At 32.3% G+C, this 108,634-nt stretch overlaps 3 protein-coding genes across 6 annotated transcripts; 1 reads left to right on the forward strand and 2 right to left on the reverse strand.

The window, feature by feature from the left end:
• Positions 1-35,794: 35,794 nt before the first annotated feature.
• Positions 35,795-37,558, reverse strand: LOC148619420 (carbohydrate sulfotransferase 9-like). The gene is made up of 2 exons (XM_088576931.1): positions 37,306-37,558; positions 35,795-36,747 (listed from the first exon to the last, which is right to left on the reverse strand). Exons 1-2 carry the CDS (start codon positions 37,375-37,377, stop codon positions 35,800-35,802), a joined length of 1,020 nt encoding a protein of 339 aa, XP_088433057.1. The 5' UTR covers positions 37,378-37,558; the 3' UTR covers positions 35,795-35,799.
• A 3,657-nt stretch (positions 37,559-41,215) lies between these two features.
• Positions 41,216-60,860, reverse strand: LOC148619421 (uS5 assembly chaperone PDCD2L-like). 3 transcript variants are annotated; one of them, XM_088579291.1, is made up of 7 exons: positions 60,722-60,860; positions 59,654-59,799; positions 56,084-56,243; positions 55,256-55,716; positions 54,294-54,401; positions 53,398-53,549; positions 41,216-41,371 (listed from the first exon to the last, which is right to left on the reverse strand). In XM_088579291.1, exons 1-7 carry the CDS (start codon positions 60,806-60,808, stop codon positions 41,223-41,225), a joined length of 1,263 nt encoding a protein of 420 aa, XP_088435417.1. In that variant the 5' UTR covers positions 60,809-60,860; the 3' UTR covers positions 41,216-41,222. The 3 variants fall into 3 exon arrangements, with proteins under 3 accessions (XP_088435417.1, XP_088435418.1, XP_088435419.1); XM_088579292.1 differs by lacking the exon at positions 41,216-41,371 and adding an exon at positions 41,425-41,784; XM_088579293.1 differs by lacking the exon at positions 41,216-41,371 and adding an exon at positions 42,844-43,024.
• A 196-nt stretch (positions 60,861-61,056) lies between these two features.
• On the forward strand, positions 61,057-87,767 carry LOC148619422 (uncharacterized). 2 transcript variants are annotated; one of them, XM_088579295.1, is made up of 20 exons: positions 61,057-61,155; positions 63,777-63,884; positions 64,670-64,739; positions 65,782-65,833; positions 66,148-66,255; positions 67,795-67,843; positions 68,464-68,522; positions 69,218-69,253; positions 69,654-69,706; positions 70,335-70,395; positions 71,545-71,616; positions 72,665-72,721; positions 74,070-74,263; positions 75,320-75,365; positions 76,065-76,130; positions 76,651-76,710; positions 77,297-77,379; positions 78,459-78,525; positions 79,572-79,596; positions 83,979-87,767. In XM_088579295.1, exons 1-20 carry the CDS (start codon positions 61,119-61,121, stop codon positions 84,011-84,013), a joined length of 1,338 nt encoding a protein of 445 aa, XP_088435421.1. In that variant the 5' UTR covers positions 61,057-61,118; the 3' UTR covers positions 84,014-87,767. The 2 variants fall into 2 exon arrangements, with proteins under 2 accessions (XP_088435421.1, XP_088435420.1); XM_088579294.1 differs by lacking the exon at positions 71,545-71,616 and adding an exon at positions 71,694-71,765.
• Positions 87,768-108,634: the final 20,867 nt, after the last annotated feature.

Consider the following 108,634-nt stretch of genomic DNA (forward strand, 5'->3'; position numbering starts at 1 on the left):
ATACATTGACATTCTTACATGTGCGTCCTAGATCTTTATTTGGGAAGAACAATAATCACGAGTGTAGTTTACAGAACATATTAAGGTGCAGTGTCAGCTGTGAAAAAAAATTAATCCTTAAGCATATGACGGAGAGAGGTTATTGCAATGTATATCTAATTTAGAAAATGAGAGGAATTGATTATCAAAAATGATGTCATTAGCCAAACGGCATACACAATGGACACAAAGGACAGTGCAGTTGTAATAAAAGAAATTTCCATTTTAGCACTTATAAATTGTTATGATGTTGTTACCGACATTTAGCATTTACAGACAAATGTTCGTTTTGTTAATTTCAAAGAAAGAAAATTAGTTTATATATTACAAATTATTATTCCTGAAAACCGATTTAAATACTAAACCAGAATTTGCAGTTCACATTTTGTTAAAGTGAACAATAATTATCGTATTTAACTATAGAGCATGATTATATTTTACACAATGAGGATCGAAACCTCGATCCAGAACAAATCAATTTGGCTTTAGAATAAACCTTTAGCCAAGACAATTAACTGATTAAATACTACAAATTTGGTAGGTCCTCTTGTCCCACTCCCCCACCTCAAGAGTGCATTCTACAAACAAGGTAAAATATTTATTCAAAACCCTTGTTTTTTGTTTGGGTGCCAAATGTAACGACCTCAAAAATTTATTTCTTAACCACTGAGGAACAAACCCTAGACCGCTCAGTGATAGGCTAGTGCTAAACCGTTTTCGGTAAAAAATAATCCTTTGCCAAGTTTTAAATTTGCTGTCTACTAAAATGCATGAAGGCCTTCTTTTTACATTTATTGCACTTGATGAATCAGTAAGGAATGTTGTTGTTGTGAAGACCTTGTCGTCCTGTAATAAGTTGTGGCATGAATGAAGTCTTATTGTATTTATCAGTCTACTTATCATCGTAAAATGTCCAGGAGAAATCTGTCTTCCCTATGGATGTTTTGTTAAATATGTTGCTTTCCTTCTTCCTTTAATTGACAAAAGAAATATATTGTCTTCCTAAAATTGAACTTGTTGATATAAAATATACAAATGATGTTAAGCATTGCAAATTGTGTCTAGTCAACTTAATTGGTTTCATTAATATAAAGGTAGTTCCTTTTTATTGCTAGTTTTGATTTCGTTCCAGAACAATTAATGTTTATATGTGTTAAGTACTTCAAGACAAAAGTTAACAACGGACAGACAACTAATCTTTAAAGCAACGAAGTTTGTATTAATAATATGACCTTTTCACAGTTTCTTAGGATGTATTACTTTCCCGCATACAATGTAATTGAAGTTTCTAAGCGATTAACCTGTGGCGTTTTAAAGTATCACTTTTACGAAGATATATTATTTCATGGTTCATTCCTTGTACATTAATCTCAGCTACTCCGTTATTAGTTTGTGTCTGCTTTGTGTTATTTTGTGGAATAATTCGTCAATTATTAAGTAGCAATATAAGTGCTTGAATATTGGTCACCGATTTTTAGGTTTTGTAAATCTGGTATTTGCTGTTTCATATAGACCAGACATCGCATAAAGAAATGGAACTTTGTGTCAAAGTCAGCGATAACATGACATTACCATATTTTGCTTAGTCGGCATATTTCTATATAAACAAATTTGCCATTCAGTTAATAGTGAATTTAAATAAATCACTAATATAACGAGAATAAGTACGGTGAATATAAAACGATAATCAAGGAATGTTCAGTAAAGAAAACACTTCGTTTTCAATAAAATAAGTAAAACATTACATTTAAGATATTCACTACTTTAGAAGATCTTTACAGAATTTATTTCACAATTAATTATTTAGTGGCCTACCTGCGATATTGATAACGACTTTTATCTCGATTTTTCAAACCTTCCGTTATTCGTCTCATTGCAAAATGCATAGTAAATATACTTTAGCATTACCAATGAATAAGGATAAAATATAAACATGCTACATAACATCGAGAACAGACAATTAAAAAAATGGATAATTGATATATATGAAAGGAAAACACGGTGTGGTGGGAAGATGAAAACAACATATAGCATTTTTAGTGCTCCACATTGTATTAGTGTAGCGAGCTATGATTATAGCAGCTTAAAGTAATTCAAGATAAATGGTCATCGTATGGTATAATTACTGTCAGATATAGGGATGTACCATCGAAATTATACTCGTCCTGAAATAACTTCATTAGAACATTCGAAAAAAAGATATCTAATGAAGAAAACACATTGTTGCTTAATTAGCTGTCTTTTCCAATTTCTGGACAGTACAATTATTATCATCATGTTTGTTCATATCGGTCGTTCCTATGTCAATGAATATTTGAAATGACAAAACAGGCACGTTAGAGACCATTAGAAACAAGAAATGACTGGATCATGAAATTAAAGCCACAATATGTTTTGAAAGTGTACTCAAAACTCTCTTAACTGGATAGTGACATAACTAATACAAATACTTTTGAAGGCAAAATATTTGACACAGAATAGAGTTTAGTAAGTATAGATTTTTTATGATGAAACCGAATGAGTACTTAATAATAATAATAATAATAATATATATATATATATATATATATATATATATATATATCATCGCAGTGACTACAAATGCAAACCAGACCTCCCTCTAAGTCGCCATCTCAAATTGCAAACAACTTCTCCAGATGGAATTAACGAGAAAAAATAATTTATTTTTAGGTCTTGGTCTAAGGCTGGTACAGCACTACTTGCTATACATCAATACCCCGTACTACTATATTTGGAATTTTTATTTTTTAAATTGTTTTCCACAGTTAATTGTAACTTTGATAAAAAGACCCTCTTTGTTATTTTCATTCAGGCTCCTTATCAATTGCCTATGTGAACCTTTGATAAAGGTACAATCACCCACGCGATTCAGCTTCTGAATCTGTTTTGATCTTGAACTTTGTGAGTTTTATGCTCATATAATTTTATGAGTTTTATGCTGAGGAAGGATATCAGTTATCCGAAAGACATGAATTCAATTTAAATTTTACCATCTTCTGGTGATGTTAAACATATGTTAGACGTTTATTTAATTTATTGTTATGTTTCGCATCGTTTTTAACGATCCATCACCCCGTAAGAGTGATTGTTGACAATTATTTAGACGATTAATGATTAATATATATATATATATAGTTTTCGATGTTTTTCACAATCAGAATTTAGAACTACGAGTAGTTACTATCATGTGACATATTATTCAGACATTAAAATACTTCGTTACTATCATGTGATATATTATTCTGACATTAAAATACTGATATGGTTTTTAATCTCATTCATTGCATATGCCATGCCCAGTTTCCGTTTTAACACTTTTCTCTCCATAGAAAATTCCCCTTCCCCATTGAATCTGTTTTTTTGCATTTTAGTTCTTATTGTATATTACTACATTATGAACTCTACTTATATATATTTTATTCTGTTTCATTTGAATTATTGTTTTAATTTAATTTAACATTCATTTGTTTAAATCATAAATCAACTTCCCCGTTACATTGCTGGATCTGCAAAATGTACCACTGAACCTCTTAACTTTCAACTTTTATACTCACAGCTCTCAAAGAGGGTTTGCTATCCTATCACAACACTTGTTACTCCCGTAGTGCTATTAATTCAATGTGGATCCTGAAGAATTCGAAAGATCGTTTGGAGACAATCAGTTCAAGATTATTATCAGAATATAATAGCATTAAAACCTATGATTTTTTAACACTGTATACTTCTATTCCCCATATTAAAATTTCGACTTAAAAACATTATACATCGTTATTTTTCAAAAAAAGATGGTACACCTAGATACAAATATATAGTTCTTGGTAGAGATTCGTCATACTTTTTAAAAAATAATTCCAAATCATCTTCCAAATATACAGAAGAAGATGTTTACAATATGCTGGAATTTCTAATCGACAACATATTTGTCAACTGTGGTGGTCGCACTTTTCAACAAACGGTCGGCATTCCAATGGGAACAAATTGTCAAATTTTCCTTTCATCATTGGGAACATCCCTTTAGCACCTGCGAATTGAGTGTTCACATACGTTACGCCAGAGCTGGCAGAAAATACGAAGACTTTTTATATCGCGATAGTATTCTAACAAATAAGCTTCTGGAACAGGGTTATATTGCTACAAGATTGAAGTCATCACTACAAAAGTTTTAGCCCCGTGCAGGTCCGGGTGTCAAAGAATAGGCCTGCAGCAGCGCTAAGCTTGTCGTAAAAGGCGACTAAATAGTGATCAGAATGAGGACTAATGCCCACAGAGCAACTGGGATGTGTGCCCCAGGAGGTGGAATGGGGTACCCCTGGCGTGTTACATGCTGGGGTTGTCAGGCTATAATACGGAAAACCTGACCGCAAACCATAGTGGTGCACCGTGTTGGGAAAGATGCCACGTTTCTTGCACGTTAAAGAACCCTACTGTGGTATCCTCCCGGAGTAGGAACCATAAGGCTCCGCCACAGGAGGCTAAATTGCCCGACCCCAAAGTCAAAATTTGAAATACTACATGTCATTATTTTATTATATCTTTCATTTGCTGATAGTTTAAAACCATTAGAATCCGCCTTTTATAACATGCACTTTTTGACTACCAAATGATTTGGATTAAAATTTTAAAATTTTGCCTAAAGTAATGTGTAGTAATTTTATTTTAAGGTTTCATTATATTTTTTTGTAATACAGTTTCTGTTAAGGCTAAATTCAATTCAATTTAGTCGTGTAAAAAGAGTTAAGGATATAAGATGGGAACCCCTACGCAAGTCCATACTTTCTATGTGAAACCCCTAAATTGATTGTGATCAAAATCTAAAATAGAAGGTGCACAATGGAAATAAATAATTATGATTCTGTGAACATTCCATTTAGTGGCGTGGGGGAGTAATTGGCAAGAGATAAGTCAACTTCTGCGTATCTAAAGGAAGGAAGTACGGACGGAAGGAAAGATGGAAAGACACCCTGATCATTCAATATCCCCCTCCCCAATTTACAAGTGGGGTATAAAAAATAACCTTAAAAAGTATTAAATTTTGATTTCTTGTTCGTGGCTTATATCATGAAGTACCATGACCTTCTTAGTTTAATCTATCTTGTTAACACGGTTTTTTTTATTGTTTTGATGGGAAACTTGTAAAAATGTTATCGTGTAGGAGGTAGGAAACACTATTACTGTAAAAATGATTCTTTGAACAACATACTCCGTTGATATGTATTTTTTTCTAAGATGATATGTTCTAGAAAATTATCTTAAATATAATTAATTCGTAAGAAAAGAAAAATAAACAAAAATAAATAAATAAAAACAAAAACAAACAAACAGAAAACAAAAAACAAAAACAAACAAAAACAAAAACAAAAAGACAAAAACAAAAACAAATAAAAAATAGTTGTTCATTTGTACTACAGATTTAACATTGAGTTATTTGAATCGTGTGCAAAATTTGAACAAACCAATTAACCGTATTTCGATTGTAAGAATCCGTAATCATCGCAACCCACTACTCATTACTGATACTGAATTTAGAAACACTGATATTTTATGGTACTCTCAAAATCTTAACGAGTTCGATATGCCTGTTAGGTTTTTAATTGTGTGCTATCACTCTTATCGCCTTCCATGCGCTGAGATCTAATTGGTAACATAGGTTAAATGTAATCTTACTTCAATATACCTTCAAGTAGATTTTATAGACAATGAAAGTGCACCGACGTAACACATTAAACTGATATGCGGATGAGGTTTTAAACCGCGGGACTGTACATGAAAGTTTTGTTAAGTAAATGCACTGTTTTCGCCTTTAAACTACAACAAAATGTAAAGGAAAACTACGTTTTAAGCATGAAAACAGCGTTAATAATTCGGAAGTGGGCGACATCCTGGCTACTGCAAAACAATATACGGAAAGTAAGTGAGGCCACCATAGAAAGTAATATCAAATATCACTTATAAATATACGGTCAATGCATTTTGACATTTGCAGTATAAATATTGGGAACCGTTTTGATACTCAGCCATGCATTTTATACTTCTCAGTAAATGTGTAATATTTGAATATGTAAATTGTTTGTAAAATATATTGCTTCATATCACAACAATTCGTCATATAATCATACAAACACAAATGAACAGTAATACACATGCAATTTTAGGTAGAACTTGCTTTGTTGAGTGGCATTCACCACCTTTAAAAATATTTATACAACAAGTATTGCTCAAATGCTGCTATGAGGGCAGAAGAGCTGTTTTTGATAATATAGTAATGAAACTTTGACGATCTTTCGTTAATACTGCCGATCTTCACTAAAAGAAATAACTTGATAGTTTTGTTAAATGTAAAAATGTTTTATGTATCTGTACGTTTGTTACTATAATTAAGCTTGATTCTAACAATGATATGCACTTAAATTATAATACCCATTACTACCCATAAGATTAAGCTCGATAAACTCAATATAATGTATCTAGAAGAAAACAGTGGTCTTTATAGACAGTAGTACTATTCATACAGTACTTCATCCCATTAACAATTTATTCTTTGAGTGATTTCATTACTTGATTAACGGATGTGTGGTTTCTATATGGGATTTTTTAGGCTGTGGGATTTATGGTAAAACAATAGCCTGCACATGAACTTTTCTGTAACTTGTTGATAAGTATCGAAGTTGCAGTCTTTATAAGAATCTGACAGGAGTTGATTCATTCATGTCAAAAACCCACCAAATTCACCCTTATTTCAAATTAAGTAATGGTTACAGACCCCGGTCTTAATTTGTCATTTGGTGCTCGCGCGTTTAGAATAAAATTCATATGGATTGTTTATGAAATTGGCACTTTACAAGAGTTACCGTTCTGGATTCGGTTAGATTTGGTTGATTTCAGTGAGATATCAAGGTATGATGAATACAGAAAGGACTATTGTTACTCAAGAGTAACACTGTATGTAGGTCTAAAAGTATCACTTGTGTCGTGGATTTTTCTACACCATAAAACACCTCTACATTAGGCAGTGTCTGAATTTCATATGTACTGGAACTTAATGACCTCGGTTTATAAAATCTGTCTTCAGCAATATTTCAACGAGGTGTCAGAAATTATGTCGAATTATAAAAAGAACTTGCGGATACAAATTTTGTTTGAGTAAATGCGTTTTTAGGATCCATGTTTTGTATTTTTCCTTTTATCATTGATTAAATATTTTGTTTAGACCTAACACTGATGAAGATTCTGTAAAAAAAGAAAGTTGCCATTTAATTAAACGTCGTAGACAGGTATAAAAATGTATGCTTGACATTGTTATCCACATGGTCTCAGATATAATTTGATCTATGGCCTCATAATTGAATTTCACAGTCATTTTTTTTAATCATACATTATCACTACATTTCAAAACTGTAAACAGTAGCAAATTACTTAAAAGATATAAAACCATTTAATTATGTTATAATTTAACCATATATTTAATATTTGGAAGTAAAAACCCCAGAAATGATGGTTAAAGTGACTTTTAACACAGATACATATACTTTAAGGAATGATGCAATGCAATGCAATCAATCGAGAATTATTTCTTTATTCATAACTTTTTAGGATTATCTATGAAATGGAAAAGAATGGATATGATGAAACTTAACAAATCCACCAGCGCATAACATAGATATAAAATAGTAAATACTTCGAACGAAGCCGTTCCACTAGTTCATTTTTCTTGTCAAGTAATGAAAGTTAGCCATGGGCTTTCCAAGTTTACATCAAGTGTCGTCCGCCAATTTTTCATTATCACGTATTTTCTATATGTTATTTTTATTACGTCTTGGTTTTACATTAAAACGTGTATACTCTAAAATGTTCTTTATTGAAATACAGGTTAACGAAGCCACTTTACAAAGTACATTATTGTTTTACCAATTTATTACCTAACTGTAGATAATGACTGTAATTTGTTAAATTTCAACGAAAAAGCAAAGAACAGGAATAACATCAACATTTTTCTTATATAAGGATTTCCTCTTCCTATCTCAATCGAATTAAAGTATATAATGAAGGAAACCAATAAGTTCTGTGATATCAGTGTCTAATCAGCTGATTGTTGTCTGTGAAAAGAAGCAATTTTACAACCCACTTGCTCAATTTTAGCTGCGTCGAAGCCTTAATGGTGTTAGTGGACTGAGAAGTCTTTTTATAACATAATATTATACGACCAGTTTTAAGCCCGTCTGTAGTTGTCAATTATCATATTTTATTCTTTGAAACGTCAAGTGCCATTAATTGTCTATAATTGTCTATAAGCAATATAAACACTTCAAAGGTTTTGGACACTTCTAAATTATTGAACTTCAAAATATTTTGGGAACGTTCTTCAAAATATTGTATTATGGTCAACCCTTGAATGAGAGGTAAAAATATCTAATATCTACACATCATATGTCTTGCATAATTCCGTAAAAAATAAGTAAACAGACTACAATTACGTTTAATATTAAGCATAAGTCAGCAAAATTGGCATGGTTTCTATGCGTCACTATATATATTCGTTTTCAAATTAAAGTGTATTTCATCGCAAATTTTACTACCTCGATGGTTTGCTACGTGTATCTATGGGCATGTCGAGTTATCTCCAACAAACTGAAACAATGTTCTACTATTACGAAGGCCTCTTTCCGACAATTTCAGTTAATAAAAAAGAATAAATATCCATATTGCAATATCGTACATCTTGAAACTGTGACGCCTCTATATTTCATGAACTCATCATTTCCACTTAAATCCTACTTTTACTCAAAAATGTCTGCTACCCATATTGTTTAACATAGTAAGGCATTATGCTATCGCCGGCATAATAACTTTAACTCAGTCTTCCTAGCCATTCAAGTATAGTCCTACTAGATCAGATAGATATATCATCACTGGTGACCACATTTAGTAGAGAAATTGCTTCAGTTCAAAATATTTGTATAAAAAGTCCCAAATACCGTGAGCCCCTGCATATCAAGCGACACTAAATCATCATAAATTTTACAGACTTAATTGAGGAAAATGCAAGAAATATATGCCTTGGGAGTGAAAGAAAAACTCCACTCAATCTCTCGAACTCGTCAATAGACTTAACTTTTGATGATATCCAGGCTGAGTAGACAATCAGATCTTCGTCTCCGTACCGGCAAACAACACCGTTTTTTTGTGCAAATACAAAAATACCAATCATACCTATTACAATTTTCAATAATCAAATGACATTCATTCGACTGTCTAATTTAAAACAACACATCTTCAATTTAGCACTATAACTGAGAAAGACCTAAGAAAGACATAATTTACATTTTGTCTTTTCTAATGTCATCTGGTAGATCTTCAGCTGATAAAATATGACTCCTTTTTTCCTATTTATTGTATAGCAAAACTTCACATATATCTTTACAATATTAAACCCCTGTCAAAACTTTTCTTACTTTACGCAAAGTAAGAAATTACATATAAGAAATTTATAGATGATACTGGACGTTTGAATTGGAAACTTGTAATGACTCACTTTATGATTTTACATTCCATCCAACTTACAGCAATTTATCAAAATGATTAGCCTATTAAGGCTATTATTACATTTTCATATTAACTATTATTACATTTCACAGTTTGTTAATTTGTTATTGCCCGTAATTTGTTCACGGACTACCTTTGTAGTGTAATGGTACTGTCAGATAAGCTTTTACGGAGTTGCGTACATTCAAATGTTACAAGATTGATGATCCATCGAACTTGACGTTTACTTGAATTTACTCACAGTGTGACAAAAACAAACTATACTTACCTTACTAGAATAGTTAATAATGACGAATATTTGTATCAATACGTTTTTATATTTACAATGACTTGATTTAATGTAGCATTGAGAAATCAAACATTTAAACATGGGCATGTAAAGTATCAAATATTTACGGAGTTGTTCTATTTTTTAACACTCATTTGTTGATTATCATTTAGGTTTTTCCCTACATGGGAACGACTTTATTATTTTTCGATTTTTTTTTCTTCTTCTTCTAATATTATGTTTGTTTGTTTGTTTGTTGGGGTTTAATGTCCGAGCAGCAATATTTCAGCTATATTCAGACGATGAACATGAAATTGATGAGAAAATGATCATGAAAAGATGAAATGAAAAGGGGATGGGACAAAAGGACAATGGGGTCGACAAATTTTAATTGCCACTGGAAATAGGGAGAGGTGGGTAGGGTAGGGCAATTTAGCCTCCTGTGGCGAAGCCCTATGGTTCCTACTCCGAGAGAATACCACAGTAGGGTTCCTTAACGTGCGAGGAATGGAGCACCTCTCCCAACACGATGCACCACTATGGTTTGCAGTCAGGTTTTCCGTATTATAGCCTGACAACCCCAGCATGTAACACGCCAGGGGTACTTCATTCCACCACCTGAGGCACACATCCCAGTTGCTCTGTGGGCAGAGCGCCCTAGCCCCCGGCTAGGGTTCTGAGCACTATTTAGTCGCCTTTTACGACAAGCTTAGTGCTGCTGCAGGCCTATTCTTTTAACACCCGGACCTGCACAGGGCTCTTCTAATATTAATTTTAACTATAAAAGGACGTGCGTCGTCGTTTTTCAAAATTTCATCTCCAAATATGGACAATCCATAGACCTCATTAAGAACTTTTACGAATGACCTTCTGTGAACGATTCTATCATCCATCATAACAATGTTCGCCCCTTAAAAAGGATATCATGATCATACTTAGTCAAAATGTAGAGGTCATTATGTTCTTTTAGCAGATGCATTCACAAGGATTTCATAATCTACTTTAAAAGTTATGGTCCTTTCAAACATTTTCTTTAAATTGCCAATATATATATAGATCGAATCGAACTGAAAACTGTAGGGAAAAAACATATGTTATGAATAAATATCATACATAATTTTTGAAAATTTAAATTTTGGAAACCGGAAATCGTAGAGCAATGGGACTTTTACCAATAATCTTTGGTCCATTTGACCTTTTATTTGCATCCAAAGGCAAAGGTCACGAAATGCCAAAAAGCTTTCTCTACATTTTGATATCAAATTCACAACTGTCCGACAACTGTTCAAAAGTTATGGCAATTCAATTGTTTCAAAAAATTGTGTTTGTGACCTTGACATGATTGTATGACCTTGACCTTTTACCTTTTTCAAGATAAAGTCATATTAATGTGTATGGTGTTAGTAAATGTCTCAACTTTAGCTTCTGAAGTTTATTTGCATCATATTTATTTCAGTCATTCATTGTGCCCAAACTGAAGTACAGAAATTGCCCTTTTTTACTTTTTAATGTATTGCACATATTAGAAAAATATCATACTGTTCACAGATTTAAGATATCTAGTGTTTTTATTTTGGATCTATTGAAATTTAAGTTTTTTATGAACCGGGCTATATATTTCAAAATGCACAACAGATAGAGAAACGAAATTTACACAGAATGAAAGATTGTTATGTACTTTCATTTGGGACAATACCAAAGACCAATATAAAAAAAAGGCAACGGAACTACAACAGATTGAAATTTCAATACTTTCAATGGTTTTCTTATGTCACAAGTACCTATTTATTCAATTGATATTGCATCATTTTATCGTCGTCATGTGATATATCATTTTGAAGTGGTCACATTTCATAAATCAAGGTTTTAAACCCAATTTTACATACATATTGTAAGGGTAGGGTCATTCAGTGCAAACATCAAAAGTACTTAGAAGGTATGTTGTTGAATATCAAATGAAATGACTTAACGCATACACAAAAAATATCGATGTAAGTAGGTTGGGTGGGGCCAATGTAGGCAAGACTTAATATTTTTTTTTATATTGCTTTGTTGTTGCATATCAGATAAAAGGTCCTAACGTGTACATTACAATGTGTTACAAAAAAATTCCAGACAATCAACGCCATATGTTTTCATGAGTGAACTTATTTGTCCTGATAACTTAAGGCATAACAAATATCATTTAAAACGCCTTAGTTTTCTTTTATAAAAAGTTCTGAACGATTAGCTTAATTCAAGCAAATGTTACATCAATGTTGACTGCTTAGATTGATACTTGTTCAATCAATTTATTCGGCGCAGAGTTTATGATGTGTTTCGGTAAGAATTAAATTTGTTTTTTTACATGCTTCTAACCTCTCTTAAAATCTGTCAGAATATGTCAGAAAAATTGTTCTATGACAGCAGATAGAACAGAAATCCTGACAGAGGCTGTCCTGGGTCCGGACACTTTTTCCCCTTTTCCCTGCCAGATTCTGACAGAAACTGTGATGGGTCATGACAAAAAAAAACTGTTCTAAACTGTCATAGCCCTGGACAGTTCCCGACACTGTTTCAATCTATTCTACGTGACGTCATTTAGAAAAGGAAATCCAATTAATAAAAATATGGAAATTGTTCTAAGTAGTAAGTCTTTTTTGTGTGGTGTAATTAGGACCATTTTAAATTTTAAAACGTGCAATGAATCATTAACATTCCACAATATAGCTCTCATCGCTCAAGTTTCAATGAGCATCAACCCTCACCCATTTTTAGTTTATTTACAACACTCAGCGTTTATGGCGGAATCATTCATTGTTCAAAATCATTGTTTACATGAATGGTTTTATAAATTAGACCTGCAACTAAATTGATGTAATTAGATTAATTTAATTACAGGTCTATGATTCAGTTTAAAGTGTAATAACTTAAAGATGCTTGAATTGGTAATTTTTCACAAAGTTTAAGATTAAAGTAATTTGTGAAATCATTTTATGAAATGCCAGAATTGTCAATATTAGTATCATACTGGTAACTGGGACATCTATATTTCAATCTAAATTATAGTAATTCTCATATTTGTCTAAGTGCGAGAACTTTAAATTTCCACAAGGGTCTAAAATTACTGTAAACATTGTCAATATATGTATCATACTGGTGACTGCAACGAATTTATTTCAGTAAAATTCTAAAACAACATATTTTTACGAGCACTTTCAATTTTCACAAGGGTCTAAAATTATTGAATAAAATGTTTTATAACTATCATGTGGGTGAAATATATTTCAGTCAAAATTCTAATTTGACAAATTCCTTCAAAATGTATGAGTGCGATAACTTTTGATTTCAATAAGGGTCTAATGCATTTAATGTTTTATTTTTAATCTTACTATCATGTGGTTGACTGCGGCACATATATTTCATTCAATATTCCTTAAATTGGTATTTTCATCAAAAATGTACGAGTGCCAACACTTAAATTCTAAAATTAGTGCATGAACGTTGAAAGTTGTCAATATGAGTACACTGTATCATACTGGTGATAAGAGACAAAGACATTTTGCATGAGTGTGTGCACTTTTTACAAAAAGGTCTAATTTTTTGTGTAAAATGCAAAAAAGGTATCAATATTTATGTCATGTGAGCATACATGACACATAAATTTCAGTCAAAATCTTAAAAGTCAGGGGCGTAGCCTGGTACGGCAGGTAAGACTATGGTCGTGGCAATAATTTTTGTTGGTACTGAATGCCGTACATTAATTATAGAAGACAAAAGAGTGTAATTAAGTACGCCAAAATAGAATAGTTTTACCTTGAACAGTTCCTAACAGTAGAATGTCATGGCCCATGACATATTATGACAGAGCTTGTCCACAGCCCTGACAAATCCTGACAAGATGTGTTGCGGGTCAAAACAGTTTAGAACAGTTCTATGACAGAATAAAAGTGAGGTAAGAAATGATCGCCGCTGTACATCACTTAAGTTAGTACTAATTTTACTGATCGTTTTAACTCTGAGTCTGTTTTTGTGGTATACAAATCATAAATATCACATTACATAATATAAATGTATATCCAACGATAAGAATCAGAAGAGTATACACAATACAATAAAAAATACCTAAAAAAGTACCGAAGGATGAACAAAATCTAAAAAGTCGAACGATAGACTACATGTACAAACAAGTTGAACAGAAAAATAAGGAAAAACACAGTACACAGATTAATTAATTTATTTGATTGATTGTGGGGGTTTAACGCCCGAGCAGCTATACTTCAGCTATATTCAGGCGATGAACATGAAAGGGGATGATAAAACGAACATGAAATGATGATGATGAAATTAAAAGAGGGATGGGACACAAGGATAATAGGTCGACAAATTTTGATTGCCACAAGATAAAAGGAAGGGATGGGTAGGGTCGGGCAATTTAGCCTCCTGTGGCGGAGCGCAAAGGTTCCTATTCCTATCATATCACAGCAGGGTTATTTAACGTGCGAGGAACGTGGCATCTTTCCCAACACGGTGCACCACTATGGTTTGCAGTCAGGTTTTCCGTAGTATAGCCTGACAACCCCAGCATGTAACACGCCAGGGGTACCCCGTTCCACCACCTGGGGCACACATCCCAGTTGCTTTGTAGGCAGAGTGCCTAGACCCCTCTAGGTTTCTGAGCATTATTTAGTCGCCTTTTACGACAAGCTTAGCGCTGCTGCATGCCTATTCTTTTGACACCCGGACCTGCACGGGGCAGAGCAGTACACAGAGTGAAACAGGAACTTAAAAGTTAAGCTTCGTATATATACGATTAGTGTTCACTGTACCTCTAGAACAGACATTTCTTCGATTCTGTTTATCTATTACTAGTAATGTATAACCGGACTGATCAAATTTTGGACCTTTATGGGGAAAACGTTAATCTTGATTAGTACTAGTAAACTTTGAGCAAAATTCACATAAGAATACTTCTTACTCACGACCGCAGTGAACATAAAGTCATTTTGTAAACAAAGTTGTCGAACAGGAAAGTGATTTTGATTCAGTCTGAAATCAAATATATGCCACGATATGAGATCAAGCTTCTCATGAATTTGATCTCGGTTGGGTTTTGTCTCCTTGACATACATACTCTTGTTATATTTAGTGGAGGCTGAGTTTTACTTTTGTTTCTTTGGAGGTGTTTTTTCTTTGTTGGTCTATTTCTATTTGCCCTGTCTAGTTTTTATACTTTGAATGTATGCTTTTGATTTCCACCGCTTGATTCTTGGTTCCCATGACTACTTACTCTTTTAAAGCAGAATATGGTACTAAAATCTATTGTCAAATTCCAAAGACGCGAGTTGTAAAACCTGGTTATATAAGTACATGTATATTCTACCAAAAATGACCCATACATTAAACTCTATTTCATTCGATGTTCTTAAACATGTAACAAACAAATTCATAACGAAGAAAATCTTTCCTTTACGTTTCTACATGATTGGCTGATGGGGATATAAGAGAATACAAACGTTAATAACAATAGATAAGGATATTAGGATATTTCTACACCATCATTACTGCGCCTCGGACCGTAACATTGGTATTTCAGTTTTAAGATATCTAAATCTACGAATATGAACGTACATAAAAGAAAATGAAATGAAAGAAATAAAAGGAAAATGATTTAACCCACATGACCTGTATAGAGTTGATTTTATATCTACTTGCAGACATTCGAATGTTTAAAACACAGTGAGGTTTTTTTATCCGACGTATCAACAAACAGACTTTCCGACATAAAATAAATTTGATATAAATTATTAAACAAATCTTAATATTTATACTCGAAACAAACCTTCTGAATTCAATCTAGAATTCAACATGGGATTAAATATGCAGCATAAATAAACAATAAGTAAATAAATAAAGTTTTATTTTGAGAAGGCATGAAAATTATAATAATAAACATAAGCGCTATTGAGTTTTTGACCGACATAATATAACAACAAAGCATGCAAATAAATAATGGACAATCCAACAGATACATATATGATAAGAGCAGCAAAAATACCAAAAATAAAAGCAGATGAATAAATAGCACTAGTACTAAAAGCAACTAAAACTGAGGAAAATAAAAAAAGGAAAAAAATAAAAACTAAAAATGACCCAGATGGAGTCAGCACATGCCGTACATTTTCAGTTGTTTTCCATCCCAAGATTTTAAAATGTTTTTAAATTGGTTAAAATTTGATATTTTTTTCTAAAATCATCAGGCAGGTCATTTGATAAAACAGCTGCAGCATATTTAAAAGAGTTCTTACCATAAGTAGTTGTCCGTACTCTTGTTATATCTACAATATTGGAATATCTAAAACTATAATTTGAATTTTTAAAAACAACAATATCATATGAACATGATATTGGCAGTTAGTTTAAAATCTCAAAACACTCTACAGTCATTGTACGGTAATATGGTAAGTTTATCTGATTTGGAGAGGTAGCAGCCAATGCGCTTAAGCACACTGAGTTGTTGTGAGGCATTATGACATATATTTTTTTATGTTGATTGAAATTCAAATGATATATCGATTCTCAGTAATTTCACAACATAATTACATGTTATTACAGCTGACTCAATATCAAAGCAGGCTTTCTATCATGAGTTTTATTACTAATGGCAATAGCCTGAATTTGTTCAGGGTTGGCCTGCATACAGTTTATTGTGAACAATTCTATCAATACAGTACTTTCCTTTAAAAGAAAAGATATTTAATTATCGAAGTCATAATCAGCATAAGACAAGGTGTTATCACCAACATAATTACATTAAGTACCCTGTTCAATAAAGCAAAATTTATCATTTATAAATATGTTAAAAAGCAATGCACCGAGTATAGAACATTGAGACACACCGTAGTGATGTCAGCCCAGTCACTGACTACTTCCTGCAGTTTGATTTGCTGCTGACGACCTGTTAAATAATCACCCAGTTATTGCACAGATTTAGATGATAAGCCATAAACTGAGAAATTACTTAAAGGAATATCATGTAGCAGACAATCAAAAGCATTCGAAAGGTCCATTAATATAGCTGCCTCTTACTGGTTATTATCAAGTGCGGATTTCCAATCTTCGAATAGCCTCCTCGGCAAAGTGGTCTGACACCCATGCCCTCTTATCAAAGCACATAAAAAAGAATGAAAAATGTTTTCAAAATAATTTGTCAATTGATCAGACAGAACCATTTCATATAACTTAGATATCGTAGGTAAAATACTGACAGGATGGTAAAGCAGTGGTAGCTAGGTGATAAATATGTTGTCTATAGTGATGATGTGTTTATGACAGAACTCAAGAAAGTCACTGAAATACCAATTTAGATACTTATCATCTGCCTTTCATCTACTGTTTATAATAAAACAAATTGTGTTTGAAATGTTTTTCAGTTGTTTTTAACAGAAGACATCCATACTTCAAAGCTCACTGTAGTCGTGGTATCTTTAGAAATATATGGCAAATATTGTGGATAAAATGTTAATTTATTGTTTGTAAAAGTATTTTGCCTGATTTATTTCCCAACAAATGTATCTACAAGTACGATGTTATTTCAAAAAAAAAAACAATCGAGGATGAACACTCTTGTTTTCGACGTTCTTGAGGTCCCTAAGTTTGGCTTTTATGTCTTATATGTGTATATGCATTTTCTAACCAGTGATTTCTTTTCACTTTCAATTTTTTAGCTGTATTTTCATCTCTATGATGGCAGTAGAAATTCTGGTTGTCCAACATGACGAAAGCTCAGTTAATTTCTTAAAATACAAAAATACTAATAGAGCCAAAACTAGAACAAACGACTGTTTTACATATGATGTTCTTTTCGGTCTAACACCCTCGCATATGATTGACAAGGGTTGGGTGCAATTGAAAAATCACAATTCAATTATGAAAAAAATAATAATTTATCAGTGTAATAATAAAACGGTTATAAAAGATTCCAGTTGGTACAAATTTCGATGGCGAAATTTCGATCAAATAATTCCTCGGGCAAAATTTTGTAAAACCATTAATAATATAATACGGCAATTGATTTTGTTGTACTATGATAATGATACATGCATACTTTAAAAAAAAATTAAATGATAACATACATCCAGAAGAAAAATACCATCATGTTTTGAATATTTTTTCTTGACTTTAACATGCTCGACAAACATAAAAACATTACCCAAACCACATTATTTTTGTATTTGTCCTATACGGCGTCTTTAGATACTTATATTTAGCAATTAAATATGATAAATATTTTACACCTGTCATTTTATTTTACTCTGGAGAAATAGTCGTGTTTTAAGTAATGCTCTTTCCGTAAATTTCGGATTGAATATATACTCAAGTCATGTGTTTTGTCAAAAATTTTCAGCATGTTAACTTCTTGTAAAAGTTGTAAAGTCACAAACATATACAGATTTGCTCAATTTTCACTGTTACTGAATTTAAATTTTTGGATACTCATATAAGATCAAGTAAGATTATTAATGTGTTGACGTACGATATAATTCCGATAATAGGAAAAGAGAAAATATTAATACATCGTGGATGTTGAATATCGCCCTTCCCAACAGAGCAAAAGCAACTAATACCATCTTTCTTTTTTATATGTATCGTAAAAAACAAAGCAAAAAAATACATTCACACTTATATATCACATGATTTTTTAAATGTTTAGGATCAACATCAAAAACAGGTTGTAAGGAGTAACGAATAAATGTGTAAAATGCAAAAAGCGAAAGCATAAATTCATATGGTAATTATATTTTTGCATAGGGTTGTATTACCTGCATTTAAAAATAGAATGGTGATGTTTCTTTTAAACTCGCTTTTAAGTATTTTACATTTGCTATCACATGCACTATGAATTATATTTCCAGATGTGTTAAAAACATATATTCCTTCAAAAACGTATGTCAAGTCTATAAAAAATCACAAAAGAAGAATACCTGTAGCCTGATTTTGAATGTAAAACGGTCGTGTTCAAAGCATTAAAGGTTACACCTTAATGGAACCGTTTTAAACCGGCCTCACCGTTTGAAATGTACAAGAAAAAGGTATTTCCACAAACTTTAATTGTAACCGTTTTTGCACCATGAAAAAAGTGACATGTATTACCGTATTTAATTTATTGGTGCACCAACATATTGCTGTGGATGACGCACTGACCATATGCATTTGAAAACATTTTTACTGTTCATGCACATCCTTGAAATTGTCATAGTGTAATTCATATATATTCCTGTCTTTATTCATTATTTATGAGAGTATGGCTAAACCCATTTATACATTCAACTCTTTTGGCTAAGTTGCATTGTCTTTTCTGCACAAGGCAAACATCACGATCTGTAGAATTCTAAATTAATAGTCTGCATCAATTGATCGGCACTGTTTGTTTCCTCATGTTTTGGTCGTTTTAGATAGAATTATTTTTTTTTCAATTTATGATATGGTTACTCCTTTTTTCCTATAAACGATATGCCATCACAACCAGATAATTCGTACAAATCTATGATATTGCAACAAAAGTTAGATTTGTGTATTTTTTTTTATAAAAAAATCATTATGATGGGAAATGGTCGAGCCTTACAAATATACATCAACTAGCAATGTTAGAAAATGTTACATAGAAGGTTGGAATTGTTAGTGACTTTTTATTATAAATATTATCAAATCCTACTCTAGTGTATCAGACTTTTATTGCATCACAGTAATAGATGTTGTATTTTTGTACATTAAAAACGTTTCATCTCATCAATATTCAAGACAGATTAACGTACTGTTAATTGAAAGTTCCTTGACACAATGTTAAGCTCCTTACAAAGAAACAATAACATTCTGTGTCAAATTACCTCTTCACATGATTGTGACATAAACCGACTTAAATCAAAGCACTCTGGGTTCGTGCAAGCAGTGAATTTCATCAATATATCAGGTTCTATTTATGTAGTTAGCGATAAACCAGAAATTCATTTATTTTATACGACCTAGGATAGACGTTCCCCTTCAAAGTTTCATGATTCATGATCTTTTGTACATTGAAAGAAATGAATGGATTGACCTCTTGGAGTCTGAAAATTTCGATTTACAATCGGTACAAACAACGCATTGTGTGACAAGTTTGAACAGAATACTTATGGCAAGCATTTCCAAAGGAAAGATATGAAACTGAACTCTTTTCGTATTGAAAAATAAGTTATTTTTGGTAGGTGTTCAGAATTTTGATTATTAAGAAATTTACAAGTCTTCACTATTTTTTTTATTCAAAGCAAAATTTTCGGCTTTTTCAATGTACAGTATAGAATGTCTTACTGAATAATAAAAATAAAATAAATAAGTTCCTATTTCGGTTTTTCATTTTGAAATTCTGGATAGTGTTAGTTTGGTTTATGTTATTGATTCTGTCTATTGTATTAGTTTTTGCATATATATCCTCGGTATTTTGTTTACGGGGGTATTTCAGAGAATTCATTTGTGCCAAATGAGGAGAGTCAACCATGTTTTGAATTGATATGTAGAAAGGAAGGCAATCGCAATTAAATTAAGCCACCAATAGGCAAAAAGTCAGTTGCAGCTTTGGCAAGCCGTAATGACGGACCAAATCAAAACTACAGTAATATTTATATCGTAACATAGCAGAATGCATTTTATAGACGTACTTTTATAAATGCATAGTGCCCACGCAACCACATATAGGTGATAACGTGTCCGACTCGTTAATACAAACTTGGGACACATTCCGTAGTTAAACGATACCTTTATTTCGTATAGATTTCCAGAGTCTAACGCTTTTCACGAAGATCGATCTGTCTGCTTCAATTTCCAAATATAAGGACATGCTGACTGATAATTCTTTGTCACGCATGAAGAAGAGAAATAAAAGGAAAACATTTATTAATTACGTCAAATTTGCATTTTTGTGAAACGAGTCTCGTCATGATTTATGTGCACTGAAAGCTATTTTCAAAATTATAAAATTCAATTTCAAAGTCGAAAAGCTAGGACGTAGTGGGTGAAAAAATTCGTTTTGAGTCCACTTAATTTATTGAATCGAAAACTGAAATTAGACTTTTTAGTTGTTATTTACATGCAACGTGACTTTCTGTCTGACTAAGGTTTCTTCACATTCTCATTCGAAGAACTACACCACAAGAGAAAACAAACTATAAAAAGTCTATCACAATCTTGCTCGCGGATGAATTCATCGTTTCTAGATTTCCCTTTAATTTCCATTAATTTGGTTATTAGTACTTCTTTTACACCATTTATTTTTGATTTCGGTCTTCCTTTTTTATTTTGGTTTAGCAATAAAGAAATGAAATAACAAAAAAAAGTGTACAAAATTACAAAAAGTTGATAAACAAGCCAGGCTCCAATAAACCTGGGAGCTTTGACCAGATGCAAGGGTATGGTAGGCGTCCTCGGCTACTATATGAACATCCGCTGAGTTGCTAAACATGTCACTTCCAGGATAGTCGATAGAGAAATGAAAAATATGACACGGTGAACAAATATAACTAGATACACGACCACTAATAATTACTAGAATATAGTGAAACACATACTAATTGATTCCTCCTGATTTATTCAACGGGTCATAGTTTACCTTTCCTCGTTTGTCTACCCCGGACATGAATTTTTATGAGCAACTCGGCGGGTGTTTCTAGAAAAGCAGAGGACGCTTATCCTACCGGTGCACCTGGTCCATGCTCCAAGTTTTAGTGGAGTCCGAGTTGCTCGTTTACTTTTGTTACTTTGTATATATGATTTTAGTTACTTTATGTTCTTTGTTGTGTATGTCTGTTTTCCATGTCTGGTCTTTGTCCCTGGATTACATTCTTTTGATTACCGCTATAACCTTGGTTCCCTTTATTACTCTTTGACATGAAGTACAAATGGTGAAGCTTGTCTTATAAATGTAAACCTACGCCGTTTGACGGTGCGTTAAGCAATTTCTTAAGATGCATGACTTTTGTAAGGAAAAAATATCTTCAAACTCTCATTTACTATAATATCTCACTACAAATTAGAGGAAATACAATGACAGAAATGATCATTAGGAAATAAATTCATCACATTTCCATAAAAACTTTCGTTACAGAAAAATTTAAAAGAATTTACACAATCTTCAAGACAATTTTGCAATAATGGTAACATATTAAAAAAAAACAAGCTGAAATGTTAATTATAATAGGAAAAATAAATTGAATGGTGTTATAATTGTAATTGAATTGCTCCATTTTAATATGAAATTTCGTGATTACATTTAAAGTAACTTTTGTTCAGTGAAATAGGGGTAAAAATCATAATTGACATTAACATGAATTCGATCTGACAAGTTTAACTTCATTGGAATTGTAAAAACTTCTGTTTTACTAAATGTATGTAGCAATTGTGACAATATTCATAGGATCAGACGTGAAATCGTATTAATTCGTGTCACTAGACAGACAGACATGTTAAATAGTTTACATATTGAAGAACCTATGATGGGATACCTTACGCTTAATTGTCTATGACGTCATTTGTTGAGCAGAAAAAAAAAACGTCGTGAACATATTCGAATAGCTTATATTTCTGCCAATTAAACTTTTTGGCGTGAAATTTGACAACATATTCTTACAACCTTTACATATTCAATGATTGGACTAAGATACCGCATCGATTTTCCATCGTCCCTAATTTCTTTCATTTCTTGCAATCAAACCAAACAAACTCAATGTATAGATTTGAAGTAATGACCAAACACTTTTGATGTGACTTGTTGATTTTCGGCATTGGAAAACTTCATTTTTTTTTGCATATATCAAATTACTTATACGTATCAATTAGTGCGAGACCTTACCAAGGTATTTCATTCAGCAAACATCCAAAACGTGATCATCACCGCACATTTCACATTGCAAGGTATATTGGTAATCTACACTTTTTTTTCTTTTGATCTTGTTGACGGATATGTTTCTATCTCTCGTACATTGAAATGATCAAGAATGCCATTATGGGATAAACGATAAAAAGAATAATAACTACTTTCGATTTTGATACTAACAGTATCATGTGGAACTTCCAAACTTGCCTTAACGCGCTTGTCGGGATATTCTTCATGAAATAGATAGCATCAAAATAGAGAGTAACTATTTTTCTATATAGAACAGAGCTGCATAAACCTAATTGATATCAAAATAACAATATATTGTATTGAAAGATGTGGTAAGCTACACATATTTTAAGGAGTAATCTATCATCAACAACATAAGAAACAAATACAAAGAATGATCGAGATACAAAAATTAAGTTTGTGCAAAAAGCTCTCAAAACCAAAACCATACAAATCTTTCGATATAACAAGCCAAACTATACAGTGAGAAGGTTAAATGAATTAATGTATTAAGTGCAAATATTTGTAAGAATCAGGCAAAATGGGAAAAATCCGAATAATGCATGTCCAAACCCCACCGATCTGACAATAAAATTAACTCAAGGATGCTCTCTCTATTTGAAAAGGCTATTATTTGTATTATTTGATTTTTGCATCGCTGAATTTGCTCAGACCATTTTTTCAATAGAATGTCAGAAAAATGAAGTTTTTGACAGAGTGCATTTCAATGAAATAATAACTCAATTTATCAGCATGATATGGAAAATCTTGTCTTTTTTCCTTGATTCTGATGATGCAAACAGTCAAATTAAAAGACTGGCGCTTAACAACTTGGACATATCTAGATATTTATAGATCGTTCCAATCCAGGGTTGCGGTATACTCACATAAAGTACAATTTATATCCGCAGAGCGATGCACAATGCGAGATATTTTAAATCTTGTTATCAATATTGTCATGAGCAGAGAATTTTTGTCCTATTAAACAGATTACAATTTTCATACGATTGAATGTATGTGTAATTGATACAGCAAAGTACCACCCTGCTCGACAGAATATGCAGTTTTATGCTCCTTCACTTATAAGCTTAATATTTTATCTCGCTTGCTGATAATTTCTTGTTTCGTGTAGTCAACTTTTTTTTTATCGGAAGCATCAATCCTTTTGACATTTGCGTATGAAGGTTTCACATCTCGATACATAATACAAGAGCTTGTGGAAACTATATGGACTTTTTTGTACAATGTTAGACTTTTAACAATTAATCTTCTGGATCAGGGTTATAGGCCTAAAAAATTAAAGCCATCATTACAGAAAATGTTATGGTCGTCCTCATGAACTTGTGTATCTCCATTGTGTATTCAGCTGCGTCATATGAACCAATTTGCTCAGATTGTCAGAGTTTTCTTCTTTCGACTTTACATTTTATAAGCAACGCGGAATGAATTTTAGAAAAAAGCAGGTGGCGCCTACCTTACTGTTGCACTTGGTTAAAAATACCAGGTTCTTTAATAGTCTTGGATGCCTGTTCACTTTTTTCTATGTGTGCTTAGATGATTTTAATTATTTTATGGTTTTTGTACTATGTGTCTATTATCTTTATTTAGTTGTTATAAATTCACGAATAATGGTCCTTTTTTAAATTACTATTCGAATTCTGGTTTCCCAAAGTCCCCTTTCATGTAGTACCGATTATTATCCAGCTAATATACACATACCAATATTCAAGGCAATTGATATTTTCCATGTATGGTCTTTGTCCCTGGATTATATTCTTTTGATTACCGCTTTAACCTTGGTTCCCTTGATTACTCTTTGAAAACGTAGATCAATATTACAAAAACAATAGCACAATAACTCTCGATACCATAAACGTATTGCATAATATAAGTCACCATGGCATGAACTTTTTTTGTTTTGTTTGTTTGTTGGGGTTTAACGTCCGAGCAGCAATATTTCAGCTATAGTCAGACAATGAACATGAAATGAATGATACAATGAACATGAAATGAAAAAAAAGGATGGGACACAAGGACAGTAGAGTCGACAAACTTTGATTGCCACTAGAAAAAGGGGGGATTGGCAAGGTCGGGCAATTTAGTCTCCTGTGGCAGAGCGCAAAGGTTCCTACGCCTATCGAATACCACAGCAGGGTTCTTTAACGTGCGAGGAACGTGGCATCTTTCCCAACACGGTGCACTACTATGGTTTGCGGTTAGGTTTTCCGTATTATAGCCCCCCGGCTAAGTTCCTGAGCACTATTTAGTCGCCTTTTACGAGAAGCGTAGCGCTGCTGCAGGCCTATTCTTTAGACACCCGGACCTGCACGGGGCACCATTGCATGAAGTATTTCTTCTTAAAATCGCTTAAAAGGAACATAAATCATAAAGTTTTTTCAACGCAAATTTTTTTTTACGAATAAGAATAATTTAATTAATGAATTTTGCATGATAAAAAATTTTTCATTCCTAAACACAAAAGTAAAAAATCGAAATAAAATAAACCAAAAATTTCCGGAACATTACCATGAACACACAACTGTAGGATTAATTATTTATGCACTTTTTACAATGCACTTCTAATCCAAATAGGCTGGCAGGCGAATAAATAGATTGCTTATTTCCGGAAAACTCATAAAAAACTTTGTTCAAAGTACAGAAATTCTTGTTTCGATATGTTTATGACGTAGTAAAATAACAATGCAGATATCAGTCGGATTATTTTTCAAATTACGTCTGTCCGTTCCTGTAATGAAAATGGTCTCGTGACAGTTGGCTAAGACAAAATTTATTTCCTGAAAGCATGGCATCACGCTGAAAGGGTTTATCGAGTTCTCTTCAAATCTTACAAAGAAGTGCATTCACCTGAACAGTTTTATGTACAATTTATGGTAAACAATATGCTTGTGGGTTTTATTCATTGTGTGTAAACTGTAGAATTCACTTCCCTAAGGTTGCCAAACATCTGTTAATTCATTTTTAATACAAAAAATGTAACATCACATCTATTAAAAAAAATTACTTTATCAAATTGTTTGATTAATATCATGTAACCAACTACTGTTTACCATTCAATTTCAAATATCTGGTAGTGCAATGTTTATTATGTTGATTATTGTTATTGAATCAATTTCGGACATGATTTGAAGATAAAGCTTAAGTAGTACACCAGCTAAGAATCATGCAAATTCTGCCATATGTGATACACCCCAAAAAAGGCTACCAGTCTATATGATGAAATGTAAAATCATTCATTCCAATCTGTCTGCTCAGAAGCATTAAAATCCAATGGTTTATATTCCACTATTCTGAATTTTACCGTACATAATCTTATGAACAGGGTTATATAAAATCAAATGTGAATTTCCGTTTAGTTCAACGTTTTAAACAAAAACCGTGCAAACATATCAAAATAAAACGAATCATATTAATTAATTTAAAGAAAAAATAAACTTCGATGTTACAAGAAGCTAATTTTCATTCCCCCATATTTCAATGACAAATCCATACCAATTATTTCATATTCCTATACTTCATCCATTGCATCTAAAATGTTCAATTATAAATGGCTATTGCAGAATCTCGACATTGAGGACTTCAAGGCTAAACCACCTGACTGTTCTTGCAAAAACTCTCCATTCAAATATGGTCCTTCTGGTCACGTCGTTACGGGAGATTTACCCATCCTCGAAAACGAATCTCTGCGTAATATCCTTTCTAAAGGTCCCAAGTACCGTGAACCACGCTTCATAAATTGGAATTATAACTTTAAAGTTCTTATGGATGCCGTCGAGGACTATGCAAGAAAATAGATAAAACGAGAACAAGAAGACATTGATTCTCTGTCAGAATGGTTAAAGTCTGTGAGGTCTTTAATTTTGAAACGAATGAAAGTTTTAAGTAAGTCGATGAGTGCCAAGGCTACATCGGTTTTCAAAGACCCCAATGTAGCAAAAACATTGTCTACTATACATGACAAGTATGTTGTCGTACCAACAGACAAAGCACAAAACAACATTGTTTTTGTCTGCAAAACGTTTTACATCCAAAGTTTATTATCAGAGGTAGACGTAGAAAATTATAGCAGTGATAAGACCTATACTGCTACCACACCCTCCAAAGAAGAGATTGTGGGAAACCATAAATCTGTGCTATCCTCTTTTGGTCTCTCTACCAAGGACGATGATTGTGATTAACCGTCTAAGTACTGGATTCTTAAACTCCACAAGAATCCATACAAACAACGTTTCATAGCTGGATCTGCAAAATGTACCACCAAACTTCTTTCAACACTTTTAACTTCTATACTCACAACTGTCAAAGAGGGTCTGCAGTCCTACCACAACACTTGTTTCTCCCGTAGTGGTTTTAATTCAATGTGGATCCTGAAAAATTCGAAAGATTTTTTGGAGACAATCAGTTCAAGACTATTATCTGAATATAATAGCATTAAAACCTATGATTTTTCAACACTGTATACTTCCATTCCCCATACTCAGTTAAAATTCCGACTTAATAACATTATACATCGTTGTTTTTCCAAAAAAGATGGTACACCTACATACAAATATATAGTTCTTGGTAGAGATTCCTCATACTTTCTAAGAAATGATTCAAAATCATCTTCCAACAATACAGAGGAAGACGTTTACAAAATGCTGGAATTTTTAATGGACAACATATTTGTCCAGTGTGGTGGACGTTTTTTTTTAGAAACGGTCGGCATTCCAATGGGAACAAATTGTGCTCCTTTACTTGCTCACCTATTCCTTCACTCTTATGAAGCTGACTTTACAGCTGATCTGATCCGAAAGTAAGAATATCGTTTGGATAGATCCTTTAATCTCAGTTTCCGCTATATAGATGACGTATTATCTTTAAACAATCCTAATTTCAGGGATTTGATACATTGCATCTACCCCAAAGAACTTGAGATAAAGGATACTACAGACACTGTGAAGTCAGCCTCATATCTTGACCTACACTTAGAAATCGATGGTTAAGGAAAACTATCGACCAAACTTTACGACAAACGTGATGACTTTTCATTCAAAATTGTCAACTTTCCTTTCATCTGTAGCAACATCCCTTCAGCACCTGCGAATGGAGTGTTCATATCACAACTCATACGTTATGCCAGAGCTTGCCGAAACTACGCAGACTTTTTGTATCGCGCTAGAATTCCAACAAATAGGCTTCTGGAATAGGGTTATGTTGCTACAAGATTGAAGTCATCACTACAGAAGTTTTATGGTCGTCATCATGAACTCGTGGATCGTTATGGTGTATCTATCTGCACCATGAAAACTGATTTATTCAACGGGTCAGTTTTCCTTTCCTCGTTCGTTTACCCCGGACTTGACTTATTATGAGCAACTCGGCGGGTGTTTCTAGAAAAGCCGAGGACGCTTACTCTACCGGTGCACCTGGTTCATGCTCCCAATTTTTAGTGGAGTCCGGGTTGCTCATTTGCTTTTGTTACTTTGTATGTATGATTTTAGTTACTTTTTGTTCTTTATTGTGTATGTCTGTTTTCCATGACTGGTCTTTGTCTCTGGATTGCATTCTTTTGATTACCGCTATAACTTTGGTTCCCTTAATTACTCTTTCAGTATAATTCTGTTTTTATTTGATGATCATGATAAAGTTATTTTATTATAATGACTGAGAATTAACGAAAACAGACATAATTGTATCAACTTTAATTTTACAAAATCAAAACATTACAGCTTCAAATCTGTTGTCCCTGAACTCTGTATGAGTACGATGGTTACAATGTTTTTTCTAACAACTACTGCAACCGCCTTCAAAATACTTACACTGGCATTTATAAAAGCAAACATAGTTATATCAATCTTCTTTCCTATTTAAAAAAGAGTTTGTCAAGCTCTCCAGCTGTGTAGGTTTAAAATGTCGCTGTTAAGAACTCTTCATTGACAGCCCCACAATATGACGGAACAGTGTTTATGTAGAGTTGCTACCTAATATCATCTATCCATTAGTGTAAAAGGAATTGCTTCAAAAGTCAATTCTGAATACTGATGGTGTTTTTTTCTTAAGGGCATCTTAACTTCAGGATGTTAACATCTTAACAACAAACCTTCAAGTTTATTTCGTTTCCTTTCGCAATTTTAGACCTATCATTAACTGAATATCTTATTATGATTAAGAATTGCTGAAAACAAATGTAAGTGTATCTGAACTTTTTATTTAAAAAATCAAAACGGAACAAGCTTCAAATTCTTAAAACTCCGTATCAGCACGATGTTACCGCACAATAAATCCGGTAATTAGTTTCTTGTCTGCATGACGTAAGCATTCAAGAACCGACACATTTGAACAAAATTGTTCCGAGGAATCCTTGCACACTTTCAACACGTTCAAATTCAGATAATTAACATTTAAAAATTTGCGTTTGCCAAACGAAAACATAGTATCTGAGCAAATAGGATGACGACGCATCTTAACATAAAAACAAAGCTACAGGTATCTTATAAACAACTCTTTTGATTTTTCTCCTGAAGAAAATCATTTTCTTGAATAATTTTCGTCAGTAATGTTTAGTTCACCATACACTGAGAGATTTTCAATGAGGTCGATAAAGTACGATGGAAAGAAATGTCTTTTTGAATTACCCTGTCCAATTATAGAACATAATATAAATAACCTGACACATCTTATTTACAGAATAATGACTTTAGATAACATCAACAACAGTGATTGTAATTGGATCAGAAAGGTTCTACATTGTAATTGATGGCGATCACCTAGGGCTGGTGATGTCCTGTTAGAATAAGATATAGTTACACTTTAAATTCGTTATTATGCAAATACATGTAGGTCTAATAAAGGATAGATCAAAATACGGGTTATGCATGTCCATCAATGTGTATATACGTATACTTGTAAAACATAAATAAGATTGCAGATTTCAAAGAATGAAAAAAGTTTAATGACTTCATAAACCATTCAAACATTTCAAGAAACAGAAACATGTAACTCTTAAATAGACAATAACAGCGCGTAAAACAGTTGATGGTTTAGAACTGCAGAAATAAATCAAGACTACACAGAGCATTTTCATTGGTATAATCGGAATTATTTTATCCAAACTGTTTTCACTTAAATGAACTTTGTTCAAAAGCAAATTTTACAGAGATTAAGCAAGACAAACGACATTTTAGATATGAGATACGAAGCCGACCACATCCCGAAGAGAAGGTTCCGTCTAACAATTGTTGTTCTAAACATAGGAAAACACATGTCTCACGTGTCTTTTTAAGTGATTTCAAAACATATGAAACATTTTGCAATTTTTCCAATTAAATCTTGTCAGAAACGTCCAATTACACTATGTCATAGAATTTGCTCTGTCGTTACATATCTTTGTTCTGAACGCGCTATCAAAAACTAGAAGAATTGTTCTAAAAGAATATTAGTTTGTATTTTTGACATCTGTGGGCAAATAATAGTATATACAATTTATCAGCCTAAGCTCCTGGACAGTAAGGGAATGTTTTGATGGAACCATTACGGTTTCTTGTGCACAGCAAAAACAATCCTTGAGGATCTTTCACAAAAGTGTAATGTCATGTAAAGACCAAGGAGAATTCAACAAAAATATTTATATTATTTTAGCTAGCACTCATTTGACAGAATACTAGTAATAAAAACAAGTCTGATTCGTATATGATTCATTTTCCACAATTTAAAAGAGTACCTTTAAAGGATTTATTATGGTGTATCCATCTGCATCATAAAACTGATTTATTCAACAGGTCATAGTTTTCCTTCCTCGTTTGTCTACACTGGACTTGACTTTTTATGAGCAACTCGGAGAGTGTTTCTAGAAAAGCAGGGGACCCTTAACATACCGGTGCACCTGGTCCATGCTCCCAGTTTTTAGTGGAGTCAGAGTTGCTCATTTGCTTTTGTTACTTTGTATGTATGATTTTAGTTACTTTTTGTTCTTTGTTGTGTATGTCTGTTTTCGATGGTCTTTGTCCCTGGATTACATTCTTTTGATTACCGCTATAACCTTGGTTCCCTTAATTACTCTTCCACAACAATATCTGAATCCGACTTTATGATGATGGAATCACGGAAATGAACAAAAGAAATTAAAGGTATTATAGTCCACTTAAAACATTAAATAAAGCAATGATAAATAAAAAAAAATGGTATAACACCGATGACAAAAAGTTATTTTGAAGATATATATTAACAAATAAAAAAAAAATATATGAAAAACTATTTCAAGTAAAAAAAAGTAACTTGATTGAATGGTGCCATACGGGTAGTTGAATTGCATTTGTCGTGACAATATTTCATTTGATTGGAGTAAAGATCCCAATTGAGATTAACATGAACACTGATTTGATAAGTTAACTTGATTGGAATTGTAAAAACTTCTTTTTATCTGTTTTACTAAATGTATGTAGCAATCGAGACAATCTTCATAGGATCGGACGTGAAATCGTATTAATTTGTGTCTTCCGACGACAGGCAGCCATGTTAAATTATTTACATAGCAAAGAATTCTTAATGGGATAACATACGCTAGACTGTCAACTACTTCATGTGTTTTGCAGAGAAAAAACGTGGAAAATTAGAAAAGTAATACAAATTTCTTTTTCCATTGAATGAATTTCAACAATAAAGAAAATTAGCATTTCATTTGACCATGAACTTATTACAACAATACAAAGTCAGGGATGAGACTTAAATACAATATTAATTTTATGTCGTCCCAACGCTCAAATATTTTACATCCTCTTTTACTAAAGTCAGCAAATCCAATAGAAAGGGTGCAAATAATATTTTTGCAAGTCACCCTTCGGCATTCAACATTTAGAGACTGCTGCCATCGTTTTTATGTACATCAGTCTGCTTACACGTACCGATGAATCTTGCTTTTGACATGACAATGAAATATCAACGACTTGGCAAGAGCATATCAACATGCACCAGATAATTATCACCCTCATCTATTCACTACATATTTCACATTTTAGTGTAAAAGAGGGCTACGTGAATTTTATCACCATAATCTTCTGAAAATTTCGGGGCATGTTTTTCTAGAAGTAATCTATTATCAGCAGCATTGGAATCAAATTCACAGAAAAATAATAATTAATAATTATATTTATTGTATACAATAAGTACTCAAGCATTGAATCTTTTGAAATAGGCAGCCAAATTCAGCTTGTTTGTTTGTTTATTGGAGTTTAACGTCCGAGCAGCAATATTTCAGCTATATTCAGACGATGAAAATGAAAATGATGATAATATGAACATGAAATGATGATGAAATGAAAAATAGATGGGACACAAGGACAATGGGGTCGACAAATTTTGATTGCCACTGGAAATAGGGAGAGGTGGGTAGGGTCGGGCAATTTAGCTTCCTGTAGAGGAGCCCTATGGTTCCTACTCCGGGAGAATACCACAGTAGGGTTCTTTAACGTGCGAGGAACGTGGCATCTTTCCCAACACGGTGCACCACTATAGTTTGCGGTCCGGTTTTCCGTATTATAGCCTGACAACCCCAGCATGTAACACGCCAGAGGTACCCCATTCCACCACCTGGGGCATACATCCCAGTTGCTCTGTGGGCAGAGCGCCCTAGCCCCCGGCTAGGGTTCTGGGCACTATTTAGTCGCCTTTTACGACAAGCTTAGCGCTGCTGCAGGCCTATTCTTTTAACACCCGGACCTGCACGGGGAGCCAAATTCAGCATTGAAAGGCCCAATTGTATAAATTTATTCAAAATGACGTGTAAATTTTGCGAAATAAATGAACCAGGGTTGTTGTATGTATTTTATTCACAAGTAGTGTATTTTACTTCCGCAGAACAATATTTAACACGTGACATTTCTAGTCTTAATACCGTGAATTGGGATACATTTGTATATTTAATGGTCGGGTTACTTTGGCGGTTTTATGTCAATATGGGAATTTTAATTTTGGTGCATTCATTTTTTTTTATTTTTCCGTTTTCTTCAAACAATAATTTTTATCCTTAAAAAAAACCACTGTCACATTTATTACTACAGTCGAAGGGTCGAATTTACACCGGCAACACCGCCTGCACCAAGTCCAGCCCCCTAGACCACTCGGCCAGTTAGGCTATATAGGTTTCGCAAATTTGACACCAGTTCTTACATCGTTGGGAATTTTTCAGACCCTTCTATAAGTCAACGTTGTATCAATTTGATCCCATGAAGCAGTGTAGCAAATACAGTCGTCACATTCTGAGACGTTATATATGTTTAACATCACCAGAAGATGGTAAAATTTAAATTGAATATTTCGGATAACTGATATCCTTCCTCAGCATAAAACTCACAAAACTTCACGAGCATAAAACTCGCAAAGTTCAAGATCAAAACATATTCAGAAGCTGAATCGCGTACGCTGGGGGTGATTTACCTTTATCAAAAGCTCACATAAGCAACGGATAAGGAGCCTGAATGAAAATAACAAAGAGGGTCTTTTTATCAAAGTTACAATTAACTGTGGAAAACAATTTAAAAAAAATAACAACTCCAAATATAGTAGTACGGCGTATTAATGTATAGCAAGTAGTGCTGTACCAGCTTTAGACCAAGACCTAACAATGAATTATTTTTTTCTCGTTAATTCCATCTGGAGAAGTTGTTTGCAATTTCCTGAAACCATAGGCATCAAGCTACGTCTTGAGTTAAAACTCATAACTCTGTAATGTAAAAGTAATGTTAAAGTTACTCAAGTTTTCTTCACTTCTGAGGAAGAAATGCATTTGAATTTTTTAAGATGATACCGTATGCTTTTGTACATTCGAAACTATTAAAGTGCATTGTGGTTTTGTTTATAGTTTATAAACTGCAAATTTACTTTTCTTAGGTTATTTGAAATATTTATTATTTCTCTGGAAATAAAATGTAAAGTTTTATCTACTTTCTAAATGTAACACATACTATTACCATGTTGGATGAATATTCTTAATTGATGTCTTTCATTAAATTTCAAATTTTTTTGTAGTACAACTTTTTAAATTAACGGCTTTTATTTTTTTGCAATGACTATTGCTGATGTATACAAACTACATTAGATTCAAATCTGTCGATCCCATAGTTCATATATAAGTGTTGGCAACCGATACAGGTTTATGTATGTTTAATATTTTACAGATTGTAATTCAATTCCGTCAAATTTTGCATTTTATTTAAAAATCGAATGTTTCATTTTTGATGCTCAATCGGCCTGTAATAGCGTTGACCGTCACACGTTTACAATGAAGCGCATTAGCGCTTCATGTCTAAAATGTGCGACATGTCAACGCTTTTACATGCCTATTAAACATTTAATTCTTATGACTGTATTTCACATTTTCTCTTATTTCATATCGATTTTATCTCAGATATACATAGAAAACATACAACTCAGAGTGGCCAATAAAATAGTCCACTTGATTGATGGCTGGTAAACATGTTACATCTACTCTTGAAACATTCTTAAACATCGTGTCTAAAGCCCATAATCCAATGAGATTAGCATATTTAAATGATATGCACAGTAAATTTAATTATTGAAAATTGATTTTAAAAGATTTTACAACTAAGTTTATTAGAGAAGTCTCTATTATTTATGTTCATAGTGCTATGTATATTACCTATATTAATTTACTCTATTATAAACTAAACTCACTACTTCTATAATGGTAAATTATTCCGAAAAAAAAAATTATCGTTTTAAACATGCAGAAACAAAAAGCTTTAACTCACGAGACAACTTAAACCATAAGACTTGTTAATATTTTTATAATAGGCTTTATCCTTTCATATTGAAGTACATATCTTTTTTTCGATGGGGAGTACACAATGTAACTAACCGCAAAATTGTATTGTCTTAATAAAGTGTGCACTGTATGCATTGTTTCTCTTGAGTAAACTGATCTTGATAATAAATTCAGAAATAAAAATGTGGTAGAAAAACAACAATCAAACAACACTGAATCAAATCAAAACAAAACGAAGTAAAGGAAAAATCACCTTTGATATACAATAAACTTGAAGTTTTGTTGTTAAGCCTTTACGGAGAAAAAAAACAACCACCACCAATCTTCGGAAATAAAACTTCCTTTTAAAGTAATGGATAAATGATATCAGGTAGCATTTCTTCATAAAATTCGCTTCCATCATATCATGAGGTTGTCAGTAAAGAGTATATAACAGTGACTGACATTTGACATCCATTAAAGGATTGCAATCTTATAAAAACTAAATAACGACGTTTGCTTTTAATATTTCAACGACGTGTGCAAAAATTGTAAGTGAAGTAATCATAATATGTCATTAAATACGTCAATACTGATTTACATATATACATCAGGAACATTTTACTGAAAACCAACTTAAAAGTGTTTCTAGAAAAGCAGAGGACGTTTACCCTACCGATGCACCTGATCCATGCTCTCAGTTTTTAGAGTTCGAATTGCTCGTTTGCTTTTGTTGCTTTGTATATATGTATGACTTTAGCTACTTCATGTTCTTTGTTGTGCATGTCTGTTTTCCGTTTCTACTCTTTGTCCCTGGATTACATTCTTTTGATTACCTCTATAACCTTGGTCCCCTTGATTATTTTTTTAACTACTACGCGTGCTCTCCTATATGTTGAAAGTATACGTTTATACATACACGCGTGTTTTAAGGAGGAAACTCTCATCAGAAGCACTAGATTCAGATACTGTTCTTGCAATTGTTGACAATGACTTCGGTAATTTGTTAATATTTTCATTCAAAAATGTTTTAAAAAATAAGCCATTTACAAGAAGTAACCAAATTAAGAAATATCGAAATAAGGAGCAAATTTCAACACCTATTTATTTCCCCAAGAGTATTTTAAAGGAGCAACAACATTGAAGCCCAATTTTTAAAATGAAGAAAAAAGCCTCAGTGTTATAGGGGTTCCGCGTTTTGTACTACGACAAATTTTGGCAAAGGATGTATGCTACATAGTTCGGGTCAGACAAGACTAATTTGAAGAATTCGTGCATGCTTTATTTTTGAAAATACTTTTTATCGAAACCAAAAACCTCATAATCGTCCTTATATAAGTCAAAAATGATATCTTGCAGTTTAGTGTCGTTATAGAAATGCAATAATCGTTTACTAGCATTTGTTGCATGTGGTGAATATCTAAAATTGGCTAACTTCGTTCGAATATCAGTAGTCCATGCACCTATCTTCTTCAGCAGAGACTCAGTGAAATGTGTGAAGTCCGACATTGTTCCGATTAACATCTGCTGATACAGCCATCTTGGGGCACGCACTTGAGATTCCCAATGTTCATCGTTACATGTTTTTATTACATGAAGGAAAACATTGAACGATTTTGACCTTTCCCGGCAAAGTTGCCATAGGGTGTTTGCATGTAACACTTTGTTAAAGTAAGTCGATAAAATCCTTTCCCTTGGTTCTCGTACAAACGCTGCCTTAGTCCAAGAATTATTCAATATCATGAAGGATACTTCTTTATCACTGTAGTCACAAAGGTATTTTAAACCGTTTTTCTTGGGGTTATGAACAGTCATTTCAGGATGAGTTACGTTGATACCTGAAAGATACTGCAAAATATGTTTCCAAGTAGAACATCCTGATTTTTCATTCCAAAAGAAGACGAGTTTGTACTTCTCAACTACTATGGGTGAGTTAAAGTAAGTACGTTTAATCTGCTTCAGCTCTTCGAATGTAAGAAACGTCTTTTGAAATTTGTATTGATAAGACGTGGCAGAAGTAGGAGTAATGACGTCAGTTGTTGCCTCTAGATTATCCCTAAAAGTGTCTAGATTATCTTCTGTGAAATTGTTATGTCTGGGAATACCTATAGGAATTTTGAAAACTATCGATGACTCTGTATTTTTCAGCTTATATTTCTTTGGATGGAAGAATGACATCAACACCATACAAAATACCAAACCAAGTGCATTCTTTTTTCGAAGCACTATCTAAAAATTAAATGTTAGAATTCATTTAAACAAATATGTGTCCAATTATTACAATAAGTAAAATAATTATAAATATCGACTGTCATTTCTATTATTATGTTGCGCTCACTGATAACATAAAGCATATTTCTTTCAAGTATTTCTTTCATAATCTTACCCCTAATGGAGCACATGGTCCGTGCTATATTTATGATCAGCTCATCTCCCGCAATATAAGTAGTTACAAAAGCATTAATTGTGACAATGATCTTGGATCAGATACATTTTAAACCGACAATGGTTCAAACAACTGAAACATTTTTCAAATACTGAGTTTACCCAGAGATGTGTAAATTTAGTCCTACCAGCACATCTGTTCCATGCTAGTTATGAATACTCATCTATTTTTCTAATTTTGTTTTAAGTAGGTACAAGCGCAATGTCCATTGTGACAATGATATCTGAATAAACACATTTTAAGCAAATGGTTCAAGCAACACAAACATTGTTCCAATACCGAAGATGTGTGCCCTTAGCCCCACCGGCGCACCTATTTCATGCTAATTAAGAACTACTCACCTTCTTCCAAAATTGTTGTAAGTAGTTACAAACACAGTGTCCATTGTGACAATGATCTCGGATAAAACACATTTTAATGTTTCAAACGACTGAAACATTGTTCATATACTGCACTCGTACAAAGATGAGTAAACTACAGCAACCAAGATCAAATATTGCGGAAAAAAACAACACCGACATTTACAGAATGTGACATTAACAGAATGTTCAGTAATCACTGGTTAGAATTGTTGACGGACTTCTCGGAAAATAAGTGTACACATTCTATGAAATTAATATCAAATATTATCTTTTAATGATTTAATGTCTATGATCTGTATCACATGTGTTGCAACGCCATTACATAAAGATTATCATTATGCTTTCGCTGATAATTGATTTTTGATCATGCAGGTGACATATTTTGAACATGGATAACTCAAGCTCAAAACCGCGTAAATGTGTTTTCATCTATATTCTAAAAAGAAAACGAATGACGTCTTTTACTAAATAAAGCTTGCTGATAATCCTGTAATTTTAATATACGCGTCACGGATAACCTTTTTTATGTTTAAGTTCTGTAAAGACCTAAGTCATTGTATCAATAACTGCCCACCAATGTGCTTTCTCTTTTGAATAAGGATGAATGTGTGGTCTATAGCCACTTACGTAACTCCGTCAACTATTCACGAGTATATGTTATTAAATCTGTGCAGATAATTGGTCAAAAGCCACTTACATTGTCTTCCAGTTGTGAAATCATTGTTTCGCAATTACAGGGTTATGATATAGGCAATATTCAGATTTGAATGATGATAGTTATGTATTACATTATTGGTGTAATCATAATGCCTCCTTGAACGTTTAGCTGTTTATTCAAATATGTATGAGTTATACAAGGTCAACAACGAGATCGAACGAAACAGATTCTTATATAGCATACATTTCTAAAACAGAGTGCGCATATTGAAATTTGAAAAGTTTACACACATTTCCATTAAATAGTTAAAGAGTCATCATGTATTAAAATCAAGAAATGTACCTTTGACAATGGTATGTTATGTTTTTTTTTTAATTTTGGTACATGTCACCACAAAGTAAGATAGTTTACTAATTAATTACTTCAAAATCAAAAGAATGTAATCCAGGGACAAAGACCAGAAAATGGAAAACAGACAAAGACATAAAGTAATACATAGAAAGTAACAAAAATAAATGAGCAACTCGAACTCCACTAAAAACTGGGAGCTTGGACCTGGTGCACTGGTAGGGTAAGCGTCCTCTTATAAACACCACCGAGTTGCTCATAAAAGTCATGTCCTTGGTAGACGAAAGAAGAAAGGAAAACTATGACATGTTAAAAAAATCAACCTTCATGGTGAAGATGGGAACACCTAAACGACCCACGAATTCATGATGATCATAGAAAAGCAGAGGACGCCTACACTACCGGTGGCCCTGGTCTATGCTCCCAGCTTTTAGTGGAGTCAGAGTTGCTCAATTACTTTTGTTATTTTATGCAATTTGTTCGTTTGTCATGTTTGTCTAGTCTTTGTCCCTGGATTACATTCTTTTGATTAACACTAGAATTTGGTTCTCTTGATTACTTTTTTATCCATGCCTTTCAAACATATGGCCGCCTAGAGAATATGTGATATGGTGTCGAACAGAAATGATTGTATGGATTAGTTAACAATTTTGATTGATTGATTGTTGGGGTTTAACGCCCGAGCAGCAATATAACAATTTTGAAAGGGCAAAGATCACACCAGACATAATATGTCTGCTATCTACACAAGACACTACAAAAGCTAGGAATTACGATTTATGGACTCTGTATGTCTTATTTCGTTATCACTTTCAGTTTACTTTATGTCGCTGGAGAATAACATGGTTTTGGGGCCGGCTACGGCCTTCCCTGAAGTGTCAGAGTTTCCTTGTCGTGCATTGAAGACCCAAAATGGATGGCCTTGAGCTGACATTTTTTCATTCCAGTGGGGTTGTTGACTCTTTGACGTATTCACTTTTTCAATTTTCGTTATAAGACTTTATCGTTATTTTTTAAACTTACTTTATATATTACTTTTCTGACAAATATGAAAAAAAATATCGGAGCTTAGTATATTGACGATTGCAAACATATGCTCTTCTTGTGTGAAATAGATCCACGTCAACTATGACTGTTTAAAGGGAAATCTGTTATCTATCATATTTGCTTATGTATACGTAAACATTTTCTATTTCAAAATTATCCCGGTGTCCTTAAACTACTGATGCTTACGTATACGTTAAACTTCATGTGTGCGTGTCGTACACAATCGGGACCGACTGATTTCTGGACATGCTGAAAGCTATTTGAATTCTCTAATGTTGCAATAGTCATGGTCGTTTCTTCATAAAAAGTATTTACTGAATAACTTTATAAAATACTTGTGGAACCAGCTTTTCATGAGTATATCATAATAGCAAAGATAGGTTTTTCTACGGATACTTTTTGTCCTAGAGAAACCAACTTGTCTAGAGAATTTAAACCCGTATCCTCTAGTATATCCGTAATTTTAGCCGCTTGAACATGTGTAATGAAACCGAAAGTATTGCACTACGCTCATACTTATTTACCACCACAGATGTTTAAAAAGAATAAAATCAAGTACATGTTCATGGTAATGTAGACATAGAATGTGTGAAAATAATAATGTAATTTTTTTTCACGAAGTTCAAATTCAAAACATACATTTGTGGCTAAGCTTTACATGTACTTGATCCCAATCAGGCAACGTATTTTAAGATAAAAGGATCATATAAAATTCAGCACGAAGAGGCAGAACTTATATTCAGCGGTGGCTACATCGGTGTAAAAACTTCAAACTTGATGTTACCAGTCACTTCATATACACTTATAGGAAAGCAGAAGTTTTCAGAAAACAAAAGTATTGAATTTTTTAATTATAGTTTTAGTAGTACCTTGCTTGTCCCTCTTTGCGTGTTTTTATATTGATTTTAGTATTTCAGAGATTTTCCTTATGTTGGCACTTTTCCTTGTGAGATATTGTTTAGTTAGAATGCACTACGAGTATGGAAAACAACTTGTTTCAGATCAATAATTTGTGAATATTCCTTGAAAAATAATTTTGTTGTAAAGAGATAGACTGAAAAACACACTTTATTTATTGTGAAATTTTGCTAATTATACCATATGTACATGTATTCTTTCGTTGGCTTCTCCCAAATTTGGATTTTTTCAACGGAGTGGGGGACTACAAAATTAAGGCAATACTTTTACACTCATTAAAGACCTTTAAAAGCTTTAAGTATTCCAAGAGATGAATGACAGCGTGAATAAAGGATTTCAAATATGCTTCAATATAGTTTACAAAGTGCTTCCTGTCAGCCATAGTGAAAGATTAAAAATTCCAAATTACTTCCATTCCAAATAAAAACATATGAAATCCTAGAACTGATTAATAAGAATACATAATACCCATTAGTAATATAAAGTGCCTGTTTTATTTAAGACCCACAGACAATGACAAAATGTTATTTTTAAATCATAAATGAATTTAACATGCGATTTTATTTTATACTTACCTTAATTTTGTGACATTATTATCATATGCATATAGTCACAGACACTAACGGACAAAATTCACTTTGAATTTATATAACAATGGTTAGATGACAATACCTGAGTAAACACAAAACCTCTTAGAAAGGGTCATAACACCTGAAATCAATCCCAAACTAATATTTGTCAAAAGATTTTCAGTGATTCATCCCATAATATACCAAAATTTTGTCCTATAACAAATGATTCTGGAGGTACGTGTAGTTCTGAACTATGACAAAAACAACAAAACAAAACAATATACAGTCTAATTTTTTTTGTGGTCAGACCGTTAACCTTTGCCTAAAATAAAAAGCTAACACAAACAACTTTTCTAGGTTTTACTAGCAATATTTTGTTTAAATAGATGTTGATCAGGGTCTGGTTGTACAATAACATGTTCCAGGACAAATGATGTTCCGTCTGTCCAGCAGCTAGCTTTACATGTATACACTAAAACAGTACCAAACTCTATACCACAATCTAAAAAAAGAAAATGGTTGACAATGACACAATTGTAGCTCAATATCAACAAATATCAGTTAGCAGATATTTCATAAACTTAAAAATGAGTCCATTTCCTGTAAACGTATTTGATTTCGTGGTTGGTAGAAAAGTGATAACCAATGATAAAGTATAAAGTCATTAAACCAAATACTTCACAAGTGATTAAATCATTTTAAACATGGACATGATTGGTTTATTCTAGACATAAATCCGTGACTTTGACAGGTTTACTTACCCTAAAAGTGGTCATGATTAACTTATCCTTTATATGAACATAATTTACTTTTACTAAACGTGGACACTGTTGACTAATCTTAAAAGTGAACATGGTTGACATATCCTACACCGTAGGCATGGTTGACGTGTCCTACAAAGTGGACGTGGTTGAGCTACACTGTAGACATTGGTTGACTTATCCTAAACAATTGACGTGGTTGACTAATCCTAACCGTGGACATGGTTGACTTAACTAGACAGTTCATGATTGACTTATCCTAGAGCGTGTACAGGCAGTTGGTGCACAGATGGTCCCGACCTTCCCTCTTTTTCTCAAACCCATTATTTGAGCTTAACTTATTAATTTGATTAAAAATCGAATTTTTGCCAGTTTTAAGACACATTCACTGAAAAATCACAAAGGAATGCCTAATTCCACATCCTTATATTTTCATAGTTTCTCAAAGCGGGAGAAATGCCGAGTTTTTGTTTGTTTTCTCGGCATGTTTTGAAAAGAATTAAATAATCCATTACGATTTAATAGCTGACTATCAAATAAAGTGTAAAAAAGCTGATCGCTTGACACGTAAGCAAGAGTTGTAAATTTTTCATGAAATATCGGAAGGCTCCCGCCAAAAACTTAACAAATATAATATAACTATGGTGTCCCATTGTTATAGGTTTTAAATATGTCTGACTACTTAACGAGATGACCTACATATTTTACACAGTGACTGATCTATCCTGGTACCGTATGGAAATTCCTGCCCCTTTTCCTTAAAATAAACATGAAAATTCATTAAGGTTTCAAAACTTTTGGATTCAGAAGAATGGTTTGGTGACTTGGATTGAAAGGTTGCCAAAAAAAAACAAAAACAAAAACAAAAAAACAAAAAAACTGAAACAGTAAAAAAAAGGTTTAAATCACACTCTTTACCTCGTTGTGTTGAAGTACACCACAGCGCTTGCTCCCACTATCAAATAAGCAACAAGTTAAAAATGCAACATATGTTTTTATTTGTTTGAAAATTTTAAACAGCTGAAAACAAATGTTTCTATTATGATTTTACATGTATATGCTTAGAACATATAATAAGGACAAACAAATCAGTTCGTAAAAAAAAAAACCCAAAAAAAACCAAAAAAAAAAAAAAAAAAAAAGAACAAATATATAAAATAAGATTTATCATATGAAAATAGTATGGTTTCATATAATTGTTTCCATGTTTTATATAGGCACATATACATGTCCATTTTGTATTTCCATATTGGTCCTAAACATATGTTTCAATATGTTTTTAAACATATGTTGCAAATTTTCCCTTGTAGCATATGAGTAAGTACTAGTACGGCTTCATATTCGATAAGGGGGCAAGCCCCTATGAGTACAGTCAGGCCTATACCATATGGATGCTGAAATAAAAGTCAAATTATTCCGTACAAAAGCACACAAATTACTAACCAACGGTTGTCTAAAATCGCTTAGGGTGCATTGCACAATTACATTTAGGCGCACACTTTCGCACATCAAGTTGTCCCTGTCTAATTACAATTTATGCACAGACAGATGTAATATAAGTGTAATTTAAATGATGAAAGGTACACAAGACGTTTCAGTTCCCTGTCGTATTACGTTCTCTCTTCAGCATCAGCTGTCTGATTTTCAAAATAACCTTATTTCACATGAACTTCATGCGTTACTTCAGTAGTAAATCTACAAAACAATTAAGGCCACAATCTAGTCCCATTACCAATCTCAGAAAACTTGGAATCAAGCTCGAAGATTGCCTGACCCAACGTCCCCGGTTCAAACAACAACGGCACAATCCTACCAAGGGATACAGCTTCAGTTTTCACGACGCTTCCATCGAAGTGAAAGCAAAATTTCTAGCTTGAAAAATAATGTTTATAGTTTATATACCTTTATTAAGCGAACAAAAGTGCGCAAAGGAAGAGACGGTATGTCACTTACGTCAGTTTTTTGCCGCTTAATTATACACTAATGCTGAGGACAGCTATCTCTTAAATATTTATTTGTTTACTAATGTTATTAGTAAATGGTATTATTACATTTGTAATACAGATTTGAATTGAGTTAAAAAAAAAATTTCGCAAATTCTCCTGAATTCCTTTTTGACATTCTCAGTGATTCCCAATTTAGAATTGTCAAAATCAATGATAATAATTTGTACAAAAATACATACATATATATGTGGTTGCTGTGGAAGCCAATATGACGGCGTTTTTCGACGATTTTGTCGGACCTTGTTTTTCACGAATTAAATAGATGCAACTTATTCATTAGATAAACTTATTCCTGTTATATCTACCTGCACGCCCCATTACAGCTAAAAACTCAATGAGTAAGTACAAATTGAGGTAAACCGGTAGAAAAAATTCAATTTTAACAGAAATTTTAAGCTAAAAAAGCAGTTTAGTTTTTTTTTTGTTTAAATATTTGGTAAAAATCGAAGCGACAAAGTTCCGTGAGTCTAATAAGGATTTTATTCTATGTAATTTTATGATTTCAGAGATTTTAATAAACCTACATACGCTGAAATTCGAAAGGGAACATTTTTGTACCTAATTCGCGTAAAGCATATGACGCTCATAATACGACTCATTCGTTGTTTTCTTTCTCATACTAAAAACAGAATGACTTCAGGCAAAATAATAAGCTGCTATTTTTTAAATATTTTTAAATACTTCCTTTACAGTTTGTAAGTTACTAGGCCTAAAACGGAGGACAGGTGAATTTACGGGCTTAGCAAAGTCGGTTTGTTTATTTGTTTGTTTGTTTGTTGGGGTATAACGTCCGAGCAGCAATATTTCAGCTATATTCAGACATGAAATGGATGATAAAATGAACATGAAATAAAAAATGGGATGGGACACAAGGATGAGATGGTTAACAAATTTGGATTGCCACAAGACAAAAGGGAGGGATGAGTAGGGTCGGGCAATTTAGCCTCCTGTGGCGGAGCGCAAATGTTCCTACTCCTATCGAATACCACATCAGGGTTCTTTAACGTGCGAGGAACGTGGCAATTTTCCCAACACGGTGCACAACTATGGCTTGCGGTCAGGTTTTCCGTATTATAGCCTGAAAACCCCAGCGTGTAACACGCCAGAGGTACCCCATTTCACCACCTGAGGCACACATCCCAGTTGCTCTGTAGGCAGAGGGCCTAGCCCCGGCTAGGTTTCTGAGCACTATTTAGTCGCCTTTTACGACAAGCTTAGTGCTGCTGCAGGCCTATTCTTTTAACACCCGGACCTGCACGGGGCTGGCGAAGTCGGAATAAATCAAATTGTTTGAAAACTAACAAAAAATTACCAAAACTCATTTATAATTAGGTACGCTTTTTGTACATTCGTGAGTCATATATTGAATGATTTAGCCAAGATTTTAATGTATAGGTATACCAAATTTTAAAAAAATCCGAGAGGGAACATTTTTGTCCTAAATTGCCCAAGGCCCTTATGGCACATCATGAGGTTTTTTTTCATTCCGAAGTAAAAATTCACGGAATTATAAAACATTTTGTTTCTTAATATACTTATTGATATCAAACAGTGTCTTTCAATTCCAAGATTTTGTGTAGTAAATTTAATTTAATTCGGTCATTTGTACTTGACACAGTAATCTTTTATAAATGTCAAAGTCATTTCGAACGTCATTTTTTTCTGATTGTCACAGGACACAAAAAGTTCTGAAGTCGCGGAAGATAACTGATTAGGGCAGATCACATTTTGGGCCTCACATGCACTTCCGGTTAACAAAATGTGGAAGGAAACGGACAGTTACTCCGCCCACGCACACGTGATGATCAACACATAATTTTTGACTTTCTTCACGTAGTATGCACGTGGGTGGAACTAGTAGCAGGAGTGAAATGGGGTTTGTTTTTATCTCCAACACTGAACAATATATGTAGTGCATGTTGGTCCTGGCCTGCAACATGTGTTCTTGTTAATAGTTTAGGTTGGTTTTGTCATGGCAGTATCCAAAAACATCCATAAAAGAAAATATAAATATTCAAACAAAAATAGAATATCAAATGTGTGGCAGGCCGAGTCCTAAACCGAACTTCAGGCGGAATCTACATGCCTAGCAAAAGATTGAAAATTGCCTTTAGGAAAAAGTACACGCCAGCCTACTTCAGAGAAACAATGATATTACACCAAACTCGGCTTTCATTAGATCTCATTAATATCTTGTTCAGAACAACACCCCTCGTCCTGAATATGTAAGTGAACTGTATGTATAAAGGAATTTTCTCTTCACCATTTATAATGGGTAAAATGTCAATGCAGCTCAGGAGAGGTAGTACAATGGTTGCAAAACATCCGAGACCTATAATGGCGCATAGCATCGTTGAGGAGAAGAGACGATGTAGGAATGACAGAAATTATTCCGGCTTTAAAAGAAGAACACTACTTGGAAGTGTTTTGCAAGGTTACCAGTAAACAAATCACCGACTGGTTGGTTGGAGTCAAAGCTGACTATTCAATGACAGATTTATTTGTGTGCGATGCGGGAGGCCAACTCAACTCTTCTGGAGTGCTGAATCTGTCATTTGAGCTGCGATTCCGATAGCAATATGACACGGAGATAAGCTAAGATCATTAAAAGAACGTCATGAAGATCTCCAAACGTATACGGAACTAACTTGTCAACCACAAATGGAGATGGGCAGACCATATGGAAAACAATGAAATATAGAAAACCATTCATTATTAAAGAAAGCCGATTCAACCACCGGAAACATATTCGTTTTAAGGAACTAGTAATTTATCAAGGATTGTTATACATGTTATAGAAAGGAAAATTAGCGGCAAAACGTGGACCCCAAGACAACATGGACAACATATAGAACTTACCGAGATAAATCTCTATATCCCGAGAAAATCAAATAGAACCCATCAGTTCTAAATCAAAATGGCCTCATCAAACAACCACCGAAATTGTGTATACATGATCCTTGTGAAGGAATAATCGAGTGCATTGATATTAGAATTAAAAGAATGGCACTACATCTTTTCCTAGAGGAAGTGGAAGGTTCGGAAACGAAGGTAAATTTTCTGGAGCCCACTAATGTCCTTGTCAACATCAACTCCAAAGGTACTGAACAGAATTATGAATTTGAAATAAACACGGCAGTCTATGGTGACAACAACACGAGAAAAAAAACGAACAAAACGCTGTTACCAACACACACTGCTGTCATTATTGATATCAACACAAAAAAGAGCCAGCGTTTTCTAAAAACTTGAACTCTCTCAAGGAAATAAGCCTGAAAGGAAGGACTTTCGAATACAGAAATGTTGATGTCAACAAAAGTGGTAGCAATGAATGTTGTCAATATGACAGATAAAAAATGGTGAATTCAAACGACTGTGACATTATTTCTGCAGAAAATCAAAACCTCCAGGATACTAAAGATGTTCAAACTACAACTGACATAAATGATTCGTCGACAGAAAAACCGGCGAGTTACATGCAGATCTTGGCTTCCAGCTGGGAATGGGTGACATAGCTTTGCAAAACGAACGATGATCAAGCCATGATTTGGACAAAGCCATCGAAAGGTTGCCGTTAGCTACAAAAGTCGGGTACAGCTTTTGATATTTGATTCCATGCTTCTAGAAATCCTAAAAGGAAACCCGCCCTTTCATCTGACATTTGTCCTAAAAAGAAGCCAATGATAATACAGGGAAAAGATGCGACAACTGTCGTACATATTGCGAACATGCCAAAAACTGAGCGGCATGACGAAATCCAAGCAGATTATCTAGACACATCGGAGCACTGTCTTAATGGTTATCGGTCTGTAGAAATAATAACAATAATGCTAACACGGATAAATGTGAGCACATGCTCACTAAAGAAAAAGATCGGTTGTATTGTACAACTGCCATTCCAATGCATACCCCGAAGCCGATAAGTCATCGGATGTTCGAGAGATATCAGAGTGACCCTACAAGCTACAATGGACATAAATGATTCATCGACAAAAAAAAAACGGTCAGTAAACATGCAGATCTTGGCTTTCAGCAGGAAATATGTGACATACAAAACGAACCAAGACCAAGCCATGATTCGGACAAGGCCATCGAAAGATTGCCATTATTGCAATCCGACCTACAATAGTCGAATAAAGTAGGTACAGCTTTTGATATCTGGTTCGATGCTCCTAAAAATCCTAGAAGGAAATCCGTTCTTTCATCTGACAAACGTTCTAATAAGAAGCCCAATGATACAACACAGGGAAAAGATGCGACAACTGTAAAACTGTAAATACTGCGAACATGCCAAAAACTAAGCGGTACGACGAAATCCAAACTGACTATCTAGACACATCAGAGCAGTTTATTCATAGTTATCGGTCTGTAGGAAACAATAACTATAATGCTAAAAGGGATATATGAGAGCACATGCTCACTATAGAAAAAGAAAAACTGACATTCAAATGCATAACCCAAAAACGTTAGGTCAGAGTAACCCTGTACAATTAAAGCTGGATTTGTCGACATTATCCGACGATAGAAATACTGATAATGTTGGGTATGGCAGATCCATCATCGGAACCCGCACTCCTGTTAACGGCAAAGATGCGATTGCACACATTAAAAAGATAATTGAAACTGAAATAGATGTCCCTGTAGAAAATATAAGTAACTAAACCACTGAATTCACATCCAGTTACCCTGTTTCGGCCGAATGGCTCCACGATCCTTATGGGTTGAGCGAAAGCGAAGCTGAAGAAGATGTTTACTATTCACAAGAACAACGTGGTCTTTATAAACACCGAGTTGGGACTAGAATTTTTACAGGCATCAATATTAATGGACATTCAGAAGAAAGAGGAAGATTATTATCGCTGTGGGTATCGTCAACTGTTCTCTTTATATGAATATGAGGATTAAGGATGGGAAAGTGAAGATGATAAAGCCCTAGATATGAGACAAACTGATGAAACTACAGAAATTTAAAACGCCACCGAGATATATATCCCTGACGCTGCTCAGAATGGCTTTTGTACCGGTGTAAATACCGAAAATTACTCTGCAATTATTGATAATGCTCAGTGCGTTAGCGAAAGGTCAATGAAAACTCCAGGAGTACAATGTTAAAGAAAAACCACAATGAAAGTTACAAAGAGTGAACACATAAGCGAAATCTCAATGAAAGCCGTTTGAGGTTGACATGCTACTGAAAGCTATGTTGAAAGTATTAAGGGTCAGTATGACTGTTAAATGTCGATAGAGGCTACTGCAGGACAATATGCAGAAAGAAATGCGATAGATGCAACACTAGACAAATATGCTTGCGAAACCACACTGAAAGATACAGGAGGCCTGTATGCTTTAGGTAAAACGAACTCTAAGGAAGCAATAAGACACCAATATTCAACTGAATATGATTATGAAATTCACATGGCTGAAAAAATATATCGAATTATCATCAATGAAAAAGCTCAAGGAGAAAAGTCCTATAGCATTGTTGATGGTGACACCAATATAAATAAAAACGTGCATGTGGCTGTCTCAAAGAAAGTGTGTGCATAAGAAATCACATTAAACGACTTTCCTTCACTACAAGCAATCAACGAAGAATCAGTTACCGATAAAGCACTAGAAGAATAGAATAGAAAACGAAAAAAAAAACAGTCGACTCCCAATCCGATGCACGGAACATGCATGGTAAATCATGGTAAATTCCAAACTAACCTACTCAGGGTAGCAAAATATCTATCCAAGTTCAAGTAGGTAGCAACCAAACTATCAGGAGTGACAGCAATGTACCGGAAACACTCGGCACCACAGACATTTTCCTCAGAACAACAAATATATCTGGAAGTCGTATTCCTGTTTGCCGAGATGGCAATGTATGGAGAACATTGGATGTAAAATCGAGAGATTCTCCTAAAAAGGCAAACCCACAAAGCAAATTACCTATCAGAATACAAACAGTTGGCGATTGAATGACTATGGATAATAATACTTCTAGGGAAAGACCAAACACAGAAAAATCAGCAGTCGAAACAAATTGACTCGGCAAGGAAAACCATGTGACGGTAGGTCGAGATGGAAACATATTGCAATGAAAGGAAAGGGAAGCAGAGGCCTCGCCTATAATGCCCACTACGGGGAGCAAAATTTGGCTTAGAGTTACAGCAAGTTACCATAAATCAGACAAGGATACTGTAAGTCCAGAGACTTCTACGCCAAGTAATAGTCGTGCAAGTAAGCTTCCGTATAGCAATGGAAAAAATGGCTGAGTCAAATAAAATTACAAAGAACAGAAACGAAGTAAAACCCTATGCAACAATGCGCCAACATCAGTCCACAGTAATAAAAGTGGTCAAACTCGTTCAACTGGATACATTGAAGACATTTGTTAACTACCTCACCCTATGTTGGCCCAGGGAATAATAAAATTGCCGCCAATACACAACGGTGGAAGGGTCAGTCGACCATCATCCAGGTCAAGTTTTGAAAAACTGCCTCCTGTTAATTTCGAACAACAGTAAGCAGTGATAAAAAACCAATAAAGGAGATATCCAATTGATAAGAAAACACATTTAAAACTTGGTTAACTTCAGTATAATTATTCTTACTTTAAAATTTGCCTGCTTTCTTATTCATTTTGACATGTCAATTGTTTGATTATAATAAGAAGAGATTTCAGGCACCATTCAGGCAGGTAAATTTATTTGTTCTTGGATACCAGTAATTCTATGTGTATTTTAAGAGTTAGTTGTTCTGTTGGTTCGGGTGATTTTTTTTGTTTTTAAGTTCATTTTAAACTATCACTTAAACCATGCAATATCATAACCTAATTATAAGTCTAGTTTTTTTTATATTTACAGTGCATGCATAATCAGACAACATCAGACATACTTGTTTTCACCTTAACTAGTGTATATAAAGTCCCTGCCTTAACAGTTTATTTAACTAAATGATAAGCAATTTATATACATGTAGGTACATGTATCACCTTTTTTACATTGTCAAGTCTGAGAATTGATTATGAACAGGTCCATAACAGATTCTAAGTATTGCAGGGTGATTGTGAATGAAGATGTTAAGGATCATGTGGAACAATATTTTCACTTTCTTTAAAGTAGCAGTCTTCATAAAAATCAGACAGAAGGTGATTCATGCATATCAAAAACCCATCAAATTCAGTTATTTCTTGTTCAGAAACATTTACTGAACACATAAACAGTCTTATTTTTTCATTTGGTTGTTGCATGTTTGAGATAAAAATTAGAGATTGTACATGAAATTAGCACTTTGCAAGATTTATTGTTCTTGATTCTGGTTGATTTTAGGGGGACAGGAATTTATGATTTCCTAAAAAGGACAGATTTGAATAAAGAAATGATTACCATTTGGTGAATGTATAGCATATATAGACTGAAAAAACATTGTTTGGTTTTTTTCTAACACAACTGGTAGTGTCTGAACTTTAAATGGACTCGTACTTAAATAACTTCAATGAAACAGTAACTTTCACAAAAACCCAAGGATTTTTGTCAAAATTAGAACCATTTGCAAAGCATATAGTGTAATGCTTCATTCTAGTAAACCATTATTGAGAAAATGTAATGGGCAACACTTCACTCTATATATTTTTACCAGTAAAAAGACACATTATGTCACAACTTTGATTTTTTTTCATTTCATAGCCATTTTTATATCCACAACTTAATTTTTGTCAACCATTAACAAGCAAGCTGCAAGATTGACCTGTTCATGATCATATTTTTGTGGTTGGCAGTGTGATGAGAGTGAATATTGACATCTAAAGTACTAATTCTTAGATTAATCAATTCACTAATATTGTTGATTTAAAAAAAAATTTCTTTCAAGTAATTACATGTATATTTTCTCACTTCAAAAGGATAATGCTATCTTTTTTTATCTTCAAAAACTTTAAAATACTATGTATAAAAATGTCTACATTGACATTCCTTGACGATGTATTTTAAAATTCTTGCCATTCCTTGATAATGTACTTTCAAAAAGTTTCCATTTCTCTGAGATACCATTTTATTGTTATCGTTAATAAAATAATTGCATTTTCTTAAAAGTGTGTACTTCCATTGCATTGTGTGAGGAAACAAGTAAAATTGTAATTTGCAGATTCCAAAAATTGACTTAACATTTTACAGATAAAATTTTTAGAAAACAGAGACAAATGCAACCATGGATAACTACAAGAAACATGAAACAAATGTACAAACTTCAAAGTTCTCACATACAGATTGCAAAAATTGGGATAAGATAAAGGGAAGGAACTGGAGTCAGTTTCAAACACATTAAACTTTGATTTAAATTCACCATTCTGATTACAATTGACATTCAATTATCTTTAAAATATCACACAAAAATTGATAAGGCATCGTAGCAGTACTATGTGCACCAGTTTGCATAATATTGAGGTTTGTTGTTGGTTTACATGGAACATCTACATGAATGTACACAAAACTCTCCAATATCCTGCATAACTGATCTTCAAACTACTAGATGGCCTTTTTCAGTTTCTAAATAGTCAAGTTGAAATTCAATTTAACTGATTTAGAGAACTCTAGGTTGACACTGTTTGTTAAATCATTTAAGTAAAGTTCTATTTGTATTTGTCATCACCTTCTGATATCACGAGGTGATTACCACATTAAATATGTTAAGGGAACAACAATTTGATTTTTAGTGGGGGCTAGGATAAAATGTGAAATAAAGACTGATTTCTATACATCTCTAATATTTATAAGGAGCTTAATTGTAAAAGTTGGTACATGTATTCCTTACTGCAATACTCTACTCATCAGGTGCATTCAATATCTAATTGTCATTTGCATGTACATAGCTTTTGCAATATAGTTTCTGTAAACATACCAATTTTTGCGGTTGCAAATTTTCACAGATTCTGTAAGATGAACATATTCTCGGGTATTAATTTTCATGGAATTAAAGAAATCAAAAGGCTTATGTAGTGTTAAAAATCAATTTGGTGGGTACTATTTTTTCGCTCTTTTATGTTCTCCCTGAAAATAGCGAAAAAAAATTAGTACACCACAAAAATTAATACTTTGACAGTATATACTAGTGAACAAAATTCTGATCTTTGGAAGTGAGAAAAAAAGTTCCTTACATTAATCTTTTGATCCCCCGCTTTCCTTTACAAGTGACACCAAGCCGCTGCTGTTATGTATAATATGATTAGTAGAACAAATGGAAGGTAAAAACACAAAAAGCAGTCATTTTCCTACTGTTTAGGGGAAGAGGCCCATGGCCCATGCAATTGGGAAAAAGAGCACAAAAATTGTGACTATTGAAAATAATCAATATATATGTTCTTGGGGTAAAAGGTTTTTATACAGTATTCAAAAAATGATTTCTAATTAAAATCTTTGATGAGCACCATTTTAGTTTCCATTGTATTGTTATCCTGAGATCACACCAGGAAGACAAATTTGAACCAGTAGAGTGTAGAGAGGATTTTGTCCATCTTGCAAATCTCAATTTTAGTAATATACATATCTTGAAACAATGTTAAAAGTCATAATTGGGAATTTCAATGCTGAAATTTGGAGCATACTTTCCTTTGAGAATGGGGTTGAAATTCAGACCAAAAACAATGGTTGAAAAATCACTGTAAATACTGCCAACAAGTTAATGCTATGAGTAATTGAAATACCAGAACATACAATGTAACTTCTGTAGTCATTGTGGACATTTTCTTTGAGCAGGATCTAAATGTAATACAATATTACCTCTATTGTTAATACATTTTAAACTGTTGATCAGCCCAGGTAATATTTGTAGTTCAAATACTAGTTCACCACCACAGCTTGTACAGATATTCTTTGCTGTTAGATGTGAATCAGATTTACTGATATAAAGGGGACTTCCATTCCATTCAAATCTGCAAATCAAACAAGAAATTTGTGGGAGTAAATCTGTGTAAAAAGTATCCAATAATTCTGGCTCATTGACTATCCTATCACACAAGAAATTGGAGTGTAACTATTTATATAGAAAAAAAGAGATACAACATATAGTGTCAAAGATGTGAAATATTAGATCATTCTGCTCTGTAGAAGCTGATGAAACTGTAATGACTTTTTTCAAACAATCTGATTTATAACACATAAAAATAAAAGCTGGACAAAGTGATTGCATTAAACATATCCTGCACTGAAGATGAGTTATAAAACAAATGTTTCATGCCTAATTAGGCAGGGATGTCAGTAGTATTTTAAGTACCAGAAAATAAAGGTAGCAGGTAAACAAATGAAACTTTTGCAAGAGTTCACCCATTACTTAAGATAGAGTAGCAGTCAAAAGATGAGTAAGTAGCTGTCCAATTTTGCCTATTGACAGCTTCTATTAACATCCCTGTTAGGCAAAAGGTTTTTTAGTCATTTCTACAATTTCAGATTGACAATTCACTTAGTTCCCTCATTTGGAATAAAAAAGATGAACACTGCAAGTTGACTTTGAACTCCTTCTGATTTTTAGTACATTTATATATTTTATTTTGAGCATAATTTTATCACAGCAATTAATGCCATATTTGTTCCAATTATAACATCAAAGTTAGATTTTAATTAATGCCAAATATATTGTACATGCGAGATCAGTTTACAAAAAAAAATGATCCATTTACCTTATAATCTGTTCAGGGGATCTGGAAATTCTTTTGGAAAATTTATGAAAATATGTATCTCCATAGGATGCTTTCTCATATTTCTCACCAGAACCTCCACCACCATAACTGCAATAGAAATAAGGAACTACCATATAGGTGCAAACATTTGATTTTTAATTAAATAATTAAAGCCTTTCAGTTGAATCAATAGGGAACCAGTCTGGCATTTTCTATCCGTCAGCGGTAGTTATCCCAAAAATGACTATTTTAAAGTACTAACAACTTACTTATAATATGATGTAACTTGAAAACTTAAAATCCTAAAAATATGAAACTCACTATACAAGTCTATGGGAAAATTAATGTAATACTTAGTCAAATAAAGAGTCTTTTTAAAAAGATCTGATTCTGTCTTCATTTCAACATTGACCCAACCTCCACCCTAAAAATCAAATTTTAGCTCAGTGGCTATATGGGACACTATTTCTTTTCCAGAAATTACTGTGAACAGGTTTATTCTCAAGGATTCTGCCATACATGAACTAATTCACTTGAAATTTTATAAGGTTGATGAAAGCATAATTTAATTAAGGATAAAATTTTTTAGGCTTAAAAAATGTTCTTAATCAATACATCATAAAAAATGTGATGAAAAGGGTTTGCAATAAAAAAAAGTTTTAAACATGACTAAGGCTTGAACAAAAAACTACTCTTAACTAATTATCTTTTTTTTTTTCTAAAATACAATGTTCTTACTACAAGGTCTTGTTTCTGGCAATATAAAAAAAACATATGGTGTACTGTATATTTTTTGAAACCAGTAGCACAGGTTCTTTTCCATTAAATAAAGTATATGATTTAGATTTATTTCAGGACACTCTTTTCAATCTAAATGAGGTTATCTCTTTAATTTGTTAGAACATTTTTATTTGTTTGTTTCTCTCTTATAATTTAACATTTTTTACCCGTAACTTTTTTACCTTGATTCTGCTAATTCATCTACAGCACCCTGCTCCATCTCATACTTCTTCAGTAAGTGTTTTATATGTTTTAAGTCAGTAGAGTCATGGCTTTCACAGGGTTCATCTACAACACTGATGTAAAATGATGTAAGACAATCATGTGATTTTATTGTCACATGACTATCAGTGGATTCATTAAAAGCACTCATGATACAGTCAACCCTAGATTTGTTTACTGTTACATCTTCGACTATCACATTTGATGACTGACTGTCAGTTTCCACCTCCATATTAGAGAGTTGTGAAGACAGATCATCTTCCTCTATATTTTGGTTTACATTGTGGTCTCTAGCTTGGCTTGATGCAACTTCCAATTCGAAGTGGGTAGGTTGATCCTGTGAGGTACCATTACAATCTTTTCTAACATCCTGATGAAAATCACAATTTGAGGCTTGAATCTTGAAATGATCTTCCATAGGCTAAAGGAAGAAATGTAATCATGATTATAATTGGATTTGACAAGCATTATTTTAGTTATTTACATTTCTGAATTTCAATATATTTTTCAAAGTTGCTAAAATTCTATCATAGTTCAGAAAAAAAGGACAAAAATCTTATTTTCATGAATTCACAGTTACATGTTATTTTCTCCAAAGTATGATGTAACCTGTATGCTGCATGAGCTGACAGGAAAAAAGATCACACAAGTAAAATTTCAGAAACAATAAAATCAAAAATGAAAAATGTCATAAAACAGTTGGAAGCCACCTAAACCAGAAGAATGTAATTCTTAGGTCCTGAAAATTGTGCTTGCAGGTGCAGCATTATAACATTGCATAGCCTCACCTGAGCTTCCTCAGAGCCCCAGTCATCAGTATCTACTCCCCAGTCTTCATTGTCAACGCCCCAGTCAATATCTGCAGTTGTCGTGGTAACTGCAGGCGATGATAAGTCTTTTGCCTTTCCTACACTTTCATCAAGCTTCTGTTGTCTTATCACAGTCCACCTTTTATAAATACAAGAAATGTAAACTTATAACTGATGGTATTGGAATACTGTAAATGGTGAACCATGGAAGTTCATATGTAAGTATGTTTCTAGGGTTGATTGCTGTTATATGTATATTGCTAAAGTGTACAATCAGACAGTAATGATAAACATCAAAACTTTTTTGTCAACAAAAATAAAAATCAGAAACATGAAGAAGGGGATCTTTATATTTTATTGCTAATGAGCTTTCACTATACAGCATTAATTAGATAAGGTGGTAGATTCAGGGGGCTTTCACTATACAGCATTAATTAGATAAGGTGGTAGATTCAGGGGGCTTTCACTATACAGCATTAATTAGATAAGGTGGTAGATTCAGGGGGCTTTCACTATACAGCATTAATTAGATAAGGTGGTAGATTCAGGGAGCTTTCACTATACAGCATTAATTAGATAAGGTGGTAGATTCAGGGGGCTTTCACTATACAGCATTAATTAGATAAGGTGGTAGATTCAGGGGGCTTTCACTATACAGCATTAATTAGATAAGGTGGTAGATTCAGGGAGCTTTCACTATACAGCATTAATTAGATAAGGTGGTAGATTCAGGGAGCTTTCACTATACAGCATTAATTAGATAAGGTGGTAGATTCAGGGAGCTTTCACTATACAGCATTAATTAGATAAGGTGGTAGATTCAGGGAGCTTTCACTATACAGCATTAATTAGATAAGGTGGTAGATTCAGGGAGCTTTCACTATACAGCATTAATTAGATAAGGTGGTAGATTCAGGGGGCTTTCACTATACAGCATTAATTAGATAAGGTGGTAGATTCAGGGAGCTTTCACTATACAGCATTAATTAGATAAGGTGGTAGATTCAGGGAGCTTTCACTATACAGCATTAATTAGATAAGGTGGTAGATTCAGGGAGCTTTCACTATACAGCATTAATTAGATAAGGTGGTAGATTCAGGGAGCTTTCACTATACAGCATTAATTAGATAAGGTGGTAGATTCAGGGAGCTTTCACTATACAGCATTAATTAGATAAGGTGGTAGATTCAGGGAGCTTTCACTATACAGCATTAATTAGATAAGGTGGTAGATTCAGGGGGCTTTCACTATACAGCATTAATTAGATAAGGTGGTAGATTCAGGGGGCTTTCACTATACAGCATTAATTAGATAAGGTGGTAGATTCAGGGAGCTTTCACTATACAGCATTAATTAGATAAGGTGGTAGATTCAGGGAGCTTTCACTATACAGCATTAATTAGATAAGGTGGTAGATTCAGGGAGCTTTCACTATACAGCATTAATTAGATAAGGTGGTAGATTCAGGGAGCTTTCACTATACAGCATTAATTAGATAAGGTGGTAGATTCAGGGAGCTTTCACTATACAGCATTAATTAGATAAGGTGGTAGATTCAGGGGGCTTTCACTATACAGCATTAATTAGATAAGGTGGTAGATTCAGGGAGCTTTCACTATACAGCATTAATTAGATAAGGTGGTAGATTCAGGGAGCTTTCACTATACAGCATTAATTAGATAAGGTGGTAGATTCAGGGAGCTTTCACTATACAGCATTAATTAGATAAGGTGGTAGATTCAGGGAGCTTTCACTATACAGCATTAATTAGATAAGGTGGTAGATTCAGGGAGCTTTCACTATACAGCATTAATTAGATAAGGTGGTAGATTCAGGGAGCTTTCACTATACAGCATTAATTAGATAAGGTGGTAGATTCAGGGAGCTTTCACTATACAGCATTAATTAGATAAGGTGGTAGATTCAGGGGGCTTTCACTATACAGCATTAATTAGATAAGGTATGTTCAGTGGTAGATTCAGGGGGCTTTCACTATACAGCATTAATTAGATAAGGTGGTAGATTCAGGGAGCTTTCACTATACAGCATTAATTAGATAAGGTGGTAGATTCAGGGAGCTTTCACTATACAGCATTAATTAGATAAGGTGGTAGATTCAGGGAGCTTTCACTATACAGCATTAATTAGATAAGGTGGTAGATTCAGGGAGCTTTCACTATACAGCATTAATTAGATAAGGTGGTAGATTCAGGGAGCTTTCACTATACAGCATTAATTAGATAAGGTGGTAGATTCAGGGGGCTTTCACTATACAGCATTAATTAGATAAGGTGGTAGATTCAGGGAGCTTTCACTATACAGCATTAATTAGATAAGGTGGTAGATTCAGGGAGCTTTCACTATACAGCATTAATTAGATAAGGTGGTAGATTCAGGGAGCTTTCACTATACAGCATTAATTAGATAAGGTGGTAGATTCAGGGGGTGCAGGAGGTTGACACCTCTACTTTCTATTGGAAAATGTGTCATTTCATGTGTGAATTGACAAAAAATGGTAAATAATGTCCTAACATTCCCCTTCTTTTTAGGAACCCCAGCTGGCACCCTCCCTTTTTAAAGTATCTGGATCCGCCTCTGATGTTGTATATTTTATAATACAATGTTCCAGACTTGCTCAATAGTCATGTTACATTTAAAGTCACCAGTTTTGCTGATGAGAAATAGTGGGGAAATGATGCAACATAAATGGCCAGCCCATTGTAAAACAATGATCAAATGAAGATTTTTTTATTTATTTCTTAATATATATAATAATTTGAACTTGATTATGAGCCTAATATAGTTCAATCAAAGAAGACACATGCTACAAATGTAAGCGATTACTTTCAAACAATTTGACCTGGATGTTACAACATAGATAGTTCAATCACGCCATCAGCAATGGTGTACACTTCAATAATTTGACCTGGACACCAAGACAAAAATAGTTTTTTACAAAACCACAAAGAAAATATGCAATGACCTTAAAATTAGTTTCATTAAACACAAAAGCAAGATAAAATACTTATATTATCATTATGTTCCAAATTTTCTGTAACAAAATAATATAGTAGCTTGAGACAAAATTGGCTTTATAAAACAATGAACACATTAGAAAGTAACAGAAATTCAATGGGCAGGGCTTAATTTATTGTTTGTGACTGCTGTTAGCAAATTTTACCAAGTAATACTGAATGACTTTAAATTAAAAAAAATCCTAAGAAAAAACAGGTCCATAAACATGTAAATATTAATTTATTTCTACATAATAAACATTATTTACATATTTACATTACTCTTATCTCAAATAAATAAAAGAATATGTGTTGCCATTCTTCAATTTTTTATCTTTAACTTGTACATCACTCTTCAAAATCCATCCAGTGATTTTTACATTTTTAGCAAAGTTACCCTATTTTCAACACAGAAATTGGATAAAATTGGCTAATAAACAGCCAAATAGCAACAACAGTGTTCTTCAATGTACATGTATATAGATTATTACAAGTGACTTATCCTTCTTATATACACTCCCTGTCTGTGCCAACCTAAAATCCTTGCACTGAATGCAGGTAAATATGTAGAGTGTTCTGTGATATGGTGATCCTCCAAGTGGACAATACAGTTGAACAACTAAAACCATTTCTATGTTACATTGTGAGCAGCAGGGAATGTTCTGTGTTGTTATCCAGTCCTAGAATAAAAATACTTTATTTACAACAATGCACATTGTACAGAGACCAAGTAATCATGACATGTGGAGAAGAACTTTTCTAGAACCTGATATTAAGCACCAAACAATACAAAAAAATATAACCCCAAACTTACGTTTGCAGGGGATATAATAACCTATCCAGACAGTGCAATTATTTAGACTAACATTAACCTAGCAGCAATCACATGAATTAAATTTCATATATGAAAACAAATGAATGCAATTAACATCAATAGAGGAGGGTTCAAAATTGAGGGAAGTATATATATATATATATATATATATATATATATATATATATATATATATCTATATATCTATATATCTATATATATATATATATACACCAAACCTGTATTAACACCGACATGAGCACTGAAGATTGGTCTTTTTCAAAGGGAAAACATAACATGTTTTTATCTATTGACTACAATAAATTTCTTGACATTTATTAAATTTTCTTCAAGTAAAATATTTAAGGATATCAATTCTTTTAGAATTTGTGCTAAAATAATATACACGAGGCCTCCCTTCATGATCTTCCATACTTTGTATTGGTGATGCTAAGAAGATGTGTCATGACTCACAACTGAACTGACATACATATGTGTTCTCTCCTGTACAATCCTCGTGGAATATTATTATTAACAAAAAACCCCTATTTTTTTTCATGAGAAACTTATTTCAATATTGTTTGAATAATATAGTGAGCAATTATACCCCCGTCCCCCAAAAAAGTATTATATTGAGGTTTCCGGACATATACAACTAGTTTTCGGATTTTCTATATAGTTTTTGGTTAATACCGATGTTTTCGGTAATTCGAGTTTCCCTATGGCATGTTGACTGTTGTAACTTGTGTACACTCAACAGTGTCTGTAATTTGTTTACTGTTTATTACCGGTTTTCCACCAATCTTATTAGTGTATAAATCAGAATGTAGGTTGTCAATTTTTTCATCGATGAGGCCAAGGAGAACTTGGGACATTTTTTTAGCCAAATCTTGTGGAAACGAAGACAGCTAATCAAGAGGGATAACCATATAGAGAAACCTAAATTCATGATTTATATGTTTAACATTTGCCGCGCATAATGACAATGAAAGTATACAATTTTAAATTAATGATATAGGAAAACATTAAACAAATCATAATAATTTGTATTTTTCCTGAATAACCAATCTTCCTGTTATTCAGAATAAATGTAAAACAACAGTTCGAAATATTCACGACATAATTTTGTTATTTATTGTTGCTGACATCAACTTCCGGAGCAGCCGATGCTGATTTCCAGATGTGATGCCACTTCATGATCCTCTATTGAAGAAGTTGAAGGGTATTTGATGTTTAAACTAGTTATATGTTGCAAAAAAGACTCTCTCTTCACTTGATAAGGGTAGATTTAGTACATGTACATTCGTGTTCATGTTCATAGAAAATCACACTCGTCATCTGTTAATTACTTCATCAAACTAAAATTATTTTTAACTTTGCCTATCAAAGACGGAATTGTTTATACTCAGAAATCATTTTGACTGTGTTGATAGTGCACTACGATGTTGTTAAAAATCCTAGCTGAATAAACAGCCTGTGCAGGTCTAAGTGTCAAAAGAATAGGCCTGCGCAGCCGCAGCAGCCCTTAGCTTATCTTAAAAGTTGACTAAATCATGCTCAGAATTCTAGCCGAGGGCTTGGGGGTTAGCCCACAGAGCAACTGGGTTTTGTGTCCCAGGTGGCTGAATGGGGTATCCCTGGCATGGTACATGCTATGGTCATCAAGCCAAAATACTGAAAACCAGACCACAAGCCATAGTGGTGCACCATGTTGAAAAAAAATGCCACATTTCTTGCATGTTAAAGAACCCTGCTGTGGTATTGGACAAGAAAAGTAGCCTTGGCTTCGCCAGTTGCCACAGAAGGCTAGATTGCAAGACCCTACATTTGTACCTACAAAATGACTACCTCTCTTAATTTCCAGTGGTAATCAAAACTCGTCTACCATATTATCCTTATATCCCATCCCATTTTTCATTTCATCATCAATAATTCATGTCCATTGCCCAGATATAGTTGAAATATTGCAGCTTGGGTGTTTAACACCAACAATCAATCAGATATATTATACATGTACTATAGACAAACAGCAACAGGAATACATGAGATGTCCTATTACACTGTATATAATTTGTACCTGCCAACTTGCACAATTTAAGTATGTTTTCACGATTTTGACCATTTGTCCTGCTAACGTGATTTTAAATGTCAAATTTGTCCCAAAACCAGATTTTGTAAAAGTTACGTAGAATACTCTGAATTCAAACCCTTAAATTCATAGAATACTCTGAATTCAAACCCTTAAATTCATGTTTCCATCTCAATTTTTTGATAAGGAGAGACATAAATCTGACAAAAGATGTTATAAATGTAATTGCTGTCTAAACAGGTAAGGATGTATTTTATGACTGGTACACATGTAAATAATCAGCTGATCAGGGTTATCGATGATGATTGACAATTTGAAAATGAATCTTGGTTGGATTTACCACTATTTTATGAACAGCCAGTCATCTTCTAAAGATTAATTTCTACTGCACAATTAATTTGACAAATACATGTACCATAAATTTAAAATCCTTTATGGTACAGACATACTCCATAAATGGTCGTGCTAATGTCTGATAGCACAGTGCCTTGGTCTTGCTAAGACAGCTGTAGATGTTTCTCTGTAGAAAGCTAAGGTAGAGTTTGCTTTCTGAGATATTGCGGATGTGGTGGTTCCAGTTAAGTGTCTTGTGAATTGTTACCCCTAAATTCTTAGCTGAGTCAACATCCTCATGTATATGGCAATGGATGTTAAAAGCACCATTAGCGGGGACTTCTTGGTTGTAACTTTAAGAAATTGGCATTTCTGGGAATGAAATACAAGAACTGCATACATCATGTCAAAAATATGTCACTTACAACAGAACAATTTAGAGCTATTTATGTGTCAGATTATAAGACTTAACAGACAGTCTGTCCTTATAATGATAAAACAGTCAGTTAACCTATGAGTAATTTGGTAATTTACATGGTTTGTGTTATGTTGTATATGTACACTCAATTGCAATTGGTTGTCAATCTTATTCACATGCTTAGCCACTTGCCATGAACAGTCATTTGAAAATTTCTGTAAAATTTCTCTAAGTCTTCATTCATGTACATGAACAAAATACAAAATGTTGATGTTTGGCATATTAAAATGATATCTATGGAAAATTCTACTGCAGGAGTAACATGCTTTCTTATTGGATAAAACATTTGTCCATCATTTCATAGACAAAATTGTGTTACATGGTTGTGGTGTCATCAACCTTTTTTGATGATAGAGTCGTTAAATATTGATTCTTAAATTAAGTTATTGGGAATGACTGGTTTTTTTTTGTGTGTCCATTTAAAATAATCTCAAATCAATGCCTGTGTTGCACAGTTGAAAATACTGATAAATCATCTCTACTGTATTTTGATCAGATGACCCTTTTATGCTGACAATTATACGGTTTCATTAGTTACACTGTTGTTTGCTTTGCATGGGTCAAATTTGCTTTTGAGAATGGAAGGTGCAGGACCTTTGTAGATTTAATATCAAGAGTCCACTAGATTGAAACAAAGGGTCCTTAATAGATACTCAGTGTAATTGACTGAAGGTTTAGGACTTACATGTGCATTTTATTCATGAAATTTGAAAATGGCACAGAAATGGAGGGTCCAGGACCTCAGACCTACTCAAATTTGTACACCTGGCTTTGCGACAATATGTTTATATTTGAGTGTATGTATTCAGTTTTGCATTTTGGTACAGTAATGTAGAAAGTTCATAAGAAGTTTGGATCCAATTTTTTTATTCTCATTACTAAATGTTTTTAATTAAAACAAATTGCATGCAAAAAATAAAGTAATCCTTTAACATTATTTCAGGATTGGTTTTAGAAATAAGAACGAAAAATGAAGTCATTACAGATAGAAGTCCAATCCTGTTAGAATTATGCATCACACTTGAGCATATTTTTACTCAAGGAGCTAGAGGTAAAATGAAAACCATCATGACTAAGTGTTAGGGATCAAACTAAAGACAATATGCACAATGTGGACTATACTATCTGGTACATACCAGTATACACTACATAATGTACAAGTATACTGTATATTCATAATTCTATTACAAATTTTTGAAATTAATTTGCAAAACTGTGCTTGTATATATATGTACAAATATACATCATTCTTCAAGATGATACGAAGTTTCTTGTCCCTTATGGGTCATATTTAGGCTTGAGTCAGATGTGTAATAAACACAGCCATATGCCATCTAAATTTCTGCTGATTTACACTCTTAATTACAGAATTCAATGCAATGAAAATTAAAGGAAGGGTTAGTGGTAGTGTCCAAATATAATTCACACTAAAACCAAAGTGTATTTCCCAACCAAACAAATTATTCACTAAGGTGTGCCAACCCTAATATTTTTATGATCACCAAGATATAAATATTGAAATGTAATGCCAAAAAATTAGTTTTTGGTGTCACCATTATATTACATTTGTATTGACAAAAAATGTAACCAAGAATTATTCAAATCAAATACAAATATTAAGCAGCATTCGTTTTTATAAATGTAAGCAGTTTTAGGTGACTTCAGGTGAATTTTCACAAAAAAGAGCCTCAGTAGGAAAAATAGTAGTGAAATTGTAGACCACAGTGTTGTATATATCATATAGATTGTTCTTCTAATTACCAGATGTATAACACACAATTTTAAACATATAGACAGTAGCTTATTCAATAACTTAATCATGTGACATGATTTCAGATACTTCATGGTTTAACAAATCAAACTACAGATATTGGATGTGGATTGAACGAGTTGCACAAAGAGGAAGGTATTACAATGTTTATTTTGGTGTTTGAATCTTGCCAGGAATCCAGAGTTTTAAGAAATATTTGCATATGTAGATTTAGAATTGTATTACTGTAAACATATTAATTTTTTTTCCATATTTGTGCTGTAGAAAAGCTAAAAATAGTAACTGCAAAATTAATTTTTTACATTATATAACACTAATCATTTTGGGAAACCGCAAAATTGATACCAGTGACACATGGCAAGAATCCTCCAAAAATAGCAACAACAAATATTAGTATGTTTACATTATATAGGAAATTTGTATCCATTTTTTGGACCAAATACTGTGAAAGTACTTTAATTTGTGGATACCAATTTTCATAGATTAAGGAAGATATACAAGTTGTGTATTCTTGAATTCATGGTTTTGAGGTTTTCAGTATACACATCAATTGGAATCTCCTTTTTGTTGGGAATCAAATTTCATAGTCTGGCGCACCCACGAAAACCATGAAAATTGGTACCTCACGAATAATAGTACTTTCACAGTATATTGCCATTGATTAGGATTAAAATTTTGATGATGGGCAATGTTTCATAATCTTCAGCATTTCTGTGGGTCATTCTGTATCATTCTTCGTGAGGACTTCTGATTTTAATGGGACATTTTCACCTGGAATGTGATCAATGGCTCATGACCCCCCTCAAATCCTAATCACTGTACATTATATCTATTTTGAAAAATATGAAGAATTTTCATCTATTTCCAAGAATACCTATAAATACTTAATCAGTTACTCTTTGAATTGTAGTTGCAATTTAATAATTTTCAAATATTTGTGGAGAATATCATGAATATTAATGTCAATCTGTATACATGTACAAGCTTCAACATAAGGTTACTAAACCATATTTAAGTGATAGCTTGCACATGTAACTAAATTTATAAGGTGATAAACTGTTTACTGCTATATAAGCAAGAAGTAGTAATTTCTCAAATGACTTATTACCTTAATCATACAAATGTTAACATGTACACAACATCTACACGTCCTACACATGATGTTTATTGTTTTCAGGTACCAGGCTTCCTTTCATATGGTATTAGATACAGTTAAAGAATGTCGAAAGGTACAGCGTAATTGAGTAATTCTTTTTTATATACATGTACATGTACATTTTGTTTTGCTGCTTTATCTCATTTGCTGAATATAATTTATTGCTTGACAACATTTACATAATACATTATATGCATGACTCTGCATCGTTCAAAAAACTTTTGTAAATCTCATGAGATTATAAAGATATAAATTTAAAATAAAATGAAAATTCCTCAAGTCAATACAGCTATGGGTCTTTTTATTGGAAAACCTTATATTCTGTGGATATAACAAAAGTTTTGTACATTGTATTATCATACTTCATAATTATTTTTCCCTCTTTAGGTTGCAACAAACTGTGGCAAAGGAAGACTTTTTATCAGGTCAGCACTTGCCAAGAAAGTAATTGCTGTACCAGTACAGCTGATAGCTAAGGATCATGTGATATTGCAGGTACAAATGACTACCGTATTTTCCGGATTATAAGTTGATATATTTTTTCAGCAAAGTGTCAGCCTTGACTTATTGTCCACTTCGACTTATCTAAGGATTTTTCAGGAAAAATGTTTATCTACAATGCATTTCATTAGATTTGTTAAATTCACTTTTGATTGCTTTAATTATAAATTTTGGGTAAACTACAATCAACGAAAGCTGTCACTCAAACAGTCATACCGGCGATCGAAATCAAAGATTATTGATCAGTGCGGCTATCCTTTATGAATGAATACGACAATGGTAACATTAACTTTGAAACTTTCAAACTATTAAAATATATAAAATGTATAAATAAACTCTAGAAGATATGTTAACAAAAACTCTTTTTTTAACTGGAAAGACATTATCGAGTGTTCGGGAGTTATCGGTCCTTTAATATGCAAATTTATCCCCATTTACAGTATGTCGTAACACATTTGCACGTGGCTCAAATTATAATCAGTTAAGGTGTCATCTAAATGGCTCATTGCAACCAAATTTACATAATTTTTTATTGTATTTTGTAATACCAGGTAATATTGTTTATTAATTACCACTTGTAATTATGACCTAATCATCAAACAAATTTCCCGCTTATTTCACACATGGGTGCCTAAGCTTGACATGTTTACAATTTTGTACACCTAATGATATAAGACTTCAGAGCCATTGATACGCCATTCAATGAATATAATTGAACTTCCGGACAAAGTACACTTTAACAAAAACACAAATATAAATTCAGTTCAGAAATACTATACACAGTAACATCGCTGGAATACTATGCTGTTAAAAACAAACCGCTCAACTCAGATCTCGACTAACACTTATGATATAAATGCACATGTGTGACCCTCAGCTTATCTGCCAAATTTGACTTATCTATGTTTTTTTGTTGATTTTGGTCAAAATTAGGCAATTCGACTTATACTCCACATCGACTTATAGTCCGGAAAATACGGTAATGGAATAAGTTAGGTGTATGTAACATAACAATTGGCAATGAAATTGCTGAAACCCCAATATCACAATTATCTGCCTTTTCCACAAGTAGGTAGCAAAAGTAAATGTTGACAATAATATCTGGAAGTATGGAACAAACTATATAAAGATAGCAAAGGTTAATCACATCTTAAATCTATTTTTTTTTTTTTTTATAATTCATCAGTTTCCCCAGATAACAGACCTCCCTTCCCCATAGAGACAGGTCCAGAAATTTAGAGAAAAAAATGAGAATGACTAATTACTTTCAGCTCTGTAGGGGAAATTTATGAAAGCATGAGGATATAAATATGAAGAGATATTTAAATATTTCCAATACAATTTAAAAAGATTAACTGTACTTAACACTGACAAACACTGACAGTAATTTCTTAAGGTTATGAGGTATGAATACTTGGATTAAACAATAAAATGTCTGTGTATTTTTTTTTCATGTGCTACACCTTATACACGTTTTGCCTGATTCTTAGAAGGAGAAGTACTTAATATGTTTAATTTTATTTATTTTTTCAGGAGTTTTATTACAATTACAACACAATCATAGGTGATGAAATATACTGTGGTGAGTTTACATTTCATTAATTTCTCCAGTCACCATGACCTACAGATTTGCAGGTTCTGCTACACCAGAAAATGTTCTGTTGGTCACTTAAGGAATTCTTTGTTTTTGGGACATCTTTAAAAGAAAATTTGCACCAGACATATGAACCAACTATTTTTCTGAAGATTCTGAAATATATTTTGCATTATTACATGCATTTATAAAAAATATATAATAATTTAGTTTTGTATATTGAAAATGCCATTGTTACATCACAGCAGTAGTGTTACACAATATATGATTATGAAAGTTATCTAGATTGGCCAACGTATAATGATTAGGATTAAAATTTCGGAAATGATCTGTTTAGTAATGCAGTCTGTCAGTATTTTAATGGGTCATTCTGACAATCTTTGTGGCCTCATCTAGTCATAAGTATTCTGTATAGGGCACAGCTTTTCTCAAATTTAATAGTGGAATAAAAGAATCTTCTCTCTGTGCGCTAAAATTTATATTAAAGCAGGTGGGTATTATAGGTAAAGTATTGTGGATTGGCTTATCACAATTATACTGGAAAGCCATCTGTGTTTTCATTATATGAATATAAAACCCTTTACTACATTTTGATCATTTTATTGTAGAAATCCTGATATCTCTGTTACTACAGCTGGCAGAGGTCACATTCAACTTAAAGATATATGTAAGTTTTATTTGTTTTTTTCATACCTTCTTTTCAATATCAATTAAATTACATGAATTTTCACACATAGTTATGATTTTGAGTTAAGTATATGTGTACATGTCTTTTTCCCTTTTAACACCACTTTTATCCTGTGCTGAAATGTTTATCTGTACTATCGCTATTGTTTTCATTTTTTAACCACTTAGTTGTTTCTTTTGATATAAGGGAAGTTCATGTCAAAATTGGAAAATAATCTGTTTTGAAGTATTAGTCTTTGAGGTAGAGAAATAAATTATTTTTTATCATTTTATTTTGATAATTAGAACCTTAACATATAAACTGTTACATTCTGAGAAGTCATTTTTATCATGAAATGAACTTTTTAAAGGTTGTTTTTAAATTTAATACTTTGTTTTTATTAATGTATCATTAAAAAAATATTACCTGTAATAGATACAAAAATAGTTTACTTTGTTGATTCACCTTGATATATTTGTTTCAGAATATGGGTTGAGATCGTGCTCGCCAGGTGTTAAATTATGGAATTATATAGCATTTAGAACTTAAACTAATTACAATTAACAACACAAAACAGACAATTACTAAGATATCAACAATTAAAGCACATATGTTTCTTATCTAGAATTTTTTTAAAAAGTGCACCAAAACAATTCAACAATTTGTTTTTTCTTCTTCTTCTTCTTCTTCTTCAGAATTCAAGCTTCCTAGATAAAACATGGGAATTGCCTGTAAGTACACATATTACAGTGTAATCATTTTTTTTACTCATAGCATCATTTCAAGGATTACTTGATGGTTTGAAGGTAGTCATCCTATCGCTGATTTCCCAAGTCAATTACTTGAGATAGGATCATTTGATTTACTTCAAACTGTCCATAATGCTTAATACCCAGTAAACAAAAACTCAAATCTGAATTTGGAGATTTATTTTCCATTCTAAAGTTATGTCCCTTTAAAATTAATGAAATGATTAACTGTTTATAGATAATGACTTTAGCAAACAGAGGAATTTTCTTCAGCATAATGTCTTTTTTTATAGAGTTCACATTGTTAATTATATCTGCAAATGTTGTATAGGGCTTTCATTGTGTCTAATGTAATATGTTTTTCTTTACCATATAATTATAGATCTACAGAAATTTGGAACTTGTACCATGTGGAGATTTAGGAGTCAATGTACAGTAAGTGGTAGAACATTTTAAACATATGTTCTCATGAAACGTAGATAACCCTGGATTAATAACAGTTTGGAACATCAGTTGATTTTCAAAATTGTGTGTTATATTTAGACCCCAACATCAGTCATAATTGGCATTGTACTTTTAAATTTGTATTAAAAATAAATTTTACCATGATGTTGTGCATGAAAAATGGAATTGCTCTTTAACATAGTATTAGGTACTTCAAATTTTGATACGGGTGTACCTTTTAATCAAAATTCACCTTCTGAACTTATCTAGCTATTCATTGCTATATTTTCAGTACATTTATATCAAGATAGTACCTATAATTCCGTATCTACCATGACATATTCTTTCCAAGTACTAGAAACATTATTGATGTTCAAAGCCAAGACGTTGAAGTGTTGATAGTGGCTTATAAACTCATAAAAAAGTTACGAATTGAGTACAAAGATTACTGTCATAGCAAATATCAATCATCATTTTAAAGTTGCTTAGGCATTCAACTTAAAATAGTTTTGATAGACCAAAAAGGAAAAAAAAACAGGCTATGTTGCCTTTAATTTAAACTTTGGAACATGATTATTCAACTTTATATCTAGTTACCATGCTACATAATATTTTTCAGGCAGGTTGAAGGTTACTTCATAGTAAAAGAGGTCATGTCTGGAAGTGTTATAGAAGAAGATGTAAGTTTTGGTATAGATGTTTAAGTCAGTAAATGGAAAAAAAAAATGCCCAGAAGTTTTATTTTTGAACCTACACTCTCTCCATTCAAGATTATTACAATATCATGAACTTATTTTCTGTTTCCATAAAATCAAGAATCGCAATTGTTTTAAAACTATCTAAAAAATTTTTGAATAAAAGTAAACCCTTTCTTTTTAATGTCAAATATAGTCAAGCACTTTTGTTTTTATTTTTATTATTTAAGAGGTTTATGATGGAATTACTCACTTAAATTTATGTGTTGGCACCATTAAGTCAATTAGTATAGAAAGTCATGGAATAAAAGTAGTTCATATAATGAAAAGAACAGAGGCTTTCAGGAATTACATCATTAAAGTGTAGTTTTGCCTTTTAAAAAGAGTGGTTATAATTCTTCTTTACTTTCAATAAGTCTGTAGTGTAAACATATAAAACAAAAGTTTGAATATAACAAGAATGGATATGGTGAATATGCCATAGAGACAACAACCCCACTGTGATGAAAAATGTCAGTTGCTTACTCGCTTCAGACTTTTCATAGGTCTTTGTTTTGATGTTCTGATGGTTTGTATACTTTCTGGTGATAAATTGATACTTTTCCACATAAAAGAGGCTTTTTTCATATGAAGCAAAGTATCTTTGGAACATTTAGTTTAGTACAGTGTACATTAGCATTTCATAGATCCTTGTTATATGTATGATGGTTGGAGTGTGTATTTTTTTTTTTTTTGGGGGGGGGTGATATTTCATGCTGCAGATAGGCATATTATGGACTTATGGCACAATTGATCAGTTTATTTTATAAATCCTGTTGTGTTGAGTTGTGAAATTTAGTTTCCAACAGCTTTGAAAGCACACAAGAAAACAGTACTGGGGGTACTATCCAAAGAATTAGAACTATTCTTTTTGAAGTTGTAAGTGTTCTGGAGGAAAATTACATAAATCATAATAGAAAAACTTAGATATGTACTACTACATAACAAATGTTTAAGAATGTTTGTTGTTTACACCTATGAGATATTTCATTGGATTTATCCCAGCAAGTGTAAAGATGTCAAATTAAAATGAAGTTCATTTGACTTAATTTGGAATGTGTTTCAATATGTATGTTTGTTCTGCTATTATTTCAGGGAGAGATAAAGCCTGGAGATGTACTGGATGAACTTCATGGAGAAGCTCTATTGCCTATAAATATCCCTAATGTAATGTATCATTACACAGAAATAAAAGTACATGCTGTTGGTTGGTGTTGGTTGATGTTTGTTTTGTTTTGTTTCAGGGGAGGATTAACCCTGGAGATATTTTAGATGAATTGTATGGGAATACTCTCTTGCCACTTAGTCTTCCTGATGTAATGTATTTTTTTTTTATTCTCATACTGTTTTTGAAACTATCAAAAAACAAATAATATGAAAATTAAAAAAAAAATGTAAATTATATATCAAAATCGACAACAGTAAAATAATTGGTTTTAAGTGGAAGTCTTTGAATTACAAGTTTAAAACATCCGTGTAAAAAATCTACTGATCTGAAGAGAAAAATATCACCATTAATTTGTTGTTTTCTTCATTGAAATGACCAGCTGTGTATAGACTTATCTACTCCTGAATTGTTATTACATTGCATTGCATTTCATGAAATGTTTTACTTATTTCATCAAAAAAGTGTTGCAAATCTATGTTTACAATTTTGACTGCACAAATAGTAAATTATGCTGTAAATGTATTTAACTTTTCCTGTATTTCATCTTATGTCTTATTCTTAGACTGATACATATACATTTATACATTTAACCTTTTACATGTTAAAAACTACAATGCAGTTTAAATATTTATTCATTATACTTTTCTGTTAAAAGTTTTTTTTTATATATGTATAATTAGTCACAAATGTTTATGTTAATACACTAAGAGATTGATTTCAATGTTTTTGCATTACCAAGTGAAAACACATTTAAAAAAATATTGTAAATGTTAATCATTCTAACTAACTTATACTGTCAGTATAATCACTCAAAAAAAAAGCAATACCTGTTTTAGGTCTAATCAGAAAGTACTGGTTCATTGTATCACCAGTTTGAAATCATATGTTGTAGAATATGATCAATATTATGAACAGTTGCATCGAAATATAGCTTGTAAACAATATCTCCTACTTGATGCAGCATGATCAAAACAAAGAAGATAAATAGGGTCATATTTTGTATCATTCAGATTTAGAAAGTAGAATTATGGAATTTTATAATTACAGGTGCATAAAATATTGGCAAGACATAGAGGACTTCCTGTATATGTGGGTGTAATTAAGGTAAGATAGAGAACTCCATGTATATGTTGGTGTAATTAAGGTTAGATAGAGGACTTCCTGTATATGTTGGTGTAATTAAGATAAGATATAGGACTTCCTGTATATGTGGGTGTAATTAATGTAAGATAGAGGACTTCCTGTATATGTGGGTGTAATTAAGGTTAGATAGAGGACTTCCTGTATATATAGGTGTAATTAAGGTAAGATAGAGGACTTCCCGTATATCTGGGTGAATTAAGGTAAAATTTGTTTGTTATATTTTTTTGCATAAAGAAGTACATGAATCAAAGGATGAATTGCACATATTATAGGGACAGAGCATCAGTGATGTCCTACATATGTCGGTCCTCTGTTAAACCATGAATGGCTCAAAGTCTTTCTATCTGAAATGATGTATGCAGTAAGGATGTTATTGTTTGAATTTTTAACACATCCTGACACACATCATGTGTTACAGGAATTCTTGAATATTCCCGTTAGTCGAAACATCAGTAATAAAACCACATAAGGTTTCATTATCAAGAAAGTTAAATGCAACTTGAGTACAAATAGCTCAGTCTCTCATAGGCAAAGCCCCCTAAAATCATTTTGCAATTAATGGTGTGATTTTTTCTCTATGTCCTCAGCATAAATTCAGGTTTTACTTACAACTGTGCACTACACTTCCTGTAAAATTTAATGTCTGAAACTTCATCACAATCTGTTTAAAGTTTGCAACAGACTTTATCATGCTTATTCTTTAAAAAAAAAATTGTGTGAATAAAGAGTTTTATATAATTATAACAGGGTGTAACTTTAACCAAAATAAACCTTGTTAGATTACATATCAAATAAGATTGAAATATGTCCAAAACATTTACAGTCAAACCTGTTTTAAATTACCTTCAAGGGGGAATCAAATTCATGGTCACATACATGTAAGATAGGTGGTCTTTAAATATAGTTTAACTTACAAAGGTTGTACTAGAAAGGAATATTTTATTTGTAGTCTTTTAAGACAATTGCTGAATATAATAGGTTGCTATGACAGATTTTATTGTGCATAATATGTTAATGTAACTATTTACTCAGTTGCTAATTTTTGCAGATTCTGTCAGTGGTTAGCTTTATATAATGTCATAATCAATTTTGCAAGTAGTATTTTTCAATGTTTTCTGTCCACTGTGAAAAAGAGTGAAATTTAGTACACCGTGAAAATTAATATGTTAATATATAATACATTATATGAAAAACATGATCTTTGATGAACACTTTGCCTCCCTGTGATAAAGCAGGGAAATGCTTTCATTCTATAGTTAATCATATGAACATGAGTAATATATTTACTTCACTTTTTTTTCAAATATAGCTGTGTGACAGAACAGGGAAATATTTTTCTCCTATTGTTAACCTTTTAAATAAGATGGACATTGATCCTAGAACTCTTCAGAAAGAACAAATACCTGATGACGTTGAAAACAACAATGCTGACAAAAAACCAGGACATGCCATATTACCAGAGGAAGAGGATGTTGAGAGACCAGTTCATGCCCCGGATGGTGGGTAAGTACTTAACAGGGAAGAAAGAAAATGTGTCGATATCGGCATTTGGTCTTTTTCTTTCTAAACTATATTAAGACTTTTTTTTTAAACCAAACAAGATAGCTATGTGTAGCCATATGTCCCCGCCTTGTCAGTTTAGATTGATGGAGTATATCTAGAGAAGATGCTTGTAGTTTAAGTGGAAAGAGTAAAATGTGTACGTTTAGAAGTAATGTATGGATGATATATGGTTTAGATTTAGACATTATGATGTAAGTTTTAGAAGAGCTGCATCCACAACATCTTTTTTCTCATAGTTCTAACATAATTTGTCACAAATGGCAGCATAGTATGTACATAATACATCATAAAAAATATGAAAAAAATCTATCAAGTGGTTTCGGAGGAGTTCTGTCCACAAAGTCTTCCATAATTGAAACATGACAAAAAAAGTCCAATTTGCTGAATTGTAATGGGGATGTAATATGCTAATCTTCACTTCATAACAATTCATCAAACCAAATATCAAAAGATTCCATCAGGTGGTTTTTAGAGGGGTTGTGTTCACAAGGTCTTCTGTTGGTGAAACATGCATAAAAATGTTCCATAACCCCATCAAATTTTGTTGAATTAAAAAAGCGGTGTAGTTTGCACATCTACACTCAGTAGGAATACACAATGCCAAATAACAAAAGAATCTATCAAGCGGTTTCAGATGAAATGCATTTAAAAACACAACAGGCAGACACACAGATACCTACCATTACTACAATGCTCCTTTACATATCTTGTATATTAGGCTTTAATGAGTATTGCTGATGTTGTTGTTTGTTGTTTTTTGTTTTGTTTTTGTGCAATTTTCTCTTTTATCTCTGTTTTTCAACTTTTAATTATGATATTACAGTTAATGAAAAAGCCTCAGTCTACTTCTCTGTTACACTTTTTGTGTTCCCTGTATATCTGATTAGAATGAAATATTGTTTCTTTATTCAACATAACATGCAACACATACGATGTTTTATAAATTTAATATTTGAGGTTTCCCAAAACAGAAACAAAGCTTTTATTGTATTTCAGAGCATTATACAAAGTTCGTTATTTAGGCAACATGGACCTTGGACCGGTAAGCGTGCTTACATTTCAGTCAGTTTCATATTTTATCATAGCATTTAATTTTACTATGAAAGTCAAACTAGTTAGAAGGTGCCCTTTCATGTGATTAGACATATTTAAGAAATAATTCATAGAGAGTATTTTGTTATATTCGTTTACTCATGGTCTGGTTCTTTATACTGGAACATGTACATGTATTTGATTATTTTATACGAAGTGTTGTTGTTCTGAATACGACAAAAATGATTTTTCTGCATCTGAATCACCTAAATGTAGATATATGGTATGACATTTATAGGATGTCATATTAGATTGATTTGTGACAGACAGTTAGAACTGAGTTAAAAAGCTGTCATTTACAATGGACAGGCATATAAGATTATCTGAAATATAAATTGTTTAGGTTAAGCCATTTGAATTGAATTAAAGATGGAGAGGGTCATTTTAATTTAATAGAGCTTTTACTCCTATCTTGTGTTGGGCATACCACTATCTGTCTGTCTGTCTGTCCATGCATTATAGGATAAATCAGTTTAATAACTTTTTGGTCTTTGTGGATGGATACTCTCTTTTGTTTTTCATTGGTTTCCAATATTCAGTTTCAGATTTTTTTGACATAAAATCTTTGAAAAAAAAAATTTTGTTTTAAACAATCATAACATGCTGTGTTTTGCTATGTTATAAATGAGAATGCACTTTTTTTTCACAGGATGGAAGAGTTGATAGGATAGAGGATAGTGTTGATCTTATTGTCAAAAACCATAAACAAGAAATTGTATGTATTAGAAATAAATAGTTAAAAAATAATTACCGGTAATTGGTGAAAGTGAATTACCAAAATAAGATCATGATTGCTGAAGAATTCCTAGATGTAATTAGTGGGTCGAATTTGTTCACAAGTTAAATCTGTAAGCATTCTTGGTATGAGTAATTATATTTTGGTTATCCACTAAGTAATTATCTTATTTATTATATAGATTTCCTTCATAATTAATTGCTATTTTCAACATAAGTTGTACAGTTAGTGATGGGTGAATTGATATTCCTATTGTGACGTTTTGACGGGAGAAAGTCCTGTAGTGGAATTACTGAATTTGTTTCACAGTGTGAATTACAATTTTTTTTACTCAGGGAAAATTCAATAAATCACTTCTCTCTGTTAAATGCATATACTCACACAATGTATTAAAATTGGAAAAAATGTAGATGAACAATGAAAGTTTTCAGGTAACTTGTAGATTTGTATGCCTAAAGGTGTATTTTGAATTTTTTGTATGTATTTTTTTATCTTATAGGAAGTTTTGATAGACCTTAGAGAAAAGGATGTCATAGTTTTAGATGCAGACAGCAAAAAGGTACAGATATAAAAGAATGAAACAAAGCCCATGGTCCCATTATGAAAAAACCTACTATATGCTTGAATTTGAAATACAAATGCACGATTTTCTTCATAAGTTGCAAATTAAAAAAATGCTAAGCAATACAAAAATTAAAAGCAATGATTAAGAAGGTCATACCTTCAACATAAATACTGTAAACTCATGTTAATATTGTGTAAAAGGAATAGATACACAATTTGTATTTGTCTGACAGTGGGCTCTTATTTAATTGGTAATTTTCCTGACAATACTTGTTTCCAAGATAACTCATCCTCGCCAAGTCCTCACATCATAGATGGCTTATACATTTTTAAGTAAATATTGACTTAGCTTTTGGTGGCAATGTATAAGATGTATTACAGGTTTTAAGATATATGGTCATCATTATCTAATTAAACAAATACTCTGGAGAATTGAGATTTTACTAATGTAGCATGCAACATATATTAAGATGCGAATTGATAAAATACAAAGAGAATGTGGAAAGTGGTTCACTTCTACATTTGCCCTTTAAATTGTGCTGTCACATTATACATATATATTTGTACCCATCTGTTTTCAGACAATTTTACAACAAACTTACACAGAAATATCAGCATGTGGAAGGAGGGTGGATATGATGAAATTCTTTGGATATATTGTTGGGTAACTATTTCTGTTATTGAAGGTAGTTGCAAAAGCAGGTTCTGATTGACTAATGGTTGATTAATGGGGATGAGGAACTGTTCACTTGTATTTCTGTCTGGAAGCACATTCAAGTTTATATGCTTATAACTTTTTACCTACGTCACCAACAATAACAGAAGGACTAGTAGCCTTCCATTCTGTTCATCCGTTCATTGTACTGTAATGGGTACTCACTTAGTGTTATCTGTAAATCAAAAAGTATTTAAAAAATATTCTTGAAACTTCGCACAGTGATTATATACAAAAAAAGTACTATTGTTTGTGGGGTACCAATTTTTGTGGATTTCGTGATTAGGACAAACCACAAATTTTGGTTCCCAATGAAAAGGAGATTTCCATTGATGTGTATACTGCAAACCTCCTAACGACGATTTCAAGAATCCACAAACTTGCATTTCTTCCCTAATTCATAGAAATAGGTGTATATCCATGAATTAAAGTACTTTCACAGTACATGTTATATAATGTGCAAGTCCTATTATGGAGAAGTTTGATCAATGTTTTTTTGACAGTGAGCATATTAATTTTTTTTTTGTCTATTTATGTTGTGAATGGTACATACTTTGCATGATTTATAACTCAAAAGGTATTAAAGCAATAATATGTAAACTTTTTACAGTTATTAAATACATATTGAAGATGACAATGTGCTCCCCTTGCTGTAGAGAATTTTTTTTTTTTTTTTCCACATTTTAGCATGTTGAACCTAACCATTTTTTCGGCAGTATTATATGCTATCATTAGGACATAATATATACAAATTTTGTAACCTACAATGTAGTTTTTTAACTTGATTAGTATTTAAACATATTTATTTATTGAAGACACTTACTGTATATACTCGAGTATCAGTCAGATCCCCCTTTTCAGTCCAAAATTATTTGTTTGATTAAACAACTCCTGGCAGCAGACGGGTTATACAATTGTGGATAGAAATTTTAAAGTCTATGAAAAGGAAATTACTTTAAAGGCATCCATTAAAAATATGACTAGACTCAACATTACAACTTAATACATGTACAAGTTTTTCCTTACAGAGAGACCACATGCAGTTTGGCACGTCACTTCCTATGTCACGTTTTTGAAGCCAGATCTGAAGATCAGGTAACATCATATTTTCATATTTATAAGATTCAACAGATATGTCTGATTATCAAATTCTTCCAAATTTGATTTGTAACACATTGTTTTACTAGCCTACCTGAATCAAAGATTCATGCAAGCTTATGCCACAGTATGGTCATGTTAAAGCCACAGTATGGTCATGTTAATGCCACAGTGTGGTCATGTTAAAGCCACAGTATGGTCATGTTAAAGCCACAGTATGGTCATGTTAATGCCACAGTATGGTCATGTTAAAGCCACAGTATGGTCATGTTAATGCCACAGTATGGTCATGTTAAAGCCACAGTATGGTCATGTTAATGCCACAGTATGGTCATGTTAATGCCACAGTATGGTCATGTTAAAGCCACAGTATGGTCATGTTAAAGCCACAGTATGGTCATGTTAATGCCACAGTATGGTCATGTTAATACCACAGTATGGTCATGTTAAAGCCACAGTATGGTCATGTTAAAGCCACAGTATGGTCATGTTAATGCCACAGTATGGTCATGTTAAAGCCATCAAGACTTAAAGGAATTTGTTTCAGAAAAACCAAAATTTGATGCCATTGATATTTTGTTACAAAGGTTTTCTGTCATGCTTTCACTCCTTGAAAGTAAATTTGTCTTGGGGTTGGTGCATCTGTAACCCTCCATTTAAAAAAAAAATACTTCTTTCGTCTAGCTTGTCTAATACAACACAACAGAAGTATATTTGATTTGAAGTTGTTAGTTTCCAATCATTATAGGTTTGCTGTCAACATGTGTAGTTGTTGTGGTAGCCCAATTCATGTAGTTTGTCATTTTTTTGTTCAGTGTATCTGTTCACATAGTAATTTTTAACATTACTATCCATAGAAATAGAGAATATTTTCATTTTTTTTTCTCGACTGGTTTTAGAAAAAAACTTTGACCAATTAATATATTAACTTTTCAAAATATGCTAGTTAAAAGTCTATTTATACTATTTAAAAAAAGCATTATGTTTTTGTGTACAGTGTATACAAAATAAGTTTGAATAAATTAATTTATCTTTTTCTTCAGGCAAAACTCATACTATGCACTTTGGGTATGTATGTACAATTTATCTTAGGATTTATGCACATTTATTTACATAGTTTGTATGAACATTTCAAAAATTGTCAGCAGCAACACATCATGAGTTTTCCTTACCCCAGTCAAAGAAGATAATATTTTAAGTTCTTGATATGATAGTCCATCTATTGCTGACAGAACCTAGTCATATTTACCTTGTTAGCTTTTCATCCATGTAGGAGGATGGCATTCTATTCATCCAATAATAAGCTGAGAATAGCTTACCAGCAATTCCATAAAATTGCTTGATTATTCTTCAGCAGCTCATTTATGTGTCTTTTTACTAAAAATTTGGCCATGAATAAGGTCATAAATAAAATCATTTAAAAATATTTAAAAAATACAGTTTACTGTGATCTTTTGATTTCAAAATGCACATTCATTCCATACAATCTTCAGCAGAGAACACTTTTAAAAAAAGTGTAAAAAAATCATTGGTACCTGCTTTGGTTTTATCCTTATCCTTTATTATTATATCTTTCTTTATGTAATTACCTTGTATATTAATTAAAATTAGTATTTATTATAAAGATAGCAGTGTTTTGTCAAATGTTCCCTGTGTAATAAATTTTAATAATTCACACTGTAAAATAAATTCTGTAATTTCACTCTATGACTTTCTCCCGTTAAAATGTCACAACTTTGATATCAATCTTCCGCACACTTGTTAAATCTAGGCGTTCCACGGCACTCGTGATAATATTTTGGTTATTCACTCTTTCCAATTAATTATCCTTTGAAAATTTTTTGATGATTTATATATTTTTATCTGTTTCATTGGTCTCATTGGAATTTACCTGGTATTTTCTTGTCACCACCATGCATATTTTCCTTAATATTATTTCTTTTGTTTATATGTATAAATGGAGGTTCTTCGGTGGTTTGTATGCCTTGGTATTTATAATGGGGGACTTTGTATTGGAATTCCAACCACAATTACCTTGTTTTGTGTTTAGAGTGAAAAAAATTTTTCTTTCAGACACTTGTTTTTTTTCTCAGATTCTTACATAGACAGATCACCTAATGAATTGGTTATATAATGTGGTGAGAAGATTTCACCAATTTTAACATTCTTTGTTTCCCCCTAAGGCCTTTGGGAGACTCCTTAAAGCCATACTGATTTTCCTAAGATTTAATAAAACCTTAAAACCTTTTTGGATATCCTTGCTTTAGATGTTTTCAGTTTTAGTCAAGGAAAGTATTGTTTTATCCTTCTCTTGTAATTCTCAGGGAGTGTTATGAATTACTACGCATTTTTGTCTTTAAAGATGTCTGCTTGGATACACCTTGATGCCAAATTGACATATTTAGAAGGCCTGAAATCTGGACTGATATAGGCAGTTATGGGACTTTCATATTTAGCTCACCTGGCTGGAGGCCATGTGAGCTATTTCCATCACTTGTCATCTGTGGTTGTCCTTTGTCATCGCCCATCATTAACAATTTTTCAAAAAATCTCCTCCTCTGACACCACTTGACCAATTGGAAACAAACTGAGTATGAATGTTTTTTTGGGGTATCCTGCATAGAGCTGATGTGGGGATATTTGATCTGTCGAAAAACATGACAGCCGTTACTAAAAATAGAACATTGGGGTCAGACAGTAGTTTTTCACATATATCTCCAAAACCATTTGGTTCAGCCAAATTCTGACTGGGCAAAAGTGTTCAGAATGATGAGATCTACCTGTGGTCAAATTTTCATTGTAATCCATTATGCCATGATGGAGTTATTATCCTTTTTGATATATTTTTGCTATTTTAAATGTTTTTTCTTTCAAAAATCTTCTCCTCTGACAATATTTGACCAATCAGAACTAAACTGGCTATGAATGTTCCTTGAGTTATCCTGCATAGATCTGACGTGGGGATTTTTGATTCATTAAAAATTCGGCCGCCCTTATTAAAAATAGAAGAAAGAGGTCAGACAGTAATTTTTCACAGATATCTCCAAATCCGTTGGGTTTAGCCAAATTCTGACATGGATAAAAGTATTCATCATGAATAGATCTACTTGTGGTGAAATTTTCGTTTTAATGCATTAAGCCATGTCGAAGTTACTGTTCTTTTTGAAATTTTTTTGCTAGTTTTAATGTTATTTCTTTAAAAAATCTTCTCCTCTGACATTTTTTGACCAATTGGAACCAAACTTACTATGAGTGTTTCTTTGGGTATCCTGCATAGAACTATTGTGGGAATTTTTGGTCTGTTGAAAAATAGAACATAGGGGTCGAACAGTAGTTTTTCGCATATATCTTCAAAACCATTAGGTTTAGCCAAGTTATTGCAATAACTGAAATGATCCTGATTTTTAGGCCTACAAAAGTCTTTAAGGATAAAAGTTGTCTGATGACTCTTTTTAAGAGTTGTTGCCCTTGAAAGGGGGAAAAATGACTATTTTTTTTTTTTGCCGTTTTCAGCCAATATCTTGAAAACTATGATAGAAAGAAACTTTCATTTGCTGAAATGATCCTTATGATAAATCCTACCATAGTTTTCTTAAGTCAAAATTGTTGGACAACCTCTTATTAAATTTAGTGCCTTTGAAAGGCAAAATTCAACAAAGTAAACTATTCAGGCTCCTGGAAGCTACTTGTTTTGTCAATTTTATCAGCATGGTGAGTAGTGAGAAATGCAAAATTAGATTTTTTAGATTATGAAATTTTCATGCAATTGAGTGCAAAAGTTGAAGCTAAAATCATTAATGATCATAGTATGTGTGCATGTTTAGACTGGTCTTTAAGTTTATTTATGACTTAAAGTTTATTGATAAATTCATATTCCCAAAAATAATTGTACTGACAGGATGAAGAATTAAAAATGCTATACTAATGTTAAGATATTTATTTCATTATTTCCAGGAAAATACTACTTTGTGATATAATAATGTGTTTTTTTTTCTTATCTGGATTTTGGTCTGCTTAAGTTTATGTTGATGTTAATTAGGGATAAAATTTAAAAAAAAACCATTGCAAGCATTGAAAACCTAAAAGTTATTTAAAATATAGATGAAAACTTAAAACAAACTTGGTCTTTATGGAAATGTATCATTGGTAACAATTTTTCATAAAGTCTTTGATTGTTTATTTTTTTAATCCATTCCCAAGACTTGTCTAGCACATTTAAATTTGTATAATCATATTAAGCCACCATTTTGATTTTAAGATTTATTTCAGGAAGTTAAAGTCCTTCCTGTATATGAAAACTTTTATTATTGGAATGATTGTGTAGTCATTATATTTATCTTGTATATGTGTGATATCACATGTGACTGAGTGACTGTGTAAAGATGTATCCTGTTTGAACCTTTGTTTGCTACCATTTCCTTGTTTAAGTATAGGACTCAATGTATTGATTTGATTAAGGCAAGAAACAAGTAAGATGAGGAATATAGTTATACAATGTATAACTTCTGCGCTCTTCCTCCTTCCATCCATTTTTGTCTGTCTGTCCATCTGTGTGTAACATCCTTGTGAATACTCTCATTAATCCACATCCTTCAATGGATTTTGATGGAACTTTGCATATATTATATACAAAAAAATGGACACCATTGATTTTAAAGTCATAGATCATTCTTGTCATTGCTCAAAATCATGCTGATAAATTTTGTAATGTCTGCATGATCACTCTCTTGAATCATCATTCATCAATGAATTTTGAAAATGAAAATGGCATAACTTATTTCCAGAGTTTTCAGTATCATAGGATGAAGATTTATGGTCAAATTTTGACATGATGAGAGGATGGAATGTTTTGCATTGCCCTTATTTTGACTTGGTATCTGTGTTGTGCAGGAATATTGGTTTTTGCTTTAATTGTGTTACACTACACTCCATAAATAGGCTTTAATTCATTTTCTGTTGAATGATAAGACTTGCACATCTTATTAAATAGCCTTGTATTGCTATAACTTGTACTTAATAATAGATTTGTGTTTTGTGCATGAAGGAATCCAAAGTTTATTCTTCTGTGTCAACCACTTTTTGTACAATGCTGATTATCTTGAACATTTTTTTTCTTATCAAATATTAAAATATTGATGCAATCTTGTAAGTGTGAACTTTTGTAATTAGCTTTTTTCATTACCTTTTAAAATGCATTGGAACAGACATTTAGATTACATAGAGCTTTAATCAGAGGAAGTGCATGAATTGTTCAGTTTTCCAGGACTATGATTTTTGATGATTAAAATTTTTGTTATTTTAAGTTTTAATTCAGAAACAGTTGAAAGAGTGCATCTTTACAAAGGAAATTTTTTCTTTAATTCCTAAGAAGATCTATTCTAGAAAAGTTCATTTAGTCCTTCCAAAGGTAAGTTCTCATGCAAAAAGTTGATGTTTTATTTCTCTTTTAGCACAGGGATTTGAAAGGACCCACTTGTTGCTATGATGACAGATCAAAACAGATCCATTCACAATATTACATACAATAACTACAGTAGATTAGAATAGATCAACAGTTGTATATAGTATTTTTTCAGTCTAAGTCAATTACACAGAATTTCAATAGGTATTACATTAGGATTGTATGGTGCAGCCTATTCATCATTGTTAAATGTGCTTCACAGAACTATTGTACAATGACAGTTTTAAAACCTAGAAAAAGGATTGATTAGGAATTAGAAAGAATAGGTATCGTTTGAAATGTTCTTTGGGAGGGGAATCTATTATAATTAATTCACTTTTAATGACACGTAGGTCACTTCAGTCATAGAAAAGGAGTGTCTGTCTTCTTCAGTAAAAAATGTCATCTTTTGTGTTATTTGTATTGTTAGTGCAGTATTCAGATTTTAAATGAAGATGGGATGTAGAGATGTACAAATTTTATTGATCTATCCCTGAAGTAATTGTTATAAGGACATTCTTATCTTGTCATTTCCACATCCCATGGTGTAAGTGGGCACATGTTTGATGGGTACATGTTATTCACCTGGTTACATGACATTAAGATCTGTATACATTTTATATGTAGTTGACCTGGTTACATTAGACTAAGATTCAAACACTTTTTACATGTAATGGAGCTGGTTACATGACTGTAAGATCTGTACACATATTTACCTGTAGTTGACCTTGTCACATGACATTAACAACCCTACACATATTAGCATGTAATCGACCTGGTTAACATAGTTACATGACATTAAGAATGTATAATTCATGTTGTTACATGACATTAAGAATGTGTAATTCATATGGTTACATGACATTAAGAATATGTAATTCATGTGGTTACATGACATTAGGATGTGTACACATTTTACATGTAGTTGATCTGGTTTCTTGACATTAAAAAACTTTACACATTGAGGTCTGAACATAGATTTTGTGTTATGTATAATTATTTTGTACTAATTACAATAAAATTATGACTTGTTTATAAAAGTATATGAAATTTAATTTATTATAAAGCACGTAGTTGACATACTTACATGACACATTTTTTTTTAACTGACCTGGTTAAATGACATGAACAATACTCCTATAAATTGATCAGATAACATGACATTAAGACATCATATTGATGTAAGTTATCAACTTGGTATAACTCTGAATAAAAAACAGGCTAAATCAATACTTAATGGTTCATATATATATATATGTGTATAGATTTCGTATAATATCAAATTACAGTCTTAATGTCAGATATAGAAATCAATACACCTAAAAGGAAATTGATTTGAATAGTTTAATTTGTTTTTTAGATAGAGACAAAATAATTATTTTCAAAACACAAAATATAAGAAAATGTCCTAAAAATTATAGTATTTTACTTTAAACCAGTCATACATTTATTGTGAATGAAATGTTTTAAGGAAAAAAAACCTTTTAAGGACTCTTTTGGAAAAAGTGAAAATGTTTTTTTTTTTCTAATCAAAAAGTTGGAAACAAAGTAATAACCATGCCTATGCCTGCCTTATGGTGTAAAGTAACTAAATTATAGCTATCTTATGTAATATCACAAAGCATAATATATAAACAGTTACAGATTTAGAGAGAGGGTTCTCCAGGGTTGGAACCTTCTCCTTTTTTTTAAATATTAATTTTCTGCATTATTTTTAATGTGCAAAAGTTAGCATATAATAGTCTTCAACCATCCCCTTTTCATAAATTTATGGATCCCTCTTATAAATGTATTGTCTAAAGGAAAATATCATCTGTGGCAAAATAGAATGACACAATTTACAAGTGCTGTATTTTTATGTGAGCAATAGAATCTTGTAAACTGAATCTCAGATGGGTTGTTTACTTGTCCTCCTGATATTAGTATTAATCTTTTATAGATTAAAATTTTATACAAATGCACTAACATTAATATCTTTTTACAGGTATTTAGGGGCCTTGATGGTTCTGACCACTCCCTATTTTTTTCTTGATTACAATCATTTCTGTTTGCTATGATAATATTAGACTCAGATTCTAATGAAATAAAAAAGATTGTGGTCTGTGATATCTATTGAAAATCAACTGTCTTGAAAAGTCATGGAAGTCTAAAAAGTAATGCCTGTAAAATATTTTTTTTACATGTTGATACTTTCCTGAGGCATGTATTGGTAGTAAACCTTATTAAAATTTTTTATTGATTATTGGATTATTCAAAATAAACATTAAACTATTCTTGAACCATATAGATAAGTATTTCTTGCCATTATGACAGGGTTGTAATATCATTTCAATCAACTAAAAATCAGATGATATGATCTGAAATGCTAAGGTGGCTCACCAATTGTTTTTAGATCAGCACTAGTTAAGATATTTGTTAAGTTTTTTGTGTACTATTAATAGAGTTACTTTATAAGGTTGTGAACATTTGTTATATTGATCAGTGTATAGTTAAGATTTTTATGGGTCTATCTTTTGACAGATATATTATGGTATGCCACCGTCTGTCTTTCTGTAAACATGTCTTTGAGAACTCAAAAATTCTTGGATGAATTTACATGTAGAGCATGTTATAGAAATTTACTTCTCATTGTTTTCCAGTTTTTCATTGCACAGTTTTTGGATTTTAATTACCTGAAAAGGGGGTTAGGCATATCATATGTTGTTATTTAGTGATTATGTTTATTTGCAATTTTGTCAATTAATTGTTTTTTGTTATTGTTCCCAAAATTTGAATGAAAATATGGTCTTTGTTCTATGCATTTTGCCTTTGTTATTTATGAAATCCATGAAAAAACTTAGGTTTTAATTTTTTTATTTTTTTTTGACAATTTTGAGAATCTGAGCAGAAGGATCTTAGACTTTTTTTTATTATGAGTATATTTACAGCTTAACATACTTTATTTAAGTTTTATGTACCTTAATTTGAATTTAAGAACCTGTCCATGAAAAAACCAGGCAATCCTATGATATGGGTGGCAAGACGTAATTTTTTTTCTGACTGAATTTTTTATTCCAATGTAATGTTTATATCATTCAAAAGGTATTTCAGAGATTTTCTTTAATTGACAGTGGATGGCTCAGAAAATTAGTTTTAAGTTCCCTAACTAAGTGACCAACTTATGCACAAAATAAAAATGAATTGCAATGCTTTCTATGTAATTTATTCCTCTTTAATCGTTGCAGTTAATCTAAAACCAACATTCAAATTTGAGAAAGGATCCAATTGTGATATGAAATGGATGAAATTTGTTTAAAGACAAAATTTGTCATTTGCCACCCACTGCTTGGTTTTTGCTTTTGACACCTTAAAAAGTAATATGTTTGTTATTATTTTTTCTAATACACAAAGTCTATGCAGTGACTTTACTCAAATGTGTAATATCCAAGTATTGTCTGTATATCGTGAAAGCATCAGTTAATAACTTTGAATCATATCTCAGATTCCTGAAGGATATTTTGCTTAATACATTGAATGGTGCTTTTCTGCAAGCTTGTTTGGTGCAATTTGTAAAACCAATAACATGGTTTATCTATTTAGTGTGTATGAATATGTCTTCTTATATTTCATTATAATCTTTCTTATTTTTTGGGAGAGTTAGGTGTTTTATTTATATTTTCAGTGGTGTATCTGTTTAATCGTTATTTACCAACTTTTTCTTTTATTTTTATTTAATCCTGGGTTCTTTGTGGATGAACAATTATATTCATTTATGAAATAGTTTATTTATATGTTTTTACAATAAAGTGTTTCAATCAAGTATGCCTTTTTTTCTAAATTTCATTGCATTGGATCCTTTCTAAATATAGCCCAATTTGGATTTTAAAATTTATTCAGTGTAGACAGATGTTTGGTTCAAGATGCATTTGAATTGATGTGAAGGAACTTACAAATGCTTTGTTTAGACAGGTTATGTGGATTGTTCAGGGTTCTGTTTAGACAGGTTATGTGGATTGTTCAGGGTTCTGTTTAGACAGGTTTTGTGGATTGTTTAGGGTTCTGTTTAGACAGGTTTATGTATTGTTCAGGGTTCTGTTTAGACATGTTTTATGGATTGTTCAGGGTTTTGTTTAGATAGGTTTATGGATTGTTCAGAGTTCTGTTTAGACATGTTTTGTGGTTTGTTGAGGGTTCTGTTTAGACAGGTTTGGTTGATTGTTCAGGGTTCATTTAGACAGGTTTATCGATTGTTCAGGGTTCTGTTTAGACAGATTTTGTGGATTGTCAGGGTTCCGTTTACTCTACAGTTTTTATGTATTGTTCAGTGTTCTATTTAGACAGGTTTATGTATTGTTCATGGTTCTGTTTAGACAGGTTTTATGGATTGTTCAGGGTTCTGTTTAGACAGGTTTTGTTGATTTTTTAGGGTTCTGTTTAGACAGGTTTTGTGGATTGTTTAGTGTTTGTGTAGGCAGGTTTTGAGTATTCAAGGTTCTGTTTAGACAGGTTTGGTTGATTGTTCAGGGTTCTGTTTAGACAGGTTTTGTGGATTGTCTGGGTTCCGTTTAGACAGGTTTTATGTATTGTTCACAGTTCCGTTTAGACAGGTTTATGTATTGTTCATGGTTCTGTTTAGACAGTTTTTTGTGGATTGTTCAGGGTTTTGTTAGACAAGTTTTGTGGAATTGTTCAGTGTTCGCTTTAGACGGGTTTTTGGATTGTTCAGGATTTGATTTAGACACGTTTTGGGAGTTCAGGAATCGCTTTAGACCGGTTTTATCCATGTCCTGAACGCATTTTGAGAAGTATTAACATTGAGTGCAAACAAATAATTATTACTTTTAAAAAATGAATTTGAAATGTGAAATCAGTGAAAACTTGCTAAATTATGCATAAAACTTAATTACATTTGCAAAAAAATATTTAATTATTAATGTATTAGTAACATTTTGATTGTCACGGTGAGCAACACTAAAAAATAAGATTTTTTTTTCATTTGTATTGAAGTTGAATCACTGCCTTCCAAAATGTAAGTTTATGGAACAGGTTTACATGGGAATGAGTAGGCTTACAATTAAAATGAAATCGTCTACTAACAAAACAGTTCGGCCAACTTCGATATAACGTCAGTACTACAAAAGCAACACATCAGGAACTGGTGGTGATGCAAAAATTGGAAAGTGCTGCTCGGGGAAACTAGTATATAAAGCTGAATGGTGCTTTAAGGTGTGATGCAGGGAGTTACTTTTTTCTTTGCGTTTTCCACGTTTTTTTTTATTTCGTTTTGTTGTATTCTGTTTTTGTTGCATCTAGTTTTCTCTGCATTTTGTTTTATTTAAATTTTATTATTTTTTGTTCTTCAATTTCACATACTTTTCGTTTAATGATTTACATTTTTCCTGTTTCACTAAATGCAAAAACTAGTTATGGATTTAAGTTTTGGTCTAAAATTGGTTTTATTATGAATTTCAAACTAGTTCGGTTTCATATCTTTCAACAAATTATTAGATGCTAATCAAAGACTTAAAGCACTGCGTTAATGGAGACCTTTTACTTTTGAGAAAAAAATAAAAACAAAAACAAAATGTAAGCTGACCAATCATCCAACAATGCATGCATGGTCATAAAATGACATTTTTATCACCTTACACTCATTTACATTCGTGTTTACTTTTATATGACCGCAAATATTTTGAGGAAGGAAGGCTTAAACATATTTTGGGGGTTATGACATGAACTATTCAGGAATTTGGGACCAGAAAATGCATTTTTCATGTTCCGACAGTAACTTGAATACATGTGAATGAATATGTTTTACGATAATTGACAGTGTGTCATTCCGCAAAAAGAGAGTTGGAATTGAATTTTGGGATCTGTTAATTTAAAAGAGTTAAGGTCTGCAAGTGACCATGCAGAAACCAAACATTTTATTAAGTTTGGACCATAACCTAAGTAAAATTGATTGAATCTCTTTAAAATTGTAACAAAAGATGCCACGCCACCAAAGAATGCCAGGATTAATTGAGGTGTGGGGTGTGACTTCAACTATTTCAGAATGATGGACCCCAAAAAGGGCCAGAAACAAGCATTTTTATGATCTCCTGACAATAATCTACGAACTTCTTATATCGCAAGGTACCATACAGTAAGAAAAAGACACGGATTAATTTGGGGCTATGTTACTTTCATTGAATAGGAAATAATGGACCATAAAAGGGGCCACATCATTTCTGGGCAAATATGCATCCTGTGTCAAAAAATTAATCTCAATCCTAATTCAGAGCTTTATCAAATTACACTAGAATGTCGTGTCCATACTTGTTAAATTTAAACATGTCTTTAAATCTGTATCAATAGTGCGTGTTAGTTATATTTGTCCATGATTTAAAGGGAAAAAAACAACAAAAAAACAAAAACAAAACAAAAAAAAACTTGGATGGCATTACACAACACAAATTGTTATATTCTAAGGTGTTACTCAGTATAGTTGCATTTTAACTGTTTATTGATTTTAAATGTTGTAGTGAGGTAAGATGTGAATTAGGTTTCATTTAATTGAATAAAAGTGTATTATACTTTTATAATTAGTGTATATTATGAGGTGAGAAATTTTAGGATTTTTCAATTTCTACAACCAGCTGAGTAATTAAATAAGAAAGGTTCAAATTATTATTTTTTGTGGACTTACATTTATTATTCTCTATTTACTACGAGATATATTTTCGTATATGAATCTAGTGGAATGTGAAGGTGGCACTGGTCCGCCTCTTGTGAAATTGAAGTTAATCATCAGAAGGGAAATGCATTAATTAATAAATTTGTCTATTTTATTGTACTACTAATACTGTTCACTGATATGATCATATCAAAGATTTATCCCATATGGTCTTACATAAATGAAACTTTTTTTACATCTCTTGGTTTTCTGGCAGATAATTTGATACTTAAAGCCATTGTGTCGGTCTTAACGATATCTCTTTATTTGTATATGGAAGAAGAAATGCATGGCTTCTTTATTTATCTGTCACTTAGAATTTAATAAGAAGTTTCTACCATAAAACATGTTCATTGGATATTTAATTACCGGGGAAAAAATGGAATTTAAGTTTCACCAGCATGCTAACAATATCAGAAAATGACAACGGAAGAGGATGTATTTTCAACCTATTTTGATATGGGATGCTCTTTCTTTCAGCTAAGAGTAAATTAAACTGACTCGGAAAAAGCAACACGGATCTGTTGTTCCAATAGTAGAGAATAAATTCTTAGTACTTTTTGAAATATTAAAAGCAGGTTCGTAACACTTTTTAACACTTTTTCTAAATAGAAACATCAGGTCCTTACTACTTTAAAGATATATGGGAAAGGTTTTTAAGACAGATTCATATTCATACACTTAATTTAGGAATCATGGTGTGTTTTTTTTGCAGAATAATGCATTAATTAATAAATTTGTCTATTTTATTGTACTACTAATACTGTTTACTGATATAATCATATCAAAGATTTATCCCATATGGTCTTACATAAATGAAACTAAGGATATTCTTTCACTTGTTGCTATATTGCAATCACCTTGACCGTCCTCCCTTCTGTTTGTCCGTTACACTTTTAGTAACAAGTTTCTCAGCTTCTATTTAAGGTCATGCTTAGATATTTGGTACATGTATATTACTTTTGCATGATGACTTGTACTATGAAATTTTTAAGTTATTTGAACAGTTTCAACCTGTATCAGAATCTTAGTCTGTGTCAAACATTTAATCACAATCTAAACTCTGAACTGTATCAAACTTGAATATTGTGTTCATATTTGCCCAAACTGTTCAGGGTAGACCATGGCGGTCGTATCAAGCTGCGCCCTGCGAAGCATTTTTTTAAATTGTCTTGTGTGTTTGCTTGTTGTTTTTGTTGTTTTTTTTTGTTCTTTGCAAGTTAAGTTTTGAATATTCAATCCATATCGTGTTCTTTTTTGTCAAAGAATCTGCCCACCTTTAACACATCAGTATTCTAGATTGGAAAGAGTAATCATGGGAACCAAGGTTCTAGCGGTAATCAAAAGGATGTAATCCAGGGACAAAGACCAGACTTGGAAAACAAACATAAACAACAAAGTACATAAAGTAACTAAAATAATACAAACAAAGTAGCAAAAGCAAATGAGCAACTCGAACTCCACTAAAGCTGGAAGCATGGACCAGGTGCACCGGTAGGGTAAGCGTCCTCTTCTTTTCTAGAACCACCTGCCGAACTGCTCATAAAAGTCAAGTACGGGGTAGACGATAGAGGGAAAGAAAACTATGACACGTTGAACAAATCATTTTTCATGGCGCCGATGGAGTATATAAATAAATCTTAACACGAATATGACTAATGGTAATCACTGGAAAATTTATCATGCAATTCAGAACATTGCAGGATTATATCCATCCGTGGGAGAACCAGATGGGTAGTCAGGACGTAAACATCTCCTCAGTCAGTGGCAGCATCACATGGCTCACCGTTTTGGACTATGAAACCTCAAAATGACTACCGGATGTCGTTGAAATATAAATTATCTAGCTGCCATGTTGTTTCTTCACGTTATAGAGGACATAGTACTTCTGTCTCGGACAACCATCATTACTATGCATTAACTCACGCAAGCTATGTAATTCAATTACAAATAAAAGGAAAATGTAATAGCCCTTTTATGAATTCTTTCAAGAGAAATGACGTAAATTGAAAGATATCTAACACGTCTAGTGGAATTCATACTTTTTTTCAAATTGTAACAAAATTATGTCAAACCTTCGATTACACTTTTTTACATCTCTTGGTTTTCTGGCAGATAATTTGATACTTAAAGCCATTGTGTCGGTCTTAACGATATCTCTTTATTTGTATATGGAAGAAGAAATGCATGGCTTCTTTATTTATCTGTCACTTAGAATTTAATAAGAAGTTTCTACCATAAAACATGTTCATTGGATATCTAATTACCGCGAAAAAAATGGAATTTAAGTTTCACCAGCATGCTAACAATATCAGAAAATGACAACGGAAAAGGATGTGTTTTCAACCTATTCTTTTCATTACTGGTGTTTCCATTCAATTGCTACCATGTGAAAAAAAAACCTAGAAGATATGCAATAATAATTTTAATTACTTCAAATAATTCACAAAAATACAAAAAAAAACCAAAAAAACAAGAAAAAACAGGAAGTAGAAAATCATTTTTCGACCATGAATATCAAAATAAAAAGGGAACTAAGCATTCGACGAATGGTGTAGCCATTTTACGTACAGCATGTTTTGTTGTTGTATTTTTTGTGTGTCCCAAACCTTTTTATAACAAGGACGCTTCTATGTCCTTGTTATATATATATATATATATATATATATATATATATATATATATATATATATATATATATATATATATATATATATATATATATATATATATATATATATATATATATATAATAGCTATGTTATATTTTAATAGTCAACATGGTTGATTTGGTCATATGAACACAAAACTTTTTTTGATATGGGATGCTCTTTCTTTCAGCTAAGAGGAAATTAAAATGACTCGGAAAAAGCAACACGGATCTGTTGTTCCAATAGTAGAGAATAAATTCATAGTACTTTTTGAAATATTAAAAGCAGGTTCGTAACACTTTTTAACACTTTTTATAAATAGAAACATCAGGTCCCTACTACTTTAAAGATATATGGGAAAGGTTTTTAAGACAGATTCATATTCATACACTTAATTTAGGAATCATGGTGTGTTTTTTTTGCAGAATAATGCAATAATTGAATACTTCCAACTCTTAAGCCGATATTTCTCTTATAGATCCGTATATGCACACTGTCGGCTTATTCTTTACTCTCACGGACTTTTTTCAGTTGAACTGATTCTTTGTTCATGACCCTGATTGAATGCTTACCTGAACGACTTTTACTACGCCAGAACACATAGAACACATATAAAATCTCCCAATGCTGCTACAGGGATTAATAAAATCCGCAATAATTTTCCCGCCAAAACGTCAGTCAGTTTTATTTCCACCACGTTTACGTTTTGATTAATTTTTATTTCGTGTTCCACAACAAATATAATGACAGAAGAACCTTACATAATTTCAAGTTATTTAGAAATAACACAGGCTCCTCCTTGTCAGTGTTGTTATTGTAAACGTAGAATAATTGCCGCATATCGTGTTTTGTTGCTAGGGCTGACAGGATGAAAAAACTACCATAATTTTGCCATATTACTTTTATTGGTCTTTAAGAATCGAGACAAAAATAGTCAATTAAGGCCTGATTGATGACAAAGCCAAAAACAATTAATTTATTTCGAAAGCAAGCAGATAATAGCCCATATGTCTATTCTGGTCCTATCAGATATGTTATATTTTGGGTTGAAAAGGACTTGCAATGTTAAACGCATTTTATTGTCCCTATCGCAAATCACTTTTCATCCACTTTACTGCATTCCGGAATAGTTTATGGTAAGAGATAGGACGTACATTATTGTATAATTCATTTACTTCGTTTTCTGGGATTTATCAGTTCTATAGGGACAAACAGAATTGAACTGATACGAAACGTGTGATAAAGTACAATACTTACTGTCAATAATGTAAAGTTACTGCTTGTAGTATTTACAAGTAACAAGATGACCGACGGCAAGACTTAATACTATATAATCTTTTCACCATTAAAGATATTTAGTATATAATTTAATTTTGGTCTGAAAAGGAGTTCTTTTTACTATATACAATGAATTTATAATTACCAAATTGTACATGTAGGAGGGTGATATAAAACGTGCTGATGTCATGAACGGAACACACTGGTTCGTTCACACTTCGTTGTTTGCCGTCGTTCACATGATTGTAATCTGCAATTAGTTCCGAAGTTCAAAATGGAAGCTTTTATTCAGGCGCGATGTTGTGCACACAAAAATTTCGGTTGATAAATTAAGTTGAAACAGCAGTTAGTAGTACTAGATTTTGTGTGTCATGTATAATAAATAATAGGTGGATTTTCACTTAACAGTGACAAATTAAATAAAATTCTATCCATAGGCCCATCAAAAACGTTAACAAAGTATTCCGTGGGAATAGGATTGTTCAAAGGAATTCGAACTTAAAATTTCTTCCTGCATGTTTGTAAGATGGACGAACGATTTTAAGATAAGGACTGACGCACTAAAATGTTTTAATACTTGCTGCAGAGCATTTAGCGACAAAGTTGATCCCTTTTTAATTCCCTATTTTTTTTTAATAAATCGCTTTATATAGCGTATAGAAGTCACGTCTGGCTTTTATGAAATTACGCCAAAATTAAACAAAATATGACAATTATTTTCTCTAGTAACTGAATTATCATGACAACTGACATTCTAAAACGTAATTATTTTATATAGTATTATAATAAAGGCTTATTACAAGCTTTATGCCTGATTTAGACAGCCAACCAATCTACAAGCATTGAACTTCGTTCTCAAACGAAAAAAATAAATTAGAAAAATAAATGATAATTTGGTTCTATCCTAGACGGTCGCTGAAATAACTCCCAAGTACAGGAAACATATCATTCGTACTCTTTAGAAATGCTATCAGAGAGATACTTGTGGCTGTTTAATCGATAAATTAATTTCCATTCACTCAGATGAATCTTGTAGCACGACTAAATTACCATCGTCCTCAATCAAACTCCTAGAAACCTCTCAGAGTTCCTTCATCGTTCAATACCTCATTACTTACAGCATGTCAATAATTACTGATCAGTAATATGCATTAAATGAAGTGTGAATTACTTCTAGGGCTAATCTGTCCAGCCCCAAGGAAGTTCTCTGGTATAGGTTTACATAAATATTTTTCTTTTGATTCACCCTCGTCCATTCATTCACAGTGTTGTTATTATAACGATTTCAATCTGTTTTTCATACAGTCTTGTTAAATCAGGAGGTGAGTTAGCTTGTGGTTATCCATGGAAGGAATTTAACTAAGCCTTATTTTACAACTCAATAATTATTCAAAGGTGCTGCGAAAAAACAAGGTATGTAACAATTTCTACAACTGTACAATCTCTTTTTTTGTTTATTTTACAAAGGCTTGATAAGCAAACATATTATTTTGATTAATTAGACGGAATGCAGTACATTTACTTAGTTGCTATTTCTGACGAGATACTCCGTTTCTACTATTTCTATTAACTCCATCAAAGGTTCATCAATGGCAATACTAGTAGTATGTTGAAACAATTCATATTATAAACCAGATGGAACTACTCGTGTATAATAGAAAAGGAAAACAAATGTGCAAACCATACACACCGCTAACGTACTATTTTAACAAACTGGTCCATGGATTGATACTAAAGCTAGCTTGGGCTTTTGATGGAACTATCATAAGTTATATGCAGCTTCCCGATCTGCATTAAATCAGCTTATCATTAAAATATATTCAGTCAGGACCATAACTGTGGTTTCCAGCTTTGCTGTTTTTACCTTGATACTGCCATTTGTTATACGACTTTCCTCTTTTTGACTATTTCTTTTCATAATTGCATAGAGTTTAACAGTTTGGTAATTTTGTTATTATCCTTCGTTTAAGGACAAAAATCATTTATGATATGTTATTTCTATTTACCAATATTTATACCACAAACAAGAATATATGAGATGGATGGTCATGACAAAACTATTCTGGAATTAAAAAGTGGTGTTCATGGCTCGTTTACAAACTTAGAAGAGCCCTGTATGCTATCAATATTTAAACATTTTTTGTGAGTTTTAAAATAACATCATCCTGAGGATCATGTGAGAGTCGTCGAGGTCGACAGTTTGGATGTTTGAATGTAGTTTCAAGCATTTCCTGTTATTCGTTATTAACAAAATAGCTGAGTCAACATCTTTGCTTAAACATTTACTCAGATATTTATTTTTCCATTTGAGGAGGTAGACCTTTAGGGTAATGAATATAACTCTAACAAATCATTGAAACGTTTGTAAAAAGTATTTAACACCAATCTTATGTAAGCATCAAATACTAATTTCATTCTGTATTAAATAAACTCTTGATAGGCTAGAATGAAATTGAATACGATACAAACATATCACAAGAGTTATGCCCCTTATCCTAGGTCTACCTCCTTCAAAGACATCCAATTAAATCTGTTTTATATCTAATTTCAAAAGAAAATAAGAATTTGGTTAATTTTGAAATATTGTTGGAATCTTTTCCGTGTATTTTATTGTTGACTTAAAGTCTCCAGAAAAAAAATGTTTCTAATACATGTAAACAAGTTATGGAATTAACTATTTTAGTAGGAAGGGAAACCCGTTTCAGAACAATTGATGCGTTTTTAACTTACATAAATAGTAACTGTGCCAAAACGTGGATATAAATCACTCGAAACTTACTTTTATTTTGAGAAATGAGTTTCTCCATCGGATGGAAAAGGTCCAAACCATGACAGGGTAATCAATTTGATGCCAAACTTGGTTGCTTTAACATATAACTTTCCTCTTTACAATGTCATGAATTTAGGTCTGGCTTTAACTAATGATATTCAAAAGATGTCAGTTAAAGCATCTAATCTATTCAAGTGTACGTTGTATCTGGTGGCAGAAATAATGTCTTATAACACGAGTTGCTGGAACCAAAAGGCCATGTTTTTTTTTAAACTTTAGGGGATTAAACAATGTTAGACTGCAATAAAATGAGGGTCAGAGTATTTGCTAATTACATTGATTAAATCAGCCACTGCACGGTCAATTATGTAAAAACAAAACATAATTCGTTTTAGTTTCAAAAGTGCATCTATTCTGGTAGAAGTAAAATGCAAGAAAAATTATGTTTTAATATTTATGACGTAAAAACTACTCAGAGCACGTTTCTATACATAGCTGAATCCACATTGCTATGCACTGCCTTGTTTTACTAGGCACTTTGTACTAATAACAGATGTATAGATTGGGTACACGTCTATATACTAATAAAATGAAAAAAAATATGTGTAAATAGTTTCGAGTAAAATATTTGGCATAATTTATCTCGTTGTAGTCATTTGAATCGTATACATAGTTTTTCATGAGAGAAAATTCCTTTTTATTGTACAATGTCCCAATTTTTTCTAATTACCTACTGTATGATTGATTGGTGAAGCAGTAAATTATCAATAAAATAATCAAAATTACTTATAAGTAAATTTCCTCATTTTTTGACTGCATGTATGATATGTTATACCATTAAGTATCAGTTGAGGAATCATTTAACTAAATGTATTCACCAACAAGTTTAACATGGACTTGTTTCTTCGAAATTAACTTTAAATATTTGACAATGACAATTTATTTAATGTACACATGAACACGTTTGTAATGCATGATACATGTAAACACAGGGAGTCTGATTATAGCAACGTGTTGTCACGTTCCAGCGCTATTCACAGCTATTGATGAAAATAAATTCGATACCAGATATCAGAAAATTTACAATAATTCTCACGATTGGTGATTAAGATGGCATAAATTGCGACATGTTTTGGCAGCTTAGTAAATATGCATATTCTCATCATCTTGTCTTTATAACAGAAAATAATAGGCCTCCAAGTTAGACATCTTTGCATGAAATAATTCCAAATGAAACGTATTATAAATGGATATTATTAGCATAAGAAAATGTATTAACATTCTACGCCATTCTTTGGTAGGCCATTTTAAAGCCAAATTAAGATTTCTTTTAGTGTTACCGTTTTCATTTTGTGTTTATTCCCATTGAAGGCTGCTAAGAATGCATGTACACTCCATTAATCAAACCATTTCCACATTTCTTAGATTTGTCAAAAAATACCAATGGCGCATTGTGAAATAATTAAATTACAAGCTAGTGATTAATTCATACAGTTATAAGCTTTTTAAAGAATTTTACAGATATGCTTTTTAGTCATAAAACAGAAACCGAGAATATTTAATTCTTTTAAATAGTTTTTTTTTCTGCAAAGTTTTCTTTAGTATTCTAACAATAGTTATGCAATCCTTTAAAAGATATTTCCAATTATTGGTTGTAAGTTTGATAGTACTACCTCTTAAAATCTTACGTAAACCTCCAGTAATATATTAAAATATTTAAAAAAATATGTTTGGACACTGTTTCCCATATTAACAGGACGTTGGGAGAATGTCACGTCTCTATATAATCGACGTCTATCATAGAAAGTTGATGCCTTGCAGATAAACACTTATTAAGTAATTATTATAGCCGTACATGACATTGTAAGCGATAATAGTAAGCTGTCGACAATCTCAGCAACATTGGCAACTAATAAGGTGTCACCCTGCCATTATAATTCCCCTTTCTTTTATAATTTTTGCAATTAAAGTAATTAATTACCATTAGTGCCGGGAGATGGAATTACTTAATAATTACTAGTTCTCCCATGTTTCTGCAATTTTGATTTAATTTATCTTTGCATGCGTTACAGAAATAGAAATTTTATGTTTTGAAATATTGCTAAGAATGCATTTAAATCTTCTTGGAATTATTACTCAGACTATGAATGAATTGTGTGTGTGAAAACCAGGTGTTGAAAACTATTAATTTGCAATCTCAGGTGTTGAAAAGCAGCCCATTAGCAATCTCAGGTGCTGAAACCAGCTCACTGGCAATCTCAGGTGTCGAAAACCAGCTCATTGGCAATCTCATGTGTTGAAAACCAGCCCATTGGTGATTTCAGATTTTGAAAACCAGCTCACTGGCAATATCAGGTGTTGAAAACCAGTCCACCGGCAATCTGAGGTGTTGAAAAGCAGCTCATTGGCAATCTCAGGTGTTGAAAACCAGTAATTGGCAATACTAGGCCTTGAAAACCAGCCCACTTACAATCTCAGGTGTTGAAACGAGTAAGCGTCGATTTATTTAGCCTTCAAGTTTGCTGGACCATGGAATATTATATTTTGATTAGTTTTCAAATACAAAATAATAATAATAAGTATAATAATTGCAATGAAAAAAAAATTAGTAAGTGATATGTCTAGCGGAAACTGATACAAAAATGTACAAATTAATTTATCCTACTTAATGACTTTGTTCGTAAATTAAAAGCGCAATTAACTTTGAGCATGATGCTCGAAAGACTACAAAACTAGTTATTATTTTACTCTACACCATAGTTTGAACTAGAAACTTTCATAGAATACCTTTTTATAACTAGCCCAAAAGTGTTTTATGATTGGACATAGATAACCTAATTTAAATATTCGTAGGAAGTCATCGTAACCGACTAGACTGTGAATGTAGAGACAATTTATTTTTTCCGTTTCGATGAACGCGGCCATAAAAAGCCATTAGAACAAGTTTTTTTCTGTACTTTCATTGAATAATATTGAATTGAAAATCGTAATCACTCTCAAGTTAATCTAATTTATGACGCTGTTCATCAAATGCTTCGTTTGAAAGATGAAAATTTACAAAGTAACTTGTCCAATTTATCTTAACTGATTGGAGAGGTTTGTAAAATGGCAATCTATTACTTCAGCCTACAAGTGTTAACAGGATACTTGAAAGCTGCCAAATCTATGAGCACGAAGAGTTAATTAATCTGTGTACACGGATATCAATATTTCCACGATATGGGCTTATATATGCATTTGATTTAAAACTTGTTTAATTTAAGTAGAATAAACTATTGAATATTGAATATTTTGCTGTAAGAAGGATGAGATGCACTACGGGTAATAATGACCCCGACTCAATCATCAGATTCCTGAACATAGTTAGATAATTGTTATTATTGCTTTAGATTTTTCAGAAATTGATGACCAAGCTTATTGTTTAAGTATATTCACCTAAACTCTTATGGTGTGACACAAGACGCCACATGTATTTCATGCATCGTTAACAAGGGACTATTTTTAAGGCATATGTAATATTGGAATATTTCAAGAAACGTTACTGTAAATGATTTTTTCCCCAGAAATGATGTAAAGCATTCATTTATGACCTTTCCAGTAAGTCTAATGTGTAGAGTATTAAAAGATGTCATGAAATTTTATGAATTATAATGATTGCAATGTAAAATATGACAACAGAAAATTGAAACAATACTGTCTAAACGCATTTTCCTAAATTGTTGAATCCTCCTTTAATGGTTAAAATGGTACAGTTGTATACTAAAACTTAACTTTGAGCCCTTCGATGTCTTCAGTATGTATCCCTAAGTAATGAACTCTGGAAACATATTCAAGCACACACATTTTCAATACAATACAATAATTCTAATCACGAGATTCTTCATGCTTATGCCCTTTCTGATTGGTCGAGAACGTCATTGCCACAAAATTCAAACATGCATGAACTTTGCCAGATCTTTCATACATGCATGAACGCCAGTCAACTTGAAACCAATATGGCGGCTGTGTAGTCCGGAAATGGGTGGCAACGAACTGAACAGCGTAATATAGCCGTAAGAATAGTTTATTACATGCACATTGATTTTCCCGGTCAAGTTTGTTTACAGAGAGTAATTGTCAGCTCGGGGAAAGAAACTTATAACTGAGTCTGACTGAACCCTTGAAAAAACCTTGTTGTTCTTTCTTGTTGTATTTCCTTAATAATTCCTGTTGAATTGTTTACATCTCGTATTTTTCAATGCCAACTACCACTTCGTCCACGCCGCCTTCAATGTCGTGCAGACGATTATGTGTAAATACGTGTGCAAGGGAATGCATGTGTATTGAAGCGTAAGCATAAACACAGTGTATCAATATAACCGACTGAGGCATTCAGACGGTAACTTTAACTGTCGGATAGAATTATAAGGATTGAACAGCTATTTTCGGTCGTTCATGCATGTATGAACGGATCTCTCCACTCCCATACATTACATGAACGGCCTCCGAGATCCGGTCGTTGGCCATCGAAAAGCTGTTCAATCCTATATTGACTTCTGTGGTCCTTAAAAAAATCGTAAGTGTAAAATTAGTCGTACGTTATGACGTCACAGTTTATCAAAGTATTGTGACGTCATAATTTACGACTTATTTTACTCTTATGAAGTTTTGTGAAAATGGCAACTGAACTGAACATGAACTCAGTGTTGTTATTGGGACAACTTGTGAAACGAAACGAAACTATAGACTAAAGTAGGTGAATATAGCTATTAGCAATTATATATAGTAAACAGCAATTATAATTAACACACCAATCAATATCATCGATCATGACTTGTCTTTCACTTACATCACACATGTATTGTTACTATGTTATACGACTTCTGTTTAATTCAAATGCTAGATATTTCATTCCAAAATATTTGTACAACTTGCTGCGGAGGTCCTTTCAGTATTGGGTCTCTTAGGGAATACATTTAAAGAGAAATAAATCATTTTTTTACCTCGACCCAGAAATACAAAATAAAAAAAAATCAAAGAAACAGCATTGGCTCAAATTTTCCTACTATAAATTAAAAAAAATGTATTGATTAAGTACGAATATTATATGTCCAAATTATCAAGATAAAGTAAATAAATTTTGTGTCAGATATACGACAAGTGAACGAACAGTTGATTAAGAATTCATATTTTAGTCATTAGCTCTCTGTTTTTTTTGAAAAAAGGCATGCTAGATGTTTTTGATTATATCTAAGAATCATACTTCCAGTTTTAAGTAATTCATCTTGCCCACAAAATGCATTTATTCCTAAATTACTGTTGGGTTTCTTTTAATAAGTTTGTGTAGTTTATGATGTATTTCTGTTTTGATGTAGTCTTTATCCACGGAATATGAATATCCTGTTTCTTAACCAAGTTAAGGCCTGCTTGTTTTTAATTGCAGGGGCATCACCATATTGTTTTTCTTTCTTCATTGTGTTATGTATTATATATCAATAGTGAAATATTCATCTTTTATACAGCGTCACATGACTGATCTAGACTGTCATATTTATTGGTTCCATTTCTTTTCTTCATGGCATAATTTTCCACCTAGCATTCTATTTGAACCTCTGATTTCACCTTCTTACAAAAGTATGATATTCATGTCATGTCTATAAATAGTTAGTATTTGCTAGTATTTTTGTTGAAATATTTACATAAATACTTATTAAAAAGATCATCGACTCGAAGACACAATGGAATGTTTAAACCAGATCTTAATTAAGACCAGTAAATGACTATGACGTCGCAAGAAAAAATGATTTAAGTTTCTCAATTAGGCTTATTAAAACCGTTTGGTTGTGGAAATCTGTGTTATTAGGACGACAAGAACACTGTTCAGGTGCTCGAGGTTTTATTACGCTAGAAAATCACAATCAACTAACTGACAGCTGAGGATTTAAGTTGAAGAATAATGTTAATTTCATTTGATATTACTGATGATTTAGAAAACTCCGACGTAATTTCTCCTGTTTGAATTAGCCTAATGTCAATTTTCAAATGAAGCAACAGCGTAACAACCCATTTAAAATAATCAAGAAAAAAAGTATTTTTCTGTAAAAATAGAAATTAACTTCTGAAAAGACTATCTAGAAATTAAAAAAAGAATCCGCTCAATACTTAGAATAAGCAATCATGAAATAAAAGTTTACAGGAGAGAATTTTCACCCTAATGAATTACTTCATTTAGACGAGTTCCTGGGTTATTATCTCAAATGGGTTTCAATAGTCCCTGAACGCTAATTTACACGAGATTTAAGATGTAAGGTTACCATGTAGAATTAACACAGTATATATTGATGAGTTAATGGAACTTTTAGAACACACAATTTGTAAATTTATATAACCTAAAAGAAACACAACAATCTCATATACGTCAATTTTCTTTTATTGCTCATGTTTTCCCTAAATAAACAACGAGTTTGGACAGTCATATACGTTTTTATCACTGGTTCACTACTTCAAGAACATAAAATGAGGTTTCAACGCTTTTGAAAGTATTTACCGATCTAATGTAATATATTTTACTCGCATTTGACACGGAATAGATTCAGTGTTAGGTAGTGAAAAAGTTGCTCGTTGAAAGTTGCAAGTATTAATGTTTATCATGGAGATAACTAATTATATAGTAAAAGCTAACAAATAAAATTGTAATTGAATTCTCAACACTAATGGGAAGATATTAATCCAATGGTACTATTTACACCGAATCAACTACAGAGGACATCCATCATTCATTTATCTCATGTATACTGGTATATTTATTTTCCTAATTTTAAGTTTTTAATCTACGATAAACCAAGAGGAAACGACAATAAGTTCAAAGGACAATTGACAAAATGAAAAAAAAAATAATGACAGAAAAATTATAAATAAAGGAAAAGAAGTAAGTAAATGATCAGTACAGTTACGGATACAATCCTCAGTATACATGTGATCTATAATGACCAATCATAGGTTTTGTGTATATTTATATCGACGTTAGTCATAACTCCCATTAAAATAAATTGTAAGAGGTTCACGGGGAACTTAATATGTACTTGAAGGCGCATGTTGTTATGGTAATATAACACAGGAAGTAGACATAGTCATACTGACAAAATATTATTATTTGTAATGTACGATGTCCATACTGCTCTTCGTAAAAAAGGAATTTTGAAGTATTAGAGTAGAAATCATACCATATTAGGCCCTAGTTAATATTGATTAAAATTTCATTTTCTATGTTCTGTCTTAATAACATGTATCAGTTTAAAATCAAAACTCATGGGAATTTAGCATTTGATTGTATACACAAGTTTAATTGAAAGCCCAAAATACTTCTAATTTTGAAATATGTTTTGATGAAGCGATTTCTGTTTTATTTAAGGGCAATTTAGGAGGTTTAAATATATCTTTTCGAACAGTGAATGCGGCAGTTTAAATGTCCTAAAGAGTCTGTCAGTATTATGTTCAGTTACAATCATATCGCTGCTGTTAACCTTTCTTCAGACTGATGAGTCACATGACCCCATAAATTGTCAAATTTTCAAGAAGGTATGGGTCATAACAAAATTGACTTTCTTGTTTTTATGAAAAACTACTGCATTTTTACATCTCCATTTAATTCAATTGTCAGCAAATGAAGTATTCCTTACAAAAGAGGATACTTCTTTAAACAATTTATACACACCTTTTACACTTTACACAAGTTATCTGACATGTTACATATTTTCCTTCAATGGTTTGTATAATGACAAAAGTTTAAGAGCCTCACAACAGATAAGATTGTCAATTTTGTTAGTCTGTAGATTTATTTTGTTGACAACTGAATAGTTACAACCTTCAAATATTCATTTATAAAATATAATTTAAAATGACTTACAGTGTTACATAAGTTTTCTTCCTGATCGAACCTAAAGTAACTAAAATCATATATAAAGAAAAACAAATGAACAACTTGGACTCCACTAAAAACTAGAGCATGGACCAGGTGCACCGGTAGGGTAAGCGTACTCTGCTTTTCTAGAAACACCAATCGAGTTGCTCATAACAGTCAAGTCCGTGGTAGACGAAAGAGGAAGGAAAACTATTACACGTTGAACAAATCAGTTGTCATGGCGCAGATGGACACACCGTAACGATTCACGAGTTCATGATGACGACCATAAAACTTCAATCTTGTAGCAATATAACCCTGTTCCAGATGCCTGTTTGTTAGAATTTTAGCGCAATACAAAAAGTCTGCGTAGTTTCGGCAAGCTCTGGCATAACGTATGAGATGTGATATGAACACTCCATACGCAGGTGCTGAAGTGATGTTGCCACAGATGAAAGGAAAGTTGACAATTCTGAATGAAAAGTCATCACGTTGGTCGTAAAGATTGGTTAATAGTTTTCCTTTACCATCGATTTCTCAGTGTAGGTCAAGATATGAGGCTGACTTCACAGTGTCTGTAGTATCCTTTATCTCAAGTTCTTTGGGGTCGATGCGATATATCAAATCCCCGAAATTAGGGCTGTTCAAAGATCAGCTATAAACTCAGCCTCATAAGAGTGAAGGGATAGGCCAACAAGTAGAGGAGCATAATTTGTTCCCATTGGAATGCTGACCGTTTGTTGAAAAACACGTCCACCACACTGGACAAATATGTTGTCCATTAAAAATTTCAGCATTTTGTGAACATCTTCTGTATATTTGGAAGATGATTTGGAATTATTTCTTACAAAGTAAGGAATTTCTACCAAGAACTATATATTTGTATCTATGTGTACCATCTTTTTTGAAAAAAAAAAACAACGATGTATAATGTTTATAAGTCGGGATTTTAAATGAGTATGGGAAATATAAGTATAGAGTGTAGAAAAATCATAGGTTTTAATGCTTTTATATTCTGATAATAGACTTGAAATGATTGTCTCCAAAAGATCTTTCGAATTTTTAGGATCCATATTGAATTAATACAACTAAGTGAGTAACAAGTGTTGTGGTAGGACTGCAGACCCTCTTTAACAGCTGTGAGTATAGAAGTTAAAAGTTTTGAAAGAGGTTTGGTGGTACATTTTGCAGATCCAATTATAATTTTTTTTTTTAATATTGTCAGTTCAATGACTTAAATTTCATTGGAGAATCTCGGCATTTTTTTTTTGGGGGGTGGGGGCGCAAAGACGAGTCAGACTACAAATTGTTCAATCCCAGCCAAGTTATTCAAATTTCCAGGCCGCCATACCGGAATTAAGGCCAGGCCAAGCCAGACTATATCGAGCAGCCTATATTTTAGAGTATGCCATTGTTTAATAGTTTCATCGTGGTGCAAAGTATAGATTATTTTCATTCATGAAAATTATATATATATATAGAATAGCTGTTAGATTTATTTTAGCTGTCTAAATTTAATTTACTTATTGACCTCCCTGATTTTTTTAGCCATCTGTTCAAAAATACCAAGGGCAATCTTTCCAATTCTAAAAGAGTTCTGAATGTAACAAACCCTATCGGAAGCTAATACAATGTATAATGCACAAATACTGTCTTAAAATTCCAGCTTGATTATCTAAGATATCGTTGATTGCATAATCCGCATGGCTCTTCTGACGAAATGACTTTATGAACCGAGGCAATGGTTATTTAAGTCTAGAATTGATTACTCTGTATCAACTCAAGCTTTTACAAGCTCATAAACTGTCAAAGCAATCACTGATTTGATGCTGATGAATATTTCTTGTCTTAAGATTGAAACCAGAAACAAGAAAAATTCAATTTTTAAATTCTTTCTTCGTGTTCTTCATTCGGAACACGACAGAATTTTAGATAGCGTGTAGCTAAAGATTTAAACGATCAGTTTCCCCGATACTTGATTTACATTCTACCATAATACGAACTTTCATTTATTACCATCTAATATTAAATTTGAATACTATTTCTGAAAATTCGTAAAAAACATCAGCAAAATGTACAATATTGATGCACCTTTTGGCGTTTAGAAAAAAAAATTCCGTCTACATCATATTCTATCTCTAACGTCAATTGTTAAATCATACATATTCCGCTTTTTTGGAACTAAGCTTTTTTTATTTTTAGGAGAAATCAGGTTACTGCAAAGGCAGACATCAACAACATCTTTTTCTATCAAATATACATATGTCTTTGGTATTTTCCCGAGGCAGCTTTCTGCAAATGAGGCATTACTTCGCTGTAAGTGATATATTCAATCTTAAGGAAACTTATTGTTTGATCTGAATACATATTCTTCATGTCTATTGTAAATGTGTGGTATATTTGAACCACCTCGTCCGTCCTACTTTCATCGCAATTATTTCGGCTCCAAATGAATAAATCTGTTCTAAATATGGTATGTGGCTTTAAATTTATGTGGTACTCGTTGTAAGCGATTTTGGATGCTGTCTGATATCAACTTCCTGTACGAGTATTGGTTCAACTAGGAAATTAATGCGTGTTTTCTTTGCAAGTCATAGCTGTTAAAAATGTAATTGAAAAAAAATCAATTTAATACGACAGATCGTATACATGCAGCTTTGATTGTCATCATTAACTAAGAACAGGAAAAATAAACAACAACAAAATAACACACGCAAAGAAACAAGAACATAAGCAACTCGAATTCACTAAAAACTGTGAGCATGGACCGGTAGAGCAAGCGACCTCTACTGTTCCAGAAACACCCGTCGTTTGTCATCTGTCAAATATTAACACAATCATTCACAAGTCTGGGACTAATGTACAGTTGTTTCTCTATTTTAAATGGTTAATTTATTTGTTGTTTAAACATTGAAATATTTCATATCAGTTTCAAACAATAAGTCATTAGTCAAGTTATTAACATATTATTCTACATAAATAAAATTATTGCTGGTGTAGTTAATGCTTATATGGGGTAATTATTTTAACTTCAAAATTGATGTTTTTGCGTTCATTTTACCTTTCCATATCAAGACAGTTACGGCAAGGCTTTAATGAATAATTTCATGTTCATTTTATCATCAATTGCATGTTCATCGTCTGCATATAGCTGAAATATTGCTGCTCGGACGTTAAACCCCAACAAACAAACATTAATGAATAATTAGTATGATGAATAAATTTATGTATATATCTATTTACATATTTTATTTAGTTAAATACGGCATTTAAATCAAATACTATTATAAATAAATAATTATGCAAAAAAAGTAGAGTAAAAATGAAAATATGATGTAAGATTATTACAATATTCACGCAACAATATGCTTAAGTAAGCTTCCGTATGAAACAC

The sequence above is a fragment of the Perna viridis genome, chromosome 4, assembly GCF_037379345.1.
Source record: "Perna viridis isolate PV_CMFRI_1.1 ecotype Kerala chromosome 4, ASM3737934v1, whole genome shotgun sequence".
NCBI lineage: Eukaryota > Metazoa > Mollusca > Bivalvia > Mytilida > Mytilidae > Perna > Perna viridis.

Bases quoted from the DNA above. Each gene is read 5' to 3' on its own strand.
- LOC148619421 (XM_088579291.1), bottom strand. From the start codon at position 60,808: ATGTCCCAAGTTCTCCTTGGCCTCATCGATGAAAAAATTGACAACCTA. The intron at 56,244-59,653 runs GTTGGCACAGAC...TATTTATAAAAG, and splicing joins ATTCAGTGCAAGGATTTTAG to GTGGACTGTGATAAGACAAC. The intron at 55,717-56,083 runs GTGAGGCTATGC...TTCTTCCTTTAG, and splicing joins GGGGCTCTGAGGAAGCTCAG to CCTATGGAAGATCATTTCAA.
- LOC148619420 (XM_088576931.1), bottom strand. From the start codon at position 37,377: ATGTGTTTTATCCGAGATCATTGTCACAATGGACACTGTGTTTGTAAC. The intron at 36,748-37,305 runs GTGAGTAGTTCT...TTTAATTTTTAG, and splicing joins TACAACAATTTTGGAAGAAG to ATAGTGCTTCGAAAAAAGAA.
- LOC148619422 (XM_088579295.1), top strand. From the start codon at position 61,119: ATGCCACTTCATGATCCTCTATTGAAGAAGTTGAAGG. The intron at 64,740-65,781 runs GTATTACAATGT...TATTGTTTTCAG, and splicing joins CGAGTTGCACAAAGAGGAAG to GTACCAGGCTTCCTTTCATA. The intron at 74,264-75,319 runs GTAAGTACTTAA...ATTGTATTTCAG, and splicing joins GTTCATGCCCCGGATGGTGG to AGCATTATACAAAGTTCGTT.